The sequence below is a fragment of the Passer domesticus genome, chromosome Z (genome assembly GCF_036417665.1).
Source record: "Passer domesticus isolate bPasDom1 chromosome Z, bPasDom1.hap1, whole genome shotgun sequence".
In the NCBI taxonomy this organism is placed as follows: domain Eukaryota; kingdom Metazoa; phylum Chordata; class Aves; order Passeriformes; family Passeridae; genus Passer; species Passer domesticus.
This window is the reverse complement of record NC_087512.1, coordinates 21,825,076-21,945,547: the sequence shown is the minus strand read 5'-3', so window position 1 is coordinate 21,945,547 and position 120,472 is coordinate 21,825,076. Positions and strand designations below refer to the sequence as shown.

The following is a 120,472-nucleotide window of genomic DNA, read 5'->3' as shown; positions in this document are numbered from 1 at the left end:
ATGCTTGTGGCTTTCTGTGGTCGCAAGGGACCACTACTCCAAAAGCCACATTGTAGAAATAGCAAACACTTTGTCACTATGCAAGTTCTTTACTTGCTTCTCCCCCTCCTGTCTGGAACCTGAACTAAAACTGTGGTCTGACAACTGAAAGACCAGCTTATATTTGTGAAATACAGATCAGACCAAAGCATCACAATGTCGAGAACAGAAAGAGCAACACTCCACTGTCTGCTGTGAGTCTCAGTAATGTTGCTGCTTTGACCACCAGCCTACAAGAAGTATTCTCAAAATTAAACAGTGAAAAAGGTTGCTTACCCTGCTGTAGTTTTTATCATATGGCAAAAAACTCTCAGATTTCTGCATGTTTTGGTACTATCAGAAAACATGGACTTAATTTAACAGAGGAAGAATGGCAGCTACTCCACAGGTCTCTAGGGTAAATAAACATTAATTTAGCATACTGAAAGCAGAACTATTACAGAATATTATGCAGTGGCCGGTGTACCATGTTTGCCTGGTTAAGATCCTTACAGAGGTACAATACCTTTCCAGCTCCCTCCTCAGCCCTTGGGGTTTCCTACTGTGCTTCTGTTCCTCCAAATCTTAATTACACTTTCCTAATAAGTCTGATACGCTGAAATCATTTGGGTGCCAGCTGATTTTCAGATGTCATAATTTTCTGGTGTATACGGTAGTGGTTATCTGGTGTGGATTTTTTAATCTTAGCAATTTTCACAATTATTTTAGTCAGCAGCAGCGACAAGTTTCAGCCCCTAAAGAATTAGAGTTTGCCAGAAAAATTGTTACAAATTGAGTAGAAGTAAAGTTGATGGATGAAAATTGTTTTCTAAGAATAGAGCTTGAGAAAAAACATGCTTGTTTTACTCTAATTGCCTTCAGAAACACTTGGTCCTGGTAATAATTACCTTGGCTTTGAAGACTGTATTGTCTTTACCTCAGTACTTTTAAAAAGCTTTTTATTGGAGTTCCTATCATTACTCTCCTATCCATTCCCTGTTCTGAGACTGCAGCTGAGAATGTGCTGTCCTGTCTGCTTGTGAAGTCATATGTCTGTGTTACAAAGTCCCTTTTGAAAAATATAATTTTTGCATTTTTAATATCCAGGTAGCTACTGAATTCACATCTATTTCTCACTTGTACATTCATATTTCTGGTTAAGCTCAGGAATTCCAAAAATAATATAGGAGAGGAAAACTCAGAAGCTCATTGCTTTTGTGGCTTTTTTCACTGAGGCCAGTTTTAGCCCAGGTTGCCAATGATCAGTCTGTACACTTTAGTTCTATATTGTATACTTAAGCTGTGTGTGCAACAAATGATGTTTTTTTAGCCTCTCCATACAGCCTATTAAACAGTGGTTGGAATACTTCCATCTGTAAAGCAAAACCTTTGGCATAAATAATATTGTCATTTGGATAGGCTAGACATACTTTTGCAAAGTGACCTTGTAAAAATATTGTCTGAGGTATGACTGAGCCTAAATTATATGACAGTGAGGTAGTATATTTTGGTCTCTCTGGTATATGAGGTCTCATCTTGTAGCAGTGAAACCACCTGAAATTAAACAAAAAACAGTAATGTGCATCAGATTTAGAAGCTGAAGAAAGCTGGGCTGACTTTTTGGGGCTTTTAAAAACTATTTGCAAGCTTTTATGTAAATTATTTGTTTGGCGAAGGCAAACATTGCTTACTGTGGTTTTCCTGTCTGATTTTTGTCTTTGTAAAATAAAATTATATAAAACACTGTGAGGAAAATCTTTTGACTGCATTATATTATAAATATAAGGAAATCTGGAATAGTTGGGCCAGAATTATTTTTTCCTCCCCATTTACAGCCCTTTCAAATGCTTTTTTGTTGTCATTTGTGATAACTTGCTTGTTTGGGTGCCCTAGATAAAAATATCTTGCACAAGATGCACATTTCTGCTTCCCCTCAAGGGTCAATCATCCTAAAAACTGTCTTCCTAATCTGTAGGGCAGGGTTAAGTATTATAGTTAATGACCTCATTTACCAGCTCATGCCCCTGAATCGTTATCCAGATGTTCATACTTACCATCTTGCCAAGTCTACTCGAACACTTTGGACCAACTCATGCCCTGACATTTGAAATAATTTATGTGTTTAATGTGTAAACTCTTTGGTTTGTATATTCTGTAAATGGAAGGGAGAGCATACTGTAGCTGTAATGGAAATATTTTTTAAAATAACTGACCACATACTGACAGTTATTTTCTGCTGTTCCAGTGAAATAACTTTTTAGATGTAAGGATGCAATTCTTCATTATACAGGTCAGTCCATGCTTCCCAAGACTGTAGAGAGTCTCTGTTCAAGCAGGTGAAGGAAGTATCCTTTGAATGCAATGTTGTATTAAAATTTGTTTGACTCAGAAGTTACTTCTGAAGAAGAACATATGTGATTTTGGAACCAAGTTTCAATAGTGGCTGAAAAACTGTGATCTTCCAGACTGTGTTCAATATAAAGAGGTTCAGCTTTCAAAGCTTTATGGCTGCCAAATAAAGCTGCCAAAACTAAAGGCTATCCTAGGGCCATTCTGTAACTGTGCCCTTTTACTACTACAAACAAATCACAAAGGGCAAGTGTGCAGCTTAAATAACCTTATGAATATTGGACTGGACTTTCAAGTGTGTAGTACCCATTGACATACAAATATGACCATCATATCATGCTTGGTTCCAAAGCCAGTGCACTTCATAAATTAGAAATAAGAACCATAGTAAAAGTATATGAACCTGTTCATATCAGGACTTGTTTCCTCTTCCATGTGATTGTCTAGGTCAAGAAGTATAGATTTCCCACCCACATTCCCTATATTTTTTTTCATTTAGATTTGGTGAATTAGTCTTAAAAATGAAAATTATTTTTCTGATGTTTTGAGGTTTAGGATTAGTTTTTTCCCCCCAAAGGCGCTGTATTGTTGTCTGTAGTCCTCTTTCATGTCTGTAAATTTAGAGTTGTTAAGGCAGGGTCCTTGTGCTTTTTTAAAACAGTTCTTCAAGTGTAGAAGATTATTAGTACCAACCAATTTGTGCTTTAAAGAAGGCCTTGATTTTTTTTCCAAAAATAGTAGCTTTCAGGCTTTTGTTCTGCTTTGGAGCAGTACCAGACAGTTGTAGGTTACAATCAGGAGATCCTCATTCTGTGGCCAGATCGGGTACAGTGCTATTTTTGGTATGTGTTTCTGGAATAATAATTTTAAAAAGAAAAGATATACAGAGGAAATGTCAAAAACATAAAAATAATTTAAATATAAATTTCAAGCCTACTCTCTGAAGTTTTGGCTTCATGTTTTTTGCATTTGTAGTATGTACAGAATCCACACAGGCACATAATAAAATAAAATGCAGCTTCAGCTTTTGTGTGTGACTTATCTGGTGGTTTACAGATTCTTCAGCTTACCACTGGGAAGCCAGGAGACATAAAGAGAGTTGGAGAAGACAGTGGGGCAGAGGCTAGCTATAAATGCAAAAACAATTGAAAGGTTGAGGAGGGGGAGGACATAAATTCTTTGTCTGGCCCTCGGTAATAGAGGCTGACAGGGAAGGCATGATGATGAGAGAAGTGGTGATGAAGCCTGTGGAAGCAGAAACCAATTCTTATGTGCCTGTGTGAGATGTGTAAGAAGAACCTGCCCAAGTGTGCAGTAGCTTTTTAAACACGCTCTTCTAATCTGTGACTTACAAATGAAATGTGTGCTGTGTGAGCAGGCTCTTAAAAAACCAAAAGAAGTGAAAAAACAAATGGAAAACTCCACCTGTGATGGATACTGAAGTGGAAGTGAAATCCTGCCAAGAAAAAGTACTGTGAAAATTAATTCAGAAGAATATTTTGTTGGGACAGTAACTGAGGTATACAGGCCTCTGACAGGCTGTATGCCACCTGCCCTGGGTGCCTTGGAGACCAGAACGTATCCATCAGAGAGCCCCACTGTGGGTACAAGGTGTCTGTCAGTTTGCATGAGGAATTTGTGACTATCAAGCTGGAATATGGCACATCTGCCCAGGATAACCGAAGGGAATCCCTTTATGGCACTCAACTGGGAAGCAGCAAACTGCTGGTACTTGCTATACAAGTAGAGCAGGAATGTGCTATCAAGGGATGATCAGATGCATTCAAAAACTTTTCAGTTTACATTCTCTGTGCTGTGTGTACTTCATCAGGAACTTTATAAATATAGCCACTACATGATCAGCTCATTCTTTGTTACAGTGAAGATGTAAGCAAATACCTACATCTTTTACTGAGAACACACAGGTAAGGAGTCCCCTCATCTTCTAACAGCCCAAATCTGTCATCATTTAAGTAATGACAGATGCACATGTCTCTGCCAGAATGAGGCAGAGTCTGGAGCTATCCTTTCTGTCTGAAGCTAGGTTTTATGTTGCCAAAACATAATTGTGTCTTTTGCAAACTTGATGTCCTCTAGACGAAAGCAGACAACATTGCTATGTAGTTATTTTAACCATTATAGTTCAGACATTCTTTTGCTGGGGAAAAGAGACAGGATGGGAAAAACCTCTTCCCAAACCTGCTCATGCTGGAAGCCAGCAGTGAAGGGAAAGCTACATAATGTAGCATTGCAGATTACACCCCTAGCAGCCTAGGTATAGTGGCTATTTGACAGAAATAAACCAGGCTCTGTTGAACTTCAGGGTTTTTTCAGATCCAAAGCAAAAAAGGCACATTGTACTAGTTGTTGGCATCACTGACAGCATTTGAGGCAAGCCTTTAAGCTCTTCTTGAGGATCTTGCTATTACAGATGTGGCCTAGAAGGATCTTATCTACTCAGAATCCAGCTGGTTTAGAAATGAAAATGTTGACTTTAGCAACATAATGGTATCTGCAAGGATGAAAACCTTTTCCCCCACTCCTTCTTTTCAGCTACAAGTCACATTCCTTCTTGCAAAATGAAAGGCTCCATTAATGTTTATATTAAAAGAAAGGCAGGTATGACTGGAGGGACTGTCTCACAGAACATTTGCCAACACTGGCTTATGCTCATGCTGGTAGCAAAGCTGATATATTGAAATTGCAGGTTAGCTGCCACTAAATATTGGTAGACCTTTGGTAGATCTAACTCAAAATTCAGTCATAGTCTGGGCTTATAAGATTTTTAGCTTGATGTAATGAGTATTCAAAAATGCAGGTGGTGATAGTGGGGAAGTAAAGCATATCCAGCAATTTTAAACCCTGACTTGTCTACAGAAATTATTACATATCAGCACTGTGGTTTGCATCTTCAAGCTGGGTAATCTGTGCTCATAATTAACATTTTTAGGAAGTAAAGCTTCACAAGCAGCTTTAGTTAAGACACTATTTTTTTATTGGTGCATAGACATAGGTACCTAGCTGCCTGTTAAAACTACAGAGATTATGCTCATGTTTATACAGACAGGTGAGATGGTGGTCATAAGGGTGGAACATAGGAGATGCTTAGCAAAGTTTTAAGAAAATATAATAATTTAAAAATCTCATTACCATAGAACAAATTCTTCAGCCACAAAACCAACTGTTCCTTCAGTTTTCAGCCACTAACCTAGCTCAATATGATTCTTTCACAGAGAGGGAGACACCTGTCCACATTGTATCCCCCACTTGATTTTCAGAATTGACAAATAAAAAGTGTAACTCTGAGCACACACTCAGTCTATAAAAAGAACACTGTAATGCTGTACCAGTCAACATTTTATGTAATTACAGCAATGCCAGATGGTGAATGAAATAGGCTTGAGTTAAAATGATTGTTAGCCTGGCAGTATGGGAAACTGGCAGGATTGTTACTGGCAGAATTGGAGTTACCTGTGACACTGCAAACTACTTGTTTCAGACAAGTGTCACCATTTAAACTTCTTTCTGTGAGGTTCTTACTCCTTGGTGTTGACTTTACCAGAGAATGTACTCCTGACATAAGCTTTTCTTAACTTTGCTCCAAATGTCTCCTAAATGAAATACAGAACAACTTTTGCTTCAGTGAAATGAATAAAATTTAGACACCTTAGCCCATTTATAGTCAACTTCATCAACTCTCCGTTGACTAATTGTGATAATCTGACTTTCAATGCACACTTAACAAGAAAATGTCAACACTGTCAACATAGTTACTCTCTTGTTCTTGTCAGATTACCAGTCCTGTGCAAGGTCCAGACTTTTCAAATCTCTTCCAACTGAGCAGAGTCCTAAGCCTCAAGTTAAGATTCCTTTTTGGGCTCGTCTAGAGCTTAAAACTGGGAATCATCTAGTACAGCTTACTCAGAGCTGATGCAGGTAGTTGGCAAAAATTTTGGCTAAGAAGGGTGTTAGTCAACTTGTCCATTTATTGACTCCTCCTGCATATTATTATGCATCCTACTTTAGCTTGCAGGAAAAATACATAATTAGAACATTTTTTTATTCCAGAGGCAGTAACTATCCTGGAATTGATTCTCAAGGTTCTTTTCAGATCTAGTTCTCACTCTTCCCCATGTTCACCACCTTTTCCTCTTTCCCATCTCCATGGGGGCTTGATATGCTCATTTCCTGTAATGACTGATTAAAAATTTTCTCCACAAACAAAGCAATGAATAGAGGTAACAGCATGTGACATTAGATGTTCTTCACTTGGCCAGCAGCAGCCCGGCAGGAATTACTTAACGATTAAAAACCATTGACTCACTAGTTTGTGAATGGCCATGTTTAGGAATGTAACCCCTCTTAACTTCTTTACACCATGGCACAGTATAATTCACTCAACCTAAGAGGAGGATAATGACAGCTTTATACAGCATCTCACTTCACACCTCCAAGTTTTCTCCTTATCTCAAAGGTTGCACTGTGCATTTAAGCAATAGTCTGTATTAATCTAACCTCTGGTATTTGGGCCATATTAACCCACCAATGCAGGTTTATGTATCTCACACCTCAAACCCTATCAAGAAATTTGGCAGTGGCAGCTTGATAAGGACACCATACCTTACTGACCTTGTTCTAAAAACAACATCAGCAAAACACTGCTCTGGTGGCACTTTTTAATGACCTTGTTCACTCCTCCTTCAGCTGTTGGCTATTTGGGCAATTCATGTTCCTGTGGCACCAGAACTGCTGTAAAGGAGCAATTAAAATTCCTGTTTATCTGTAAAAATATTAACATCCAGAGTTGTAAAATATGAGGAAAATCTATAAACTGGAGGCTTGAGCTCAATTGAGTTCAATTTTAGACGACAGAATAATTGTTTAAAGCAAAGTTATGTTTTTAATGAGACTGATCATATTTCCTTTTGTTTCTGTACTGCACTAATTAACCAACCTGCCACTAATTAACATTAACTGCCACTTTACAGTGAAAATTCTACCAAAGGGATCTTTCTGGTATTGCAACAAGTGGTTTAAACAACCATTACAGCATATTCAGATTCTCTTTTTTATTCATGTGGTATGGATAGTGAAATAACACATCTAAAATACATTATCCCAGCTTCCCAAGATGAGATCTGTACTGGAATGCGTATTTAAAAAGAAGGAGACAATAGCCAGATTCTCAAATTAAGCTTTGCTTGTTTCAAGAAAGCTGTGACCATTCTAAAAAGTACTGCATCATCTTAATTCTGTGCCACAGTGGTTCAGGCAGGCAAAGTTTACGTGTCTTTTAAAGAACAATGAAAATAATTAACATAAAATCTTAAAAGCCTGCAGATAGGGTTTCCATCTTCTAACCTGACCCTCACTTAGACAAATTCCCATTCATTATGTTGAAAACCTTTTCATTATAATATTTTGATTAATCAAAGATTTTTACTACTGTAATAAAAACACAGACAAAAGTCAAGTCAGCTGTTTTATTAAATACATCATTCTAAAAACCTTTAGAGAGGTTGGATAATGAATGCAGTGAGAGCACTTGACTGCACAACTTAAGAAACAAATGATAGCTCTGCTTCAAAACTGCACGACAGGTTCTTGAGAGATTCCTTTTCACACTTGTCCAGTAGTATTTTTAGGATCAGCTTACAGAAGAGCCAGTGCTTTATTGCAGTCACTTTCCAAGGCAGCTCTGGCTAACTTTACACTCTTTTTATCTCCTTTCCTTTTTTTCTCTCATTATCTTCTTGCTTTCTTCTCTTCTCCTCTTAGTTACAGGATTCCGTGGATCATAGATCTCAAAAGTATCTTCATCCTGCATGCTTGCATCTTTCACCTTTCTGCTTCTGTCTTCAAACTGAAGCACATGTGACATCCTACAAAAAAAACCAAACTCCAACTCAGTGAAAGAATGGAAGCTACAATTTGTAATTACAATATGCATGGTAAGATTTCTGATTTTTTTTTTGGTCATAGCAAAAAAGAACTGGCCTGCGTTTGTTTGTGGTGTTTTTTTTTGTTTTTTAGTTTTTTTTTTTTTTAATATTTCTTAGAAGAACCTTATATTATAAGGTGAGAATTTTGTAAAGCCTCCTTTTGAAAAATATAGCTAAATACAGATAAAACTTGTGTTTTCTTGCTTTTTTTCCTATTTAGCATATCTTCCAAAATGTATGGCAAAACAGGGAGTGTTTCTCAAATTTTCCCATTAGTCACTTTAGACACCTTTCACCAGGGTGGAGGGTTTTACAAAAGTGGGGAAGAGTTTACATGGAAAATGCCTGAAGTAGGTACACAGAAGATCAAAAGGGGAATGCTTCATGTCCTGCTGCTTCACATTAACCTGGTTCAGATCATGCTTTTTAATTCTCAGAATACCAGACTAAACAAATGCCTTGTTCAATTCAATGTTTTTCCTACTGTTCATTAGAAGTTTTGCCCCCATTGGATATTTCCTAATTTCAGCAAATTTCTAGTAATCTGAAAATATCACTGTTACATAAAGGAAAAGTGGTGCATGTGAACTGCAGGAGGTTCAACAAGGCCAAGTACTAGACCTTACACCTGGGCAACTGCTGATAACAACACACAGTGGAAGAAGAAGGGATTGAAGCAGCTCTGCCAAGAGGAACTTACAGGTGCTGGTGGCTGAGAGGCTGGACATGACCCAGCCATGGGCACTCCCAGCCCAGAGAGCCACACGTGTGCTGGGCTGCATCCAGAGCAGGGTGGGCAGCAGGGCAGGGAGGGGATTCTGCCCCTCTGCTCTGCTCTGCTCAGACCCCACCTGCAGGGCTGCAGCAGCTCTGGGGTCACAGCACAGGAAGGACATGGACCTGCTGGAGGGAGTCCAGAGGAGGCCACAAAGGTGATCAGAGGGATGGAGCAGCACTCCTGTGAGGACAAGCTCAGAGATAGGACCATTCATCCTGGATAAGAGAAGGCTCTCAGGAGATCTTACTGCAGTACACAACAGGACTTACTAGGACTGACGGTGACAGATCCTTTAGCAGGGCCTGTAGCTACAGGACAAAGGGCAAAGGTTTTAAACCAAAAGAGCATATATTCAGATGGGTTAAGAAAGATATCTTTTAAGACAAGGGTGGTGAAATACTGGAACAGGCTGCCCAGAGATGTGGTAAATTAGTTTTTTCAGTGCCAACTCATATATCTAGGCAAAACCCACACTTATCCTTTGGATTCTATGAAATCAATTTCAAAATATTCTTTGACTTCAATAGGACAAGTTAAGAACTACACTGATCTGAATCTAAGCATATCAATCTCTATAGCATGTCTTTGTCAACAGTCTTCGTGACAGAAAATCCAAGAAAACGAGCAAGTTTCAAAAGGAAAGTTTTGTGGCCAATGAAGCACTGCTTTATTGGTCTCTTACAACATGTAAGACATTCTGAACTAAACAGTTTTCAAAGAGCTTTAGTGGAAATCTCCATACATAAAGAAAGGGAGGGAGAACCAGCTCAGTTATTGCAGATTACAATATAGTACTATTAAACAAACCAGAAAAAAATCAAAGCTATAAGACCACACATGATCTGCTTGAATGCTTTAGAAAATTCCTACAAACAAAAATTGAGAATTTTCATCACAACTGATTCTTGACATATGTGCTTCATAAATACTTAAGTTGTTTCCAGTATAAGAAACTTAGGTAGTTTATAACCCTGTCCACACTACTAACACCCAAACTTGTTTTTTTTAGTCATCTCTACAATTCAGAATAACATAATGTACCATCAGAGTGACTCATGGTTGCATATTTGTAGTTTAATTATAAAAACATTGTCTCACAGTGGAGGGACTGAAGTAATTTATTTTGGCTAACATGCTTTCTGCATTTGTCATATTCTTCTCAACTTATTAAAGATGAGTACACATATCAAATCCCTCTGTCCTAGTATGAATAAAGTAGAGGCCTAAGAGATGGAGTCATTCCTCGGTGCATGGTTTTAAAGTGTGTTATAGGAGTGTAAGTAGAAGTGTAGTCACACTCAGTCCTTTCAGCAACTCAGGTTTTCCAAGAATACTATAGCACAGGACATAACCTGCAGGATACAACTAAGAGGAATTTAAATTAAATGCATCTCTAATTCTTAGTCAGGCCATACAGTGCCCCAAGTAGTTTGCAAATTAGATGCAGTAGATTCAGACTAAGCAATATTTACTTCTCCCCAAGAGCTGAAAGAAGTCATAGTCTCTGACTCTTATTCATAACTTTCCACTAAGACACTCCCAGCTGTGATTAAAAATAAGCCAATATTAAGAAACTTTTTGATATTCCCAGAATGAATTTTAGATGCAGCATCTCAGAGGTAAAGCAAATAAACACAGACTGCAGTGGAGACTTTAAGAATATTTTCTTTCTGTGAACTTAAGCTTATTTTAGCAAGTCACTCATCTTCCCAGGTAGACCTATTCTGCACCTATATGGACGGTGAGTCTCAGTGAATACTGTTCTTCAAAACCAATTAATTTTTTTAAAGGAACATAGGAAGCATTTAATATTTCTATATTAAGCATTTGAGTTTAAATTAATCTTACTCTAGTTCCTCTAACTGAAGTTTGCCTTTGCATAATTTTCCAAGTGTAGAGTAAGGGCGTAGTTCCACAAATATAAGTTTCATAAGACTTTTCCTTGTTCAATTTATAGCTCTCTTCCCTTCTGCATGCTCCTGGGTTTGGTGAGGAGCTGGCTGCCCAGTCATGTTTCTGCAGTCACTGTGCTGAAAGTAGTAACTTCATCTCTGTGTCTCTGGTCTTCAGGAACCAACTAACTTGTGCTTATCACTGATTGCTGACAGCTCGTTTTGTATAATAGAGACATTCAATTTTAACGACCACTTTTCTTCAAAATTTAAAGGATGAGAGGTAGTCTGTTTTACAAAGCAAAACACAAAAGAAAACAAAACCTCAATTTTACAGCTTAATGTTTTTGCTAAAAAGGTGTAAAATAAAATAGCTTTCACAATATGATTACTCTGGGTTTGAAGTACCTAGTTGTGCAAGTTGTTGTTCCTCCTAAATAGAAGACACAATCACAAGATTTCTGATAAGATTAACAGAAATGAACAAGCAATCTTTGCAAGGATTTATTGCTGAATAGGTTGATTTTTACCCTGACCAGATGACAGCATCCTACAAGTTGACCATGGTCCTACCCCATGTAATGGGGGAGAAGCTGCCCTGCATTTCTTCCCTTTCAAATTACTAAAGAACACAGTAGTTGGCTCTCTTCTGTATTCCAAAAATTGAATGTCTTGAAACGTTACACTGAAATACACAAATTATTTTAAGAGTTTCAGAGAGAGCACAGGATTTCAAAGGTACAATGATACTCCTGTGGCCTAGTGATATTCTCAGGTCAGCAAACAGATCAAGCTCTTTTGAAGTACTCCAGTGAGACAGTACTTGTAACAAAAGATATGATATACTGTAATCCCTCTGCTTTTGAGATGTGTGAGCCATGCACTGGATCTGAACCATGTGCCAACTGCTGACAGGTGGTAGTCTTGTTAAGTGTAGCATAAAAAGAATCCCCGTGGTCCAAAAGCTTTGGCCTTTCCAGAACCCCTTTTGGGAGAAACTGAAGTGGCAATCAGGGATCTGAATAATTTTGAATCTTGGCAAGAGTAAGGAGCACTATGCTTTTGTTCTACTGATAAAGCTGAAACTTTGCATCAGTGATTTTTATACTAAGTGAAATGAAAGGGCAAAGCTATATTGCCTAAGACCACACTTGCTTTTCAAACTGATATAGCTGTTGTTTGCTACCACCTGCCTACTGACCCCTTTGACTTTCCTTGCACATATGGCCCTACAGAGCAAACCTCCTGGTGCCTGGAGGTAAATCTGGGACATTATCTTGCACACAACTACATCAGCATTTTAAACAGAAAGTCATCAACAAGTATGAGCAAAAGTTACATCCTGCCAACTGTAAGGGTAGTAGCTTCTGGCAGAGCAGCAGTAAATTCTTAAGCAGTTTTAGGAAAATGCCTGCACTTTGGAGGGGGCTGCATAAAACATTCCAGTTGGTGCCATACTCCTTCTTTTTACACTAAATGCATACAAAATAAATAAAGCAACTAATCATGTTGTTATAAAATGTAGAGTATTGTAATTTTGAACATTATGGCTGTGTTTTATGATAATTATTGGTTCTTTCCATCAGGTTGCCTAAAATGAATGCAGAAGGATCAAGTATCTGTGTCAAGAAATTCAGTTGTATTGTATAGGCTGGGACCAATATGAACCATAATTACTAGCAGTACCACTTGTTTCTGAGTTGAACATTGATTTCAAGTAACAGGCTTCCTATTTTCTCAGTTTCACAATGCATCCCATATTTAAAACAAAAACAATGACAGGTACTCAAACACTATTGCTTTCTGTAAATTAGATTCTACTTAATGCTAATTTTCCTTCAAATACAGTAAATATTGAAGTGTAATCAAAACTCATTAATGTAAGAAACATTCTAGCACTTTTCTTCCACAATCCTCTAGGTACCTAGGTAGTGGACAGAAAAGTAATTCAAGTGACCAGATGAGAAAACAGATGAGAATTCACGATCAAAGCAAAGGAGATCTCTCTCCCAAGGAAAGAAAGTCAGGCTGCTCTGGAAGAACAAACTCACTGGCACTCTCTGCTCCCAGAAGAATAGTGGGTGGCACAGGAAGAAGAGAGACATTAGAGAAACACCGAGAGACAGTTAAGAGATCACAAAAAAAACATGAGGAAGGGAAAGACTAAAAAAAATATAAGAATGAGAAACAAAAACAGAGAGAAAGACTTATCAAAATGTAAATCAAGTGAAGAAAATTGTCAAATGACAATTTAAAAGAAGTATAAATTTTGAATCAAGGCAAGAACAAGAACAAGGCAAAAAGAATGTCAAGGCCATGAAACAAAGGAAATTTTGAAGGAGGAAATACATTACTAACATCTAATCTTTTTCCATTTTTTAAAAAGTGTTTTGAATTGAGATGCTACAAGCAAAATAAGCCTCTTGGGTCAGGCTGCTGTCATTATTCCTTGCACAAGTGTGTCCAAGAGCTTTACAAATAATTTTGTAAACACAATGCAGCAGAAGAGAGGAAGTATGTTTATGTCTCTAATGAAATATGCAACTATCATTAAGTGCTCTGTGTAATACAACTCTTGTATAAGCAAATTTTGTAGCTTCTGTTTGCCCTGTCTCAACATCTAGTTTTTTTTTTTCCTTCTTGTGTAACATAACACATCATCTCTCTTTTCAGGCAAAGCAGTGAAAATCCAAGTTTCTCTCCCTTATCATTAAAAGAAAATTAAAAGAACAATTTTTTACCAAGTACTTGAAGTAGTTTTTAATTCTTAACAGCAATGAGGGTTGATATCCTAAGAACCATGATAGACCCAGTCTCAAAGATGGATTCATCTCTCTAATTATCACTGTTTCACACAACCACTTCTGTCTCAAAAAAGATGTTTCAGAAAACAATTTTCTTGAGAATTGTTTGTCTCATTAACTCATAATACTGGAGCTGTGCTAAATTACCTACAAAAGCCTGTATCCCTTTGTAGCACTTGGTATTTAAATCTTACACTGTATCACACATTTCCACCACACCTAGTTTGCCAAACCATGTACGATTTCACTTTAAGTAAGCTAATAATCAGAGAACTATAGAAACACTGGAGTTGGGAAGTACCTTTTGGATCAAAAAATTTGACCATTGATCCAGCACTGCCAAGCCCACTAAACCATGTCCTGAAGTGCCACATCTACATGCTTTTTAAATTCCTCCAGGGATGGAGCCACTTCCCTGGGCAGCCTGTTCCTATGCCTGACAACCTTTGTGGTCAAGAAAATTTTCCCCAACATCCAATCTAAACCTCCCCTGGTACAACTTAAGGCTGCATGCTCTTCTCCTATCACTTGTTAACTGGGAGAAGAGATGACTCACACAAAACTTTCTAGGAATAATTTCTGGTCCTAGTTTCTGCTGTGATTATTACCACTAAGAGATATCACTCTTTCTTTTTTTCAGTACTTGTTTTCATCATTCCACATTCCTTGTTTCTCTTTCCTCATCTCCCTTCCTAATGATGGGATATCTTGTCCCTTTTTTAAAATGCTTTCATACATGCTTTCATGTATTTTTCATGTTTATTGACTTGATATTTAAAAAGAGAAATAAAATTTACTATTCAGATCTAGCAAAATCAAAGTAATTAGTTATTCCCTGGAAGTTTTAAATGTTTAAAAATGCTTAGAAGAGTAGTGAGAAAATAATTATAAATACAGCTATGCATCATATTGCAGTCCACTTCAAATGTTAAGTATTCACATAATACTTACTACTTCAAAATAATATTGTTTCAATCCATGTTAGGGATTATGATACAGATTTTAAACAGAAATTTAAAATTTTACTATTGCTATAAACACCGCCCCACCCTGCACTCTCCTGAGGTTAATTGCAAGACCCAGAAGAGTCTTATAGTTTACAGTACTTCGGGTTTCAGCTGTTTGTGCTGATTTTGACTGGGGGAGAATTAACTTTCTCCACAGTGGCTGATGTGGGGCTGTGTTTTGGATTTGTGCTGAACTCTGACAATACAGAGATGTTTTTGGTATTGCTGAGCAGAGCTCACACAGAGCCAAGGCCTTTTCTGCTTCTCCTACTGCCATGGTGGTAAGGGGACTGGGGGCTGGGAGGAGACACAGCCAGGACAGGTGACCCCAGCTGAGCAAAGGGATATTCCAGACCATGTGGCATCAAGCTCAGTATATACAATGCGGGGAAGAAGAAGGAAAAGGGAGATGTTTAGGGCAATGGTATTTGTCTTCCCAAGTTACTGTCATGCAGGATAGGGCCCTGCTGTCCTGGAGATGGCTGAATGCGCCCTGCTGCTCATGGGAAGCAGGAAATTAATTCCTTATTTCACTCTACTTGTGTGTGGGGCTTTTGTTTTCCCTATTAAACAGTGTGTATCTCAACCCATGAGTTTTTCAGGTTTTACCCTCCTGATTCATCCTGCTGAGTGGGGCAGTGAGTGAGCAGCTGCCCAGGGCTTGGCTGGCGGCTGCGTTAAACCATGACAACAATGGAGGTATTACTGATGCTCTTGCACAAAGCAAAAATGTCCCCAGTGTTCAGCAAGTAAAACTGATGAAAACATGCTTGAAAAATATTATACAGAGTCATTCCCTACAGTTCTGGTAACTTTAAGAAGCCCTTTGAATTTGTATATTACAGTTACTGGAGGACTGAAAATTGGCTTAACCTCTTCAGAATAACCAGCAAGTTTTGGATCCTCCACAGATTGAAGATTTAATTGTTTATAATTTCTCTTTGTGTTGACCTGCAGCATAAAATTATGAGAACAGAACTTCTGCAGATATTTCTAAAATAATATTTTCTGAGATCGTTTATTTGAACTGTAATATGTTTAGTTTTATCACAAAATAATCACTACCAAAATTAGAAAAAGAAACCAATAGTTTCACTAACCATGGGACCTCCAGCTTAAAAAGAACCCCGAAGATACCAGTTTTTGCAAAGCTAACAACAAAGTAACCTAATCTTGGTGAAGACTAATATAGTATTGTATCCTCGGACTGCTTAAGATAGTAATAAAAATATTTTTCTCTTGAAAGAACATTTAACTGTAAGTAACCTTTTAAGAGAAGGGGAAATCACTTTAGCTATGAAAAAGCTCACCTTATTCATAATAATCTGTGGGAAAATATGATGGCTTTTCATAGTATCAGGAGAACTATGTTCAACTATGGTGACTTACTTTTTCGAGCAATAAATATTCCTCTGAATAAAATTCAGTTATCCTATCTTGAGTTATCCTATCCTATCTTGATATTGCTTCTGCTCTATAACAATTAATATGTATAGTATATTTACACTACATCCTTGACCCCTTCACAAAAATGTTAAGTAGGTTGATAGAAGAAGATGGATACTTTAAATAAACAACTGCTCCTGGTAGAGTAGACTGGTATGGAAGACTAAAATGCAAATTCCAGACATAGTTCCAGACAGCATACCAGTACAGAAAAGCTCTACACAGCATTTACTACGAGTACATGGGAGCCACCATAGTGGAACAGACCAGTGATCCATCTGTTCTAGCATCCTGTCCCCAGCAATAGCTTGTACAACAGCTTGTACAACATCTGATACCCTGAAGTCAGTCAGCAAACTGTTAACACAAGCAGTCAGGCATTATTGTATCAACACAGCACAGAGCTAGAGTGAAAAGAAAGGAGAGGAGAGTATTTCTAGCACAAAAATACTCAGATTTTCAAAACATTCAGATTTCTCTGGACACTCTCCCTTTTCTTTTGCCCCTCCCTCTCTCATTCTGAATATATAAAATCCTCACTTTTTAAATTTGTCATTCAATGTGATGAAGTTGGGGTGCTTGAAAAGGTGTGTAAATACACAGGAAGCTTAAGCCAGACTAATAAAGATTTAGGAGATTATTTCTTCATTCTTTACTAGATTTTCTGGCAATAAAAAAGTCAGATTTCCAGACAGTATATCTAAAACAAGATATCCCTGAACTGAAGTATGGATCATCTCTGAATTTAAGTCAAACAGTAGTCAAAATTCAGATGCCTAGTCGAAATAAGCTCAGATACAGAGGAATTAGCAAAAAATAAACAAGCAAAAACCCCCACTTTAAATGCTCTGAGTTTCTCAGACATGCTGAACAGCTAGAGGCAATCAATATACAATGTCAACAGAAGAACAATTTGTTAATTTGAATTACTGACTGAAGCAGTGGGGTAGGGGGTGGCATTTACAAATCAAGCAAGGTCTGGCCACATTCTAGCAGTACAGGGGTGAAGGTGGAGACAAAACTGGAGGGAAAAAAGAAAGATTTACAGCAGAAGATTTTTTTTTCTTCCTTTAAAGGTTAGTGGCAGCACTAAAACCCAAACAAATGCTTATTTTTTTGCCAAACAGAAAAGAAACCTCTCTTTCCAATGTGTTTCTAATACAGACCTCTGGCACTCATTTATCCTTTGTAACAATCAAGTAAGTATTTTGTCAACTTTTAAAAAATGTAGTTGAGTAAATCAATGGCCTTAGCAGGAGAGACCTAATATAGAGCCAGTTTTTCCAGACTAGTGAAGGAACGCTGGCTCAAGTCTGGATGGGAGGAGGGGAGCAAACATGGCTTTAATCCATCTTTGTGCCTCACTGGCATAAATTACAGCAGCACTTTTTCTGTCATTCCCCAGGCTAGCATCAGCATGTAAAACAGACTGCAGCTTACTTTTCAGGGGTTTTCTGTGTTTGTCATTAAGCTTCTGCAACTGAAGCTGCAAAGACTGGTGCTAATCTTGAGGAAGCTGTATTTCATAACCCTAAATATGAGGTTTTGTAGGAAAGAAAAATCTGTATTTTATGAAATGCATATACAACAACTTTTATAAAAGAAATTTAACCAGTATTTTAGGTGTCTATCCTGAAGAACTTCACCCTGCAAATTTCAATAGTATATACTGCAGTAAATAGGAAATCCTGGAAATAAAACACATTATCAAATGTATATGGATTAAATACTAATAGTGTGCATTGTGATTTAGTTCTTAATAGAAAGTAAATATTGTAATATAAAACCAGTCTGGCTAACTTCAGCATTTGCCTGATTCTAAAATTGCTATTTCAATTAAAAAACAAGCCCAAACTAATTCTAGTCTATACGCTACAACAGACATTGGAAAGTGATGCCTTGATACTGTTTTAAGACCCAAATCACCCTCTGTTACAAAACCTTTACTGTGAGAATACAAGGTAAGTAAAATATTGTGTGTTGCTACTCCTAATTGTGCCATATTTTTCATGAAACCAATCATAAATATTCTGAAAGGAAACTTCCTTGTATTATGAACAAATATGTTTCTTAAACAAGATAGAGGGCATAACTATTGATGGTGGATAGAGAGTACCTTCATTTAATATAAAGATTTATTTTCTGTTTGTTCTAGAGTAAAATGAAACTATCTCTACAAACTAGGTAAAAAATTGAACACTCGAATTGCAATTATTGTCCTGGCAAAAAGAACTCAGAATTAGCACCCAGTGTTCCCACAATATTTAAGTGGCCTCAGTGATAGTTTTCTGAAATTCAGAATTGGGAACAGATTACAGTATCTGACTTATATAAACCAGGCTGCACTTTAAATGATTAGCACTGAACTTCTGTGAGTTTTTTGTCCATAGAACAAATAAATTAATAAAACCAGACCAATTCCCTTCAATTTCTGCTAAAATCAGGTGATCTGATCTATGTAAAGCATCACTGTGCAGACTGAGATATTTTATGAGCAAGAAGAAGATATGTTTAAAAGCTTTGTAAGACACACGAGATTTTAAACAGTGCCTTTAAAGTATGCATGTCATTACATTCATTTGAATTGGTTTTAATCCTCATCATCTTACATGATTTTTTTTATAAATAGCTTAAGAGGACAATAGTTTCGACAACACTAGTAATTATACAATATGGACATGAAACTATCCATTAAGCAAGACATGAAATACCTTTTTATTTAAAATAGAAGACCTTGACTGTCACACAGTTTTCACAACAACCTTTTTTCTAAATTGGAAGGTATTTCAGGTACTGACTTTTTCATATTGATTTTAAAAAAATAGTCTACTTTTCCTATACCTCAAATTAACCAACATTTAGAATAGTTTAGAGTCAACAAAGGTAAGTAACCAGAAGAATTTTAGACTGAAAAACCATGTGAAAAACTACCACCTCATTCCAAATTCCCATTTTGCTCATTCTTTCTTGTCCCACAGTATATCTGAAAGCTGAATGGATTTATGTTATTTCAAATAAAAAGAAAGACCAAGTTTCAGAGTCTAGACATACTTCCAAAAAAACTTAAGTGACTTATTTGCATTTGTTGCTTAGTTACAGCTGTGACAGCACTCCACAGGGAAGGAAAAAACTGATCTCTTCTAAAGATTAAGGAGCTTTATGTTTCACATGTAACACCTTACATTCCACCCAGGAAACATTGCAGTGGTTCAGTTAGGAAGCACTGGCATCACGTGCTATTAATTAAATGAACTATGTAGCATGCTGGCAGTCTCAGTCAAATTCTGAAAGGCTGCAGAGTGCATTACTGAGAGCAGATAAAGGCCAGTGATGAGATCTGAATCCGGAAGAAGAAATCCTAAACTTCTGGCCAGGTGCAGAATGAAAGAAAAATTACTGGGTTTCACTGTAACACAAACTCGAAAATCAACTGGGGGTCTACTTGCAGACCTGGCTTGTGAACTGATGGGATTAATAACAGACCAAATCCTTCTACCGAGGACGATACAGATTTTGGCTGATTCCCTGGTGGCAGCAATTTTAATGCACTTCACATAATCATATCCATCTGGTAAGGAGCAACTTTCACATATTAATATTTCAGTTTCTACACTGAATATTAAAGGTCCAACAGAATGAATCTGGCATCTTTCACAAAGTCAAAACTGAAGAAGTGACAATGTAAAACTGTATTTATCAGAACTCAGATTATCAGCATGGAAATAGTTTTCAAGCAGGAACAGAATAATGCTTCAATGCAATGTTCATATTATAGAATCATATAATGGTGTAGATTGAAAGAGACTTTTAAAGGTCACCCAATCCAACCCACTGCCAAGGGTCATCTGACACCCCTCTGGGCAACCTGTTCGAGTACCTCTACCCTCTGAGTAAAGAATTTCTTCCTAGCATCTAATTTATATCTCTCAATTTAAAATCATCACCTCTCATCCTGTCCCTACCTGCCCAAGTAAAAAGTCACTCTCCCTCCTTCTTTTAATCACCCTTTAATTACTGAAATATCTATCACAATAAGGTCTTTCCAGAGCCTGCTCTTACGTAGCCTGAACAACCCCAGCTCTCTCAGCCTTTTCTCACAGGAGAGATATTCCAGATCGCATTTTTGTGTTCCTTCTCTGAACCAGCTCAAAAGAGTCCATGTCCTTCCTGTGCTGGACCCCAGAGCTGCTGCAGCCCTGCAGGTGAGGTCTCAGCAGCGCAGAGCAGAGGGGCAGAATCCCCTCCCTGGCCCTGCTGCCCACCCTGCTCTGGATGCAGCCCAGGACACGTGTGGCTCTCTGGGCTGGGAGTGCCCATGGCTGGGTCACGTCCAGCCTCTCAGCCACCAGCACCCCCAAGTCCTTCTGGGCAGGGCTGTTCCCAAGTCTGCTCTTGTCTGGAATTGCCCTGGCCCAGATGCATCACCTTGGCCTTGTTGAACTTCATGCTGTTCACATGAACCTGCTTCTCAAGGTTGTCCTGGTGTCTCTGGATGGCATCCCATCTTTCTGCAGTGTCCCCTGCACTGCTCAGCTTCCTGCCTCTGCAAATGTCCTAAGGGGGTACTCGGTCCCACTGCCTCTGTCACTGATAAGGATACTGAAGAGCATCAGTCTCAATAAGTGAATGAATGGGGATGTCTTTTCAATCAATCCAAGAAATAACCCATCACGATTTCCTAACCTATGTGTCTTCCGTGTCTTATAAAGTTCTGTAAACTTTACTGGTTTTGTGTGCAATGTATGGTATTTTAGTGGTATGGAGTGATGATCATCTTGATTTTTCAGTTACTTGACAAGGACAACTAAGTTTTAAGTTCAAGAATGATACTGAAGTTGATTCCTGAACCTTTTTTTTTTGCATTTTGTCTATGAGACTGTATAAATAATGGAGATCATACATAGATATATGCTAAATTGATTTGGCAACCAGGTGAGTTTTCAAAAAGCAATGTGGCGACTTCCTTACCACAGAAAATTCCACCAACTCAAAAGTTGTCATAGCACTAGATATACTTCAGTATGCCAGTAAAACTTGTAGTTTCAGGAAGCCTCCACTTGTTTTAAAAGATCAGAGGAAAAAGAGTTTAAGTCCAGATTTTGGTTAAGGACATGATGTGTATTTTTACAGCAGAGAATCTGTTCCTTCCACAAAAACCAATATTCCACATAGGAAATTGTACATATATTTCTTACATTTCACAAGCATGTAAGGTTCCTAAAAATTCAGCTGGAGAGCCCTATTTTTAGGAGTAAACAGCCATAGTTTAATGACAAAGTGAAAAGCTTAATGTGGTAATGGTTGGTTAGTTAATTTCTACTTATGACTATGCTGGAGAAGAATATAATTACAGAACATATGTATAATATGAAGTTTTGAATGTCTATTGGAGTATTCAGAATTCATGTGATTTTGGCAAATAGGAGTACAGTATGAAAAATGGGATACAATTAAAAAGGTGCAATGGCTAAATTCCTGTAAGAGCGATCAACAGTATGGGTACAGGACAGAACTAAGTTAGGCAATAGGAAAGGATTTGTGGCTTAGAAAGGAATGGAAACCAGGTATAAAAAAAACAGCAACAAAAAAAGTATCCTTCCACTCAACACAGACAGACTTAGCTGAGTACTGTATCTAGTCTCAGATTTCACATCTTGAAAGAAGCACTTGGAACTCTCAGAATTACTTGACTGAAAGGTGTTTTACAGTACTAAGTATCACTCTTATCCTATTTGAAGAGGAATATTTTGCACAGATTAACTCAAACAATTTTTGAATGTACTTGATTGCATCAGAATTTTTTAATCCCATTGCTGGATTCTCTCTATGAAAAATATTTTGTCATGTTCACAGGATCTGTATCATTAGTTTTGTTATCTGCAGTTGCTGTAACATCTTCTGGAATGAAATCTGTGTTTGACTGCAGTTGCAACTATTTGTTAGTACTATCAGAACCCTGAAGTGTCACTAACTACCTGAATGGGTAAAAATCACATGCATGCAACTATACGTGTGATAGCAAGCCCTACACAAGATGAGTAGCAGCAGTGTTCTGAATGAGTGTAGCCTGTGCAGTATTTTCTCATTCAAATTCCTATTTGAAGCCTATTCAGAAATCCAAGTGGCAAGTATCAAGTAGATTCCAACTGGGTCTTCTCTTGTGACATACTGTTTCCATAACATTAGTCTCTAAGCAAATGACACCTCACTGCCATCGTGACTGACCTCACCTACATTTTTGGGGAAAGTCTTGGTTAAGATTCTAAGCTAAGAATGTAACTGAGTTCTGACAGATAATCTCTACCTACCTCTGCAGCACTCTATACAACCTTTAAGAAAAAAGAATATAGTAATGCATCTGAGTCCTTCTTATTTGGATTGTAAGCAAATAATGAGCAACAAGTAATCAAATAGTACTGAGAACATCTAACAAATCATTAAGAGGAAAGCACAAGCACTAGTTGTCAACATGAAACCACAAGGAAAATAATGGCTGGAAGAACTCAGATCAAGAATATCTTTCTAAGGTACCCAGATGCTGTAAAATTGTGTCCACTTACTTAGTGTCAGACATTTTTATTCTTTGACCCCTTCTTTGAGCAGATAAAATATTTATGATGATATTTTTGAATTCTGCCAGGGAAACTGGATTTTGATTGCTGCAGACAAATATAAATTATCGTTCTCACAGTGCAGTAGAGGTTGCAATAAAATGTCTCAGCAGAGATTCTGATATCCCACATTAAAACTTAGTCTTACGCATTTCTCTTCAGCACTCACAACATTTCTTCAGATGTGTTCTTAGACAGTAAAGTCTGGTAATAATTATCAAACACCATACACACTGTTTACAATAGAGTCATATTTCTTCCTTTTTTATTGCATAAAAAGTAGAATGCTGCTGAAAAGTGCCCAAATGTCTGCTATGTGCCATGCCAATACAGCAGCTCAGCCAAATATGCAGAGAGAAGTTTGCCAAACAAAAGAAAACATAACAAATTGGTAATGGTTTCTATCTTGACAGAGAAAGAAAATTATACCTCAATGTGTGGCCACTCATGGACACATAAAAATGTCTTAGAGGCAATCATTTTATCTCAGATAACATACCCTGACAGTAGAGCAAAGCATACTGGCAAGGCTTTCCCTTCCCATAAAAACAGCACCACGACCTACAAAATGGCCTGGAAGAATCACATTGTTTGCGTGTATGATATATGCACATGCCATACATTAACTGCATTTCATAAAAATCAAATAAAGTTACTGTCTTTTGAGAAGTAGATTCAAATTAAGAAAGAATTTTAAAATGTGAGGTCACTATAGTTATGTCAAATATTCCTGTACCACAAAGGTACTGAAAACGTAAGCACTTAATCCAAAATTTGCAATATAACTTTCAGAGGGCTTCAAAGAATAGTTAAGCTTTCAGAAGATCTCATTGCTTTGGTAATGTTGTTTATAGCCAATATGTGTAAAATACATTTTACAATTTACTTGGCCTCAAAGTAAATTATTTGAAAACAGACTACCTCATCTGTCTGTAAAGTTAACATGAACAGTTACTGAGCTGCAAAATTAATGATATTAATTATTAGTCTATTATGCAGTTTCATATCATTTTAAGTATTTGTTTTAGTGCAATTCTGAGTGTAGTACTGCTTTCTGAACAAAAATACAACTTCATAATCTGAAATTACAGCACTTCTTAATTCAGTAGGAATGACAGTGGATAGCATTGCTGATGATTATAGACATCAGTAGTTACTCAGAAAGAAACAGGAAAGATATGTTTCAACTCCATAAAAGTATTTAAAAGACTGGAATGACAGTGGATAGCATTGCTGATGATTAGACATCAGTAGTTACTCAGAAAGAAACAGGAAAGATATGTTTCAACTCCATAAAAGTACTTAAAAGACTGGTCGTATTACTGGGACAAGAAAATATTGGACATGAAGATCAAGTTCATAAAATGTTCATAAAAAGGCCAGATACAGGAATCATGTAGTGGACATGGGAGGTTTAGACCAGATATTTGGAAGTATTTCTTTACCAAAAGGGTGGTCAAACACTGGACCAGGCTTCCTAGAGCAGAGATCAATGCTCCCATACTGTCAGTGCTCAAGAGACATTTGAACAATGCCCTTAACAATATAGCTTTTGGACATCCCTGAAATTGTCAGACAGTCAGGATGATGGTTGTAGGTCCCTTCCAAATGAAATAATTGCTCTATAATTCTTGGAGGACTTAGAAGCACTTAGGTAGCTCAGAAGGATCTCAAAATATCAATGAAATCCAAGGATGTCAGAATTTATATTGTATATTATCTCTCAACCTCAAAGAGCCTGAGGTAGGAAAAGACATAATGAAGGAAGAAAACACTGTTTGAAGAAGTAACAAAATAATTTTAAGTCATCTGATATACAGAAATACTGGTTGTCTTAAAACATTTATCAAGAACTTCGTTAAAGTTTCTATTTTATTGGTAATTTTGCTGTAGCTGCAATGGCTTACGCATACAACTATGAAAAAAACTGTAGGCAGAGAGCCTATTTTGTTGCAATGCTTGCCTTATAAACATGACATATAAGCTTACAATCCTAGCTTTTTTGCTAGGATTTATTTTCTTTTTTCCAGGTATTTTATGTATTTTTGCATTATGCCTACTTTTATGAGAATTTAACAGCATGCATCCTAGAACTTCAAGATCCCACTTCAAATCATATTGATTTTTAGCCCCTTGATTACCTAAGGTAGGTAGTTTGCATGAAAGATGAATATGAGACAACAGGGTACACACTGATTCCTTGACCAGGAGGCATTAAGGCAGTAACTTCTGCAGTGCTTTGTTATGAATAGAAAGTTGTATTTTTTTTGAGTTTCAGAGTTAAAAACAAGTCAGACCAGTCAGACCTCTTTGGTTTTGCTGCCAAAGAAAAGCTCCTCAATTACCCGTTAATGGCCGGTGATTAACCATTGTTTTCCTGATGCTGGCCGCTTGCCAACAAGACACCAGGACAGACCCTCCAAGGTAAAGAGAATAGCAGTGACATCAGAGCCAGTATGCAGATGAGAAATGCATTGCGCCCCGAATTTTTACAGTTTTTACAAGAAAAACCCCTAAAATCACGAGCCAACAAGTGACTTAAGTGACGTCTAAGGATGGGAGTGTAGTCCCGTACCTGCTTAGACTCTTTTTGTTTCTCACCCTAACCTGAAAAGATACTGAGACGCCCCGGGGTGTTAGACAAACAAGCGAGGAATCTACGACTCTCCCGTGAGGACAGAGTCCCCAGCTCTGTCTGCAAACCAGCGGACAAAGCTGCATCATCCTCCTTCTCTGTGCCACGCCTGGGAGCAGCGGCGACGTGGGCGCAACCCGTCGATTTCTCCCCACCTGAGCTGATTCTTCTTAATAAAGGCATTTAAAAGGAGAAAGATCTCCTGCCCATTTATTTCATGCTTTATCAGCTTCAGTAATAGCCCACTGCCTTGGGGTCACCTTATACTTCAGATAAGTCAGACTATCTTCATCTCATCCATAATTTAAAAATACTTACCACAACAGTAAACTCAACACACAGTTTTAGAAGGATTTAAAACTACAGAACATTATATGTCATCTACTCTCATGACACATTTTTCAGAGTGCTAAACCAGTACCTTTTAGCTGACTACTAATGAAGCAGCTGCCTTCACATTTTCTGCTACTCAAATTTATGCATACCAGTGCGACTGTGTTAGCAGGATTTGTATTGGTAAACACAGAAAGCCAAAAGCAAAAAACTCACCATCCTTCATCATTATCTACGTCAGGTTCAGAAAGCTCATTTTCAGGAGTTTCTTCAATTGCCTGGGTTAACTTTGTTTTAAATCGGTCTAACAATGCCAGCGTCTGAAATTAAACACACAGTTTTAGAGAAATTCTGTATTTCTACACACCAACAGACATATACAACAACTTTATTATTTTGAGAAAAAGTACAATGAGAGTGATTTTTCATATGAATTTGGAAGAAACACTTTAGAGAGGTGAGAGAGCAAGAGGTGATGGCGGGTGTGAGAGCAGGACTGCATGGAATGCACTGACGAGTGAGTGGGGCAGGCAATGCTGAGGCAACAAGACCAAGCAGGGAGGGGCCTGTCAGGTGTGAAAAAGCACTTCTCTCACCATCTAGTGAAACAAAAAGGAATATTTAAGGAACAAATACTTGTAGGTACCAAGAGAATAAAACAGCTGATTAAATAACACTGCCGACAATGAATTTTGCTTTTTGGACATGCTACTGTCCTCTTTTAAAGTAACCTACTGTATAAATTACAAACCATTCAAGCCTCAAAGACCCAGTTTAACTGATACTTATATACTTTATGTTGATGATATTTTAAATTATGTGTGGACATTGAAAAAACTCAAAGTTTTTGTCTAAAAAAATGAACCAGCTTAACTATTTCTGCAGATACAGGTTCTTATGCTGCACACATAAAGTTCATACTCATTTAAATCTGCTGTTTTATTCTCAAATGGACATTGCCTGATCTTTCAGGGACAATGAAGTCACCAAATCTCAGATGACACCTGAAGATCATACCATAGTTCTTCTTTCTGATCATCTAAAATGGGAGTTTGATTATACAAAAGTTGTATGTCTGAGCCTTGTGATGGTAGAGGGGTGCTCATCAAAAAAAAGTGAAGAGCTTATGAATAATTTGCACAGCCCACAGATTTTTTTTTTGCTGATATTTGAGACATTCCTGAAAATGAAAGCATCAGGGAGTAAGTGCCTAACTGAATTTATGTGGCAGGCTACATTTGACTCGTAGGTGATAGGTTGGCAACCCATGTTGTAAAACACCTCTGTATGGCTGTGTAGTTTGGTTTGGTCAAGTTTTTCAAATTTAAAAGAATAAAAACTAAATAAAAGAATAAAAACTAAACAAGAATAGAAAACAGAAATAGGAAATACCAGAAGTGTTCACTGGAATCAAATTTCCTTCTGGGAGCAATCTTAGCTTGAGGAGTTTCCTGGCTTTTGAATTCTTTCAAAAACATATTTTAGCACTGCCAAGGGTAGATTTTGGAGGACTTTTTCTGCATTTACTTTCTTTATTTTCTGTCTGTTCTTCTGTCTAAGGTGAGAAAGACGAAAGTTTTGAGGATATTTGGGCCTGCAAATCATCCTAGTTCTACAGCTTTCCATACTATTGTAAACAAACACTGTACTTGCAACACCTGAGACAGCAAATCTTTGCTGAGGTCATCAGAAGGAAACCAACTCAAACTGACCCTTTTAATATGTAACTGTGACCAAAAAAAGCCACATTCTTTATGTCTTGTCTAATTTTCTCTTGTGACAGCATTCCTGTGATTAGACCTGATGACAGAAATAATTTTGAAATATCTTAGTAGGCATTTTTGTAGTGAGCCACTAGATGCTATACTATGCTTAGAATAATTTTATAATTTGACCCTGACTGAATAGGAGGGCTAGGACTTCCATTCTAGTATTTTAGGGAAAGATACCTTTTCTCTCTCTCCCTTAACTATTGCACTGAGGATGGAAAATGGTATTGTACCATAGGATAAGTTACAAGGGGTGTGAGACAAGAAGAGGCTCTCCACAAGTGAAATGGAATAAAAAGAACTTGATTAATTATTGTTGAATAGTTACCAGCAGGGTTACATAAATAAAAATGAAGATCTCCTAGAATATATATCCCTATCAACTCATCTTGTTTTCTGGTGATGTCTAGGACAGGGCTGATATAAATTCATTAGACATGGTTTTAAGTCCCTTGATCCACACTGCCAACAGAGCTTTAGTACTCTTTGATTCAAAGATAATGGGATTTTGAATGTACAAAGTTTCCATAAACTTCTTAGTTCAGGGCTAAATCAGCTTGCTGCATGTATAAAGTTTTGCCAAATGCTGCTTTGAAGTTACTAAGCCTCAAGTTTCCACTCTCTTCTAGACTGAACATGTGAACAGGAACATCTTCGTAGCTGACTGACATGCACTTACAAACCAATGTATGTGATGTACAACACAGATTTTAAGTTGATGGTATTACCACTTCATAGGCAGTTTCATATATTTAACCATTACAGACTTCCCTATTTTAGAAAAAAACAATTGCCTTTGTAAAGCAAACCTTACTTTGCTCATATTTGCCTACTAGAGCCTAGAGACATGCTAACTAACTTTGAATAATAATTTTAATTGTATTTAAAACAGCTTCTTTTTACAGTCTTATAAACAATTTCTTTCATTTCACAACAAGAAGTATTGATGAATTTAATATTTTTAAACTCTAATTTTAAATGTTAAAAACCAAATGCCAAATATGTAAACTTCTGTTTCAGCGTTATCCTACAGCAAGGAAAGCATATGATGAAAAAATGCAAATTCTTAAAAATGTAATCAAGAACATCTCTCCATGACTAGCATTTCCTTTCAGAAGATTTTAGCAGCTAAACTGGGATCCCTTTCAAGTACACATTGAAGATTCATTTACCTATGTAACTGGGTAATTAAAATATTTATTTTTATTAATAATAACTTTATTTTAATAGAAAATTAAATAACTGATTTTAAAACTCTGCTTTTATACAAATCAAGATATAAACATATTCAAAAATGAACATAATTCATTTTCTGGATTTTTGTTGCCCAGGCTATCAAACTATTACCTGATCTTCACGGGAAACTCCTTTCTTTGGCTGCTGTTTTCGCTTGTCTTCGTATTTTCTCTTCTCCTGAAGGTATTCTTCAACAACACTGTTTGGAGCAGGTTCCTCCTCTGAATACGGAAACATATTTGGTTAAACAAATTTAGTTTGGTTTAATGATTTAGTGTCTTTTTGGAGATAAAATACCAAGCAAAACACTCCCATAAAACATTTCAGTTGTACTGCTTTCTCAGCAGTAGAATGATTTGCTACTTGCTGAAATGAAAAACACAACACTGCACTGGGCAGAGAATGAGTCAAAAGATTTTTCTTTCAATTATACTTTACTATGGAGCCAGGGAAAGCAGGATAACAGAAATAAAACCTCTGATGAAAACTGTTGCAATTCCTTTAACCAAATGACCTTAATTATTGAAGAACTTTCTCGTAGCAGTTGAAATCTTATGTGAGTTAATATTCTGTGACTCTTTGTTCAAAAGTAAACAAATACAATTTATAGAAAATGTCACAGTTTCCCTCTTTTGTAGGCTGAAGTAGCCACAAATCAAGTCCTTGATTTTGCAATACAGAAAAAACTCAGTAACATTTAAATTTTTAAGAGTTCATGCTATCAATGAGGAATAAACCCTTTTTCATATAACTCTTCAGGAATAAAACTCTTTTTTATAAAGCGATATATGGATGAGCTACTCTATTTTTTTACAATGTCTTCACTGTAAAAAAAGATTTTTCATTGTCCCATTAAATTATTAATGAATACATTATTCATTAGTAGTTTAATGGGACAAAAACTGAATTGAAAAATTGATCAACACCATACTTTCACATTATTTTCTTCTTCTTGAACAGCTTTAAGACAATGTACATACTGATTTAGTATACTTAAAATTTATGTACACATATTTACACAATTGTTATTCCTGGTAACAAACAGAAGAATAAACCTCCAGGATATCTATTGCAAATGATGAACATTTGCAGATGAAAACATTTTTGGAGAAAACTGTTTCAAGAAATTTCAGGACATACAGTCTGGTGAACTGTAAATCTAAATGAATTTTTTGTTATCAAATTTTTTAGATGACTGCTGACAGCTGTACAGAAAAAGTTTCTGATTCCAAACTAAATGTCTTGCAACTCAAGTTTTCTATGAAGTTTGTAATTATATATCTAGACATAAAATACTAATTTACATATTTCTACAAATAAAATATATTATTTCCTTTTTATCTTAATTTCTGCATTGCAGTTGAACAACATTTAAACCCTTTCTACATTGTATTTAAAAGGTACCAGGGAAAGTAGTCAAACATACTTAATACCATTCAGAGCTAGGGTTTTCCAGTTGGTACGCTGGATATAATAATGAACAGAGTATGACAGGTACCAGCAAGACAAAGAAAGAAAAATCCATCTTCCAGAATGACCAAAATAGATAAATGCATACGCACACACATTTAGGGAAGATTAAACAGCTGCATGAATGAAATCAAATCTGCCATAAAATTTCATGCAGCATAATATCAGATGAACTGACGAGAATGGAAATTCAGAAAAAAACTACCACATATAATGAAAAAGCTCAGTATTTTCCCCTATTACGTCATCTATTCTACTAATTAAAAATATTTTTCTTAATTCAAGACCAACCCTTTGTCAAAATAATGCATTAGTTTTAGCAGAAATACATGTATCCAAAATGTTGACTGTCTGGAAACGACTTAATGTTGCCTTTTACTAACATTTAGCCCCTAGATAAATAATTTGAAGTAGAAAACAATCTGCTTTCTTATAAAAAACAATCTCTCAGGTGACATTCAGCTAAATGAGTACTTTCAAGGGAATCACATTTACCCCATGATCAATATAACTGCCCTTAATGCAATATAATTGCTTATCTATGATACGCAAAAGAACTGAGAAGAGTGCTCTTGAACATATTTGAAAATGCCAGTCACAAACTGGCGACAAACATTTAAACCTGAAATCCAACCTTTGATATACATATGCTGAATTTAAGGACGTGATCCTTAGTCAGACAGGTCTTTTGCCGAAAATGTAGTTTAAAATAGTGCAGCTCAAATACAATTCTTATACAAAAAGGGTAAAATTCCCCTGAAAGTCTGTGTCTATGTGTTTTTATCACACTCCTATGTGTGCCACTTACTGTTAACACAAGTAATTTAAATTTCAGTTAAAGACTTCTTTTGATATTATTGTTTCTTGGGTCTTTGCCTGTCAGAGGTTTTCTAATCCTCAACTTCATGCTCTCTGCCTCCTAGGAAAGCCTTTTCATAACTCAGACAAAAGATAATCAGATCCACTTGAACTAACTTCAGAGTGACTCAACCAAAAGAGCTGTGCCCTTGTACGCATCATATTTTTCCAACTTTCATTAAAATTATTTAAAAACATGCTTGTATTTCTTCACGAAGTCCTACAACCTGTCACACAACATTGAAAGCAAGCAACAAAACAGGAAGGACTTTCAAGAACCCCTAAGCCAAGATTATTTTAAAACTTGAAAGCTCCAATGATTACAAAACCAAAGAGTACTTTTTAATAGAAATTATATATTCAGTTTTTGATAAGCAGGAATTATTTGATAAAATTCCTTTGTGTCTGAGTGGTAACTAGCAAGCAAGGAAAAAAGTCCAGAAGAGAGAGACTTGGTAGGAAGAAAATTTTTAAAATGTAAAAGTAGATTTCTGCCTACTACTTCATATCTCCCAGTCTGCAACCCAGATTCCCTGCAAGACTTTTGCAGCTGAATTGAAAATAAGAAGTATCACAAGATGCAGAAGCCAATTTAAGTTACAGGAATCTTGTTCCCTAGGAGGATCTCACCACAAACAAAGTGTAAATAGCATGAAAGAAAGAATTTCTTGTTGAGTTTGAACAAGCTGTTGTATATATTCCATTAGGAAGGAAGGTGAGGGGGGAAAAAAAAGAAAACAGATAACCTACCTTATTGAAAATACATTTCATGCTACTTTCAAAATAATTATAAGTTGCTATTTATGTAAGCTAGCTTGAGTTACCACCAAGAAAGTCTTAATCTTACTGTGTCAAAATAATTTCTTTCAGGCTGATTCTTCTATCCTGAAATTACAGCCAATACATGCCAACATGATGATATAATTTAACCTAAAACTTTGGGTTTGGGACATGGTTTACAGTGATAGTCTGAAACTAAGGAGGAAATCCTGAAGTCTTTAAACCAGAAAAGAAGATATTAATTAAAAAAAGATATGAAAGACCTTATTTTGCTCACACTAAAAAAAGGAACAGTTCAAATGATGTCCGTTTTTAACTACCAAATGGAGGAAGTATAACAAAGACAAAACTTGATCCAAGGGCATTGAACTGAAATGACTGGATGGCTTAGGAATGATCAATTCCTAATAAGAAGTGAAGCAGAAAAGAAAGCTTAGTAATTTTAAGCTTAATTTCTAAAGCATCTGGTACATTTAACAACATAACAAACACGCAAGAAAAGATGTACCAGAACTGTTCTGTTTTCAAAACTGCAATTTTTTCTTCCACTAAATGAAATCAAGAAATATGAGTTCTAATTCAGCTGCCTGTGGTAGATCAGGACAGCATGATCACTGCTTATGCTCATATTGATATTGCTCTTGAAGACTGGGCTCCATTGCTAGCACTGCAGGTAGTGTAACTTTGTCATAACAAGTCCACCAATTGTGGCACAGATAAGGTACAATTTGACATAAATGCAGATCTGAGAGTATGCATGCAATTTTCCACAGTACAAACTTTTTAAAACAAACCTTGTAGTAATTACTTTTCTTGTAATTAGAATCCATATGAAATTCCACAGATTTTATTTCCTTTTAAGAAAGAGATAATGAAGCTGTACACTAAACACTCACAGGAAAATGAAGTGAATTTGGTTTGGTGAAAGTATTACCAGAAACATGCATGAAGGGTAGAAAAAATACATATTGTGACAGAGAAAAACATCCTGATTCTGCAGATTTAATGTAACTATAAAAAAGCAAGAGCCTATAGCATTGAAAAGGTTCAACAAAAGACTTATGATTTTTCTTTGATTTTTTCTTTCATGAGCTAGCATGAAGATATTTACACACACTTAAGTATTTTACACTACAAAACATTCTGGATATGCTAAAGCAATCTCATTAACTATTGTAATGTCATTTTCATATGTAATCATGAGTTTATGCAAAACTGAGGTAAGATGAAAAATGTAACAAGAAGAATGTACAAAGACGCACATATAAAAAGGCATTCCAGTTTATTTAGCAGGGTTTGTGTATGCTTGAAATGTGTCGGGCCCATAAATTTTCCTCAGCATCCAAAATGTATTCTTTAGCAACTCAGATGACACATTTCATATGACAAAATACCTACTGGACAGAAATTCCAAAAAATGCATGGCATAGCTAGACTAAATACCAAAGCGTCAAAAAACCTCAAAAACTTCTTGTTTGAAGAGAAAGTAATTATGATTGAATGTTTTCGTGAATTAAAGTAAGAGATCTAAAACACATTCCTGTATTATTTCAGTACATTCCACTTTCAGCTCATCAATATACAGTTTATATTGCATTCTTTTGGAGTTGTAAGGGTATGCAGTACTCATTTAAAAATCTTACTGAGACTGAAATCTTTAAAAGAGAAGTTGTTTTTGCTCCAAACCAAATAAAATCCTCACAAATTCTATAAGAAATTCTAATATGCCATAATATTTGAGGAATTAAAATAGAATTCCTATCGGAAGTTGCAAATAGAGAACTTAGAAACATTTTTGATAATTAATAACCAAAACAAATAACTCACTTCTCTCAGAATTAAAAAAAAAATAAATACAGCTTTAAATATTATGTATCTGAAACTTAAAATATAGTTTAGTGTAAAGTAGTGTAAAAATTAATATACCAGAAAAATGAAATAATTTTATGGTTGAGAGAGTTAGTAACTTAATCTCCTGTATATTATTGATTAGGACTAGCTCTACTTATGTTTTTCTTAGGTTTTTTTTGCACCTTCAAGAACTGTTTAGTTAATGTTGCTATAGCTCTGGCCCGCCTAAGATTCAAAAGAGCCATTGTTTGCCAAGAAGTTAGGTAAGAGTCAGAAAATATTTAGCAACTGTGAACAATTGAAAAGATTTGCTTACAGAATGAGCTTCCATGGTTGGACTGATTACTAGATTTTCAGTTTGCTACAATGAAAAACGCAATAGTTCTAGAACAAACTTACTAGTTCATTCAGCAAACTCAAACAATAAAATCTTACAAGTAATTCCTAGAGGTTCAAAACACTTATCTGAAAGACCAGAACAGATCTACAAAACAGTATGAACTGCAAGTTTCTAGTAAATGTTTTCTGAACTTTGGTAGGCACATGGTCCTAGTCTAAAATACAGGTAATTTTTAAACGTTGGTGGATTTTGAGAACATAGTTAAGATTATTAATAAAATCAAAGGTGGTTTACAGTGAGGTTTTGTCCTCTTTTCTTCTGCAGACAGAGAGACAAACGGAAAAAAGTATTCACCTTAGCAGGAAGGGGACTGCACAGGGATGCTGGGTGTTAGGGGATTAAATGTAAAAAAAATGTGAACAGTGGGAGAAAACAAAGTTTTGCAAAGACAATGGACACTTTGATACAATGCAGCTCTACTGTATAAACTGAAAAAATCTTCATACTTAATGCTGCAAAGTTCTCAAACCATCAAAATTTGGATTTTATTATTTTCAGTGTTCTGAAGGGTCCAAAACCCTATTAAAGTCCCAGACTTCAAGAAAGTATCTTTCCGTGTAAGAGAGGGCTTAATTCCTTGAGTGCCCCTGACATTACCCAGACTTTAAAATAAAACAGAAATAAAATATAATGTTGCACTGGAATCCTCACTTGATTTGGACAATTTTCTAAATAATTTTATAAATTTTCATTTTTCATAATATAAACAAAGCAGAAAATGCCTCAGTACTACATGCCTCAGTACAATTCTTACTCTTGAATGTTGGTTTGTACTTTGATTGTTAGGTTTCCCTATTCAGACAGTATTTTACAGCTTTTCTGTTTTCTCATGCATGACAATTAAATTTCATAGTCTACAGATTATTTGTCTATTTACAAAAAATGTTCTAATGAAAAAAATTAAAATATTACTTCCCAAATACTTCTACTGTTTAAAACCGTCACATAATTAACTGCATAGATGCTGTATGTCTGAAGCAGATTTCATTGAAGTACATTCCCAGGTTTACTCTACAGAACTTTGAAAATTCAAAAAGATATTTTTTTAATATTTGACCAAGTACTTCAAAATGCTGAACTAATTCAGCACTCATATGATAGTGTTTGATGTAATTTCTGGCATCACTACAACAAATGTCACATAAAAGAAAAACATCTTTCTTAAAGTAAGATCTTGACAGCAGTCTGGCATAGTCAACAAGACTATTCACAAATTGGAAGACTGGTTATAATCAAACATGTATGATTTTTTTCTCTGACCTCTTGGAACAATGTAAACACTTAAATTTTCACTCTCCAGTATTTCTTAATTAATCTAATCTCCAAATACAGAAAAGTATTAGGTAAACATAATATGAACAAATTGAAGAAGTGATACTAAATGTGATGCCAATACTAATAAAGATCTGTGCTGCAGACTTAAAATAGATGTTTCATGCTGCAGACCCCTCCTTAGCATCCTCTCAGAACAAGACCCAACCTTGTCAAGTATGACCTAAGCCTTATTCTCACTGTTTTGTGATCTGCAGTGAAATTCTCCCACTATGGCTGCAAGGTCTGGCTGCAACGTAGTGTTAATTAATCAAGCACAGAATCACACTGATGTGGTTACATAGCCTGTGAACTAACATTTTTTCCTAATGCAGCCAGCTCAAAGCATAGACAGACACAATGCAAGACACAAGGCATACCTGATACAGTATGACAACCCACTCCCCATCCCAAACTCCCCAAGAGGATAGGCAGAGAACAATGGAAAAATCTACTGCTACTTAAACATCAACTTCCTGATAGAAGTATTTCTAAAATATGTACAATTTCTTATACATAAACTAATTTGGAATAGGTAAACCATTATATGTTTAGAAGACTGTCTTCCATGTTGATAGCTCCACTGTACTGATTAAAATTCAGGCCAATAAATGTAAAATAACAAAATGCTTTTAACCTTGGAGCAAAATTACTCATTTGGTACAACACTTCTGTTACAGTTCATTACATTAAAGATAAAGTCTTTCTAAAGTCTATTCTATTATTCCTCAGTTGTAAATTCTGTTTCACAATAAAGGTATGCTTCATTCCTTTGACTTGAGATTTCACCCTCCCTATATAAATTACACTTACCTTGAAGTATCTCCTAATAAAGTTGTCCAAATGGTGTTCTGCTAGTTTTGGGCGGTTTTGTCCATTTTAATTGAATTGTTCATTATCCTTTTTGGTGGTACAATACTTGGAACTGACTGCAACAGTACAACCACACTTTTACAGGTACTGCATTTGTAGCAACAACCAGTGACACACAACACAGTGACAGCCGCATCAGAGTGTAAATTCATGTTCAGTTCATTTTCTAGTATGAACTTGAAATATTTCACTACATTTTCATTAATAATTTTATCCTTCACTATTTGCATCTCATTTAACATCCTTTTAATTTTGCCTTAAATTTTAGAACATGTTTATTTTTAAGATTTTTAGTTAGGTACTCCACTGGCTAGGTCAATAATATTTCCTGCCATCCATCTTTCTCAACAGGTACTGGAAAAGACCCCTTCCTATCACTAAAAGGAAAGCCAAGATTATTCAAGATTATTTGTATCATTAGCCGTAACCTGCAGATTTTCAACTGATTTATGGCCTGGCTGCTATTTATTTCAAAGAAAATAGAAGTCCCTCACCAACTTGGGTATATAAGCTCCCTTTGCTTGAATAGAAAGTATCCTTCCAAACTGTACCACAGAAGTAACTATTGCCCAAGTATTACTTTATTCTGTCACCGTAAAGGTGAATTTCCTCATCTTACAAAGTCCACCCACTGGCACAAAAACAGGGATAAGTTTAAGCAATAGTGTAAGAACTGCCATACATGGCACTATTCAAGATAATTTATCATATATGTACAAAAGGACTACATTTTACCTTTGCTATATCTCTACTCACAGTTCTTTTTTATTTAACATGGCTAGTGACAGCATTCATTCTTTTGCCAGTGAGAGCTTATATTCTAGTGATTACTGGAACATTTTCAGAGTCAGCAATTTTTAACATTTGGTGCCAGATTTCATAAACAAAGTAATGATAATGCATTTTTTTACTTTGTCAAAATACTGATCAAGCTCACCTGTTATTCAAGAGAGTTCACAAATTTTTCTAAAAATTATGTTATACTTTCTACCACTATTGTAAATTGTGTGTTATCTGAATTTTGAAAAAAATAGTTTTATATTTTCTTTCATATTTCTATGGTATTGAGAACAGAATTAAGAATCCACTTTGAAAGTGTGCCTCACAACCCCACAGTGTTTAAAGACACTTTTTTGTTTCTTCAGTTTGGCTAATAAAGGGTGTTTCATCGTTCTGGAGTAAAATGTGCACTTTACATGCTATTATAAATGTAGCAATTTATACACATTTAAAAAGAAACAGAATATAAAACCTGCCTGACAGAGAAGAGGGCAGCTAAAGATCCCATTTTGTTAAGGTTTAAGGAAAATAAATATGGTAGTGATTTTGTGAATTTGAGTTCCATCAGTGTCTTATGATACATGAAAGTTTTGAGTTCAAAGTTACCCATCTGCATTTAAGAACCTTTCCAAGTCAGAAAGTCAAAAAGACCTTGCAAATTAAGAGGTCACAGCACGGATGTAACTAACAAATACTTAGAAGGAGAAATACTACCTGATTTGAGAACAAATGCTACCTATGTGAAGCGATACACGGAATAAATAGGCTCCACAACTTGATGTAGTTATGAAGTGGGTATGTATGTCAGCGCCTGGCACAAGCGAGATAGCTTTCGTGAAAACTTGTGCCCGGAGCTGCAGTCTGACCTACATCTTTATTCACAAAGGTGTTCCATATGCAATACATTGCACAACTTTTCCATGCATATTCAACCCCTGGGCCTGCCTGTCCTCCCCTCGTTTGCTAAAATAGGTCCACGCCCTTCTGGGCATGTGTGGTTTGCTGTGGTGGTTGCACGGGGTCTTTTTGGTGGTCTCTGAGGCTGAAGGTTGTGGTCTTCCTCATGATTGAACTGTTCTCCTTTGTGCGTGCGCTTTAGGTCTTTTGGTGCTTATCTGAGTCCGTCTGTCAGTCCTGACTATCTTGGAGACAGAGGAGCCTCTTTATCTGGGTTCTTTGTATCCCTTGGTATTGTTCTTTATGCAAGAAGCTTCAAAAATTTGCATTTCCTGTGCCCTTTGTACTACGGCAGAGGTTTCTTAAGTAAAAGGTTAAAATTCAACACATAATTTTAAATTCATTTTGTTAATTCAAGTAACTTCTAAAATTTCTATTTCATATGCAATTTCCTTACATACTGGCATCATTACATTGCTACCATCCCTAGGGAAAGAAAAAAAAAAATCTACATTTTAACAATAGTCCACATTTAGGTACATTTATAAAACACAAAATCAAAAAACCTTTTAAAACCAGAACGTTAACTGGAGATCTACACAAAACCTCTTACCTTCTTTCTCTTTGGGTCTTAAAGCTCTTTCTTCTTTTTTGTGCTTTGCTTCCAGCAATTCTCGTTTCAGCTGTCGGGCTTCCTTCCGTAGTTCCTCACTGCAAAGAGAAACATTTACAAGAATATTATCTTCTGAGATGTACAACTACTCAGAAGAAACACAATCAAAGTTAATGGGCAGTAGAATGTTGATACAAAGGGAAGGTACAGACTCACTGATGCTAAGAACATGGCTTAAAAATCACTTAGGACCTCAGAAAGTCCATATTTTCATTACCAAGAACATTAAAAGACATCTTACTTTAAGACCCCATTAGAAATATGTTAAGGAAATGAATAATAGAACAAGGAATCCTCATTTGAATTTTAACATCTAATTAGCCATGAAAAGCACACGAAGAGAATCTGAAACTGAGGTACTTCCAAGTAAATATTGCATGTGTTATAAAAATCAGTTTGCTCAAGTAATAAATCTTAGTATTTTTCCTGGATTTTTTTGGCGGGACAAGCAATGCAGTTGGTCAGTGAACAAAGACATGAGACGTATGTAAGCATATATTATTAGATATGAAAATTAATTTCATTCTACAAATACCTAATGGGATAACACAACTAGAAAAAAGAAACTAAAATTTTCAAATCATTGTGCCAGTATCAAACAAAATATTTTTCTTCATAGAACCACAATTTTTAAGGGACCTGTGAAGATCAGACATTCCAGGTATCTTGTTCAACCGAGGGCCAAATACAGGAGGATGCCAAATACAGGAGGATGGGCCAAATACAGGAGGATGCCGAGAGTACCACACAGGTTTTGAATATCCAAAAAGTCTCTGGGCAACTACTTCTTAACCTCCCTCAATGCAAAAATAAGCTCTTCTGTAAATTGAATTTAAATTTTATTTCAGCTTATGCCAATTTGTGACCATCTAATGGTTACCTGTGGAAAAGAACTGATAATTAATTCAAATTTTTCTAATGTTAGAATTTGTATTTTGCCCTTTAAAATTTTTTTTAGTTTTAAATTAGGTTCTGGCTGATTTAAATTTCATCACAATAAACGGAACTGCAGAAATTATTACAATGCAGGAACATGACATGCAAGCATTTTTTCCCTGCAGTTGTTTCATGTACCTTAAATTTCATCTGTAATACCACTACTGACTACACCCTTTTCTAAACAAAAGACTCGGAACTGTTGGGTGATGACTACTTTTGATTTTCATTGTCATTTGTATGTACACACAATCTGTACACACAATATGTATGCACATTTGTATGTATGCACAAAAGCACTTGCAAAAAACACTAGCAAAGAAGACTATCACTGTAAAGTTATTCAGACAACCACATCAGGAGGTCTTTCTTTTCAACAGCATGACAGAAGCTACACTAAGCAAGGTTAACAGCTTTTACAAAAAACTACAGTTCTAGTTTTCTACCTGAAAATAAAATCATAGGGGAAAAAGAGATAAAGAGAGATTTTTGATCCAAGTATCTCCATTGTTTTTCTATAAACTGGGGGTGAAACTATTAAAAAGCTGCATTACAATACCATTATCATATACTTCAACATTTTCTTATTGAAGTTGTACAGCAGGAACACCATGTATCAATAAAAAGTTGTATGTTTAAAATATTTAGAGGGACAGACAATGACAGCAACACAGAGAGAGTGGGTTACAAGTGGCACTTGGGAATAACAGAGTCTAGCACATCAGAAGTTTCTTGTAAGGGGGACCCACTTACTCTTTCTCTTAGTTAGCTAAACACTATTGCAGCATGAACAATGAACTAGCAGCATGAACAATGAACTAGCTAGAAACTATTATTCAGCCCCCCCACACCCTTTTTTTCTCCAGTCAAAAGAGGTTTTTGTACAGAACACAGAAAATCTTTTCTTAGAAAGTCTAACTCCAAAATATTTCTTCAAGACCTTTCTATGATCAGTAGTAGGTCAATAAACAACTTTGATACTTGTCTCTTTACAGACTCCACACTTAGCATATTTTTTTATTTCTAGGTGACTTTGTCAAGTCAGGTTGGTGAGAAAGGCAGTAATTTCTTCTTTGCCTAGGTCTTTGCATGCGGTATATTTGCATTCAGGTTTCACTTAACATAGCTGTTAGTTTGTGATCAATTATGTAAGTGCCTCCTATCCTTGGAAAGTTTCTCTTGCTATAAAAGCACAGCTCTCTGATCTGTCCTTGTCTCATTGCTCCCTTGATTCCACAGCTACAGCAGGTTCTCCTCTTCCTTTTTCTTCCTGCTTCTTCTTTTTCCAGTAGCCTGGAAACTTCTACTCTCTGCATGCAGAGGTGCTGCCAGAGCAGATGTAACCTTCCTCTGCAGAAAACTGAAAAGGATCTAACCAAATGGTTCGTAACACCAGAATTTTAGATTCTGCTCAGAACAATAAAATGATTATATCCACAAAACTTATAGTGATATTTCATTTGAATTTCTGGTTCAGTTGTGCCTTGGTTTGATAGTTCTTACTCATAGTTCTACTCATAGTTCTTAACATCTGGAGTTCCTATCAGTTCACTGTTCACAGTGAACTGATAGGAACTCCATATGTTAAGAACTATGAGTACTTAGGTAACTTATGCTGAAATCTAGTTATACCCTGAAGACACCATGTACGGTGATGGGATCAGCTTTCCTGGTAAACTATCTGAATACACAATCAAGAAACAGCTTTACATTTTTAATTATGGTCACCACTCTGGCTTCTCTTTAGCAGATTAATTAATACTCTTTAAAAAGAGCTCTTTTTAAAAGAGAAAATGTTCTCCTAACATTCAATTCAACCACTTCTGTCTAATCCAGAACTCCCTGCAGTATTTCCTTAGTCCTTCTGAAGATGGAATTCGGAATCAGAAATACTGATGGGTTTCAGCTTTCCAGCAAGTCTCTGCTGGTGGTGTACTCTGTTCCTAACTCAGAAAGGAACATAAGGTCAACATTGCACCAAACACTAATTTTCCACAATGACTCTCAATTCACCTCTTGGTCATTTCTTTCCAAAATGTCATTCAGCTGTTGTCTGTCCTGCAGCTACAATGTGCACTTTTGATTTCCAGATGTAAAACATAGCATTTAATTACATTACCCAGGTATTTTTATTGTATTGCGCCAACTTAAGTATTAAATTCAAATTATTTGTAATATTCTGTTGACATGTACTCTATTAATTTCTAATGAGGACTTCTAAAAAATAAAAATAAGAATGTCACCGGCTTTCAGTAAATGCTTGATACAAACCTACCTGTACTATAAACACTGCAGAAGTTCAGTTATTTTCTAAATCAAAGACTCAACTCTTTCTGAACCTGTATCGTACAATTCCCTGCCTCCAGTTTTCCCAAAAGGCAATACAGTTATCTACTGCTTACAATATCACACTAACTTGCATTAATTTTACCTTTGGTAATTTCTTTTTCTTCTGAAGAGTATATGAAACCATTCTATTATACCTGGTTAGGAGTGAAGGAAGGCTAACTTGCCTTCATTTCTCTGTATCATACCTATCATGATGAAATAGTAGTTCTGTTATTTGAATTCTTGTAGTTTTCTAACTTTCATTAAAATGAACACTAATAAACCAGAAAGCATTATGTTTTCACCAAAGTTCTTACACTTAAGTTAGCTAACCCTGTTATCTGAAAATGTTTAATCTTAAAAGATAGGGACAAAATGTTTGAGAACAGCCTTACTAAGAAGGACTGGGAGGTGCTTATGGATGAGAGCATGAATATGACCCATCAGTGTGCACTCTAAGCCCAGAAAGCCAGCTGTGTCCTGGGCTGCATCAAAAGCAGTGTGGCTTCCAGAGAGATGGAGGTTATCTTCTGCAGTTATCTTCTCAATAACATATCTTCCATGCTTCAATTTTCTGGTATGTATATATATAATTTTTCTTTTGTATTTTAGATCAGAATAATAATCAGTTAATAAGAAATAAAATCAGTTGAAAATTTAGCCAAATATTTTAGGTTAAATGGATAAAATTGTTTCTAAGTGCCATGTACTGAAGGTGTTTTTCTGAAAGTAGTTAAAGGTCTTCTGAATTTACGAAGTAAATTTATTCAAAAAAGAGAAGTTCTGTATTTGACTTCATTTTGGCAAAAGAAAAGAAACTGATTACTGAAATAAACAGTAATTGTGACTTTGGTGTAAGTGACCATACAATCACACTTGTTATGCACAAGTCCCACACCATTCCTCCTTCTCTACATACATATGTAAATCTCTTTGTACATGCAGGCTTCTGCACATATGTATATAAACCATAATGACCTGTATTTATATAAGCATACCAAGTCTCTAACAAATAAAATATATATTATGTATAGACACGAAGAAGACCTAGAGGGTCACAGTATGTTAATCAACTGTGATTTAGAGGAAAAAAAAAAGGCTGCATATATTCAAAACTAATTCAGCTATTCCCATCCAGTGATGACAAATCTCAGAAGATGCTAAGATTCATCTGATGCTGTATTCCTATCAAAAAGTGCTGGAGAACTTTGCATTCTATGCATTTCCAAATTTACCCCAACTCCAGTCTAAACTTCCCTACAATTTGGAGTATTCACTACTCCCCTTCTAAACTCCATGTATGACCCTAGAGAGGCTCAAACTTTTTGAGGTTACCCTAGCACACAGTCATTCACTGATGGTGGTACAACCAATATTAAACAAGACCACAGTCTTTCAAGACAGAAATATTTAGGTGATGGCAAAACAATACCGATAGCCTCATAGTTAGAGCATTTACTGAGATAAATGTAAATTTATAATGGAGAGACTATTCAGAGACTAAACAACAGAAAAATCATGGCATCTTCATCACTGGGCCTGGAGTTTTTCTAGAATGCAAGACATGGTTGAAACAAGAATTAATTCAAGGAAGTGCTGTAGTAATGATTAAATTGTTATTTTTGATGGCATAGCATGTTATTTTCCCTTCTTCTTTTTCAGTATTATAATTACATTGCTTATATTTTTTAAAGACAATTTCCTTCCATTTGCTTTTGCTGTCTTCTCATTCAGTAAGAGTCAAACATCACAAGTAACATCAAAAAGAAAATTACTAACTGGTTATCCTTAAACAGTAACATTATTTAGGAAGTGTTCCAAGTAAGTATATCACAACAAAGAAAACAACCTAAAATACTCTTATGAATTTCAAAAGCAATTCTAGAATGTTGTCAATAATAAGTCAAGGTTATTACCTAAGTTTAATTTTTACATGAGCAGAATTCTGTAACATCTTAATAAAATAAAATTATTAAAATTATCTAATAATTATTAAAATTATTAAAAATTATTAATTGTACTTCAACAGTGCTCATGTTAATTTCATAGCAGAAGAGATGATTTTAATTCAGTTTAGATAAACCAAACAAAAACCAAGCTATAGTACAATATTATCCTTTCATCATGTAAACTAATAGCCTGGAAGGAAGTCCTGGATTCAATCCCCTCCTAATTACAGGCTGCCACATCTTTCCCCAAACGTATTAATTCCATTAAAAGCACATTTCATGTTCTCGTTCTTATATTTATTAATGATAATTTTCAACATCCATCATTTATATGGAAAGGTTATTCTAGAACTGACAATCAGGCACCTTAATAATACCAGAGGCAATGAGAAAAAAAACAGAAATCTCTGTTCAGATAACAGCTTTGTTTTCTGCTAGACACTCATGAAAAATGCCTAATATTCTGTTTGAGAGTTCCAATTCTAAGCTAAAATACAAATAGTATTTTCAAATAGAGAACCCCAATGATAAAACAAAACAATATAAAATGTCATGTTTGCACAACTAGCTGACATGCAGAATGTGTGGAAGAATCAAGGTGAATGTTCTACTCTACACTGTCAGTTTTGAAGCCTTTTCTGATATTCCCCCTTCTGCTCCTTGGGGTATCTGCGAACATGCAATTCTTGGAATGAATAGCAAATTCCCCATTTGGCATGTACATCTAAGACTTTTCTAGGGTTCAAGAATCTTATTTTTGTCTGGATTGCATTACTATTCATCTCTGGTACTGCAAGACTTTTACAACTGTAAATATGAGAATAAAAATTATGGATTTGGAATATGCACTTTGTCTCCTTGCCAGCCTGGTTTTGCTGTAGAAGTCAGACACATATCTGTCTGTTTTCTGCAAATGGTCTATTGCAACTGTATCTCAAATAAGATGATCATATAAAAATGGTGGCAGACATATTCAGCAGATTTGACATTGGAAAACTGTAGATGAAACATTTTAATACAGCTGCTGGGTCCTGTATAGCCACCTGTCTTAACAGTAAGGCTGATAGTTAATGTCATGTTTGACTTTAGCAATAGTTGTTACAGTTTGCAATTAGTACTGCAATTCTGTGTAATGTTAAAAACTTATGCACTGAATTAATTTACGGATAAATCACCAGTATTTATATATGTTACCTAGGAAAGATTTCAATGATGAAATCTAAAAGGACTGGCATGTTTATTAAAGACTACATGGTCAACTGTTACTGTCTTTTCACTACCATAAGCCTGAGTGTAAATAGGTGCATCACATCACTAACACTTCAGAAAACTGGCACCCTATTTTAATTATATATACTGAACTGTAAGCTATGTGGTATGTCAGCAGTCCCAATACTGTACAGTGAATTCTCACAACTCAAACTGATGAAGAATGTTACCATTTGAATCTACTGGGAGAAACTCAGCAAACAACATGGCCTGTAAGCTGAACATGAAGTACAAACCTGTGCAAAAAATATACCAAAGCAGAGGCAATATATTTTATTATGGTTACTAACACAGATGTAGAAGCAAAAACCCTACAGGTTTAAGGGCACATGAGCTCTTCTTCAGCTAGCTTATTTTTCTTCCACAGTTTGCTTAATAAAAGGTATTAGCTTTCACTATAAACTTTCTTTGCTTACATTGTTCACCCACCAGTTACACTGCCAGAAAATGCAGATGTATGCATTAGGGTATGCATAGAAGCATATATATCATATACCACATATCATATATTAAGGCTGATTTTATGCACTATCTCGACCATATATGTTCACAGCAGATCGTGGAACAGACAGGAGACTCTAAGTTTTCTCAGTTTAAGATGAAAATGTAATTTTGCTTACCGCAAGATAATTAGCAACTGTTAAACAAAACAAGAAAAAGTGGAGACTAACAGCATCTCTCATCCAGACCAATGCCATATCTATCTGGATTGCAAATGCCTAGCTTAATGCTTGATAGAAGTAGGTTTGCGGGTTTTTTTTTCAGTAACACACCACATTGCAGAACTGTTGCAATTAAGAAGCTTTCCTATTACTCTGTCACTTCTGAATGATGGCCTACAGGAGGAATTTTTGGTTTTGTTCCTTACTGTATAATTCTATGACTCTTAAAACTTCACCCTATTTCTATCATTCAAGCTTTTGAGATCATACTATTTTGCATTAGGGTATTCCTGTCTCATTAACATTACTTTCCAACTTTATAGTATTTACAAACTTTACCTTCTGTTAACAAACCGTGGTGGGGTTTTTTTTAGTATTTAAAGTATTACTGAAAACATTGAATTAGAACTAGCCTTAAATTTGACCCAAAACAATAGCTTTCAACATACTTTACATTCTCTTTTGACCAACTTCTTGCTTATTTTGCAAGTTCTTCTTCTTTTTCTGTATTTCCCTCTCTTTAATTTTAACCATCTCCTCCAGACTAATCCCAAATAAATTTTGTCATGAATATGTAGCCTAGAGAAAAGCTTACCATGGCTCAGGAAACACTTATAGACTGGTCAATTTATCAGAATCTTTTTTAGTAAACCAATTAAACATGTTTTTTCTATTAGACAGTAATTAGCATCTTTAATATTCTTATTTTCAAATCTAGATCATTGTCTTATGTTGTTCTTGTATCTTAAGCAAACCAAATCTGTAACTCGATATGAAATCTTAGAAGTGTAGTTTTACCAGAAAAGTCAAGCAGGTTCTACAATCTTAGATAAAAGTAATAAACCCTTTAGAAGCAGCAAGGCTGTACACAAAAACAATCCCAAAAGTATTACTTGTAATGCAAAACTCATAAAAAAAGGGACCAGAAAGATAAGCAATTAATTAGTGAGACTAGCAAGCAGTAAAATAATTTTTAGAAGAATTTTGCCTCTGTAAATCTAAAGCTACAGCTGTCAGAATAGATTGTAAAAGATCTTATGTTAGAAAGTGTAGTAAAGAGGCGAAGATGAGTTTTAAAGAGGAAACAGCTGAAAGTTTAATGCTAAAATTATTGAATTAATTAAAACAAGAAAATTAAAAGGAGCAAGAGGTCACTAGGCCACACGGGATTAAAGGGAATAATAAAGTAAAATAAAATCACTGCTGATTGGATAAATGAACGATTTGTGTCAGCTTTCTCAAAAGAAGATTCTAGAGAGTAACTCTCCAAGAATTTGATCTGACTTGGAGATAATGATGAAACAAGAGCAGAGCGAGTACATCCTCAGAAACGAACTCAGAAATTCCTGTTTCATTAATTCCCGTTAAAACTAATGTGGTACCAGATGACTAGGTAGTAACAACCACTGCATCTCTAGAACAAAAGGGATGACCAAGGACAGCACAGTGGACATCATGACAGCTTCTATTTGAAGTAACTAATCAAGTAATTAAGTAATAATCAACTTGAACAGTGAGACTCTAAATTTTCTCACTAATCCAGTAATTTCATTCAAACGTACTTGTGAAGGTGTGGATGAACAAAGTCATGGACAACAAGATGAACAGCTTTATATATTCAAAAAGCCTATACAATGTGCCTTTTAAAGAGAGAGAAAAGGGTGAAAAGTGGATTTAAAATAAAGCGCAGAGTGAAAAAAATTATCTAGACTATGACAAGAATAAGCAATTACATTGTTTATTTCAGTTTAACTAAATTAATTCTTCAAGTTAAATACTCTGAGTAAATGGAGTGAGATACATATAGAAGATCCAAAACTCAGCCAATCCCAGACAAAATATGGTGATTTCTCATGGTTTTAGTGGAGGAATGGAAAATGAAACAAGCAGGTTCTCAAAAAGTCTAATAAAATTATCTTACAAAACTGAAGAATATCCTGCAGAGTGAAGTCCTTCTACTCCTTACAAGGACTGTTACTCCAAAGTAACAGAACAGGTTCATGAAACAAGCATATGAACTTAACTAGTAACAGCACAATGAAGAACGCTACCAATCTGTAGTTGTGGAAAACTACAGAATAACAGAAAATGCGCATTTATTAAGGAGAATAAACCAAGAATTATTACAATGGCTTTACAAGAGACAGTCAATATTACTCCATTTAGAATACTATAAATGAAACAGAATATCCTATGCCAAAATTACCAACACAGTAATACAGGAAACTCCAGAAAAGATGACCAAGATTATTCCCATCACAAAAAATCACCCCTGACCTGAAGATAAAGAAAAAAGGAATTACTTATTTCAGAAGAAGTTGAGACAGACAAAAGATGAAAAAGTGTGGTAAAACCACAACTTACTGCAAACTTTTAATATCTAGGCAAGGAGCCACTCAGTAATATCTCAGTAATTAAAAAAAGACAAAATATTTTTCATTTTTCAGATGAGACCACAGTTTCTTTGCGATAAAAAAACCCCTTTCACATTATTAAAAGTATGTCTGACATTTACATGAAACCAGAACCATCTATTTAGAACAGTTAGTGCTAAAAGTTAATTTCTGAAGAAATTGAATACTCTATGCTTTGAGACCACCTTATAACAAATCAGCATATAGGTATTGCTGATGGATTCCTCTCCCATTTCTCTGAGGCCAATAGTACTGGCCACTGGCCACACAGTTTCACTTGCAGATTCCTACATCATCAATAGAGGCAAAGACACTTCAGACTACAGCATATGCCAAATGGAAATTTTTCTCTACAGCTCTCACTCTGACTCTCCATTTTATGGAAAGTGTCATCAGTGCTTATGATTACTAGGCACCAAGATATTTGTATCAGCATCAGAGTCTTCAAAAGAATATAATACAAGGAATGATGGAAATAGCTTTCTATATATTCTACTAATACTGGTATACCATCGGTTATTTAAAACATCTAACTGGACAGATTAAACTAAGAACATAATATATACCAATTATATATCACTATTTCTTGGAAACTGGATAAAACACTTGCTCTGAGTTTTGCCTGCTGTTTCCCAACATCTGATAAAAATTTTTAACAGATGGAAATGATTGCAAAGTGAACAGCACGCCCTTCATGTTCTCCATTCTGCTGATTTAATCACAAACTCACTGAATCTGATAGTAATGAAACAATAGACTTCTTGCTGATGAGATCACCAAATGGCTTCCATAAAAACCTATCAGGCACTGTAAAATATAGTCAATGCAGATATACAGATCTGTAGTAGATAATTTCTGATCTACCATATTACCTGTCGATACAAAACAGTAAATTCTATAATAGAAGCAATCTTAAATAAACAAATTTTATTTGTAATTACACTGAAGAACCATATTAAAAAAAGAATTTTGCCAAAAATCATTCATACAGCTAGTGGCCTACAGACAGAGGACAGGGCCTACAGATTGTAGCAATCTTCCTTATTACAAAATGTCAACATTATTTCTGAGTGAGTCTGCTCTGCAGTCTCTATATAACTGGTATTTTAAAAACCCAAACCATGTTAATATGATTTCCTACTGCAGACTACAACTGGGAACGCCGAGTACACAGTAGCTAGTAGTTCTAATAATGTAAAAAAGGCTTGAGATTAAGTATATATTGAGGTGCTCTCAGGATCAATGCTGAAATGTCTGAAAGATCAGCTAAACATCCTACAGAACCTACCTAATGTATTCCTCCACAAGCAACTACTGATTTTTTTTAATTAAGACTTGAAATAAATAGATATCTGAAGAGAAAATAATTTAATTTTTCCCAAATGTCAACTTGACATAAAATTGCTTTTTTTGTCCATAAAAATGTCATCAACTTAATGCCAGTTTAAAGACTGTCTGCAGAATGTTTCAAGTCTAGAAACAATCACTGAGCCTTACTCAAAACAAAAACCCCCTCCTTCTTCCAATAGTACTATTTGAGCCTCAAAGGATCCAACAGGGTGATTCATCCAGCCTGGGGTTCCTCCCTGGCTGCCCCCTCTTCTAGGAGCTCCTCTGATCCAGACAAGAGAGAGCAGACTGGAAAGAATTTTTCTGGCAGCAAGAAAAGAACCTAGCTGCAGCAACTGCTTTTCCTAAGCCCTCTTTTGTCACATGAAGGAACCACATGTACATGATGTGACAGGGTAGAGATGTAGGACACTACGAGAAAGTCAAAAGCCAGGATTTCCACTGTCAAAACAATTTACATCATACTTCTTCTGAGGAACTCCTGAAGACAGAGATTGCTAGGTACAGGCTGGATAAGATGCTCTGGTACAGCATCCTGCCCTTTGTTTCCCTTCCCCTATTTAAGGCAGAAAACAGAGACATACACAGTAAACACAGAACTTCAGGGAATTACCCTGCTGAGCTGCACAACAGAATGCAATAAAAATAAGCCAAGTAATATATTGTGAATTCTCTGTCTCTGAAAAAATTATGTAGCTCATTCCTTAGTCAAGCACTGTTAGCTCAGTTTACTCCTGCTTCTGTAACAGAACACAAGCTGGTTAAGAGGACCTTTTAAAATTCCCCTGCCTTGATTTTATGACCTCCTCTATCTAAATAAGCTGACAGAAGGAGCAGATCAGTTTCAACTGGGATTTTGGTGAGAATGGGCCATCAAGTCCTTCTGACTGTCCAGTAAAAGAAGAGATCCTCATGTCAAAGTTTGTTTATAAGTCAGATTCTGGACATCAGAGACAGGATGTGATTAGAGATACTGGCTACAGACATTTTGTGTGGAAGGTGAATTATAATACAAAAGAAGATCTGAATGAGCCTAAAAAATACATCCAAACAAACAGAGGACAAAAATATCTTCAACAGAATGTGAGCTACAGGTGTTATTTGCTATTTTTCATAAGACAAGGACTTGCGGGTATAAAATGAAACTGCAAACCAGCATATTTAAAGGAAATAAAAGAAAATATTGTCCACACTGCTAACAATTAAATTGAGGAATGTACTTCCACGAGACATCAAACAGATCAAAACCATGAACAGGTTCAAAGCAGCTACGTGTAGTCACAAAAGAAAAATATACCACAGAAGATTAAACAGAAAAGGCCAAATGAACTTCTTGATTAAATAAGCCTTGAACTTCACATTGTTGGAAAAAAAAAAAAAGTTGCCCAGTAGTATTGTAGCACTACACTGCTTCTGCCCACCATGAGAAATAGGCTAAACAGATCTTTGATCTAATTTGGCATTCTTCAATCAGTTATGGTTTCTAAAACCTGACACATTATCTTGACTTAGTATCACACAAGCATGTAGTGATATCTGCCATACTAGACAGCTCCATGTCTGAAGGTTCATAAATGTATTTTAAGAATTAAATATTGCTCATGTAAAAATATTCCTTACAGAAAATGATTCGTCATTTTCTGTTTCTGAATGGAAAACTAAGTTTTTTTACAGCTCCAAGAAAGATCATCCTCTTATTTTATGCAACAACTGTGAGATATGCAATGGTAAAACAAAAAGCAAAAGCTTTCTAATTTTATGTAATGCATCAATGGTAAAATGGGGAAGTAGATTAATAACCAACAGATTAATATTGAAATACAATCAAAGCCTTACTCAGTGTTTATGACCTGTGGAAACTTCCTCCATATTGAACACTTCATGTTCAACCATCATGCCACATCTCACATAAGAGAAGAATGTCTAAATGTATATACACCAATGTATATACAATCAGAAAAACTATCCCAGTTTCCCACAGTGTTATCAAAGCATGTATTTCAGTGTGCAGTACATTCTGTACATCAGTTTTTTAACTTCAACTACATGAGTTACAAAAACCAGTGAAAAATTTGCATAGCAGTAAGACTACGACAAAAGAATGTATAAAATTAAAGTGATCGTTTCTATAACAATTATAATAATCTGTGATGTCTATGAATAACCAAAGTAAGGTCCATTATTTCAAAGTCCTACAAGCACCGTCTCAGCTGTAGGTTATTTTACAAAGGAATATTTGAGCTGATCTCCTTCATACTCCAGGTGGATTTCACATTCTTATGAACTAGTTTAATCTCAAATCTCTTCCCATTATCCATTCCCTGCTCATGTGAAAAAGAATGGCTCCAAAAATGCCTTTTACATTATCATTCCACACCTGTATATCAATTAAGCATGGACTATATGTGAGCCAGAAAAAACATTTTGAATGCTCTTTAGGATGAATGAAAAGCATTTCTAAATTGAGCTAAAGCACATCTCATAAATGAAATCAAGTAGCAAAGACATTTTATTTTTTTCAGTAGATCTGAAACTGGACCTGAATAATTATGTTGCAATAGAAGTCTACTTTAGATGATCATCCCACACTCAGGTGTCATTGAAAAGATTTGTAATTGACTAATAATGAACATTATCTGCATCAAGCCTATATTTAAGTATGTTCAACAGGATGTTTTATTCTAGTAGCCATAGCAATTTAGAGATAACAGATGGGCATATACAACCATGGCAACTATTTGTATTGCAAGTGCAGTCTCCAATCCCTTGGTTTTATACACTGCTTTATGTATAAATAATTCTACTGGGTTGTTATAAGTACAGTTTAATGTATTACACCAATCTCTAAATGAAATAAAATTAAAAAAAAAACCACCCCAAAACAAAACAAACCAACAACAACAACAAACAAACAAACAAAAAAACCCAAATCAAAACCCCAACCAAACAAAAAACCAAATGGACATATCTGCTAATTACACAGGCTTAAAATGTTGAGGCTGAAACATTTCCAAACAACTACCTGTAAGTATACAAGGAAAACTAACCTTATATTTGAGCATTTCTAAGGTGCTACCTAGAATGCATTTTATAACGCGTAACTACTTCAATCAGGAAATATCCTGCAAGTTTCATCTTTTTAGACTTCAGTCAATTTTTTGTCCTTACTAGTTGAATTTATTGCTGACGAAATTTTATATTTAACCTGTCATAGGTAACATTTTCACAGTTTGTATCACAAGAACAGTTTGATTCTCATAATAATGCCACCACAGACATTAATTTGATCAGTAGAGGGCTAAAGAGGGCATTTATCTGTCACATATAAACATGTTGTCACATAAGTAATATTTTAAAATTGCAAATATAGTACTTGATTTAATAAACTGCTTTACTATTGCTTAAGTAATATACTACACTGTGTAACTCATATAGTTTAACCGTACCATATTTTACACTTTATGAAGTAATGCAAATTATTCTTGGTATAGACAAGTTCCATTAAACAGACAAGAAAACCAGCTGCAACACACAGAAATATTTCTATCACCTGATGAAGACAGTGTTTATTTGGATTAAGGAACAAGAAGTTAGCAACTGGTTCATCTCCATTTTGGAAACATAACAGGCATGTGGCATCATAACAAAGCTTGCAACCCAGGTTTTAATTAAGTACAAGAAACTGTAAGGGCAAACTCTGTTTCATGAAAAGTGTTACAATTTCCAGGAGTCTATTTGTCCTAACCTCTTAGCACTAAATAGTGTGTTATCCCTAAGCTGCTTTGAATTTAGAATCAGCATGCACCTAAAAATACTAAAGCCTACCAATAAACCAACAAAAATCAGTGCCTGAAAAGTTAGGTAGACAGTTAAAATAATAATGATAGCTGCACTTAAAAATCAAAGAATGCCCCATTCTTTTAAATTTTCTTACTAAAATTACTGGCAAAGAACAGTTACTGACAGTCAATAAAGAAAAAGATCATACCAAGAAGTAGTCTTTCTACAACAAAATAAGACAAAAAAGTTGCCAATATTCTTTTCACTTTTCATCTCATGTTTAATTTCTTCACTGCACCTGTTAATCAGCGCTAAAACAATAAGGATCACTGGACATGGATAATGGGTCTCATGAGTCTCAATGTTACTTTTTTCTTATATTAAAAAAAATCCTTTCTATAATGAAGTCTATGCATAACAACATAAAAAGAATACTTAGTATTATTTTAAATTAGTAATTTAGGGGGTTTTACTTCAATATGTATAGTATTATAATACATAGATTATATATAGTACAGTATATTATACAGTATTATAATATTAGAGTATTAATTACTTCTCTTTCATCATTATCAGCATTTTGGGATCTGGTTTTCATCTGCTGATTAGTCAGTAAAGTCATGTTCCTGTTTTTACTGTACTACTGAAGATTATAACAAAATAATCTCAAGTAAGGCATGTCAATTGAAATGCTTCATATAAAACACTCATGTCACTTAAGTTACCATACTTAAATTTTTTTTGTGAGAGTCCATCTGATTTTTACAATTTAAATCTAAAAATACTTGGGAAAACGTTTGCAAACTAAAATCAGCAGTCAATCCTCATTCAATTGTACCACAATTGAAATCCTTATTCAGTTGTACCACATTTTATTCTAGAAGTATTTTATATCTGTAATATCCTTATAAATAGAAAGTTACAGCTGTATGCTTAAAAGTTCATATTCTAAAGGGTTAAATGTAGAAAAAGAAAGACTAAATTGAGGGATGACAGACATGTCAGCTGAAGGAAACAAAATAATGGATTTAAGAAATTCTTCAGTTTTGATAGATTATTGAGGTAAGGTTTATTCTTGAGGTCAACAAGTAAGTATTAGATGCTATTTAAACACTGAGTGTGTTGATTTTTTTTATAAAAAGAAAAACTTGAGACACATGTGGCACACAGCCTCAGTTAGGAGGTTGCAAAAGTAGAGCAGGGGATTCAGCACATATTTTATTAACTCAATTTTCTTTTCAGCTTTGCAGTTCACCTTTAAAATAAAAGCTTAGATTCTGCTGAAAACAGCAAAATTTGTGGAAAATCCACAGGGAGGCTCCAAATCCTTGGGATTTGTGGATTTTCTGTTTGAACAGATTTTTATTGTTCCTATTGATTGCCCCAACACTCATTTTCAGGCACCAGGCAGCTTGAGTTATGTTATCTGTGGGCATTTAAACAGTACCAGCAGGTAGCTTAACTTTCCAAACTCATTTTTCCTAGAAGGTAGAATGCCAAATAACTGTTTGGAGAGACATGAAAATGTAAAAGAGAATGATCTGATCAGTTTTGTTAATTTAACTTGGATTAATAATTGCCACTGACTTGTTAGATATATTAAGTTATAAAAATATTTTTATATGGACTGACACCTCTATTTTCATTCTTTTTGTTATTGCCTGATCACATACTATAGGAAAAATGGCTCTGTCTGGGCTAAATGCCCAGAACATTTGAAGCATCTCATACTGAAACAATAGTACTCTTTGTTGAACACCATCTGCTAGCAGATTTTTTTTTAATCATTGTGTGTCTGCTAATACAGATGCACTGCACTTCCACGAAAGTGAATTACATTTAAGCTCAGACTAAATACCATTCATGTAAAAAGTGTTTCATTTCACATAATGATTGAGCTACAGTTTTATTCACGCAACACACAAAAGATAAGCATGTTATATATGTAACCAGATTATTCAGAAATATTTGCTCTTGCTTTTTTGATTTTTACACAGTGATAATTCATTCAGTGCCATAAATCTTACCTTTCGGTGACCATTTGTATTGTGAATTTGTTGGTATTTTTCAAAACTCTGTATTTCTTCAGTAGTTATTATGGGTAAACTGACTTGGCTAAATTACAAATCAGACAGTAAACAGTATATTAATAAAAATCTGCAGACACGAAATAATTCCTATCTGCACTAAGAAACCAGAAATGCATTAATAGACTTATAAAAATCAAAATACAGACAGAAATGAACTCGGTTTTGAAAAGTGCAAGAAAGAAATCTAGGGAAGATAGTTAAAAGTGAAGTTAGTCAATAGGAAGAACCACGTAGTAGCATGAAACCCACAGAAAATGCAAACAAAACTAAAGACAGCATTGTGGCTATATTCACAGTTCTCTTTAAAAATTAATATTCTGGTCATACCAGTCCTGGCTGAAGTTGCACTGCAAAAATGACATGACAAATGTTAAACTGATTGTTGGAACAGCTAATAAGGCATAGTTCAAAACTGGTAGCAAATTATTTTTAAAGCTGGATGAAGAAAATGCAGATCTACTAGGTTACTTGGTTTATCTGCTTCCTCTCTCCTAGGAGACATGTACCACTTTTTGGTACTCAGTATAAATATCTCAAACAATCATTTCCTTATGTTTCATAATTTGGAAAATATTTCTGATATCCCGTTCAAATATTCTGATTCTCCCTTCCTTTCAGCATCTTGGAACTTTTCTGGTTTTGCTCTTTGAAAACTCCCATAAGAAATATGCTATTGTACATCCTCAGACATAAGTAGACACTAAAGGTTTAGAAATGACCTTGTGTCCACTGCCCAGTTATAACTGTATACACACTCAGGCAAACTCAAATACAAAATAAAGCATATTAGCTCAACATTAAATTAAAATGCCAATTACAGCTTCTCAAGGCAATTGATCTTGCAGCACCACGTCAATTCAACTTTAAGTTTTTTGGTAAGCCAAGCCAGAAGGCACTTCGTTGAGATTATATTCAGTTCTATTTCTAAACTGAATGGAATTCAAGAAATAATGAAAGTAGTGTGGATACTTCAGAAACTGATTTTCTGTTGAGTATTCAAAATGCATAAAAAAATTAATATGGTTAACTGGCTTCTTTTAAAGTTTCCTTATCCTGTAGAAGGTTAAGTTAAAAAAAAAAAAAAAGTAATTTGTAAAGAAAAAGCTAGACAGCTATTTTCATGATCCTACTAATCAATTAATATTTCTAGTGAGCAAAACCAGAAATTTCATAATCCACAATTCTACAGTTTTTGGGGGTTGTGGCCATTGGAAGACAAATCCAGTACCAAAGGAGAAGTATGTATCTTTTAAGTCTGGTACTTTGTGAGCAGCTGATTAATATTTTACATAAATGCCTACCAACACATCCCAAGTGAATTTAAGGATGTGATGGTGTAAATACTAAATTCACTCCCAAGTGCTTACACCATCACATCCTTAAAATTCTGACTTGCAAGACAAGGCTGCTGTTTATATTTCACATAATTTAGCTGAGGAAAACAGTTAGTGTTCATTGTATTATGAAGTAATAATGTATTAATAAATAGACTACAGGCCTATAAATATTTCTCCTGCAAAATATTATAAATATTTTTAAGTACTCTGTATAAAATAACCTCCCTTGCATATTTAGTCTCAGAAATGATCAAGCAATCATGAACCATTGCACATTTTGTTTAAAATAAGTCTTACAAAAACAAAACATAGAAAGAAAAGATAAATAATGATTTCTACTACTGACATATATTGCAGAACATTTCACAATTAGTAAAAGCAAACTGAGTTAAACAAAGCAAGTAATACGTGAAGAAACTTTCTTGCAACTCATTGCTTTCCAAAGCATTTCTCTACTTCAGGATCTTTCTCAACACAGGATTTCAATAACAGCCAATACCTTTTTAAAGTGATCCACTGAAGCAATTACTATACAACAAAACATTAACAGGAAATCAACAAGTTAAAACTTGGCAAGTAGTTTGTGTTTTTTTTTTTTTTTTTTTTTTTTTTTTTTTTTTTTTTAACTGTGGTATATAACACAACCTCTTAAAAACCAGCAACAGTTTATTGGATTTTTGTAGGCATAACATGATCAAAGTGTTCTCTAAACCATGAAAACATGGAACTATTAATTCCATGTTCAGAACATTTTTAAAGTACATTCCATTTAAAAATTGCACATTGCGAATAAAGAAAAACTGAGCTTCATATTTATATGGAAGCTGCTGTACTCATGTGTTTATGTCTCACAGCTACATAAATATATCATTTGTGCACGTTGCCTCCACCTGCTCTCAGGGCTTTTTTAAAAAGCTTCTTCACAGCTTCTTTTGCAGGCTAATCTATTTTTTCCTGATAATGAAACCTGCACTAGGCTGGCAGCTAGTCAGCTCTTTCATGCACTTTTTTTCACTTTCAAGTACTTAACATAACTTTGTGTAGTTTGGATGCAGGAAAAGAACTACTCCTTTTCTCTCACAAGATTACCATTTATTTGTCTTGTCCTTAACAGCTTCTCTTCTGTGTCAGTGCAACTACAAGAATCCACCAAACTCTTCCGTTTCACTGTGTTACCACATAAGAAAAACACCAACCAGATGATTTCTGACATGACAACTTAAAACTAAAAAATACATGAATAATTAAATATCCAGTAAATCCAGTGCTAGCATTTATTTTAGGTACAGAAGTCCTTGATATTTGGTTATTCATCATAATGGGACATTAATGTGTTTGACATCAGCTTTGGCTCATGCCTTGAGTTTTCCAGTAGATACTCTTTCAACAGTTTTTCCTGCCTTTCTACCAGTTATTTTTCTTCTCAGCCTTTTAACAATTCATCCTTATCTAAACTATTGCCAAATACTGTCTTTTGTATATTTGCGTTATCATTCTTGCAGAAGATTCCTTGTTACAAGGAATGCAGCAACCTACAAATTATACATTATTGCACAATTTTTGATCTGGTATAAAACATAAGAAAAAAATAGAATGGATTCATTTAACATTTCTGACTGGTATATGTCATACTGAAAAGCCATACTATGTATACTTTTATCAGTACCTTTATTAAAACTACTTTGAAAGTGAAAAAGAAGGGTTAATTCATTAAGAACGATTTTTTTCACAACTAGTTTAAAGTATGCAAAAGATTGAAACCAGCAGCATAAGAAGTGAGTCTTAGGAAAGTACAGCCATGTCTTTCACCTTCCAGGCTTCATGTCTGCCCTTCCTACCCACCCCTGACATTAAGCAGGTATGTCAGAACCCTATGACAAATGAAAGGAATTTCTTCAACATTCATAAGACAGCAGTAAAATTGCTCAAGTAGATGGGGTGAAATTAATAAATACTTTTTATAGATGAATATTTAACTTAGCTATATTTCACAAAGTACAGCATTAGAAAAAGAAGTAGTCTTTTTATTTTCCTGTACCTCATGATATTCAGCATTTTCTACACAAAGGATTTCATACTAACAGAGAACAAACACTGCCTTAAAATTGTGGTTTTAAATTTCTCTAGAAAACAAAGCAACATAGTGAGGGCTTAGCCAGTAACAGATGTCATATAAATACCACTAACATAGAGCATCAGATCTATCAAAAAACCCAACAAACTAGAAAATTAATTCATTTGGAAAGAGGCATAAGTAGTAACAGCATCCACACACCTAGCAGTATATGGTAAGGCATTACCTTCAGGCTAAGTAGACTGCAGAAATACAGCAGTTCACAACCCTCCAGAAATATATTCTAGAGCATTTAGGAAAGAAGAGACAAGTGAATATGTAGTTTTTAAATCTAAGTTTCAAAGACGCCTCTTTAAAACAGAAAATTACAATTGTACAAATTCCAATTTTTAAGGTAATGGAATTTGCTGCTTTTGGAGAGGACTGACACCTTGAAATTACAGAAGTATAACAGAAATTTATTAAATTTGAGAGAAGAGAAAGAAACACAAAATGAAATTGACCCTAAGTGATGATTTAAGTCTTGTCTACCTTTGCATTAGAAAAGGTAACATAGGAAATAAGAAAATAATGTAAGTTTTTGCTATTTTTCTTCACAAGAGTGTGCTAATTGTTATTGCTGAAACATACAGAGTCTGCCTTGGGTATAGGTAATAGAAACAACCAGCTCAAAATGCTACCATGGCATTCAGTAAATTGGATATGCCAACATCACATGTCCACTGTTACATTTATCCAACAGAAGATCAACCTCACACAATTGTGTAAGATTGTGCATTTTGACTGCAATCAGACTTGTATGAGCACAAGGAATATGAAAATTTGCGTTTGCTACAGAGAAGTAAAAAGACTTCAGGTGACTGCCTTTCATGCATCTGCTGTGGTGTAAAAAGGTAAGTCGCCGCATTCCCATAACAGTCTAGCTTTTTACATAAATACTTCTCAGCTCCTTCACCATACACTCTTTTGCTTTCCGTTTTCCTGCCCCTTTTGTCTAGATTGGTATTCTGTGATAAAATCCAGATAGAAACTAAAACTTCATCCTCAAAAGCTTCCTGTGTTACTCATCCTCCACCATAATATCCACAAACCCCCAAATCATACCACATCTGTAAGCAGATGTCAGCTGATAGTCCCTTCTGCCCTCTTATTTTTCCCACTGTCTTTCCCTACTCCCACTTACCGAAACAGTTAACAAGAAGAGTGGAACTACATTAATTTCTAAACACAACCTTGTGATTTTGTGCTCTGTATTTGCATGTTGCATCAATGCCCCGACCCCAAATTTCTGATTGCCTACAGCTTGGAAATACACAGGCAAAGACTGTATCCTTTCCATGCTAACACAGGATCCGGCTTGAAATGGCATGAAATACAGTTACATAGGATAGTATTGATACCTTCACTGTCAATAATCCTCAAAACTATCAAGGGAGAATAAATTACTTTTCTTGTTAAAAAACAACTGTGCTGAGTGCTTCAAAAGGAGCAGGAATATTAAGCATAGTTTTAACAATCATTATCAAGAGACTATCTTCCAAACAGGCAACACCATCAACTGGCAGCAAAGAAAGAACAGCCATTTACAATTTTTACATGCTTATTTTGTTGAAAATAAGCATAATCTACCACCAGGTTGGATTTATTTATACACACATACAAAAAGTAACTTCTTTTTCTCTCCAGTTTTAATTGCCAAATGCCTTTAAATATGAATACAATAACTAAATTAATAAAAATACTTATTTATACAGAGTAGATTATGTAAATTGACAAAATCCCAATCCTGCAGTTCAAATGCACATCATGAAAGAATATTTCAGGGACCAAATTCAGTGTAGTGTCTACATCATATTTTAAAAAGTTAATGTTGGAACATTAACTGAATACAACTCATGGTGTTAGTCTGGGTGAAGGTACTTCTGGGACAACTGGCAATCTTGCAATCGATGCCAGTGCAAACCAAACTGGATTATGCAGGTAAGGATTAGCTTTAGGAGTTCTCTAGGAGAAAAAATTAATCTACTTGAGGGGGAAAAAAATCGTGATTTTGAAAAAATCTGCACAGTGGACTACTAAACATTATTTTTAAGACTGATGATGTTACATTCTAGAGATTGGTAAATACATACAGAGTATGTCTAAGTTGTGGTAGGAGTAGAGACCCACTTGCTACGTTGGGAAATGCAACATAGGAAATTGCAAGAAATGCAGTAATATTTTTGTTTATGAAACTATCAGTTGCAATGGTTAGCTAACAGCTTGATATCTCATCAGACAGGTTAGCAGCTAGGAGAATAAAAAGAGCATATACATTCTCTCATATATATTCAAAACCTGCAAAGATGTACATTTTAAGTGATGGGCCCAGGGAAACAAAGGATAAAAGTAACAATTCATTAAACTACTTCTTAACTGAATAGTTTTTAATATTGAAGATGCACAGATTCCACAAAGTATTTTGAGATTATCACTACACATGCATTTTTACTCATGTTTCAGGCCTTTGTTTGGGTGGGGTTTTATTGTTTTAATTTTGGGGGGGTATAGGTATCCTGTATTTGTTATTGAAAAATTCCCAATTAATGATACTACTTGAAGATGAGTTTTACTACTTTGTGTCTTATCTGTTTTGAACTCAAAACCTAAAACCTAGACTAAGTTGAACAGGTATTACATATTTAATATTGTCAATAGAAACAATGAAAGAAGTAACTTGTTCTTCTGTTTTTCCTGTAATTGGAAACTTCAGTTATGAAGTTCCTCTTCATAACTATTAGATTAACTTAGTATCATGCAGTTCTTTCATGCTATTTTCCAACACAGATGAGCAAGAATTACCTGCAAAGAGCTTCAATTCAATAACCTAAACCATAGCAAGCTAAGCTTTATAAAAATACTGGTCTGTAATTGAGGTCAAAAACATGTGACAAAACAGTCAATGTTAGCTGCCTCAAGACATTGCTCACTCAGACTCTTCAGACAGTGTTAGCAGTCTTTTTCTGACCACACCTGTCCCACAGGAGTCTCCAGCAGAGTAGTGATGTTATGTTTTAGTCTCAATTCATGAAAAGAAAAAAGCACCCTTTCATCTGCTTGGGGGGCATATAAAAGACATTTCCAGCACACATAGTGACTTTTCATTAAAATGCATCCTTTTCCTCTAACTTCATTTCCTTAAGATACCTCCAAACTCCTCTCACCTCCATTCTGTGCTACGTGTTTATGTATTTCGTAAGAAGTTCTAAGGCTTGGACAGTGTTTTGTCTGTCTCCAGTTTCAGTCTTAACAAGCCTCTCCTCTTACCACACAACCCAGAGCACAGCCGTTTGAATTCAATGAGTCAGCAGCTTTTACCTTCCACTGAAATGCCTGCAGAGCATGCTATGTCTCCACCAAAAGGTGAACTGTAAGCACAGCATGTAGAAACAACTACCAAAATTTACAAAAAAAGGAAACTAAAACCATTACCTACTTCCATTTAAGCTCACTAAATATTTAAAGCAATTTCGTGAATATTGTTCTAAGTTTTAGAACTCACACTATTACAGATGTACTGTCGCAATTTTTTTACTTGCTGCCAGTGTATATGACGGTGATAGACCATGCACAGAAACTGCCAAGTTTAAGCACAGCCAACTAGCACCACAGGAGAGAAACAGATGCTGGCCAACTATGTAACTTTTCATAGTTACATGATGTCAAGGGTTTGCACTGAACCATATGATTAATCCACAATAATTTTTAATAACAACAAAAGAAGTAATTGTTATAGTATTTTATGTATATGTAAACATTTGGATCAACAATTAAACAAAGGAATTGCTGCTTGACTTCAGGGAGAAGGGTGAAGAAAAACATTACAAAGATAGCTATATCAAACAATTTTTATCAATACACACAGAGGGTTAAAAAAAATACTAAATAGAGCCATAACCCATTAAGATTCCAACTTCTTAACTAAATGGTATTTCAGATGACCCTGTTCCACTTTTCCAAGATCATGACTACATATTAATGTAAAAAGTCAGTATGCTATGAAGAATAGTGGATCAACAGTGAATGAGACAATGAAATCAGAGTGGTTCAACATTCCAGAGGAAAATACAGAGGGCTAAGACATATGAACTCCCTTACTGAAGCAGTCCTTATAAAATTCGAAAAAGATATCAGAATTTCACAAAAGATCCCTGTTTAAAAGCATCCATATAAGCTGGATTTTAGGAAAGGGCACTGCCATCTAAAAGAACACGACACAAAACTAGCAAAACCAGAAATACATTGCTGAAACATTTCTGCTTGACCAAGACAAGTACCTTAAAGTTCACTTACTTAGTAATTCAGTAGGAAAAGCACACAGACACAGACACACATACACACACAAAGGTATTTTGCTGCTGGAAAACATATTTGTATGTGGAGTAATTAAGAGACACGATGGAAGTACCATTACTCAGAACATTTTGTTCTCAACAAGATTTTTGAGAATATGAAAGAGTATAATCCCCCTCTGATGAGACGACAGACTAGATGACCTAATATATCCCTTCTGCATTTAGATTACATGAATTTACTGCAATGTTCTCATTTCTAGTAGGAATGATCCCATACTCCAAATATTACATGATATGAAACTAATTGGTACAACTGGCTAACTGACATAATTGACATTGCTGAAACCTACAGGATCAATACACACACAATGTTGAAAACTCTAGGAGGAAATCAGCTACTAGAATTCTAGCTAAAAAAGAGAGTGTAGAGTAAAAACAAGTCAAGAAAGTGAAATTATTTAAAAATACTTTTAAAGCTGAAGAGCTTTCCAAGCCTGCAACCAGCCTGATAACTAAAAAACCTGAACATCCTGAAAACAGAGTAATTGAAGATGTTGTCTACAAAACAACCCCCCCCCAAAAAAAATACAATACTCTAAAATTATCTGTTAATAAGGCACTGAGAGAAAAATCAGAAATTATAGTGGAAGTTCTGATGAAAATAGCTTAAGGAGTACTACATGACCTTTTAATCACTGATATTGCATCCAACACAAAGTATTTCAGACTTCATTATGAGATGAAGGTTAGTCTGTTTTGAATTGAGAACAACTGCCTAGAAACCATTGATCACAAACTAAAATATAAGAGAAAATAAGAGCAAACTGGCTCACAAGAATATGAAAACAGTGTGACATCTGAGCTGGTTCTCCAACACTGATAAAAATTATAGAAATATTGTAGAATTATTACAAAATTGAGAATACTAGAATGCTAAGAAATTGTGATTGCATTTGAAAATCCTTCAAGACCTAAGTTAGTTGGCCCCAAATCATAATTCTGCCACACATAAAAAGGACAACACTGGTAGGAGACCCAGACTGGTTCACTGGGAAACTGAATGCAGCAACTCAAATTGAAAAGAGCTATGTACAATGAGAGATACGAACACACACATAAAAAACATCTCTGTGTTTGGCAAAAAACAGAATCATGCTACACAAAAACAGTGCACAATTTTTCAGTATATCAGTTGTAAAGCAAGCTGTTAGAATTCATCTAATGGAATAATAAATACATTTTAATCAGTCAACTTCTATTTAGATTTCCAAAAGAATCAGTTGAGTGACTCTCTGTCTCCTCATCTTTTGATTTATCATATGAAAATTAGAAGACTGAGAATATGCCAATCTTTGAAGAAGTGATTTACAATTACCCAGCAGTTCTATTGGCCAATTACCTTAGTATCAACAAACTATTAAATACAAGAAAAAAATGTGAAGGGAAAAAAAGGGTATTTTGTAAAAGGTAAGTGATAGATTTTCAATTATGAAAGATCTGTATTGAAAATAGTTAGTCAACAAGTGCAACTTTTTCAAAAAGAGCCAAAAAATTGCTCAGCTACTGAAGAAAATATTTTATATAAAGAATCAAAGAAACATGAAGTGCTAAGGAATTGAAATGAACCTTAATCATCTAGTCCCAACCACTCCTGCCATGGAAAGGGACAACTCTCACTAGACCAGGTTGCTCAAGGCCTTGGCCAGCCTGGCCTTGAACATTGCCAGTGTTGGAGCAACCAAAACCTCCCTGGGCAACCTATTCCACTGTCTCACCAATCTCACATTCTCCTAATACCTAACCTAAATTTCCCCTCTTGCATTTTGTACCCATTACTCCTTGCCCTATCATTTCAGTTTCTGACGAAGAGCCCCTTAGGCTTCCTGCAGCCTCCTTCAGAAACTGGAAAGTTGCTATGAGGTCCCCACACAACATTCTCTTCTGCAAGCTCAACAACCACAACTTTCTCAGCCTGTCTTCACATGGAAGGTGTTCCAGTCCTCTTATCAGCTTCCTGGTCTCCTCTGGACTTGCTCCAGCAGCTCCTTGTCCTTGTTTTGGAGCCACCGGAGCTGAATGCAGCACTCCAGCTGGGGTCTCACCAGAGCAGAGGGGCAGAATCACCTCCCTTGCCTGCTAGCCATGCTCCTTTTGATGCAGCCCAGGATTTCCTTGGCTTTCTGAATTGGTTGAGTTTTTCATCTACCCTCACCCCAAATCTTTCACCGCAGGGCTGCTCTCAGTCACTTTGCCCAAGCTGTTGGTGTGTCTGGGATTGCCATGACCCAGCTGTAGGACCTTGCACTTTGCTTTGTTGACCCCCATGAGATTTGCACTGGCCCAGCTCTCAAGCCCGTCCAGGTCCCTCTGGATGCCATCCCTTTCTTCCAGCGTGTCCACTGCCCCACACAGCCCCGTGCTGTCAGTGACCTCGCTGAGGGTGCCCTTGATCCCACTGTCCGTGTCCCTGACAAAGATGCTGAGCAGTATCAGCCCCAGCACTGACCCCTGAGGGACACCACTCCTCACTGGTCTCCACATGGACCATGAGCCCTTGACCACAACTCCTTGTGACCAGCCAGTTCTTTATGCACCCAGTGGTCCATCCCTCAAATCCATGTCTCTCCAATTCAGACACAAGGATGTTGTGTGGGACAGTGTCAAACACTTTGTGTAAGTCCAGGAGGGGATGTCAGCAGCTCTGCCCCATCCACCTATGCTGTCATTCCATTCACAAAGTCACCAAATCTGTCAGGCACGATTTGCCATTAGTAAAGCCATGTTGGCTGTTAATAATCATCCCTTTGTTTTCACGTGCCTTAGCAGAGTTTCCAAGAGAATCTGCTCCATGATCTTGCCTGGCACAAAGGTGAAACTGGTTGGTCTGTACTTCCTTGGGTCTTCCACTTTCCCTTTTAAAATAAATCTTTTTCCAGTTATCTAGAACTTCAAAGAGTACAACACTGTCTAGTCTATCTTTTCGAGAAAAAAAATATAAGAAGACACGCAATATAAATGTACAAATGAAATAAGAGGAAATAATACTGAGACACAAGGACTAACATTAGCCAAGAAAAACAAGAAGATATAGTTGCAGATTGGGCATAAATGTTTCACAGAAAGTATGCCCACTTACTACCGAAAAATGCTGAAAGAATAAGTGTATTCTCCACATTTTCTTGTCTTCATGTCATGAAGACAAGAAAACATATTCTGAACATGTTCTAAAGGCACAACTTCTGCCTTCGAAAACTATGGATTACTGGGCTTATGAAAAGGGTAAGTGGGACAAACCATGGCATAATGAAGGTCAGACTAGATGATCTAATAGGTCCAAAATCCCTGCTTTTTTCCATTACTCCGTTACTAGTTTACATGATGGGAAAAAGGAAATATTCACGTTTCCATATCTTTAGCCAAAATAAACATACCTCCTTGACAAGCATTCAAAAATCTATAGTGCCCACAGTTAACTAAGATTTATAAAACAGAACACAGACTTTTTATATAAAAAGAAATTAGCAAATCATAGACATCTGATCAAAGTTTCCATCACATACTATCTCTTCAGACAATCATTAGTAGGAAGGTGAATCAAGCAAGATTTACTAACTCACACAGAGAGAGCATGGTTTGCTCTAACATTGTAATTTTGGATATTTATCTACAAAAAATTCAAAAGGAAAATATGGTGAAAATTCTTTGAATATGCTGTACTTTCCAAAGCTTGAATACTGTTAGACTAAGCTCAACTATTCAGACAAATTTAATAAACACCATGGTTACTTGAGTTAATGTCAGAAACATGCAGACCTACAAGGAAATACTCTCCTCCCAGTCTCTTCCAGGCTCTGCATAATCTGTGAAGGATGGAATGGTTACATCTTATTCGTGACCTACACATTTTATAACTGCATAGTCAACTCTTTTTTAGAAAAAACAAATACAGTCTCTTTAATAAACAGATAAAACTCCTTCTGTACTCTTCTGCACAAATCTGATGTACTTGATGGAAGAACTATTCCTATGTATAATCATATCTCTGAGACAAAGAGGACTGCTGGACATCTCTGAAAGTACATGATGCCTCAATACATTGGGTTTATTAAGTAGGAGCATGCCTCACCTACGGTCCCTGTACTCTGCTGTACAACTGCAAAACTAAGTTTATCTACACTAACAGAAAACTCCAAAAAAGACCCTTTCATTGAGAGAAAGTACGTATGGACTGAAATACTTCTTGATTAAGCATGACTGGTTTTGCACCTCTTTTCAATCATAAGCTTAGATCACAATTGAGGCAGATCATGAAGTACCACAGGTTATCATAAGCAAACAGCATTTAACACAAGTACTTCATACATTAATGTCAAATACTTCTCTTGATACAAGACCAATCTGTAGTTCAAAACCTAGTTGCCTGTAATTTTTTGCTTCCTTTTGAAAGCCTGTCATCCAAATATCTGCTACGTATTGAATAATGAAGCACTGTAACATGTATACAGACAAGTGGAAAATATGGAGGCATTTAAGGTAAAAATAGATTGAATTTCTAAGTTGTTATTTAATCCAGTGCAGCTTTAATTTATGTCCCTGAAGTTATTTGCAAACCCTAGTCTAGCCAAACTCAGGAACCAAAAAATCCACAAACTGAATGATTTTGCTCTCTAATTTATCGTATTTTCAAAGCAAAACATTAAACAGCATTTATTGAAATTGATTCAATTGTCTATAATCAACAACCATGTGCGGAGTTCTTCCTTGGATATTTTTTAAAAGCTAAGAGCATGAGATGAAGTTAAAGACTACAGCAATGAAGTGCAAATTGTGAAAAGCCATATTTTTTTACACCAAGTGCTCTACTCCACCAAAAAAGGCAAAAACCCCTCAAAAAGCAGAGTGAAGTCTACTCTGAGAACCACAGCATGATGTCAAACAGCAATCCCAGTATAACTAAAGTTATTGACCTTTCTAAGTAAGAAAAAACCCCACCCTCCTGAGGAAGCAGATGCCTAACTACATCTGGAAGAAGCAGAAGCTCTCACTGAGAGTTCACATGCCTAATCCTGTGTGTCACTGCAGAACTGCTGCTGAGCTCCTGATCTCCACTTGCTTCCCATAGAGCTCAAAGCTTAACTTGGCAGCTCGGAAAATTCTCATTGTAATTGGTTCAGACTATTTACCATCACATCTTCCCACACACATGCAAAAAACCACAATGTCAAAAGTCATGCATATTTTTTAAAAAACACGAACATCATGGAATCCATCACTCTTATGACAGCCATGACAAAAATGCAGTTTTAGTGATGGGTTGGCAAAAAGTTTATGTAACCCTAGACTCTTCCACGAAGAGCGAGTTAGAGGGCATTATATGGTTTATTTCACACTATGGAATTTTTTTCCTATTTTATAAAGTTAGAATCACTTAAAGCCTGAAAAGCGCATTGGATGCACATGAATTCTATTTTGGTATATTTTGCAAAAAATCAGTACGAGGTTTTAAAATTCCTGCTATAAAAAAAAAAAGTTCATAAATCAAAACAATGGAAATAGTTATGGTAGCATACATTTAAAATCTCAAATCAGTCCAAGCAATGGATAATAACTTATCGCCAGTTGGAGGGGACACATGAAAGAAAAAAATCCAACCTAATTTGGGACAATGCTCAACATGACATCAAAATAGATCAGGCAGAAAAATTAAATAAGAAAGAGAAAAAACTAGGAGAGAAATAAACCATTCAGATTTGAAAAAGAGAATAACAAGATCTCACAGTGGCAAATTACTACAGCAGTACATATGCCACAGAAAAGAAAACATAACTTTAAAGTAATCAGTAATTCCTCTAGCTTTCCTTCAAAAACTTCCAGGGAGAGAGGCAAATCAACTTAAGAAAAATTGCTCTTTTTCAATTTATGTTGATTCTACCTGAACCTAACAATGTAAGCAGAAATAATACCATCTAAGCCCTTGAAAAGACATTTGAAAAAGAGTAAAAATCTGACAATGTATTTGAATTAATCATGTAAGTTTCCAAGGAAATAGTAGGAAGAAATTTTCTGTTCTGCATTAGGCAATTCTCCTCATTATTGAGAGAATGGTACTAGTGGAAGAAGTGGTAAAACATTGACTGTACAAGTGTGACTGATGCAGTCTTTCATTCATACTGGGATAGAAATAGTTATTGGCAACATGCTGGAAAAGAATATAAGGAGACAGATTCTTACAAGTATGAACCTCAAATTCTAAAGGCAATAAGGACATAATTTTCAAAATAAGTGGATATATTATTCACACATGCACTTTCCTTCCATTGAGGCACTGAGGTCTCTTTTTCAGGAAACACTATTGTATCTTACTACCACAAGACTGGCAGACATAAAGGGGGATCCTGTGCACTTGGATTTTCTTTTTTAGTGTGAGTGTTGCAATAGTACCACTTGTACATAAATCACATGATTTCATATTTTTTCAAAGAACATTTTTTACCATAACATCACAACAGTCCACATTTCTCATTCACAATTAGGTTACAATTCTACCTGTAACTAAAAAATGAAATAATTTAATGGAAAGGAAAAGATCAAAAGATAGGAAAATACTGAGCGCGTTATAATACATTTGGACAGCTGGGAACTAACACTGATATTCTACAGAAACTACTGAGATTTAGCAACATGCATAGATGAAGCTCTCTTTAACAGCCCAGCTGTTTTAATAGTCAGCTGGCATTGAAAACTGTCCCCTCCTAAATTGCTTTTCCTTCATCTACCATGGCATCTAGTTTAGGCAGCCATACTTCTAATAGCTTTTGCTGAGTTGACTTTCTTATAGGAAAATGAAATAAGACATTGTTACTGCAATGAAGGCTGGTACAGTTTGCATGATAAGCAGTAAAAATGCAAAAGCAGGAGCTGGAATTATAGGGGTAAGAAAATGATTGAAGAAGTTTAAAATATATTAATCTTGCAGACCTGCTGATTATTATTTGGAACTACCAAATAAATTTTGACTTTTGCTAAGAAATTTGGTAACCTCACTACTTTTCAGGTTTTTAGGTCATGCTTTAAATACTCATAATCACTAAGCTAGTTTATGGCATTTGCTGGGTTTGTTATCTGTTCTGCTTCTGTCTATCCACATTGAGAAAACACACTGTTTAGTACACACACACAATACTCAGACAAAAAAAAATACAGGTGATTATTATTTAACGTAATGGCTTTGTGGTAACTAGGAAGTCTCAGTAACTGGGTATCTTTTACTTCTTCATTTTAATGAAGAAAAAGTTTCTTTAAAAAAAAAACTCCTCTGGTTTCTTTTTCATTAAATATAGATGACCATTCCTGTCAATATTATCAGAGAATCATAGAATATCCTGAGCTGGAAGGAATCCACAAGAATTATCAAAGTCCCAACTCCTGGCATTGCATGGGACAACCCCAAAAATTACAGTATGTGCCCAAGAGTATTGTCCAAGCACTTCTTGAACAACAGAATACATATTTCCTTTAATTGCAGATTCCTAAGAATGCAATAACAAGATTTTTTTCACTCTTTACATCAGTGCTACCACCAAACATATATTTCTTAGCTAATCTATAGGAAAAAGGACAGACCATAGAAAAAGACCTTAAGATATGAAATAAATTGTTGTACTGTGAAATACAAACACCAAAAGCTAAAACTTTTACTTAGATAGTTCCTTAACATATACTTGGAACAACAATATTTCAAAATTCCATTTAAGTATCCATTTTAAATACAAGTTTTTTCTTTCCCTGGCCAATATAAGGCTTCAAACAGTAACCTAATATCACCATGACTGAAATTAAGCATGAAAAGAAAGCACAAAGGAGCATATTTAGAAAAGGGAGAAAAGGACTTGGAAACAATAGGACCAAATCTCTTGTCTGGTACAGAATGGTATGACACCAGATCTTTTGTCCTAGAGAGGAATGGAGCCTGTCTATGACAAAAAAAATTTGATTGGTGTGTACAGCATGCATTATTTAGCAAAGCTTAAAATGACAGACCCAGCCCTTTGCAGATGATATGAAGCATCTCAGCTGATATGCAAAGGTTTTCTTAACTCTGTGTCTTGTCATCTGTCGATGTAAAAACCTACAGATTTGTGGAAAACAGGCTAGAGCACCCATAATTGCAGTTTTTGAGAGATTCCCTGAGCAGATGATAAAATTCTAGAATTTTTTAGGTTACAGTAGATCTTTAAGATCATTGAGTTCAACTGTCAAGCCAGCAAATGCCAAGCTCAACACTAAACTATGTCCCCAAGCACCACATCACACATATCTTAAAAATATCTTCAGGGACAATTACACTACCACTTCCCTGGGCAGCTTGATCCAGTGCTTGACAACTGTACTGGAGAAGGAAATTTTTCTAATAACTAGTCTAAACCACTCCTGGTGCAACTTGAGGCCATTTGCTCCTGTTCTGTTCTGGTTATTTGGGATAAAAGACTGTACCCACCTCACTACAACCTCCTTTCAGGTGCTTGTAGAGAGCAATAAAGTCTCCCCTGAGCCTCCTTTTCTCCAGGTTAAAACACCCCAGTTCCCTAAGCTGCTCCTCATAGGACTTGTGCTCCTTTACACTGGGGCTAGATGCGTGTCCCACGCTTAGGTACATGGCTTAGTGGTGGATGTGGCAGTGTTAACTTTACAGCTTGATTCAAAGATCTTAAAAGTCTTTCCTGACCAAACCAACTCTCTATCCAGTGCACCCTCAGAAAGCCTGCAGACAAGACCAAGCCAGGTGGAAGTGCTGATCTGCTGGAGGGCAGGAAGGCTCTGCAGAGGGATCTGGGCAGGCTGGATCATGGGCTGAGGCAAGTGGTGTGAGGTTCAGCAAGGCCAGTGCTGGGTCCTGCCCCTGGGTCACAGCAACCCCAGGCAGTGCCACAGGCTGGGACAGAGTGGCTGGAAAGGACCTGGGGGTGCTGCTGACAGCGGCTGAACATGAGCCAGGGTGTGCCCAGGTGGCCAAGAAGGCCAAAGGCATCCTGGCCTGGATCAGCCATGGTGTGGCCAGCAGGGCTAGGGCAGAGACTTAGCCTACAATCGACCACTACTATAACAAAGTATATTCCCCAAGAGGATGCACTAAATTTTCAGAAAATGAAACAATTAAAAAAAATTATAAGGCTCAAATAAGTTTCAAGGAGCTTAACTTATGCCATAAAAAATTATTTTACTAGAGTAACCATAAAAAATGACTTGAACCTTCAGCTACATGTCTGAACAATTATTATTATTTAATAAAATAAATATATGCAATCCCACTTTAAGACTGAGTCGTGATATTCTGGTAATACTGTAAATTATCCAGAATATTTGGAACCATGGAAGCTCTAAAACATATTCATCTGCAACTGCTCTAAAATAGATAATTTCATTCCACTTACACAGATAGCAACTTGCATTGTTTGGACCTGACAGTAAGGGATAGCATTACACACTTGATAAAAATCACTGGAGACAGAAAAAAGAAAGAAATAAAATGAAATTTCCCATAATATCTTCTTCAAATACATATGAATCATAGAGATATCTCTTTAAAAACTGCTTTAAAATATTACTTCCTAAGAATTTCACTATTTACACTGCTGTTGGGCATCATTGTATTTATGGACAAGACATGTAGAATCAGTACTTAGGGTCATGGTTTAGTGGAGGACTTGGGAGTGTCAGGCTTACGTTTGGACTTACTAACCTTAACAGTCTTTCCAACCTCAGTAATTCCGTAATTCTAAATTAACAGTTTCAACATTTGTTATAAAATTTTTAAAAGTACACATTGCTGTAAAGATTAAATAACGTAAAGATGAATTTAGAATTCTCTTCGAGAATTCCAAACTTCTGTACCCATTAAAATATTTCCAGAATGACGGAACATTTTAAATCAAAGGTATTTTGGAGCATGCGTTTGTATAGCATTCTATGAATCACAAACAATACTTCTCAAAAATGTATTTAAATAAAACTGAGTATCTTTTGGAGTAGGCTAGCAGAGCCTGATCAAACAATTATGGCACGAATGCTTATCGACAGTTGGCCTGAATGTAAGAAATACTCAAATATGTGGAGGTATGAAATACGAACATACTATTTAGCCCTTTAGGATACAAATTTCAGTAAGAGCACTGGAAATACATTTATTTAATAGATATGATAGAACTGCTTCTGAGGATCAGATAACACCTTGGATGTTCTTGTATCAAAAAAGTAACATGAAAATAGGGAGAAACAGAAATAGAACCTTATGAATGGTAATTATTTCAAGAATTATCAAAACAGTACAAACAAGTAAGGTTTATTCCTACTTCCCAATAGATACTAGTGGACAAATTGGCTAGCAAGTAAGAATTCTGCTGAGCAATACATGAAGTTTAATACAGCTTTTCCCACCCCAAGTCCTTAGGGCTTTTTCTACTGTCATAGTTTATCAGCAAGTTATTTCCATGAACAGGAGACGACATTGTCACTTAATCTTAGCAGGCATTCTTGCTGATCCTCTAGCCAGAGGGTCCAATGTTAGCAGAACAATAGCCACCATTCAAAACCATCCTTTTCTGCCAACAGCCTGCAACTATCATTTCATCAGTCAATGAAAAAAACCAACAATGAGCCTAAAGGTTACTGGGCAGCAAATTTGTGGAGGAAATGCTTGAATTAAAACAGACACACATGAATGCATTTTTCCCTCACTAATATTCTATCACCTTACTGATGACACAATTTTGAAAAGATCGGCTTAATCCTTTAACTTACCATCAGAAAATAGCTACAACTACAACTCTAAAGCCTTGCTATAACCTTGCAATAATACATCTGCCATGGACAGACTGCAGATAAAATTTTGCAGATGCAAAATAGAAGTATTTTTATGGCTTTGAACAAGTTAAGCTATTTATTTTTTTCTGTCCACTGGAAGTTTCACAGGAGAAACTTCTAATCACACAAATCACAGACAGGATTTGAGGGGCAGCCCCTGTAACTCACCTGGAAAGGAAAATCAATTATATGATTAAAAAATTGTCTCTGATTAAGGATGGTCATATTATTCGGATAATTTTTGTTAAAGATTTGCCAAACAAAAAATCAGTTTATAACAGATAATATTAAAACTCTTTAAAAGTAACACTGAAATTTGATTAAAAAGCAATATAAATACTGTTTTCTTTGTAGGCATGTTTTTTTTCAAAAAGGCTTAAATTCATTACATAGGAAGGATATATGACATTGCCTTAATAATGTATTAAAATTTGTTAACATTCCACCAGCTAACAACCCTTTTTTCTGGGTATAGGTGTTATTAAAAGATCCAACAGCTTCAATTAAAAGGATTGATTTCACTGGATCATGCACTTGTTTTTAAAAATAAAAATTAGTTTTTAATTCAATTTTTATGCTTTTAAACAAATTGAAAATTAATGTCAAATTTAATTCAATTACTTTTTCCACTAAAAATAATTATTGTGAAGATCCTATCCTCACTATGAAATAGAAGGGATACCATGACACAAGAAATACAGCTATTTTAACCAGACAAAGTTTTATTTTTCATTTAAACATATTTTTAGATTAGAAAAACTCACTTCTTTGATGAAAGGTAACTTTACCTGCAAACATATAATGCTGATAAAGAATTTCACATTTTAGATGGCTGGAGTGATCTGTTTTTCTTTGGATATTTTAACAAAATGGCTAGTTTCAGGTACTTTATTTCATAATCAAAATAGCTAACAATATGAAGTTACCTAAGAAATAATTGGTAACTTTTTGTCTTAGGGTACTGTGAATGAACACTAAATTGCTCAGTGTTGAATTGTAAGAAAAAAAGGAGCACATAAAGTATCTATGAAAAAATTTGAAGCCTCCATAATATTTTCATTATAAAAATAGCATATTTTGTCAGAATACTCTAAAGTATATTGTAATCAATATCCCTAGTAAATGTTGATGAAGTTGTCAGTTTGAGTGTTTCACACATAATAAGCATTAAAAATAAAAATACAAAATTGTAGTTCAGAATAAGCTAAACACATTATGTCCTTCCTCTTTTTCTGGGGGTGATTCTGCAACTGCTGACCTCAATTCACAATAAGTTATTTTTTTCCCATTTTGTGTTCTAGTCACTGAAACAGCCACACAGCCTATTTGTTTGAGAATAGTGTCTTATAGGGGGAAAATACAGTCATAAAATTAGCTTGGACCCTATCTCCTACCATAGCAGAAGTGGCATAAATACTTAATCTACAGTGTTAGGGATATGATAGAAATTCATGCCAATGGATTATAGATATATGTATCATAGAAATTCATGCCAATGGATTATAGATATATGTATCAAACATGCTATTAAAGGGGGGACCAGGGTTTAATCCTACAGTGATGACACCTCGACAAGGGTGGCACTTGGCATTAACATAGGAAGGAAACTCAGCTGCACAGGAGATGGTCGTTCACAGTAGCATGTACCAGAGGACGATGGCCCATGAAGATACACATCTGAGATAACCAGGGCCATCACCTTCCACCTGAATACAGGATTCCGGGAATCGGAGGAGGAAAATTTGTCTCTTCCCGAACAAGGTTTTGTGCAGCTTTGAGTGAAGAAAGAAACCAAGATGAATATGATTAACTTTGAAAGGAGACAAAAGGACTCTGCTGAGGGCAAGAAAAAGAGTATAAGAACTGTCCCTGCAAAGTAGCAAGTGTGGACAAAGTGGGGTTTGGTGCCATAGAGGCCAGATCTGTGTCCACCCAGCCTGTATCCTGGGGTCTGCACTGTCATTTTTTTATTGGTGGCTGTCAGGACTGTAATACGGTTGCAAAAATTTTTTTTTCTTTTTTATTTTTGTTACAATTGGGTCAATTTTTTATTTTTACTTATAACATACAGCAAATTACAGTACACATGTACTCAAAATGAGAGTACTACCATAATACCATTTCTGTAACAATGACATGCTATACATCAAGGCACTACTATTTCTGGAGGAATTATTTGGGAAATAATGAAACATGATCACGGTACTAGGGTAGTATTTAATCCCCATGCATTCAGAAATACTCTCCAACCCATATACAACCAACAATCTCACAATCAATATTCAAATTTAATTCAACCATGAAAATCCTACCAATTTATACCTTCTCTGAAAAAAACATGATTCCTGTGCTGCAAGATGTCATGAGAACAGCCCCAGTAAGAACAACTTGGGGATCTCCTGGATAAAATGACGGGCCTGACCCAGTAACGTGCAATTGTAGCCCAAACGATCAACCATATCCTCGGCTGCATCCAGAGCAGTGTGCGCAGCAGGGCCAGGGAGGGGATTCTGCCCCTCTGCTTTGCTGAGACCCCACCTGCAGGGCTGCAGCAGCAGCTCTGGGGTCACAGCACAGGAAGGACATGGACCTGCTGGAGCAGGTCCAGAAGAGACCTATGAAAATGATGAAAGAGGATTGGAACATCTGTCTAATGAAAAAATGTTTAAAGGGTTGAAGCTATTCAGCCTAGAGAAGAAAAGGCTCTGGGGTGACCTTATTCCAGGTCCTATATAAAAGATGGAGATAGTCTTTTTGCAACAGGATCTGTTGGGATAGGTCCTGCTGTAAAAGGATGGGATAGTGGTAATGGATTAAGCTAAAAGAGTGCAGCTTCAGACTAGCTGTAAGGAAGACATTTTATACAATTGGTGCAGTGAAACATTGAAACAGACTGTCCAGAAAGTGGTGGACATCTCATCCCTGGGGTTCATTCAAGGTCAAGCTGGTCAGGGCTCTGAGCAAAATAATATGGTGGAAGATATCCCTGTTAACTGCAGGAGTGTCAGATTAGGTAACCTTTGTAAGTCCTCTCCAACCTACCCTACAATTTTATGATTCTCTGGTATAACCTTTAGCAAGATTATTTCTATTTAATAAAGAATGTTGCAAGAGGTATTTCAGTTAGGTAAACTTATTAAAATTATTTAAACAAATTGTTAGCAACATGCACAATGTATAAAAAAGACAACGGCAAATTCTGCTGCCCAAGACACTTTAGATGTCCTTTCAAAATTCAGGTAAAGTATCAACACATGTAGAAAGTATTTTCCTAATTACTGAAAGACTCAAACTACTTAAGTAGTTGAAAAGCACACTGGAGTTCAAAGAAACTTTATGTACATAGATAGCACCAACATAATTACTTGTATATGAAAACTATACTGAAGATACCAGATATGATTACATTATAAAGGCAGCAAAATGACAAGCGCCTGAGACTGCTGAGGACCAAACTCTATGACATGAAAGGGAGAATGAAATACCAACAAATACATTTGCATGCACATGTACACATAGATATCTAGATCTATTTCACTGGATTTATATTAATTTTACACTTCTATTTTAAAAAACACAACAAATTCCAAGTGTCAGAAGAACAAAGTTGTACATAATTTTTCATTACAAAAGAGAAACCTACAAATTAATACATTCTTTAAAAAGTCCCTGTGTTCTTAAGTAAGCATTGCCTTGCATGAAAAGACAAACAGACTTCATTTTCCAGTTCTCTGCACCATTCTCATTTTGAGAAGCTCACGTCATGAGCTGAAAAGTGACAATCTGGATTTAACAGGCATGACAAGTTGCCAAACTAAGATTACCTCTAACAATGCTTCACAGTGCAGCAGACTCTCTCCTGCTGACCTTTCCACACGTGGTTCAGAGACCACTGGATTAGAGCTGTTAACAAATCACAGGTGCAGCCAATTAACCAAGAAATGACGTAACAATGACTTCCAGTCTTAAGTATGAGGCTTGTTCAGCAAATGATGCTTTTCCATCAATGAGCTCAGTATGGCTGCTTATCAGCCAAACTTAAGAAGAACTTCAAAAGGTCTGTACTGCTGATACACTTCTCATTAAAAAGCGATTTTATTATGAAATTATCCAACTGTGACTATGGTATGCTTTGCTGTACCCTAACATGGGCAATTGTCAAACAATGTGCATTAACCTTTTTACTGAGAGGATCACAGATTTTCAGGTGCATAACGAGCCAAAATGTGAACTAATGGAAACGGTGGTAAGAATTATATTGTTGTGTTTATTGTGGGCTTTTGCTTGGTAGCTTGTTTTTTAATAATGTGTTCATTTTGTTGGTTGGATGTTTTGGTTAATTACCTTCCCATCCCACTTCTTCCAAGTGAGTATGTCTCAGTGCATTCCACATTCTGGAGGGTTAAAGACACTATGGAGATATAGCTGGGTGCAGCCTAGATTTTGCAGGACTCAATAAGCCACACTGACTCCATGCACCATCATGTGGTCCAAAGAGTCAAGTCCACTGCTCTAAGAATATGTACAAGAACACATAGCATGTCTCCACATGTTATCTGATAGGCTGGGCATGATTCTAAGACTTCAATTCTACACTGAAGTAACATAGTTTATACAAATTTTAAAACTGAGTGTTCCTTGCGGACAGTTAAGCCCCATTTCTCTAGCAATGCACAAAATCCACTAAAAGTCAGACTGACTTCTCACTAACTTGTGCAGCAATATGTCCCTCTTTTGTAATATCCCTTAGCTAGAAATGAGCGGACAAGAATAATACAGCATAACTGCATTTTACACTATTCTCTCCTGCTCACTTTTATTGTCCCTATCTGTCTGATGCCTCAAAGCATTCTCTAATTCACTGGAAAGTGAAGGGGCAGTGCCACTAATCTCAGAGCTCTGAGCCCCAGGAGAACCAGAAAACATGTCACAGTGAAAGTAGCAAAATGTAAAATGAAAATTCACATGCTATAGCCAGCTCCATGAAATTGTGTATTTTGAACTGCTGGTCTCACTGCCATTAACAGTGCTACTTGTATTACCAGTTATTTCCTCATGCCAGATGCTATAATATCCTAATAACCCCTCAGAGTAACAGCCATTCTGTAGTGTTAGTCCAAACCTCTTAGACCTCCTTTGTAAAAAAAGGCAGACTCTACAAAATGCCATACTCTACAGAAACTAGCAATATCCAGTCCAATTATTAGTAAAGATATTTTGGGCTTAAGACAACAGTAATCTCCAGCAGAATAAGGAGAAACTACATTAATTCACTGAATCAGTTTTCTGCTGGGTGTTCATTCATAGACACACATATTTACAGCTTTTAACATGCTAAAATACAAAACCTCCCCAAAATACTTTATAATAAAATTTTTACTTAAAAAGATGCCATGAGCACATTATATTTGGCTTTATACTTTGGTTTTACCAGTATCTTGAATTTTATACTTAAGGTCAAGGAAAATACAAAGAATAAACAACTGTATGGAATAAAGGGTAAAGCTGGGTAGTTGCAATTTGCTGCCAAAGACCTGAATCAAAAAATGGGACCATATGGGAAAAAGAAGTTTTAACTTCTTTAACTTGATTTTATTTCACAGGGTAAAAATATTTATATATAGAAAACTGATGGTTTAACAACAATTGTCCATTTATTTACCACAACAGACACAACTGAAGATATACAGACATTTATCTCGGAGCACATACAAAAACCCCCCTACATTATTATTGTTGTTTTATGTTAGGTATTAAACCCCCCCCCCCCCCCACCCCTGCCCACAAAAAGGAAAAGGACTTACAATGTAAAGAAAGGAAAAAAAAATAATTCACTAGCCCTTTCTGCTGATATATTAGAGAATGACATTTTTCTCTCTTCTTATTGAATTATCCCAAAACAGAAAGAAAAGCAAGTAAAAATAAGCATCAGAGGAAAAAAAAAAGGCAACATGGTCATGCAGTTTGCTTCCAAGTGTTTTTTAGAAGGCTTTTTTCTTTGAGCCATGAGGAACACCAGTTGTGAATAAAATGGGAGAAAACTTCAGAGAACCAGGGGGTGAAAGAAAAGGGGAAACAGTAGTGTTATATCATTCTTTACAATGAGAAAATATAACTTGGACAATTATATGCCTGAAAGTGACAAAGTGCACTTGAGCAAAAATAACAGAACCATGAGTTAGATTCATAAAAATATTATTTCTACTACTTGTGGACACAAAGAAAAGATAGACTATCAAACTATCTTGTGTGGAAAAAGAAAACACAGTATAATATTTGATAAAGCTGGGGAAAAATGCCACAAAAGAAGGTGAATGCCTAATGTACTTGATGCACCAACGTTCAAGAGAAATTTGGTACAATTTGCAAATAAAGATATGCTAACAGAAGGCTAGCAGATAAGTGAAAAAGGGTCCAAGAGGAGCCAAAAGGATTGACAAGCAGTAGCATTTTAATTTACTTAATAAGAAAGGCAATTACCAAAGAAAATTTTTGTGGGGTATATTCTTTACACTAAAATGGGATTTTTTTTCCACCAAAAGATAAGAATTAAATAAAAGAATTTAGGTGTCTTGTGTGGTTTATTAGGTAAAGCACTGGATGAAATTATTCTAGCAGCCTTTACTGCCTTATTCTCTCAAGGTTCAGACTTTTTGGATGTTTTCCACTTTCATTAGATAAACAGCTTCTTCTCATTAGAAGCAGATATACCCTTATAAGGATTCAAGTTGGGTTTCCTTTATTCATGTTGATACAGATTTTATTCAACCCCTCCAACCATGCCCATTCTGTGATTCAGATCAGAAAGTTTTGTAATTTATTTTGTTTCAGTATTATCAATTTATCAACTACTATTAACTACTAATTATGTAGTTAATCTACAAAAATGTAATACAACAACTTTTTAGGCAATAATTGATTTCCCATCTTTTTATTTACAAACGATTACTCATTATAAACATTCCACAACCAGAATCTGGTAACCAACATCACTTCTTCTACACTATATTAAAAATACTTATTACCTGCTTGGCTCTGTAGAAAGGCATGTACAAATAATAAAAATATCAAACTGTAACATGGACTGAATGTCTAGAATTGAACAGCAGATGTGATGTTTAAAGAAACTGTTTGAACATACTTCAGTCATCCTTCACTTCAGCACCACTTTAAAATATACCACTCATATTTACAGAAAATATATTCTATAACAGAAAGAAACCCTCAAAAAGTCTCTTCCCATGCTACTCAACTCTGTTGAAACAAAGAAAGGAAATGGAGCATGAACATTTAGCAATTAAAAAGTACATGGCTATACCACTGCTAAATCCATCTTGTTATGTTACAAGAATAAAAAAAATCACATGTGCAGCTAAACAAGTGAGAACACTCCAACTCTTTGAAATGGTATCTTGCCCACTATATAGTGCTAGCAATTCACTGTATAATAAGGATTACACATTCTCACCTCCCATTATGCTAACTGCATTTTCACGGGTCATATACGCATCCTTTTTTCCAGGTGAATAGACAAATGCACACACAAACTTCACCTAAAAATACACTGAGTCTTGCCAAGTAGCAGCAGGATGAAATATAACACAGTAACAATCCCGTCTTTGTCCCAGTCTAACACTCTACCTATTAACAAGCTTTGATGCTTAGCCAAGAAAAATCTCAGTGCTGGGATTCTGGGTTTTGTGCCCAAACAATCTGGGCTTGTGTTTAATATAGTATAGTCTGCTTTTAAGTTACTGCCAATCATTAACTCTACAAAGAGTATGTCTGGGATTATTTTGTCTTTACAATGAATATTATTAACGTAAAGAAGGCAGAAAAATTTACATTATTTTGAAAAGAATAAGTGAATCGTGCAATCCTTAGCACTAAGAGAATAGGCTTATTCAAAACATGAATGTATTGCTGAAAACAATTCTGGAGTGATCTTTTTTTTTCTCTCAGTATTATGTGTTCAAAATATTGAATTTCTTGAACAAAATATAAAAATGCCAATTGAAAGAAACACACTAGATTCTTAAACTTGCAGATAACTTCAAAACTCATTTTTCCTAAAGGAAAGGTAGGTAATTTTTTACAGTTTATGAAACAATTACAGAGACACTATCATCAGTTATTAAAAAATAACTTAGGAATATATTAAAGAAAAATGGTTAAAACATGAAGCATTACACTTAGATAAACCAAATATTATTGCTATCCTTACAAAAAAATAGACTGAAGTGAGTGATCTCTCACACACTGAGGAAAAGAAATATGTAAAGCAAAAGAAAATATCAATTAAATGCACTTTTGAAGCATTAATGTTATGACATTAGCACAGAAGTTGAGAAGAAAACTAATAACAAATTCACTTGATAAAACATATGAAGATTAAAACAAGAGTAAATATCATTCAAGGTTCTAGTTCCAACAAGAGGCTGCTCCCATTCCACTCTAAGACTGATATCTTTTATACTGTGGACAGAAGGTCATGCCCACCTTCTATACCACTAAAACTTGATTAGAAGTCTCTTGTCTATGACAGCTTACTTCTGACCTTGACTTTATAGCTGAATGTTTTAGAATATGATGTACTGAGATTGTGTAAGCAATCTATTCTAAAGAGAACGTCACAAGCAACTTGAACACTCTAGTTGTATAAAAACTGGAAAGGAAACAAGGCCATGTGGACAGGAACAGAAGACAACAATCTCTTGAGACAGTCTTAAAAAGTCTCTCAATCCTAAGGGTAAAGATTTTTTCAGTAATTTTCACCAAAATATTATTTTCCCTCCTATATCCTCATACCACAAAACTATTATCAAATTCCAGTCCAAAGGAACTTCATTGGTTGTCAGGCTTATTTACAGGATTGTCGGGACTTACAGGTTGTCAGGATTTTTGTTTACATTAATAGTTTCACTGCAATCATTGAGTCATGTAAACATTTGCTAAAGTGAGCATTTTCATATGAATGTGGGTAAGTAGCAATTTAGAAATTTCACTTCAAATCCTTATTGAATTTATATATTACGACAAGTCACTCAAAGCATACAAAATACACATGAATTAATGCAGAATCCTATCAAAATAAACATCTGACTTGTAGGTAAGTATAACTAAGAATATATGACCTGTGGGTGACTGTATATGATATACTTACAAAATTAGGATATTAGTACTAAAGCAAAATATGCTGAAAACATTTCCCTTCTTTCAGACACTTGAAATATGTAAAACTAAGTCTCTTCCTTTTTCTCTTTACATCTGTAAAGGAAGAGACTTTTCTCTTTACATCTTTACATAGTGAATTTGTGTGTGATTTTCTAGTTTAACATTTGCCATATCAAGATCAAGCAAGGCACCATAAAAGTATCTAACATTCTTTTCCTGGGGATCTGGTGTATAAAGACATCTTCACAGAAGCCAAAGAACTCATGAACATAAACAAACAGAAAGTTCAGTTTATAAATTACAAAATATGTGGAAGTATTTATACCTTCTGAAAGGCAGAAACTTAGACTGATATTATATTAACATACAAAGCTGGGTTTAAAAAGAATACATAAAAAATAAGTTCCTTTTCCAGGTTACTTTCCATTCCCACAGTTTTTGATACCTAGCCAATGAATTCCCACCAGTTATTGTCTGTGCTTCTTCTTTGCACAACAGGAGAAAAAAAAAGTTTGCAGGTGGCTTCAGCTTATGCATATCTGCGTAGCATTATTGTGGCTACAAAACACAAGACATTCTCTTTGGTAAAACAATTTAAAATGTATTTAGAATTCAGGACAGTCCCATCTGCAAACCACTGGAGGCATGTGTCATTTTGTCTACTTTATTTCTGACAAACTCTAGAACTCTTCAAAAGGTAGAGCACCATGTGTGCTCTGAGTACAAACTGAGTTTGGCACGTGAGGTAAGGATTATGTGTTGGAGCACTTGTAACTACAGTGGAATGCCTGGAAAATATGTTGATCTTGACAGCTGGCAGGTGCTTTCCATGTTCTTATGCTGTAAAGTCAATTAATTCACAAATAATGGAATAACTTCATTACTTTCAATAATAATCCAAATTCTACCTCTTTACTGAGGCTGAGTCGTGCCGCAATTTCCATAAAGTGCTTCTCTAGTGAAAGACCACTGTGCAGATACACACTGAAAATACATAATGCAAGTAGTACCTTACCTATCTCCTACAACCTTGTCAGGTTGATGAACAAGAAAAACTGTCTAATTCAGCTAGTGTTCTTGATGTAGTGTATCAATGCAAATAACTAACCTTATAAAATTCTGCTTGGAAACAGTTCAATCAAGATACAGAAACACAGACTAAAATACTGCCATACTGTTTTGTATATGTATCAGCACATTTCAATGCCTAGTACTTCTCCAAGAAGCTCCTCAAACAATTCAAACCTTCTTTCAAGAATGAAAGAACAGAAATGGAAATATATCAACCACTGAAGAACAACAAGAAGAACACTTAGAACAGTCCTAAATATGTTTAGTGTAATAAAGACCACTAAAAGTTAGGATTTATGAGAAACATTTCAACACCCTGAACTGAAATAGGACAAGCAGCAAAGATTTGCTTACTTGCTCTCTTGAAATTCCTCATTATAGGACCTTTTGCACTCTTACAGAAATACTGGTTAGAATTTTATTCAATATTATTTAAAATTATTTCAGTATGTGATTAAATAGCTACTTTTGCATAAAGCTGAAATTTATCAATTTAAATATAAATTGCTTAAAATTGTTTAAAGCTTTGGACACTTATGGCCTGCTTCAAATTAAGTTAAAATTGAACAACATATGCTGTTTTGCCAGTTTATTACTAACAATGGCTCCTAGTTTTAAAAGAACATCCATACAAATGGAGCATATTAAACACAGAGTGAGCAAGCCTTTTGTGAAATACAGAATTAATGATTTTAATACAAGTATTTACAATTTCCCCACAAAACCCAAGCACTAGCCTTAACCAAGAGATACAGAACGATGGAATGGCTGGGGTTGGAAGGGATGGTTAACCGTTATTGCCTCCAAGCCCCTACAATGTGCAGGGACATCTTCAAGTACATCAGGTTGCTCAGAGCTCTGTTCTGCCAGACACGGAACAAACTGCATGGTGGAGCATCCACCACCTCTCTGGGCAACTAGTTCAGTGTTTCAACACCCTCATTATAAAAAACATCTTTGTTATATCTAATCTCAATCAACCCTTTCTTTTTTGAACAAACCAAAACCACTGCCTCTTATTCTTATTGCAAAAGACCCTGCAAAAAAGTTTATTCCCAACTTTCATACAGGTTTTTACCTCCCTTGCCCAGCTGGCCATACTATTTAAGCAGCCCAGCTGGCTTCCTGGGCTGCAAATGCATGTTTCCAGCTCATGTAAAGCTTCTTGCCAACCAACACCTCCAAGTTTTCTCCTCAGGGTGTCTCTCAATCCATTTTATGTTCACCCAGTATTTCTGCTTAGGATTGCTCCTAAGTACAAGGTGCAGCACCTTGTACTTGGCATTGTTAAACTTCAGAGTACAATGAGTTTCATTTTGAGAAAAAATTGAAAGAGGGGAAATTTAGGTTTCAGAGTAGGATATAAATTTTGACACAATGCTATCAGGGAGTTTCTTAGAACTAAGCATAAGTTCCTGAATGGTTATTAACTTGGCTAATTTTAGAGTCAGTCCAAAAAAGCTGACAATGTGCTTCCCAGTACATACATGTAAGGAAGTCTTAAAAAAAATAGTAACAAAAAACAGGCCAAAAGACCATCTTCAAGAATTAGATTACAAAGTTATTGCTTAAAATTGTTGTCAGAGGCACATAACCACTGAGTAGAAATATACCTATTCACTCCAGGAACTCTACTAAATCCATCAGTAGTGAATTGCACAAACAGTCACAGTAGCAAACTGTCATATCAGAACTGCTAGGCAACCTGGGCTTGCTGAATAAAACAAAAGCTGGAGATCTAATTGCCAAAATCTAGAAACTAAAAAACAGAGAAAATGACAAACTAATTCTCAGAGAGTGATGACTGAAAAGAAACTGGAAAGCCCAAGAAACGTAAGCACTATCAGTTGAATACCTGCAAGAAGGGCTGACATGGTCAACCTATGAATGAACAGGGAGGTAGAAGTAAAAAAAAAAGTTGCTGCTCTCTGAATATAGTATTACTAAGGCTAATACAAGACAAATGATGAAAGAGATTTAAAGAATGTTGAAAAACTGGAGAAAAGAACCCAAACCATAAAGTAATTTGAAGATTAGAAAAAATTTCTTACTGTGAAGGCCAGAAAGAACTCAATGTCTACAGCTTATTGAAAGGACTCAATTAGAATTTAAGTGGTTGAAATGAGAGAAAATACAGCCTGCTGAAGTGAACTTCAGAAAAAGGCACAGCAAAAAGTAAATTCAGTGGTAACAAGCTGAACCCAGACAAGTTAAAATGTGAAACTGGAAGAGGTACCATTAGGAATCATGTATCTAAGTACTGGAATAGAATACACTCACTGACTAAATATGGAGCAAACTATGCTCTCTTGATATCTGAAAAAATTATGTTTGAATGCCTTTCCAGTTCAGCTGTTGCCAAACAGTGAGCTCAATACAAGGGTAACTGGCAGTAAATTATGTCATGAGATACACAGTTTATCCAATTGTCTCCTTTGGCTTAAAACAATATTAGGAGAATACCTGAATTTGCTGCATGAAAACAGCTGCACCTCTCTACGTACAGTGAAGTTCAAAGTCAGTTGCAAAAAGAGTTTCTATTCAGAACCTCAAAAGCCAATCTTACTAACCTACAATGTCTATTTTCTGGTGCTAAGCTGAAAAAACAGGAGACAACCTCTACTGTTGGACAAAGCCTGATAGTAAGTTACACTTAGTTTAAGAAAATGCTAGTAGGATTAGAAGTACAGTTATTAAATTTAAAACAGTAGTTTTGTGAAGAAATATATCTGTTCATATAGAAACAGATAAAACTCAACATTCCAAAGTAAATAAGTAGCTCTAAATATATGGTATTTTCATCATGCTATTACACTTATTAACAGCCAACATTAACAGAAAAGTAGCTTGCTGAACACGAGATGAGATATTAGATTAAGTTTAAATAAGTAGAAACATATAGATACACATTTTTACTATTTTTCACTGTGTAATGCTTGCATTACAAGGTAACAAGCACACAATAAATACATTTAAAACAATATATTTTAACATAAATTATTAATTTATAAATACAAAATATCTCACTCATTGTTTATAACAACTGCAGATTTATAAAGAGAAAAGTTTTGATTTCAAGATCTTTTAAAAAAGATTTCCATGTGATCATGTAAAATTACCTTTGGCTTTTCCACACCACAGTACTATATGAGCACTTTAGAAAAGCAAACTTGCATGCTCAGTGTGGCATGTTTATTCATATTGATGCCAGGAAAATGCTGAGGTGTCTTGACAATATTAAATTTTTACTGTATGCTCTGAACTGGAATTAACATGAACTTGAAACTTTACCTGGCATTATTAACTGTTTTCATTATGATTGTGTCTAGATGACAGGACTGCGGGGTGTAAGTTTTTGTAAGTTATTTCATGTTGTCTTTCAATAAAAAACTAGGTGTGAGGAAGTACATCTTAAAAACTGCTCCAGGTTTCTGTTTTGAGGATGAAGAAAAGAATTACTTATATATGCAGAAAATATTACAGAAAATACGTAAAGCTTCGTATATTATTTATTTTACCCATGACAAGCAAATGGATACAAGAAAATAACAGGAATGTAAAGGAGTGGCAACAGAACTACTATAAATTACTTTAATGATTACTAAAGTAGTTAATACTAGTAGTATTTATTGCTATTCATCTGCTTGGGATAATAATGGTTTGTAAAACAAAATATATGTGATTACTTAGCTCAACTGCAAATTATAGGATTATTAAGAGAAAATATACAACAGGAAACACCAAATTAAACTGATATTAACTACTCAAAAAGTCAGCTTCTCTTCCTGAATAGTTTAGCTATTTTAAGCACTTATTTCATGTTGCCATTTAATACCCTATCCATTACAAGGATGCAACTGAACTTGATTATACAGTGAAAAACTGTACAGTCTACTTTATTTCACCCCACACTGCATGTCTTGCAGGCAATAAGCACTGAAAAGTTTTAAAGCTAGTAAGCAGAAATGTGTAGCATCCGAGCTCCACCTACAGGATGAAAAGAAATGTATAAGAAATATTTTTAATTACCAAACTACAAGAGGACCATTCAAGAAGCTATACAGGAAGCCTTCAGATGCTCCTCTCAAGCCACTGCCATTTTACAAACTCAATGTGATGCTGAGAAATTTTATTACTTATGCAATGATGGTGAACACTTCTATCACTAAACATTCCTATATGTAAACTGCTGTTTTACAGTGTGAAGTTTAGGTTTAAACTTTCTAAAAAACCCCAGACCAATAGAACTTCTCTAACAACTTGCCAGAATGACTGGATGGCTCTTTTTCTCAAGTTTTCTTATCTAATACAAAGTTGTCAAGTGTATAAAGCTATTTTAAGAATATACACAAGAGGTTAAAACCCATACTGAAATGACTAAAATTAACTTCACTGTTTGAGCACTTCAAGTATGGCTGCATTTAGAAGTGGTATTGGATCTCAGTACCATGAATTTGAAAAAGTGTCGATTGTTTCCATACTGCTTCTCTGAAATAGACCGCACAAATGCATTTGGATTAAAAGAAACTGGACTGATACAAATGAATACAGTTTTGCAGAACAAGTCATGCATGTTAAAGATCAGACTCTGAAACAAATGTTGTTAGAAGTTCAATTATTCTACTAGCACATTTAAGTATCTGATGAGAAGAAATTTTGATAGATATCAGAAGTTTCTTCACCTTCTGATATGTCAGTAAACATTACCGTCAAGCTATGGATAGTCTATCCAACCTTTTGTTTGATATTTACACCTCCCACATCTCTGCCTTTGATCAACACAGGCTTTGACTACAGTAGGTGGTGAATACCCATGAGTATATTATTAAACAACGCCAGTACACTGAGAAAATAGTCACTATTTCAGACAATGAAACTTGATATTGTTTATCTTACTTTATCTAAACAGACCTCAAATGTAAAAACACATTATTTATAACAAACAATATCGTGCCTTTGATTTTCATGCCGGAGGACTGCAGACAATTATTTGGAAAACAGTAAGTCTAGAAATTTATGTTAGTTGTGATACTAAGCAGTATTTCCCAAGACTATGGCTCCCAACTGCTAAAAATGCAACCAATAAACCCTCTTCTGAGTTAAGATAACCCATTTGGCTTTAATACTATTACTATGCCTCCCTGAAAGAGCAGAATAACCACAAACAGAGCACATTGACCAACCACACGTAAAGCCAGCAGCTTACACACCGACTACACAAAAGTCTCTTGAAATAAGCTGTAACATGATGCAAGCTTGTGCCTTGAGTACCTCCTTCCTAAAGGTATCCTCTAGCTTTGTATTCTCTTCATGCTACAAACTTGCTATTACACCTTAGTCCATTTTGTTTCCAGCAGCCATTCTAATAAAACCCCAGGGAAAATTAAACAGCTTGGTGCACAGGCACTAGGTAGGTAGTAAATATGTACAGATTCAAAAGCCCTTTGCTGTTGTAAAGAAGTTATTTGGCTGCCATATAGTTCAAGGCTCTTTTTCAGAAAGAGCTTTTCTTAGAACCCTTCAAATATCTAGATCCTTGCCTCCACCACTGAATATGGTTATTTAATGCTAAATTGTAATTGTTTATTCTCCCCAACCAAGAACAATTAATTGACTCTCAGAAGCTTAACATTGTGTCAATCAGATGCTACCAGTAACCAGATTCTGGGATTGAAGTTATCCATCATACTCATTGATCTCCACTTCCTGTGGACCATCTGTCTACAGCAGCGATAGTAAAGCCGCCAATTCCCAAAGCAACACACACCACAACTCCAATGACAACAGAAAGAAAAGTCAGGGGAACTGTTTTACAAGACGTTTTGTACATGTTCTTTAAAAAAGTACGTAGTCATGTCTAACATAGTCATACAATCATGCTACTCTATTTTATGTACTGCAATTTGTGCTATATGTACTGCTATATGTACTAATATGTACTGCTCTTACTGAGAGAAAGGAAAACTGAAACATAGAAAACCAGTGCTCCAGAACTAGAGTTTCATGCTGGTTTCAGCTGAGGTAGAGTTAATTTTCTCTGCAGTAGCCAGCATGAGGCAGTGTTTTGGACTTGTGTTAAACACAGAGCTGTTATATAGGGAGCCAAAGTCTTTTTTGCCTTTTGTGCAAGCAGGAGAAATGCAGTGTCTGGGAGGTATGAGAAGACAACGCCAGGATAGGTGGCCCCAATTGACAAAAGAGGTATTTCAGGCCATGTGACACCATGATCAGTATAAAAAGTGGTAAGAAGAAGGATCAACTGAGTTGGTAGAGATGTTCACAAACACTGGCACGACTAAATTATATGACAGGAATCCATGCTTTTATGTCTGTAAAGAAAAATGGATGTGTCCACTGCAGCGTTGGAAAGCTGGTATACTGCAGGGATGAGTACTGTGTTATACCAGAATTCACTGGATCACTCTCCTTTCTGTGAGTCTCAGTGGTGGACAGCTATTATGTGTAACTACTATGTGTTAACACAGGTAATGAAGTTGCTAAACTCCATCTTACAACTGAGAAAAAAGACCAAATAAAGACTGACAAATACATATAAATACATTTCTAACTTGCATGGAAAAATAAACTTCCCATACAAGGAACCAATAAATTATGAAAATCTTAAAACTGTAAATAATCTAAAGAAAAAACACCTACCAAGCAACACAATCCTTACCTGCGACTAGTTGTTTTCCTTTCTGTCTTGGTTTCTTCCTCTTGAAGCTGCTGTTTAGTGTTTTCACTTGTATCAATTTTCAGTTTCTTGGCAATGCGTTCCTTTATTTGAAATCTCTCATCACTAGCAGCTTCATCTTCTACACTATCAGCATCTTCATCATGTTCCTCTTCATCCTTTATTGATTTAAAATGATAAAACTACTTTAGATTTTTTTCAGTACAGAATGACAAATACGGAAATCTTTTTTTTTAAAATATAACCTTTTCCAAGAAAAAAGTGAACTTTTCAAACAAATATATCCTTATTTGCTTCAGAGGTAACAAAAAATTACAGACATGACAGTTTCTTTTCCATACACAATTACTTCTTATCTGTAAGGGTTAAAAAACCAAAACCAGTCTATTCTAGACTATTAACTCTTACAGGTCTATAGATGACATCTCAGCAGTGTGATATTACCCATACCATTGATCATGAATCCAAAATTTGATTGAGACAATACCATTGTCTCAGTGGTATTGAGACATGATGGTACTGTCTTTCATTTTCCACTAAAAGAAGAACTTAACTCCCTACCAAATGACCATACTACAGTCATGAAGGAATAGAAGAGGCTAGCTCATCAGCTCCCGTTGGGGAATTTACAAATACTAAATTGATCATAACAAGCTGTGAAAACCTGTGGAATTGATCATTGCAGCTTGCTACAGAGATCAAAGGAGAGGCCTCAGGCCTCCATGCCTAGCACAGGTAGGCAAAAGGGTTTGCACCTTGGATCAAAAACATTTGAAGGGAGAAATAGTCGGAGAATGAACAAGTGGCCTGACTAGACCAAGGGATGTAAGTTTGACTATTTCCTTCATTGAAGAAGGAAGTCTGTATGAACTTTTATTATTAATTACTTTATTAATTAATTAATAGTTAATTTCTCAATTAACTATTAATTGAGAATGACAGCTTGAAGATGACACAGTATATCTTTTCACATTTACTTTGGTGTGATCCTCATTAGCAAAAGGAAAGTGTAAGATGCCACGTGATTCTACTTTTAGCCAAAGAAAGAAAGGACACTTAGAAATCGCAATCCGGAGGACTTCACAGGAGACTGCCAGAATGTAAGTCCTTGGGAAAGAAGAACATGTACACATCCTGGGTGTGACACGCAGGTAGGAGGGAGAGTAGCATGAAGACCGTGTCCATAAACATGGAGGAGGAGAGAACAAAAAAAGTAAAAGCAGCAAGACGCAAAATTTGGGAATAGAAGAGAAAAACCAAGAATTAGATTTCAGAAGTTGTAGTAGAGTCACTGCTTAGGAATCTTTAGACTACTATGCTTAGATTTGAGATTTAGACAAGACAAGGCCAGTCAGAAATAAGAAAGAAATCTCTGAGTATTCAGCACAGTAAAAGAGCTGAATATTTTGCCAATGAAAAGACTGAAAGGTTGTTAGGGGAGTTTTGTCTGTTCCTTTTTAATAGGGGAAGAGAAAACTGGAACAGGATTAGCATTTCTCTTAATTTACCAGAAAGATATTGTTTGACAGAGGAGACAATGAAACTTTCTAGAAGATTTGCTTACATGATACGTGACTACAGACCGCAAGAGCAGAGGGAGGTCCAAAAAAAAAGTGACAGGACTATGTTTGAAGTCTTTTAACAGTCAAGAATAAAGACAGACTCCTGGTGGAGATTTGGCTAGGGCTTAGGTAAGAGCATTTCACTGACACACAATTAATTGGACAGGAGAACATTTGGAATAAAAATGCACAACTCTACACAAATAGCATTTGCTAAGTAGTAACCTAGTTAAAAATTGCAGATAACTGAGTAATAGGAAAAGGGTTAAAATTGGAGAGACAAAATGGTTTAACCTGTCCAAATTGGCTAAATCCTCTACTTCCCAAACCATGCATCAGCCCCAGTTTGCACAGTATTTCACCATTTTTCTTCCAGAAATACACTGCCTTCCCTCCTGCAGCTCTACTCTTTTTTTCCTGCCCCGTCTCCTCCTTCAGTCCAGGCCCTCTCTCTCTCTCACTAAGTCCATCTGATATCAACAAACAGATCTAACAATAGATTAAACAATCCAGACTGAACTGCATGGCACCTCAAAAGAGAAGAGGTTCTTCTGTTGGCTAATAGCTGTTCTCCATGTGACACAGAAGTGCAAAACTGCCTGCCTGAGAGCTATACTACTTCTTGCTGCTGTTATTAGCTGGGTGGAGCTGCCCTATTCTTCTCCTTAATATGAAAATAAAAACGGTAATGAGACTTTTGTGACAGAATGACTACTGGCTACTGTATGTAATATGGTTTTCCCATTTAAAGAGATTATTGAACTGAGGGATGGATAACTAATTTTATCTACACATAGTTCCGCATGAAACTTACTATTCAGCAACTGACAGACAAATAGGGAGAGGAAAAGAAATTGTGCAGAAAAGAAATGTTACTGGTGAGAAAAAATTTTGTTAATACATTTCATATAATGTTTTCATTAATGACTTGGGCACAAAAAGAAACCTAACAAATAGTTATGAGGTAGTGCTAATACAAAAGCTCTCTCAAAGAATTAAATGTATAAATTTGAGACTGCAGTAAGAGAAACAGGATGGTATTTAATAGTATGAACAGCAAGGACAGGTGCTTAGGGAATACTAACAAGAATTTCTCTTATATGCTATGGCCTTGTAGGCTGGGGGAAGTAGCAAGATCTGGAAGAATTATTTGCTCCCAGGTTTGGGTATAAAACTACCAACATGTTGCAGCTGTGTAAATGCAAAAGTGATACTGTGATGCGTTAACTAAAATAACTCCAAGAGAGACCATATAATACTAGTACCACTTCAAAGACCCAGGTAACTGCCTGCAGTGCTAGATCTTAGCTGAAATCTTAAATGCAATGAAATCTAAAGAGAACACTTCTCCAGGAAAAAAAATGAGAAAAAGCCTTCATATTTCCAACTTTGGCTTAATTAGGTATATTTATTTAAATTTTTATTCTTCAACCTAATACTTCCATGTTCTACACTACCCAAATCCAGTTTGCTTAAGAAAGGGATATTTGAATATCTGAAGAATTACTAATTAAATGGCATTCCCCAAACCGTTGCAACACTAAAATGTTCCTGCACAGCAGAAATTGCAAAGAAGAATGAAAAAGCCTGAATTCATACTATGCCTTGTGAAAAAAGGAAAAGTGTGTAAGCAAATGGTTTTTTCTTGGCACATGAATGTGACAGACTGTGCTCTTCCTTTACTTCCACTGTGTCAACATACAGTGTAGTTAACACTTGTGCATGATAGACAGCTATAGAAAACAATACTTTCCAGGATTCAATTAGGTGAATGGTCATATATTATTGCAACAGCAATTCAAAGGGGTACTCCCATGATCTATGGTTGGAGACAGAGACATACTTCAGGCAACAAGCTTACGCTTACCTGCACCATGTATGACAACTTTCTTCTACTTAAACTGCCTCAGTGTTTAGCTGAATGTTACTGCTTGACTATGCAAATTCCATGTCTTTCAGAGGTGACAGTCTTCAATAATACAATTTCACTGCTACAATTTAATAATTCACTGAGCTTTTGTTCTCTTGAAGAAATCTTTCAAACAGGACTCTGACTCACATGCAGACTTACCCTCAAACATTACAATTATATAATTATTCATGACAAACTTAATTACTTTTTAAGAAGCAGTTTCAGGGTTTTTATCACTCTGGTGGTTTGTCACCCTGTGGTACACAACCCATACTCTACTAACTGAAATACAATACAATCAGTTTCTATAAAAGGTAGCAGGCAGTATGTTAATTCTACCCTGCTGTGAATAGTCAAACCTTAGCACCAGAAATCTGACTTGAGCTAGTTCTTAAAGATCTCTAAAGTAACATTTGTTCCCCAAAGAAAATCTTATCTGTTCACAGTAAAAAACAAACAATTATTAGTAAAAAAAAAATACTTGCCTCACTCAAATCCTTTTCTTCATTTGCCACTTCACTAAAAGAAAAAGAAAAGTAACTACTTTGAAGTGCTAGAGGAGATTCAAAATATTTTTTAAAACCCAGCATTTCTTAAATAAAAAAAAAATTGTTAGCCACCTGAAATTTTAGTAAGCTTAAAACAAGGGTATTCATACAATGGAGAAATCCTATCTTGAGAGCTATCAACCAAATCTTGAGCTATTCAAGCAAAACACTCATATGTAAGGTTAAAACAACCAAAACTCAGGTGAGATGTTTTTGATCTCATTTATCAAACAATTAGTAGCATTTCATTGCAACTAGTTTATATGTTGGAAGATGCATTTTACTGATACTTAAGCTTAACATCAAGATTTGAATTCGTTATACAGCTACAGCTTGGTGAATTAAAAAAGAAATCTATCTGAATACACTAGGGCTAACACACCCACTGTTAAGTATCACAAACTAATAATAAGAGCCCTTGAACCACTTTAGCCCACATTAAAAAAAAAGTTATGCTAGAAAAAAAACAAGGAATATTAAATAAGTCTCAAAAGTCAAGTGTGCTCAAAGCAATCAATAAGTAATCAAGATCACTAAAGAAACCTATGTATTGCAATCAATTACATTATTTAATAAAGTGCTGCACCTGGGTCAGCACAATTGCTGATATCAATACAGATGGGATGAATGGAGCAGCCCAGCAAGGAGGACCTGGGGGTGCTGGTGGATGAAGTCCAGAAAGCCAGTTGTGTCCTGGGCTGCATCCAAAGCAGCGTGGGCAGCAGGGCCAGGGAGGAGATTCTGCCCCTCTGCTCTGCTGAGACCCCATCTGCAGGGCTGCAGCAGCTCTGGGGTCACAGCACAGGAAGGACATGGACCTGCTGGAGGGAGTCCAGAGGAGAGGCATGAAGATCTTCACCTCTCCAATCAGGAAAGGCATGATTGTTCAGCCTGGAGAAGAGAAGATTCCAGGGACGCCTCATAGCATACAGCCTTTACATATTTAACATGGGTCTGTAAGATGGGGACCGAATTTTTAGCAGGGCCCGTTGTGAAGGAACAAGGGGTAGTGATTTTAAACCAGAAGAGGGTAAATTCAGACTAAACATAAGGAAGATGATTTTTTATTATGTGGATGGCGAGACACTGGAACAGGTTGCCCAGAGAGGTGGTAAATGCTCCACCTCTAGAAACATTCAAGGCCAGGTTGAATGGGACTCTGCACAACCTGATCTAGTTGCAGATGTCTCTGCTCAGTAAAGAGGGGCTGCATATGATAAATTATAACTGTTTCTTCCAAACCAACTAGTCTAGAATTCTAAGATAAGCAAATTCTTGGAGTTAACATATTTTCATGGAATTTTCTCACTTTATAACTTAACTGTGATTAAAATCAGAATTTATAAAGTACTAAAAATGGAACAGAAGAAAACCAAGTTTATTCAAGAATACAGGTTTATGATTAACCTGATAATTTGTTTGTTCTTCAGATTTGGAAAAAAATATTTTCAAGCATAAGCAGGGTTAGAGAGCTGGGAAAAGCAACACTCTAGAATAATCACAGCAAAGAACATCTTCAATATGAAGAAAATTTAAATATCTTTACAAGTTGAGGCTAGGAAAGAGAGATTCTAAGAAAGGACAGTGGTAAAGAGAGGTAAAAAGGGACTTTCAGCTCACTTTCTTTTCCAGAATGAGAGTTAGAATTTGTGAAATGTAAATTCTCTAGTAGCATCCAGGTTCAGTACAAAAGTACTTCCTCCTGTAGTGGACAGGATGGTGTGAACTGAAGCAATGTTACAAGAGACTTAATACATACTTTGAGGAGAGCTCTTAAAGGTTACTAAATAGATGAACCACATCAAACTCTGACAGTTTTCTAAGCTGAAAGTTGATGGAGGCTGGGAGACTACTCAGATAAATGTTACATTTGGACTGCTCTCACTCTTTACCAGGCATCACTGATGGCCAGTGGTGGTGACAGCTTATTGGGCTACAGAAATACTTGGTCTGATCTAGCACTGGCACTCTTAATTTTTTAATGAGTTACGTGAATTGACATTTCTTAAATGAGTATACATGCTGATAATTGGGTATAAGATATTGAAAGTAGATCTAGAAATTGAAAATCACATGCTAACCTTTTGACAGCAGGAACTGAGCTAAGATGTGGATCATCCTTCAGGAGATCATGACTACTTTTACTTTTTCCCTTCATGCTCTGTTAAAAGAAAAAGAAAAAAGTTATTACTCATTTCAGCTTAAGAGGCTAGATAGTGAAAAAGGATTATGGTAAGAAAAACATAACTTGTTTCTTTTTAGCTTTAACCTATCCAGTAAGCATGAACACTTTTAAGAACAGCAGGAAGAGAACGTGTTCCAAAAAGAGAAACATCAAACTGACTCCACAAATTTATTTTTGCAATAGCAATGCACTTAGTTTTAAAGGACAGTGAGTGAGGAAAAAAAAAAAGATAAAGTTTAGTCATGTACAAACATTACACATCATAAAGATGGCACGTCCAGCATATATACACTTGAGTGAATAAGCTGCTTCAGTTAGTGATCAGGCTACATGGTCCTGCATCCTGTACCCACATAATTGAAAAAAATTGTTGTTAGTCCTCAGAAGTTAGCTAAAATACAAAAGGAAAACAGTGAATAATGATGGACAATATTATAGTAAGATGATTAAGTCTTACTAAAGTTAAGTCTTAACTTTCCAATAATGACACATGTCAACTGAGACTACCATATACAAAACAGTACTTATTAACTGGAAGGACACTAATTAGATCCCCAAGGAAAAATAAAATTAACAAACTGCAATACATCAGTCTGGAATACATAATTTAAGAATTATTTGCTGACACAAGGAGTCAAATAAATCTAACACATAAGGTCTTCAGGCAGATAGACTGCAGTTAGAAAGCATTCTACATGCTAATCTAAAAAAAAAAAAAAAAATTCAGAGAAAAATAGACTGCAAATTTCGGCTGCAGGAACAGTCTGTATTGTGACCTGTACTGTGAATGTCTCCATTGCAGATGCATTGTCCAATGCTTTTGGAAAGACTAGACACGTGGACAAAATCTTATTCATTTAACTGTAACTACAATTTTTTATTATGTAGAAAACAAAGACTGACACATTCAGCAACATGAAAAGATAATTCCTTCATTAAGGAAGGGGTGATGTGTTTGGAGTGATGGTGAGGCTGTGTATGGCAAAGTGCTCCAAACAGGTACAGACAATAAACAGTTTGGACACTGAAGGCTAACACTGATCAACAACCAGTGGGGGCCCTGGAGCCAAATTGCTGACTGCACTAATAGCCTTCACAGCTTGAGGGATTTTACCCAGAGCTTCTCTGCCCTTCGTAACAACCAAGATTTACTGCATCTAGCACCCACAAAAAGCTCATAGGATTCTAAGTTTGCAGGTGTCAAAGGATCTCAATAACAACTTTGACCTGCCATTTTTCTTATCAAAACCAGAGAATGCAAGTTAGTGCTGATATTCATGTACTTCAACTTAAACAGATTAAGATAATGTCCAGAACTAGAGTGACACTGATCTAGATCTCTTATGAACAAACAATGAGCTATCAAAAGAAGGTTTTATTTTGTTACAAAGAATGAAGATAAATTCTTCATAAAGAGTTGTTGTGGTTACTTATCTAGCTACAACCAATCCAGAATTTAGTCAGGACAAATACGCAGATGAGATTTTGAGGTTGAGCTGAAAGAGAATATTAAAATACTGAAACTGGGCTTATGAAAGAAACATTCTATTTAGATAATTTTAAACTGAAAACAAGTATTTGGCATTAAAAGAAAGGAAGTCCAAGGAACTGAGTCAAACCCAGTACTAAAAACCAGATAAATAGCAAGAGCAAAACAGTAGATGAGCATATTAAGGTAAACAAGTAAACTTTGTCTGACTGGTAAGTTGAAAAAGAAAGAAAAATAGTTAAAGCTGCTGTTGTAATAAATATCCACTATCACTCTGACTGATATCATCTTACTATAATATTGTCCATCATTATTCACTGTTTTCCTTTTGTATTTTAGCTAACTTCTGAGGACTAACAACAATTTTTTTCAATTATGTGGGTACAGGACGCAGGACCATGTAGCCTGATCACTAACTGAAGCAGCGAGGTACTGTAGAAAGCCTGGGAATCTAGTGAAACAACTTGGCCAGCAGTAGAAATGAAATCAGAAATTTATTTAAGAAATTTTTAAACTAGCCTTATTTAAGTGCCAAGTCAGGGAAGGAAATGCTAGACCAAAGATTACCTGTGCAATCCTGAAATTTGAACATTTCACTATGGTGCACTATTAATTATGATAATGGACTATTTTATCCACAATAACCACACTTCATTTTGCTCACAGATGGATGGATATATGTAAGAAAATGGAGCTAAGCATGCACTGGAAATGCATAAAATGACCCCCAGTATTCAAGTATTTGACCATATAATTGCAATTATAAATAAAGGACTTGAAAATAATACAGTACCTATTGCTTCCGTGACTTTTAAACAGCAGACATAGATTGATACTATGAAATGTTTTGCTTATGGAAATGTAAAAATTCCATGCAGTAACTAAAGGTACCTCCAAAATCAAGAAAGCTAAAAACTTCTGGTTTCGCAAAATGCTGTAAGAGAATCCCAGAAACTGAAGCAACTGCTATTATTATTGTTCAAAATGCAAATGTAAGAAGACTAAAAGCTTTAAAGTTTTCCACAAATATGCAGAAAAGGTAATTTGGTTGAAAAGACAAATAATGTTAATTTGGTGCTATACCTGACTAACTCTAGTGACTTCTTCCTCTTCTTCTTCAGCTTCTTCCCCAAAGGAAAGCAGGTTAAAGTTTCTTTAAGAGAAAAAAGAAAATTTCTAGTAAAATTTACAATATTGTCTTAGCAACATTCCATTAACTTTAAATATATTACGTTCATGCTGTACATGGCCTTTCAAAAAAACTTTTTGTCCTGCTAAATGTACCAATTTCAACCAACTACTGCATTTTGCTTTGCAATAAATCATAAATATTCAGAAAAACATGTTGTATTATACTCCTGAGATAAAACAAGGATAGCAAAGCATCAGTTAAGACACAGTTTAAGAAATCTTGTCTTGACTAGCTTTCCCAAATTCTTGAATGCTGACAGTTCTGTTGTTTTTTTTCTCAACAGAGCAGCATTCAAGACAGAAGACTTTCAAGATATGACAGTTCAGAAATATATCAACTCCGCACATATTCACAGAATGCAATAAAAAAATTATGAGCTATAATTTTTTTTCAATAGTTAATTGTTCTCACTGCTGGAACCAGTCAGTTGCAACATGTTCTATTTTTATGCAGCAGAAGTGACAGCATGCCCACTTTAGAGCTGCTATTACTTTTCACTGCATGTTTGTGAATTTTCATTCACAGAAACTAAAATTTCCCATGTCAAAATGCCTACTTTTTACTAAGTACTTCAGTGGGGGAGAAACAGTATCTGATAAAATAAGTTTAAAAAATCCCAAACAACTGAGCTGTGACCCAGTTACTTCTACGAGTAGGTTTTAACTGCACTCAGTTGCCTGCACACGGCAGGACGTGGGAAAGATAAACCACCTTCTATTTTCAACAAACTATCACCATGCATGAAACAGTTACAGGTCAGCAGATGCACAGTAACATTTCAGTCGGAGAAACTAGATTAGCATGACCCCGCCCCCCAAAAATAAGGAAGTGCTTCAAAGGCAGAAATGGAAGTAAAAACCTGCCAAGCTACAAATTAAAGGTGAAAGAAAAGAAACCACCATTTCTGTTGCATATATTTACTTTGTGCCTTTTACTTTGGACTTTTTACTTTCTTCTTCTGGTTTGTCTTTCTTCAGTTTTCTGTTTGGTCGTGGGACAATATCATCAAAAGGATTAAACAAAACCTGTTTAAAAAAACAGTATTTAAACACATCTCTAGTAGATATTTTGTCATTAAGTGGTTCAATATTTTAAAACAATATGCAGAAGAACACGACAAATTTTCTGAACACTATGCACAAAAAAAATTTAAAATGTCTCATTTCAAAACAGAACATACTCACCTCACTACTTCTTATTTTGTGTGGACTGAGAGGTCTCTCTTCCTTGTCAACTTCTACTTCAGCCAGGCGCAACATGTTATATATCGTATCCCCTGTAACCTGGAAAATTTACAAAGAAAGGTTTGAAAGTTCATGACTGTAATTTGTGTTACTTATTCTGTAAAATACAAGGCGATTATTATGTAAAAAATTTTGAAAGTACAAGTGCTATAGGAAATATTATAAGCATGTAAGACTTCTAAAAGAGAGCAAGTACAGTGTACAAAAGTTTGGGTTTTTAAATTTAATGGCAAAAGTTGAAGGAATACAGGTAGTTTTGAGAATGTAGGCAGATGAAGATGTTGAAGTATTACTGTGAGCTACGAAACAGGAAAACAAAAACCACTGAAATAACAAAAATATTTGCTTCATTTTCTTTTAAGTAAATCATGAGAGTGGTAAATTCATCTCATGTTTTTCATCTTCCTGACCCTTCTGGGTAATTAGAATCTAATTAATTCTAAACAGAATTTTCTAACATGTGATTAGTATCAGATGAACTGATAAATAACACAGCCATAATATGAATAACATTATTTAAAGGCAGCACAACATGAAAATACAATTTAGAAGAATAACAACAGAAAGTTGTTATAACAGGATCAACCCACAGAAACATTTCTACCAGATATAAGAAACAAAGAGAATGGAGAGAGCATAGAAAGTACAGAAATAAATTTCAAATGCACATAGCAGCAAACAATATCAAACTTCAGAGAAACTTCTAGCCGTTTCTGTCTGACTTATACTGGGACTCCAACCCATGTAACAGACCTTTCCAAAGATTGTGTGCTTGTTGTTAAGCTCATCTGCACGACCCAATGTAAAGAAAAACTGACTCCCGTTATCATGGGGCCCAGCATTTGCCATAGCAACAAGTCCTCTTCGATTAAATCGCAATCGTGAGTGGAACTCATCCTGGTAAAGGCAGGACAGAAAAGAGAACAAATTCAGTATAAAACTATCTTTTCCTCCTTTAGCTGCAGTGTGAAAGGAGATAGGAGTGATATTACTTACATCAACATGAACACACAGTTTTCTTTTGAATTCAGACAGTAATAAATCCCTAGTATTTTGAAACTCAATGCCAGAATTATATTTAAAAGTTCCTACTATGAGCAGCAAAAATTATTTTTAGTCAGTATTTCTAATCCCTTGGGCCTATAATGATGCCAACAAATGAACAATCTTAGAAAGAAACCATAAACACACAATGAATAAACACTAAACAAAAAACTAAAAACTAAAATATCAATAACAGAGATACATTACTAATTAAAAAAATTAAGTACTGTCTTGTTAATTTTATTTTTTTCATTCATTGCCTAAAAATCTATTGTTATTCACTGTCTTTATCTGCATTTTTATCCCCCCAATATTAACAAAATAAAAAACATCTTAAAAAGTAAGTAAAAATAAGTTAAAGTAAGTGCATTTCATACACTTCTTGCAAAAACACTATTCTTGACAATCACTGCATTTACATGAAAAATTCATTTAAATCCTAATTCATGTAAAGTTACTAAAAGCACAATAACAGGTTGTAATACTAGAGTAATGCAAAAATCCACAGAAAGAACATTTTCTGGAATCAGGAAGACAAAACAGGATTCCTTTCAAAGCAAGGAGAACATGATGAATACCACTGTAACATCACAATGCTAAACAGTGCAATCAATACTGAGATACCACCACTTTGAAGCAGCAATGCTCCTGCAATATTGGTAATTTTTGTTTTGTTCTCTGCTCAGGTACCACTCCCTCTCACAAACTTCAGGCTTGGGCTAGATGCAAAAGTCTAGCAGCAAGAAGATGGAGGGACCAGAAATAGGCTTTGTAGCTTCAGTCACATATTAAAGGTGCCTGCCCCACCTGAAATAAAACAGTCAGGATGAACAGAACACAGCTGCTGAGGATCTGAGCCCCCAGCTTATTATACTCTGGTAGATTATAGCTAATCTACCAGAGTAGCTAGATCTGAGAACTCTCAATTTAGAACAGCATCTTCAAACACACTGAAGCAGCACACGAAGGCAACTACTGCACAGGTATGCATTTCATATAAGATTTGATTTTTCATAACTTGGTAGGAAGAACAAACGATAGAGAATACCAAACAAACTAATGTGTAAGTTATAGATACACACCTTGAAAGGAGCTCCATAGACTGACTCTCCTCCTGATCCAGTACCAGTGGGGTCACCCCCTTGCACAATAAAGCCAGGCACTACTCTGTGAAATATTGTGTTATTGTAATACTCTAAAAAATAAGGGAAAAAAAGAAAGAAAGAATAAGATATTAAATACACGTAAGTGGTCTCAAATCCAAACTTTCATACAGATCATGCAGAGATGTTTAGAGACTGAAGTTCCAGAAAGCAAATACTGTAACTAGACTCTGCTGTTAGCTTCTATTTGGTTCCCTTCTGCTCTCTACAGACTTACGAAATCACATCCTGCGGTGTCACATGTTTCTTTTGCAAAAACTCCTGCCCATCACGGACAAGATGACCTTGATGAATTACAGTCTTTTCAGTTTTTAAGTTGTATTACTGAATGACTCTATCAAAATACACCAATTTAAAAGGAGAACTAGAAATACTGTGCTCTGTCCTGGGTGCAATCTCACAACATTAGCAATATCCATATAGAGATGATTTCCACTTTCACTCACCAGCACAGAAAAACTTTCATCACCCATACTGTACTTAAACCAATAATTTTTGCAGAATGAAATATGTGGTACATTTTGCTCTCGAAGCTATCTTTAGCTATCTTTTTTTATCTATCTATTTATCTGATAAAGGTTACAAGATCATAAGAAAACAAAAGGAATGAAACCAAAACTTTACCTAAACACCAAACCCCTGGTTGATATAATAATGATAATATCTGCAGCACACTGCAAGACAAAGCAGGGTGTGCAAAGTCGTGGATGGTTACATGCTGGGATATTAATGAGAAATACTTAAATGTATTACAAAGCACAAGATGCTATAAAGCAATTAAAAATATCAGAAAGGAAATAAAGCCCACTAAGTATACAAAAAAAATACACTAACTGAAACATTAGGAGCACTCATGAAAAAAAAAAAAAAAAAAGAAAGAAATGGTAGTGCAAATTGTGATGCAGAAATGAGAATTTTGGAGAATGTCCAAGCCTCCATCACTGTCATTTCATGCACGCTGTTATACTTTGTAAATATTTGCTGTAACTATGCCTCTCAAGACTCTGAAAGACAATGTTTCAATACTTTTCAATGTCATCATCTTAATTTGAGAAAACCATCCAAAATTTTTACCTTTTTTTTTCTTCACTAGCTTCATTGGTAACCTTGAAATACATTGTCTGAATTTTAATTAATAATTCCTAAACAGAAATAAACTTGCTGACATGCTAAATTCAAAACACAATTACAATCTCTATTTCACAGAAAAGGAACAAAGATGGCATAGTAATTAATTTCAACAACTCCCATCCCATTCAGTCATTACCTTCCATACATAGCTGGATGAAATTTCTGCATGCTTTTGGTGCTTCTTTTGACCATAATTCTATATCTATCTCTCCTGCTGTAGTTCTCAGCAAAACCTGTAAACATACAGATAAATGCAGCCTCAGTTTTATTTTAACTTAGTCACTGATCAAAGAGTGCAACTGCCTAAAAAAACAAATCTGAATTTGTTATATTTGTAAGAGTGGTACATATTTATTGTAGTCCATATTTACTGTAGTGGTACATATCTACACAGCTACTGTTAGTTCTAACTAGCATTTCCAGAACCTGAGATACAGCTCTGAATCAATAGGTATAATAAAGATGTATAATATAACTGTAATAACATAACATAACACAACGTGTCTGATACTTTATAGAAACCTAAGATACCCTTTATAATTTCTATAACGAAACAACATAGGAAAAAACCCCCATAGATATCCAAGGATATCGCTCTTACAAGGAACATCATTACATTCAGTAAGACAACATAAGAAAATTAAAGAGGTAAGATATAATCCGGTATAGAGGAAATCAAATTAAACGCTTCGAGGACTGCTCTGTGTTATGTCTCCAGACATCACGACTCACGCCTCATGCTTTGCCTCCAGCAGCGCCAAAGAAGTAACTTTAACCAAACCAATCCACCACAGAAACAACGACCTCCCCAGCCCCAATCACCACCACCCCCAAGCTCGTGTTCCTCTCGCCTGTCCCCCCATAAACCTACAACATATAACTTCTCCAGGATTTCACCCTGGCAGCCTCACCTTCCCGTTGGTGGGCGGCTCCTGGATGTAGATGTTGCTCATGGCGAGGAAGGACCGGCGCGGCCCGCGAGCCTCCCCACGAACCGCGGCACCCGCTTCGCCTCCGACACTTCCTACCGCCCCCAGCCGCCCGCCATCTTGGGCGCCTGTACGCAGCCCAGGGAAGGGGGGATGAAGTTTCACAAGCCGGAAGAAAGGACGAAGAAATGAGTCCTCAGCCGGAGTCTGCTCGAGACTCACTGAGAAATTACGTGTCTTGGGAAAGATCCGCAGGCTTCTCCACACATCTGCGGTCCCCCACCGTGGCTTCCCGCTTAGGGGTGCTGAGGACTCCTGCCTTCTCTGAGAGTGGTACGGTCCGAGAGTGCGCCGGGCAAAGCCTTCCGGCGGGGAGAGGCGTCGCTGCGCGGGCGGGCCGGCCCAGTCCGGAGAGAGCGGCGGGATGGCGCTGCCGGGTGAGGGGCGGCGGCAGCGCCGGCCGGCTCCGGCCCGGCAGCCCGGGGACGGGGACGGGAACGGGGACGGGAACGGGGACGGGAACGGGGACGAGCGGCGGGGCGGTGGACAGCCGGGACAATTGCGCGGGGAGGGTGCGCGGCTGTGCGCGGCACGGGGAAGCGTGCCGGGGGCGGCGGCAGGGAGATGGAGATGGGAATGGGAATAGGAATGGAGATGGGGATGGGCAGGGGCAGCGCAGGGGCCCTGCGGGCGCGTCCTCCTGGGGCCCCTGGCCGAGCTTCTGGCTGACCCAGGCTGCGTTCCCTGCGCGCCCTCCTCTGAGGGTAGAGCGGGAAGAACGGCGCTTGTCAGGCTTGGCTTTTCTCTTCCGCCGCCGTTCTGGATTAGTCCTTGTGTCCCGGTGGACCGTTGGCGTGAGTCAGCGCGGGCAGGAGCACCTGCGCGGTTCGCAAGGTGCTCCTTCAGGCCCAGCACGGCCGCCGTGGCCCCGCAGCGTTTCCTTGCCCCGAAAAACGGGGAGTGTGTGTTCGAGAACAGCCCAAGAGGCTGAGCTCTGGTGATCTGCTTCTCTGATGAAACGAAGGCTTTCTATTAAGCTTGTTCCCATTCTAGAAGGGGTTTTTGAGGAAGACATGTTTACATTGAAAGGCTGAAAGGTTTTCTTTTCAGTCTTATGTGCCACTGAATGAAGTCCTTAGTTCTGTGCCACTTGTTAATTGTCTTGAGAATTAAGATATGGGAAGAAGAAGGAGTGAGGAAGTGCAAGAAGCTTCCTTAGTTGGCTTTTAGTCAGCGAAAACTTCATCTAGTCTAAACCTCTGCTTCTAACATTATTATTTAAAGCCTAAAACAATAGCAAGATTTCAGTCCTAGGAATTCGGCAGGAATATTTGATGACAATATTCACATTGCTGTCGTGGACTGGGTGTCTCTTTTGGAGATTCTGGCTTACATGGGAGATTTCTGTAGTGTGCACATGACTGTGCTGACCTCCCTTGGCTGGAATACCAAATCTTTCTTTACCTCTGGGTGAGCTATGCAGTGGGTTGAGGTTGACTCAGAAATATTTCAGAAAACTGGGACAAAGTAGGTGGTTTGGGTGATCTTGTTTTCTAGTCCCAAGGAGTAGTGAACAAGCAAATGCTGGTTTGAGTGTTTTTCTGATGTGACATTGCAAGTTACAGGTACGCTTTCGATTTTTATTTTGTGACTCTTTTTTCTGTGTTCCCTGCCTCCTTATCTCACTCATGAAGTAGTCACAAAACAGGTACCTGAACACTGCTGACCTTGAAGGGGACATGTAATATTAAAGGTTTGGGATCTGCAGAAAATCATCTGTTATAATGGAATGTATGAATCTTTGTTGCTTGGCTTTCCAGCACTCATTAAGGCATACACCTGAGTTGTCCAAGTTTCCAAGGTAGTTTTTTCAACTTGGGGTTTGAAGGTTTCTGTTACTTGAGTAGAATTTTCTAAAGACGGTGCTTGTTTCAGTAAGTCATAGTTTAAATTAATGGGACCGACATACTCAATTTCTGATAATATATCACTTCTTAAGTCGCTGGGGTTTTTCTGCTGTATTCAATTGGGAGATGGAATGGCATCCTTTGATTCTGGGAATTGAGTTGTCACTTTCATTACCAATGGCTTAAACGATTAAAATTAAGATTGATCTGTTGGGGAGTTGGGCAAATCCCTGGTGCTTCTCCTGAATTGTCCTACTGTGTCTTTACACTTAACTGTTGTCTCACATGGGAGAATCACACACTTTCAATACCTAAAATTTGCATTATTCAGATCCTTCTTCCTGCTTAGAATCCAAACTTTTCTGTTACTGTCTTCACTTTCATACACATTTGTTTTCTTGCATTTTTTGTGTTTGGTGTCATCTGGATTCAGAATAATTTAACAGTTTGTTGACATTTTCATTTCCTTCTTTGTTTTCAAGGATTGATTTTTTGATCTGGTTTGCTCTTTTTAATTGCCTTGTAAAGTCAGTTCTTGCAATTAAAATATAAATCACTTCACAGTTTCCAGTGAATGCCTGTCAACATCCTTGCACTGCTAGAATTTATATTGTGTACTACAGATCACTGGAATTTTAGATGTCTGTTGCTGTGTTCATACTGTAACTAAACAAGTGGAAAGGTCACAATAAATTAAATTAGGATTTGGCAATAAATTTTGTAAGACTAAATGATCTCTAGTAGTTTAAATTAGTCAAGTGTGTTCTGACAGATTGCTGCACAGAAAAGTAGCCTTAGAAATGCAGTTTTAAAAAGAGATCTTGGTGTGCTTAATATTCGTGAGGAGTGATAACTTGTGTCTGTATATTGACATTATCAAGCCGCGTTTGAAAGAAACTTGAAGGTTCTCTTCAGCAATACCTAATTGGTGAAATTTTCTCTTTCAGGTGGAAATAAGGATAATATCAGAGCGGGATGCAAGAAGTGTGGCTACCGTAAGTCTGTAATAAGCAATGTGAAGTTACAGTGTTTTCTTCACTTTATGGTGTTGGTTGGAACTGCCTTTTGAGGAGGAGGGAAAAAAAGGAAAGAAGTATTCTCCCTTTTTGCCCAGGCATTTGTCAGTTTAAATTACCATGTTATCTTTCTTCTATTTATTTCATGCTTGTTCTCTGGTTTGTCACACCTATCAATGCTCTTTGGTTGTCTCAGCAACAAAAATATGCTATTATATTCATACATACTACATTTCAGTGAAATTACTTGAGAAACTTTGAATTGAAAGCACCTTCTTTGATATATACTGAGATGAGCACTTGTGCTGCTTCTGAATCTGACTGCAAAGAGGCAGGCATTTCAGTTGAAGTTAAGTCCAATCTAATTCACCAGAAAAAATAGTTTAGAATCTGTATAATCTTTTATTCTAAGAAAATATTATTTTGTGCATTGTATATTTCAAGAAACAGCTTACCTTTATTGCTTACAAGTTCTGCAGTTGGCATTCAGCTCATGCTTTGGACTATACACTGATTGTAAATGTTTGTGACTACTTACCTGATTAACAGAGACAGGTCTTAGTGAAGATTTCAAATTTTTAGTCACTGACTTATTTTCAGAACATTGGAGGAATGGACACTGTTTTGTTCTGAATTGTCTTCAACTTGTAGTACAGTGAGTTAAGCTGTTTGGGTTTTTTATATGAGTGTTACATTGGGTGACAGGAAAAAAAAAATTCTTCATTCTTTCACTTCAGGTTTTTGCAACAAATTTTGCCAATGACTTGCTTTGTGTATCTGTTCTTTCAAATAACAGTGCATATAAAGACAGATTTAGTGCTTTTTTTTCTACATGCATAGTCATAGTATCAGAAGCTTTCTGAAAGAGAAGGAAACTTGTAGTCATATCACATGATCCATATTTATATGTTCCTAAATTCTCTGTCTTCATGGTGTAGGTAATTTGTCATCATCCTTACTAAAAACATCAGCTTATGTCAATTGCCACTTGAATTACTGTGTCTCGCAAACCATATCTTCCTTTTTTTTAAATTTCACTTTTTAAAATTTCAGTTAGTATATTCAGCACAAGGTTTCTTGCTGGTCATGATTACCAAGATGTAACTTAGAAAACTAAAAATACTAGTCAGGCGGTAGTTTAGTCAGTACTAAGTGCTGGCTGTTAAAGATTATGTCTCATAAGCAAATAGGATTCTACCATTTCACTAGAGGGAGTTAAGCAATGCAACACTTACTGTAGTTTTTGAAATATTTCACACTATGTTTTTAGGTCATTTCTTAAGAAAGTACCTAAGAGCATTAAAAATAGAAACTAAAGTTGAAAAAAATCTTCAAATTAGCAGAATAGGAGAGAGGCCATAAAGCACTATTAAATAGAAGAGCATTGCACAACCTATCAAATTCTTGGATAGAGTTTTTCAAAGTAAACTTTCTCCTGCCCCTTTCACAGGTCACAGCCTACCCTTTTTTCTTTCACTTCTCAAAACTGAATAATACAAAAATCAATGTTCTTTAGTTTTTTGTATTTTTTTAGTAAATTGTAATTTTTCTTTCTGTATATTTATTTTGTTCAGCTGGTCATCTGACATTTGAATGTCGAAACTTCCTCCGAGTAGATCCTCAAAGAGATATTGTTTTAGACGTTAGCAGCACTAGCAGTGAAGACAGCGAGGAAGAGGAACTACAGAGATTACAAGCCATGCGTGAAAAAAAGAGTAAGGTGTTTTTTTGGGTTTTGGATGATAGTCTTGTGAGGTGCAGGGACTCTGATTTTTATCCTTTGTGACAACTACTTTTAGTTCTTTTAGCCTGTGATTTAAAAATAGGTCTTCTACTATGTGTTTAGACTTGAGAGGTTTGATACACCCACACTCTTTCAGTGTTATGATTAATTCCTTCTATAGGAAGTTATTAATGTACCCGTTTGGAATATCTCAAAAGGCTCCGAAACACAAGAGATTAGTTGATCTTTTACTAAGAAGCTGCTTAGAAGAAAATAACATGGGTGTTCTGAGTTAATATTTTGATTATGACATAGTTTAAATGATAGTTTACATGATAGTTTAAATATCTTCTAACTACTGAGAAATATGACACCTGAATTTCTCTCTAGTTTCTAAGTAGGATTTTTGTCTGAAACAGTTAGTAGACTGGAATTCAGTCATACATATTTTGAGAAGTACTATTCTATATTTCTATATTTTCAACTCCTTGTCAGAGTGAGAAAATATGAATTGTTTGTCAGATACTTGAGTTCATTTGAATTTGGACTCCAAAGAGGTTATGCACCTAAGTAAGAAGGGGAGTTTCACCTCAGTGTGTTTTAAATGAATGAACATTCTTCTCCTCTGCCCTTCTGTTTTTCATTATGTTTTGTTCTTTTGCTCTCACATGTGCTGACATTTAGTTCCTATGGAAGATGCTATTTAGAAAGGAAAAGGGGTAGATAGAACCTATAGTAGTTGTACGCTTCAAAAGAAATGGATGGGCTGTTTATCGAGAGTGCTGAATTGGTATGCAATGGTACTTTCTTGGAACAAGTCTCTTTGCAAAAAATACCACTTACTACATATTTTTGAATGTAAAGGTTGGTTTTTTTCAGTCCTAGGCTTATTGAAGATGGATATCTGCAGGAAAAACAGATGTTTACTTGATCTTCTAATATTTCTCTTTTATTATATGTTTTTTCACAAACTATGGCTCCTGTGTATATTGTAAGGAGATGTATATCTGTCAGTTATCCAGGTGGAATTTTGCCATTTTCTCACTTCTCAAGATTTTGCACTATTTTCTTTAAAAAATACTGCTTGTTCACCCGTTATCATTCATGTTTTTTCATTGCTCCAAAGGTAATTTGCTCTTTTATGTCGTACTAAATTATTTCAAGTTCCACTCCATAACATACAGACCAGTAATTTGTGTTTGTTGTAGCAAAGGAGTAACTACACCAGCATTCAGACTTTATGAAAAGGGTAATAGGAATAAAATGAAATACTCAAAATTGGCTCTTTTTTTTTTTTTACTGACTTTGTAAAGTCAGTATTTTCCTGTTAGCTGAATGTGTATTTATCTCAGAAGGATTTGCCTTCTGGAGAGTTCAAAAGTACTTTTTGAACTGGTATAGAAAAGTCTAAAATTTCATCAGTGCCATAAAAGCATTGTTTGTAAGTGAAATGTGAAGTCATGATACCACACTGTAGAGCATTAGGGCAGGGGGCAGACACAACCAGATAAGGGGTGACTCTTTCACCAGTCTCTGTAGACAGTACATTGACAATTATCTCAAATGTGTCTCACTTATGGCATTGCTGTTTGTGAAGCATGAAATAGGGATGTGTGGAAGTAACTCAGGGAAGCCTAACAGAATATTATTCTCTTTATTTGTTCCAGTTTTCAGACTTGGACACGTATGTTAAATGTTAAAACTGTTAAAATACAGAAGAATCACAGAATGACTAGGTTGGAAGAGACCTTCAAGATCAAGTTCACCCCATGCCCTAACTCCTCAACTAAACCATGGCACCAAGTGCCACATCCAGTCTTTTTTTAAACACATTCAGGGATGCTGGCTCCACCATCTCCCTGGGCAGACCACTGCTGTACTTTATCACCCTTTCTGTGATAAAGAACAGATGAAAACCTGAATCTGGTGTAAATGTATAGGAAAAGGTCTTTTTGCTACATTTTATAGGCCTTCCTACATTCTTAGTGCTTAGATCAATGTCAATACAATAAGTTGTGTATAAAAGTCCTGCTGCTACCTCAATATATTTCTGAAATTGCTATACTAACCAGAATTTGGTGAAAGGAAAAGAAAGCCTTTTAAGAAGAATTTTGTAGTAACTTGACATTGCAATCGAAGCTACTTTTTTAATGCTGATCTTAATTCACACAAGTGTTTTGTAAACTTTAACTTTCTACCTATAGATTTAAATGAAGAGGAAGAAAAAAAGAGACAAAAAAGAAAAAGCAAAGAGAAAACAAAATTAAAAAGACCAAGGAAAAGGTAACCTTTACACACTTCTTTTCATTTCAAAACACAGCTTTAGAAATATTTTTGATACTTTTGATATTTTGATATTTTTGATACTTTTTTTCTCAGGAAATATTGCTTCTATTGATGCAACATTATTTGCAAGTACTTCTTCTGTTTGAAAAGTGTTCAGTTTTCCAGTGAGAACTTGCTAATGGTAAAATAATGGTACGGTAAATGTTCTTAGATTAGTGGTGGAATCACAGGCTTTCTGCTGTGGTGTTAGGATCATAGGAGTCTTGAGAGCTCCAGCAACCTGCAAGTCTGCAGATCAGAGAAAGCAGAACTGCCCCGACTATCCAACACTAGGCAAGCTGTGATGGGAAAAGAACAAGTCAGGAGGATTGTGGGGTTGGTCCCCAGCCTAGCCAGGGTAGAGAAGGCTCTCTGAAATTCAGAGACTGTAGGGTTCTCTGTGTGCAGACATGCATGTGTAAGCACACCTGTAGGCACACACACATGCTCTGAGTAACTCACAGTTATCAAAAGGGAAACTTCCGTAATGTTGAACACGTGTTTTAGTGTATCTGTTAATACAGAAGCCTAAAAAGAGTGTTACTCCAGTTCCAGAGGAAAATGTCATAATACCCCAATGGATTGTGAATCTGAGTTCTGGCCGGTGGACTGACTTGGCTTTTTGAGGTTTTTTTGCCTTTTTTTAAAGTGAGACTATGGATAAACTAATGTTTCGTCACTAAGACAATTGATAAGACAATATACCAGGAACTGCACTGGAAGGAATGAACTGTAAAATGTGTATGGAGGCCACAAGATATCCCTCCAAAACAAAGAAACAGGATTTAATACCTGTTGTATTTGCATTTTTCCTTTTCCTTATTTACATTGTGTAGTTCAAAATTCCACTTTTGAAGACAGCCCTTACACTTGTGAAGAAGTAGAACAGAAAAGAGTCAGTCTGGTTGTCAGTTTTGTGAGGAACAAGACTCAACCTTTAAAATTTTTAGGGATAAGGCAAAAGTAACAGCACTGGGTGCATAGCCATAGCTGGATGCACATGGTTAACTGTAATAACTTTTCTTACATACTTTTTCATTGCATTGGTCAAATGCATATTCATGAAGATTATACATATTCAAACATTCCTTTGAGTTTTTATGTTCTAGGAATTATTCAGCTTAGTTCAACTCCTGGCTTCATCTTAGAGTATGTGCCACAATGCAGATGTGACTTTGAGAGTCTTGAATTTTATTTCCTCACAAGGCCCCCTGGTCTGTGGTTTGACAGCTACTGATAGCTGAAGGGCCAGTGGTGGATTCCTCCTTGCTCTTTCAGTGTTATTTGCCTGGTTCTTTTCAATGTTATGTTATCACACAGACGTTTTGGCCATTTTTACAAGTATTTTCAATTAATACTAGCTCTTTCACCATTGTCAGTTAGTTAAAAAAATAAAACCATTAGTTATTATTTCACAACTACAATTAATTTTGAAAAGTCAATGTTATAATATACAGGCCATAGTCTCTATTTTAATATTTTGTGAAAGCCGAAACTATAATATATCACACTAAAATATACAATCTACACAGGGATTAGGGTATTACCCATAAAAGGCTGACAAATTATACTATATGAAAAGCAGTTAAAAAGAGATTACAAACTGTACTGTATCAAAATAATTTGCAAAAGCTCATATATGATAGCAAAAGCCAACAACTACATAGTTATCTCTAAGTTTTCTTTACATTCAAGTAATAGTTAATCAAGTAAACAATAGCATAAAACTGCCCTCTTTAGTATTAATGAATGTATAATGACTTATTGTCCTCATAGTTCTTTTATGTATGTAATCACTCATCACTGTTGGTTAGAGCTGCAAGATCATAACGATATTTCATAACACTTTCTCTTAGATTTTTGCATCAGGGACGTATATCTGAAGGCATTAACTAGCATTGTTACTGATCATGTGGTATTTTCAAAACAGAAGCTCTGTCTTCTTGTCATACTTTAATTTTTGATGGTCTGTACTCTTGGTCTTTCTTTTCTCAAAGACTAAAAACCCACACAACTTTCCTATTCCATTATTTTTTAATCTGTTTTATATACATACTGCATTTCTGGCATGAAGGTTGTATTAGAAAAGTCACCATTTAAGTTAAACATGCAGATCCAGACATCATAAGCTTTCCAGTGGATGCTACTCTACAAACTCTACACCAAATTCAATTTGTGACATTACAAAAATACTGATACCTTGAATTATTATCGTGTCATTTTCCTTCTTTAATTACATATTGATTTGCATTTTTTTTTACTAGATCTTCCTCATCAAGTTCAGCAGAAGAGGATGAACCAAAGTCAAAAAAACAAAAATCACACAAAAAAGAAAAGGAAAAGGGGAAAAAGCATAAATCTAAGAAAGGAAAGCATCATAAAAAGGAGAAAAAGAAGAGACGAAAGGAAAAAAGTTCATCTTCTAACAGTTCAGACAGTTCAAGTAGTGACTGACATGGTGGTCTACTTTTGCTTTCGCTTCTGCAGAGAAGATGATTTTCCTTTCATAGTGAATTTATTTATGCTTTGCAATGCTGTTTTAAAATGGGATATGGTTTTTTTTTTTGAGAAATCTATTAGCATACATCAGTGCATCAAATTATTAGATGGACCATTTTATGAAAAAAATCTGCTTTTCTATTTCAGGTTTATTAAAACTAAACCATGCAACTACTTCTTCACTCTTACTTTTAATTCAGTTGTGATTGTGTTTGAAATCCTTTACAGTAGTATGTGGTAAATTTCAGTTCACAAGCCTTTGTGTAGAAAGATATGGACTTAAATATGCTTAACGTCAGAATGGTTACATCAAATTTGGAAATCAAGTGAGATTTTCTATTACCCTTTAAATAAATGTATGTTTTACACAACACTTTCTGCTTACATGCATTAATCAGTAAGTGCAAATATGAATCAGTGTTCTGGTCCTGAGAGGGGAAGAATGAGCAATAAGAAGCTAAAAAAGATTGATCCTTCAAAATTATCTTCTAAAATTGATCTAGTCATAGACTCTGAAACATAATTACACATTATTTTGGTAGGATAACTATAAGCAAGCTGAAAATATACAGAAGCAAACAAAAGCTATCAATTTTTAAAGTCCTTTTTACTGGGTTTTGTTCTTTTGGTTGTGGCCATTTAATCTATGACATAGATTTAAAGGTTTGGGTATCAAAATAAGACTTCTAGTATTAAACTATTTCTTCATTCATGTCAATTGTTATTAGCTTCACTTTGCATGGATCAGAATTTTGAAGACTAACCCTGGCATAACTCCTGCTATTGTACAGGCCCCAAGTAGTGATTGCATCCTTGCTACTCTACAACCTCCAAAGCTCTTGCAATGCAAAGTGATGCCAGTACAGATAAGTGCCATTCCCTGTCAGTTTATCTCAGATACAGAATGAAATGCCTATTTCCAGAAAGAAGCACAAGAATAAAGCATGTGAGTAGTATGTGGGGTGGGCATGCCAAATGTGGACTGAAGAGTCAACAACCTGCCTTACAATAAACTCTGAAATGCAAATCAGTCTCTGTCAGGCACAGGAAACAAAAGCAGATACTTGGTGTTTCTTTCAGTCATCTTTCCCAGGTAGTGGAAGAAAACTGCACATTGGCAATTGAGGTGCTAAGCTGGGAAACAAACTGTGCTGTAAAATGCACCAAGGCCTGGAACAACTCTTGTTTCACAAATAGCCAAAGGAAATTGCATGACCACTTGTCCTCCTAATTGGTGCTTTTTATCAATTATACCTAAAACCTATAAAAATGTACTCACCCCTGGGGAGGGTGGGGTAGGCTTTTGTGAACATCTTTCCATAACTGGTCCTGAAGGCCTACAAATAAAAGTCTTCTTTTGTATTACCAACTTACTAAAATGATCTCAAGTTTAATTTCCAGGTTGGGCAAAAAGGCAATGGTGTTACCACTATAAGCTCTACTACCATTGAAATTGTATGAATATTATTTTAAAGATTTTGTCATTTGGTAGTGTCAACTTCTGTTGTTTACGTAACTATTTTCTGAGTACTTCTGCAGTTTAGTCAGATACTTCCTCTGTTGTATTCTCTTCAATGGTATGTGTTAGTTTTTGTGCACACTGCAAGGGAGCATAAATGATGGACAAACAAAAGTCTTAGCCATAAGTATCCAAGTGGTAGAACAAAAAGAAAACTAAATTCTTTGTGATGCAGTATTATGCAGCTTTATAACTGGAAGGTTTTGGCTTTTTTCTTTCAAAAATAAGTCATAGTGAAGAATCATAGCTCAGAATTGCAAGAACACAATTACGGATAGAGAAAAATTGCAGCATCTAGCTGTGAACTTGAAATGGACTAAAGTAACATTTATGGGCATGTTCTTTAAAGACCTGAAAGCCGCTAAGATAATGCATATTGGACTCTGTATTTACTCAGTGCTTTTGTAGTAGACAACAGGAAAGAATGTCATAGCTGCAGGCTCCTCTAAAAAGTATCATGAGTAATGAATCTGACATGGTGCTTGTTATCTGTTTTATGTCACAATCAGTTCTAGGAACTCCTGAGATGTATTTTTAGAAGATCATCTTTTGCAATTCCTCACATCATCTCTCCCCAGTCAGAAAAGGACACAATCACTTTGTATGCAAAACAGAATGTCACACATGCCAAACTTTTTCGCTCAACTGATGATTTAGTTGTGCTCTGAAGTCTCCACAGTAGAGCCAGTGGTGAAGCTGCTAAAAGGTTTTACTGACATTGCCATGTCCTGGGCAGCCAACCTATCTTACCTGGTGACAATTATCACACATCACAGACTCTCTTGGGCAAACACACCCTTGGTGCATCTTACTAGAAAGTCTCTGCCTCACGGCAGTAGTACCTGAGAAAGACATTAACAGAAATTCTAAGATACAAATCACAGTAAGTAATAACAAGGGTGAATAGAGAAAAATATATAAAAAATGCTTCTGTAATAAAAATGCCAGCACATTTACACTGTTCACAAGAAATTCTAGTATAACAATCTGTGAAGATAAATTCAGGTAATAAAGAAGAACACAAAATGAGGTGGTGGTAGCAGGAAACAAAAGAGGTACAAGAATAAAGAAAGAGATTGGGGGGGAAGAAAAGATGACAAAGAAGACCAGAAGAAAAGGTTTATCTAGAAAAGAAACGTTGTAGTTTACATAATAGCAATAAAGGAGAGAAGTCTGAAAAAAGCTGTTTAGTAGAGTTCATTTAAACTTCAGCAAGATGTACTCAAGATGTGGTTTAGTTTTCTGTGTAAGCTAAATATTTGTCTCATTGAGGAAGTATACTGTGAAGGAGTGATTAATCCTTATTTGTCTGTACTATGTATTTTCCTGAGGCTTTAACACCTAGTATGATAGTTTATAAAATATCCTGACAGAATTTTGATCATCAGAGAATTTTAACAAAGAATAAAGTTGACCTGTAAGAAACACATTGTATATGTTATTAATTATCCAGGAGTAGATTTAGGCTGAAAATTGGCACAAACTTTGTTTTGTCAAAAAACTGCAGTCCCAGAAGAGCTAGAAATAACTTCTGGAAGAGGGACCTGAGTACATATAATGGGTCAAATTAAGATATGCTTGCATTAGACAGCAACAAATAGACAAATAGAAACAGGTGCTCTCTTGGACACCAGAATTCCCATTACTACTGGTACTTAATACACTTTTAAGAAATGGAAATGAGAGAAATAGCACTTCAAGAAATTTTACAGATGACACAAAATAAGGAAAAGGCTCAAAGTACTAGTGACATGGAAACTGGTAGTTCAAAGCCAAGTCAGTTCAGGCTGAAAAATGTCTAAAACCAGCAACATGAGACTAGATCTGGACAGCAGATTATGCATATGCTGGGAACAGCCTAAGTTGAACAAAACTGAACACCACATTAGAGGATACAACCACCATTTAAAGAATAAACGTATATCTCTTCAAACATGCGGGGGCTATTTTTGTAAAACTGCTACCAGAAAACAGAATCTCAGGGAAAATAGTTTTGGATTTGAGATGAATTAGTCAGCTGTAGTTAACAGTCATTATTATGGCTTTTGCCACATCATGATCCCTAGAAAATATGTCCTGCCCATCTGTATTTAGCCCAGCTCAGCTCTTTTTGAAGCAGAAAAGTTTGGTTGTGCTGGTAAAGGATAAGTTTTCCTGCATGTCAGTCAGGGCCTTCAAGGTCCTAGAACTTAAACAGGACCACAAAGTTCCCAAAATTATGTTACAAGTCTCCTCATTGACTGGAGTCACTTATGACTAAGTACAAGCAGAAACAATGTATCTTTAGCTTCTTTTGCCTCTTCCCATGAAGCTGGACAATAGGTATGATATCTCTTACAGAGGCAATAAGGAATTTCACCGTTACGCGGATGTGAGACCAATAGGCATTTAATGAACCGCTGTATATTTATTCCTATTGGGATAGAAGTTGGTTATTGTATTTCTCCCATTCTCTGACACAGATTTCCTGAGTTGTATTGGATATACAAGGACCTATTATGTAAATTAACATACAAATTTTGCATGGTAAGTTCTCATTTTGGGTAAGTTACCATGCAAACTACTGCATGTGTTAGTGTGCTCTCTACTGCTGTAAGCTTGTATTTTGATTCTATTCTGAAAAATGTAGACTTTACAGTGTACATAGATACTTGATTTCTTAGATTGTTAATTTATGACACATGAAATATTTTTTTTCACATAAAAAAGGTATTTTTTTCACATGAAATATCTGTGAAAAAATGTGTGCTACCAGTGGAAGGTGGCTATAAAGAATTTGAAAAGCTGGAGCTGCACAAAATTTTAGTAAAAAAAATAAAAAGATTTGGTGAAACTTGACATATTTGGTGGAAACAGGAATTTTTACTTGCTTCCTATCCTGCAAAACAATTATGGTGCCTTCAACTCATAAAACTTCCAACTAAAATGTTCAAACTCCAAGGATTTAGAAATCAGGTGCTGCTTTCCTCAGTATTTTTCCTGAATTGCTTGTTTCCACACATTGAGGAGTTTATTGTGAAGTATTTCAAAGTACTTGGAAAGTAAATAATAGTTCTAAATAATCTCTAAATAATTTGTATATAATTTCCTTGAGGGAACTTTCAAACTGATCCTACCTTGCTGTATTCCATTAAACTAAAATGTAGTAATATCATTAACTTTTATAGTTCTTTTACTGACATCATGTTCTGGGGCTTAAAAAGTTTTCTTGTTTCCTTTTGAAGTAGGAAAAGATAATCCACTGCATTCCTAAGTAAACCAATTCTTATCCCTTGACACCAGTTCAGATACTTACCAGGACTTGGTTCATGTCACTGTCTGTTAAGAGAACTTATATTCACCTTTGAGCACCAATATTCCTTAAGTGGCTATAAAGCTTGGGAATTACAGCATGTCTCCAGTTAGGATTAGTAGCAATACAAAAGGCTTCAGGTAAAATGCTGGATTGTTTAGGATTATAGAAAGGCTTCAAAACAAAGACTGCAATTTTAGTAGTCTTTAGCTGAGAAGAAGAAACACTGCTAAAATTTCCAGAATAACAAAAGGTACAAGGACACGTATTACTGCACACTTCAATATACTGCAATCTCAAAGGGCTTTGAAGACAATATGTTCAAGTCTATCACAGAATGTGATGAAGTTAGGGAACTCACTGTGATATGACTGATGGCAAGAGCTTGGTAATATTAAGATGTTTATACATTTGTCTCACTAATGCATATACCATTGCAATAGCTGTGGTTAAAACAAAGAGATATGAGCTGTCATGTAACTTGGCATATGAAATTCCTTGTGATGATATGTGGGCAGGTAATGAATTAGACAAGGTCACTGCTTTATCTGTCCATGATTCTCTGTGTGTACCAAAAAAACCCAGGATTTTTAAAGAAATCTTGTGTGAAATTTTCTTTCCCCCTTTCTTTCTCATGGCATCACTGTACTTTCAGTCTTGAATTCATACACTTTTTTTGGCATGAATGTCTTTCTTTCTCACTTACTCTGAACAAAAATTAATTGGTTAATTGTAACTACTGATCAGTTCTGCAGAC

The 120,472-nt window shown here is 35.8% G+C and overlaps 2 protein-coding genes and 1 long non-coding RNA gene across 5 annotated transcripts; 2 read left to right on the top strand and 1 right to left on the bottom strand.

The window, feature by feature from the left end:
* Positions 1-7,836: 7,836 nt before the first annotated feature.
* CWC27 (CWC27 spliceosome associated cyclophilin) lies at positions 7,837-105,733 on the bottom strand. Of its 2 annotated transcripts, none has more exons than XM_064404698.1 (14): positions 105,417-105,573; positions 104,642-104,738; positions 103,294-103,406; positions 101,921-102,064; positions 101,108-101,206; positions 100,845-100,948; positions 99,815-99,884; positions 97,139-97,218; positions 94,995-95,028; positions 91,018-91,193; positions 38,654-38,751; positions 28,932-29,041; positions 26,032-26,135; positions 7,837-8,249 (listed from the first exon to the last, which is right to left on the bottom strand). In XM_064404698.1, exons 1-14 carry the CDS (start codon positions 105,456-105,458, stop codon positions 8,087-8,089), a joined length of 1,434 nt encoding a protein of 477 aa, XP_064260768.1. In that variant the 5' UTR covers positions 105,459-105,573; the 3' UTR covers positions 7,837-8,086. The 2 variants fall into 2 exon arrangements, 1 of the variants encoding a protein (XP_064260768.1); XR_010353520.1 differs by lacking the exon at positions 7,837-8,249 and adding an exon at positions 27,208-27,370 and having other exon boundaries at positions 105,417-105,733.
* Positions 8,182-13,551, top strand: LOC135290746 (uncharacterized). 2 transcript variants are annotated; one of them, XR_010353527.1, is made up of 2 exons: positions 8,182-8,318; positions 12,900-13,551. It is a non-coding gene; the product is annotated as an uncharacterized LOC135290746 (long non-coding RNA). The 2 variants fall into 2 exon arrangements; XR_010353528.1 differs by having other exon boundaries at positions 8,192-8,318; positions 8,879-13,551.
* Positions 105,734-105,765: 32 nt separating the features above from the next.
* Positions 105,766-115,277, top strand: SREK1IP1 (SREK1 interacting protein 1). The gene is made up of 5 exons (XM_064404701.1): positions 105,766-105,871; positions 108,289-108,336; positions 109,932-110,072; positions 112,285-112,363; positions 114,670-115,277. The coding sequence occupies exons 1-5, from the start codon at positions 105,859-105,861 to the stop codon at positions 114,857-114,859; spliced, it is 471 nt and encodes a 156-aa protein (XP_064260771.1). The 5' UTR covers positions 105,766-105,858; the 3' UTR covers positions 114,860-115,277.
* The last annotated feature ends 5,195 nt before the right edge of the window (positions 115,278-120,472 follow it).

What these genes read in the sequence shown, in the direction of transcription:
- CWC27 (XM_064404698.1), bottom strand. Translation starts at nt 105,458, where the DNA reads ATGAGCAACATCTACATCCAGGAGCCGCCCACCAACGGGAAG. An exon ending in AGCACACAATCTTTGGAAAG is followed by an intron (nt 101,207 to 101,920) that starts GTCTGTTACATG and finishes TAAATTTTCCAG; the next exon opens with GTTACAGGGGATACGATATA. An exon ending in GAGTTTCCCGTGAAGATCAG is followed by an intron (nt 26,136 to 28,931) that starts GTAATAGTTTGA and finishes GTTTAATTTCAG; the next exon opens with ACGCTGGCATTGTTAGACCG.
- SREK1IP1 (XM_064404701.1), top strand. An exon ending in ATGCAAGAAGTGTGGCTACC is followed by an intron (nt 108,337 to 109,931) that starts GTAAGTCTGTAA and finishes TATTTTGTTCAG; the next exon opens with CTGGTCATCTGACATTTGAA. An exon ending in AGCCATGCGTGAAAAAAAGA is followed by an intron (nt 110,073 to 112,284) that starts GTAAGGTGTTTT and finishes TTCTACCTATAG; the next exon opens with ATTTAAATGAAGAGGAAGAA.